The following is a 144,179-nucleotide window of genomic DNA, read 5'->3' on the forward strand; positions in this document are numbered from 1 at the left end:
CATACATACATAAATAAATATATATAAATGAATAGTTTAAAGCTTTAAACTTCATTGATCAATCTCTTTTAATGTGATTACTAATGTGTATAAATAGGAATAAAAAGAGGAATTTGTCTGAAAACATAATTATTCCAACTTTATGGCCAACAGTGTAGTTTTAAGGCTTTACAGAATGAAGGTATTAACATTCATACATCTTTTGTCTGATTAAGCTTTCATCTACCTCTTTGTTAGCTTGTAGTAAGTTGATAAATTCTGGGGCTTAAATCCAAAAACCATAGATTTACCTCTGGATGACCCTGATGTCCACTCAATCGGGACTGGGACAGAAGCGCATTGAGCCGTGAGATGCAAAGTGGTCAATGAGTGGAATCAATGTATAGATCTGCTAAGGTGGGCCATCAAGGAACTCTGCCCTGTCCACTCAATTGGTCACTACCTTATGAGGCAGGGTGATTATAGAAACCAATAAGGTAAAATGAGTGTTTTTCAGCCTTGTTATCTGCCAGATGTTATCTGCCAGATGTTCAGTTAGTTCTCATTTCCTAAAGAGACATATTGTGCATATTAGAATTACTGCTACCAACATACAGGGAAAAGTTTAAGCCCTTGTATCTGTAGCAGAGTGGAATCATTTGTGAATGCCTCTCCAGAGCTGATTGGCACCACAGTAATCAATAAACATGCAGCAAATGCTGAAAGAGCGTCAGTGCCATTGATAACTGGTCCTAGTATTTTATTCTAAAACAATGGCTCACAGCTTTTCTGTGCAATTCTATTTTTATTTACTTTTAAAGAGACGATGAACAAAAAATTATATAAACAATATTAATGTATGAACATTAAGACCTCGTAAGCATGGAAAGGAAAAAACACACACACATAGACTATGGGACCCTAGGGCATAAACTGGAATGTGTTTCTGGTGTGTATTTAAACAAAGTCTGGTCTGGAGGTTTAGATGTAATCCATTTTGTTCTGTTCTCAACAAATGTAGGGGTTGAGAACAAAGTAATTCTCTCCATTGCATGCATGTTATACACCAGGTCAGGCCATTTATCAACACCTGGTATTTATTTTTTATCCATTTCTTACATCCAACTGATAGTATTCTCAAATAATAATAATAATAAAGACATCATCATGTTAGCATTGATATTGTGAGCATGTTAGGATGCTGATGTCAGCATTTAGCTTAAAGGAGGAGTACCACAGCATGGCCTTACAGAGCTGCTAGCATCTTCTTTCAAATTAGCGGAGCCACTCTTCTTCTCTCTCGAGCTGCCATTTTGCATCGACTTTGTTGTGACAAATTCAGTATATATATATAAAAGAGGCAGAACAACAACAATAACAGTCACACCAGTAGAACATAACACAGCCACAAGGTGTTCTGGTAAAGGCTGCAGAGGTGATATCAGCATATTGATGATACATTTACTGTACAGTTTATGAATGGAGAATTAAAGGGTGGATTTGTCCTTTAAATGCTCTGGTCCTCTGACTTTGAGAGCAGAGCATCATTTCTCGTGTAACCTGCAGTGGAGAGCTTATGGCACACAGCTTATTTTCAAGCAGACACAGCACTTTCCACCCTCTAATGGCAGGGAATTACTCTCAAAGGGAACACGATTTTTCCATTTCTTTATTCTGGAGACATGTCGACTGATTAAACTTGAATTGTGACTTTGCCTCACGTTCCTTTTGGAATTTATGGTCAGAGAGAAGGATTCAAAGATGATCTAATAAAATGAGGGTCTCAGGATGTGCGTTAGACTGCTGTTCCTCCATTTCTACCTCATAACGTGGTTTGAATTATTCAGATGTCTGACCCAGGCAGCAAAGCCCTCTTATTCCTTATGAGCCACAGATTGGGATGAACCTGCCATCATTGGTCATCTTTAAGACATTATCAGACGTCTGTTTTATTGGGCTGTGTGAATAAAGTGCTTGAGAGTATTTTGTTAATAAGAGCCATAAAAGTTTCCTTTGGGGATTCCAACTCTTTGTCGTTAAAATTAATGGATATTGTTATTCCCCACTGCGCTCTGGCTTCTTGTTGAACTCATATAGATAAATACATCATATTGTAAATGAACAGCTACAAACATTAACCACTGAGACGTGAAAGTAAACATACTGATATACAAGTAGCTTAATTGAGCGTCATTTTGGAAATCTTGAATGTAAATCTTGATTTAAAGAATAGAAAACTGCTTACCAACTTTTCTCTTTCTGCTCCTGACTCATCACAATCAAAGTTACCGGTGAATATAATGTGTTTGATCGAGCCCGGATACTCACGACCTGACAAGTGTTTGTCACAGCATGTGCTGTGTGGGATATTTATAGGCCTTGTCCTGGTCTCTGTGTTTCATAATGAGTACAGGCTCACTGTTATATACACATTTTTACCCACCTTCTGTAAACGTTCTACCTCTGCTTTTCTCAACCACTGTTCTACATTTCTGTAATGTCTCTGAGATATAGTTTTTTTTTTTTGATAAATCAATATCTATATAATATATATATAAATGTTTTGTTGGTAAACGCAGCTTCATTGTAGTGGCTCATTCTGTTTACTGCTCATGAGCAGTGTAGTGCAGGGTCTATAACATCCACTGATAACAGTCTTTTGCTGCAGTGTGTTCAGTGAGCTGGAAACAGTACATTTTTTAGCCAGGTGTGTTAGACAGTCAGTCATTCTGTCCACCACTTTGGACCAGACTGAATTATCTCAACAACTATTGTTTTTATGCATTTGAACAATAAGGAAGTAGTCCAACTCTGCTTTTTGCCCCTAAACTTTCTGGCTGCAGTGGAGTTCTTGACATAACAGAAGCTTGTAAAATATGATGTGTTCTTAGTAAACTGCAGCATCGTAAGTGCACAAGAACACAAATGTATAAACAACTTCATTTCATACTGTGTAGTTTAATACATAATTGAGAAGTCCCTGAAATGTCAGCGAAGGTTTAACGTTTAAATAACAGAAGGTTTTAAAGAAGATAATACCTTTGATTTGATCATAACCTCACAACATATCATGGAGTTAAAGCAGGGATTAGAGAAATGGGGATTGAGCTCTTTATGCCCATACAGTCAGATTCTAATCCAATCTCTGACACCATATGGCTGAATGATTGGACATAACAAGGCAAACAAAAGGAAGAAAGAAAGAAAGACAGTCAATCAGTGGGACTGCCGAGGAATTGGGTCAGCGCCAAGTTAATTGGTACTATTGTGTTTGAGTGTGGATTTTGTCAACAACACAAACCAGCAGCTATATGTTGTATTTTGATCCTTCTCACACAGTGGAGTAAATGTGTCTGGGTTTTATTGTTTTGCATAAAATCCAACTCTTGAAGCAAATTTCCTTGAATTGCAATTTTTGACTTAAAAATAAGTAATAAAAATAAAACTAATAAAAAATATCAGTAGGTGTGAATGTGGAAGGCAGTTTATCTAAGGAGTTGCCACGTATTTGCAGGCAGTCTGAGCAGGTATCTGCCTGCAACTGGAGCAAAATATGTACAGTATGGTTTCTAATAATAATCCATTTGAAAAAGGGTAGTAGGGCATTGGGAGTGCCAGGCTGCAGACCAGAGCTGCAGAGGGAAGGTAGAGGTAGAGGATTAGGAGGAGTGCACATTACAGTGAACACAGAACCATAACTGGATGAACAGCAGACCAACCCCCCCCCCTCACTGCTGTGAGCCAAGGAGACTGACGGGGAGGGGGATTAGGCAAAATCAACACAAACAAAAACATATTTTGTATACAATGTGTGAGGAATAGCACATGTTTTCCTCCCTCTTCTCGGTTCGGGTGGCTGGAGTGGGTGATAATGATGTGTTTTATTTTGGGGATGCCTGGCTGGAAGCACATGCAGGGGCCAGACAGGCGGTGACAGGTCCTGTATTCCTGGTGCAGTGACTGTTCATGTGTAGGTCTGATGTGGATGCTAAGTCTATGAGACAGACACTGTATCTGGGAGGAGGGCTGAAGTACGGTGGCCCTGAGGGTCAAAACACAACAGCATTTCACAAAACGCAACGATATTTCAAAAAACATGACAATTCATGGAAGAGGAGACTGAAATAATAAGGGAATATTTTAAGTATTACTTAATTACTATAACTTAAACACATACCCAGAGTGTCATGAGTTACCTGTCAGCAAAACAACCAATCACAGCAGTGTAGAGTTTAGAGCGTCCAATGATCCAATCCAGCACCAATACATCCACTGAATGAACTCTTGGGTTCTGTCAAATCAGGAACAAGAAGTTTTGTCCCACCCTTTCCATAATCTGAAATGTTGTTGTGTTTTCATGGTCCTCGGGGCCATCGCACAAACTCCTGCCTCACCTGTTTGAACATGAACAGGCCTTTCTACATTCAAACAGTCACATGGCAGCACATATGTCACTGCAGTTACTATTGTGTCAGTGCCTGCAAAATTGTTTTAAATTCAATGCATAATTCAAATGTCCCTTTCTTATCATAACACTAACGCCTGCAAAACATGACATGGATGTTTCCATGTTAAAGATAAAATGAAACAGTTATTGTCCCCTTCATGTCAGGTTGACATTTTACAGGTATATCCCTCTTCAAATGCATATTGGTAATTCTTTCTCTTAATATGGAGGTCATGTATGTTCAAATAAGTTTAAACGACCAAGTCTTCTTCTTCCTTTAACAGTGAGAGCTTTAGTTTTCATTTATCAATCCATGTCCTCCTCTGTGGTTTGATTGGAGGTGAACACATGCAGGGGACTGTGGATGTCTGACATGGCTGCCGTTTGATGCCCCCTGGTGCATTGTTGAGGGGGGTGGGGTGGTGTGTGTGTGTGTATGTGGTGGGGTGGTCGCTGCTTATATTTGTCAAGGTCAATTAATGAATGCAGGGGTAAGGCTGGCAGGATCCCCACAATGCCCCTGGGGCTCATAAATTATCCAGAAAACACATTAAAAGACAGGATTTGATCTCCTCCAATTAAGATAATTTCTACATTTTTTCCCCACCAAATGCCTACATAGCATCCAGTCAGGTGTAGCCTACATCACTCCCTCTCCCTGCCTGCCTCCCTCCCTCCATCCCTCAGCATCCATCCTCCAGCCTGCTACACCACAGCAGTGCCAGCAAACCATAGAAGGATGTCCTGCATGGGCTAATTCTCTCTTGCTTATGTTAATGCACAGTTCTCCCTTTCAGAGTGGGACACCTTGATCCGTCTTTTCAGTGATAAAACAAAAGAAAGGTTTTTTTTTTTTTTTCTTAACGCTCCTTCAGAGGCTCAGCTGTGCGTCCCCCTCAGCGCCCCCACCACCCCATCTCCCCACCCCTGCACCTTTAAGGCAATGGAGAGGGAGAAAAGCGGCTGCGGAGAAGGAGTCGAGGGTTTATTCCACAGTGCTCTGAGGCAGGGCAGGTTATAAGCGCAGGGACCAGTGTGCGCAGTTTGTGTGTGCGGCTGCGGGGGGAAGATGCGTGTGCTTGTTGCTCGCCGGACGGAGAGAGGCGGCGAAGAGAGAATGAGTTTTCAGCGCAGCTAACAATCAACTCCATGCGCTTTTTAATCCTCGAAAAAAAATCCAACTTTTACGCATTTTTTCCCTTCACACCTGAGATGAAATGTTTGGCTCTTTTCCGTCCATAGACTCCTAATTTATTTATTTATTATTTATTGATTCTTTTCTTTATTCCGATTTGGAACCTTTTTGTTTTTTTTGTTTTTGTTTTGTTGTTTTAATTGTTTAACCGTGGAGTTGGGTGTGCGCATAGGCAGTTTGTCCTATGCGTCTCCAGCCTCTGACTCAGCAGCAGCAGCAGCAGCAGGAGCAGCGGAACAGCTCACCTGGACCGGAGCGCACCGAGCCGAGCTCCCTCATGTTCCACGCAGAGCAGCGCTCCGACACGGGGGGACGGCTGCACTGAGGCCCGGCGCGGTGCGGTGCGGTGCGGTCAGTCCGAAAAAGGGGAGACGCACAGTTGTGGATCATTTACCATCTCCCGCTGTACCAGGAGACAATCAGCAGCAGGAAGAAGCTCAAACCTCCTCCTCTTCATCTTCCTCCCAACGTGAAGGATTGAGGGAGAGAGAGAGGGAGAGAAAGAGAGAGAGAGGGAGAGAGAGAGAGAGAGGGAGAGAGAGATTTGCAAGCTCCCTTTTCTTTCATTGCTATTGACTTGTTGAAGAAATAAAAGGAAGAAATAAGAAGAAAGAGTGCGGGGAGATAAGAAGAAAAAGCATAAGCTTGGATATTGAACGGAGCGGGGCATGTGGATATTGGCTCTTATCTTTTCCCAGTGCATCCTGAATGGTAGGTGATGCATTTGTGCACCTTATACTTCAAGTTTATGTTGATTATCATAGAGGACTGAGTGTACAAATACTATCTATTAAGAGTGTGCCAGCGTTTTCACATTGAAGGTATTGATTCAGCTTTTTTTTTTTTTTTTTTTGTCCTGGAAAATTGAACGGAGGAACAGGCTGTTGCTATGTCCTGACACAGGCGGTGCATGGGCTTTTTGGGGTTTGATACATCAACAGAAACATTTACAGGGATTAAGAGTACAAACGTTTAACCACTCATGCATTTTCAAGATTTAAGATGAACCCTTTCTTAAATATAAATATATTTAGATATACACATATACAGAGAGAGAGAGAAAGAGGAGAAATGTAGGTTGAGTGATAGGTGCAGCCTCTGCTGCACTAGGAACAAGATATTTTAATGTATTTTTTTTTTAAGTTTAGATTTTGTACAGTTTTTAGGGAATTCCTGGCCTAAAATAATATCTCACAATTATTTTGTTTCATTCTCAGCTGGTACCATAAATGATCATTTGTTCTCTCTCACCAAACTGCACTGGGCCTCAGTCTAGGTGCATTTTCCTGCATCGTTTTCCTATTTTTAATGTGCACAATACCAGTTTTCAATCACATTTTCATGTAAATGACTTATCAGAAAAATTATCTTTTAAAAAATAATTTAGTTGGAATACATTTGCATGTTTTCTTGGTGTGTTCACCATTTGTTTCTTTAAATCTCAAACCCGCACATGAATTGCAGTCAAACAGAACAATTATTCACTTAATGAAACTGAAATATTTTTTAAAAAATAGACTTTAAGTTCATTTTAATTCAGAAATCATCTCCTAAAACATGGAGTATATTGATGAAACATGTACTATATTTACTTGCATGCCATAATATAAGTAATTTTTAAAAATGTATTAAATGAAATAACTTTCACATATGATTATATGTTTGTATGCATTCTGTTAGCTCTGTTGAGGGTCCTCTGAAAAAAAGGGATTAAATAGGTTGGCTGTGCTTTTTTCTGGCATTGCACCCGCCATATTAGAAGCACAGACATGGAGTCATTTTGGATTGGGAAAAAAAATGAGACAAGCCCTATCACCCTTGCCCAAGTGCACATCTCACAAAATGCATTTTGTGCACAGTAAATTCCTCAAAAGGAAAAGGTTTGAGAAATGGAAATTGTGTTCTGTTTTTTGGGGGATTTTTTTTTTGTTTTTTGTTTTTTTTTTGGAACTGAGGGTGACTGATTTTTTTTTTTTTTTTTTTTTTTTTTTTTAACAGCGAATACAAGAAGGGTGTGTAAGGAAGGAGGGGGGTGTGAGGAGGACAAGGGGGTAGGGGGTGGGATGTGGCACGTTGGGGGGCAGAAATCAGCTTGAAAGGAAATTGGGGTATTTAGACGATCTTTTGAAAGCTACGCGGAGGGAGAGGGGTTAAACAAAAAAAATCAAAAGTGGACACTGTGAACTGAGAGTAGAGGGTGATGCGTCAAGCAAAGATGACAGGAAAACCATTTTGTGGCCATGCTGAAGGGTTCAATGAAGGCAGTGGTTATTTATAGGAGAGAATGGAGTAAAAGCAGTGACGGTGGTGTAGCAAACACTCTTTTCTGTGACTGGTGCAAGACAATTTCAAGTGACAGAGAGGACACCGATGTCCATTTCAAACCTCCCTCAGTGCTGTGCTGAAATGTCTGTTTGCTGAGCACGATCTATCGCTTTGCTTGTGAATGGCTTTTTCAGTCTCTTTGGTCCAGGCAACAGCGCTGCAAAATGGCTGCTGCTAGAGACATCTACATGGGAACTTTGAATGGCAGCAATAGCACTTGTAATTGCGATGAATGCTACGTTTGTGCTTGCTGCGGATGCAGTGCCATTGATATCGACAGACTCGGTTCATTTGACACTGACCTTTTCTATTGAATGTTGGTTTTGTGGCAGAAACGGGAATTATCCGGAGTGCATTATGACAATCCTCTCTTTGTATTGTGCTTCTGTCAGTACCATGCTAAATCGACTGTAGGCAGAATAAAAGGGCCGTGATTGTTGATCTTAGACTGTATTCTTTCTGCTGCATATTTGCTTTCCCTGGACCGACCTGCTGAGATCTGAGTCTTAATGAGGAGCTTCCATCAGAATCGTACATTTTGCACCTCTTCTGGACAGAGAGATGTAGCCTCCTGAAATGAAGGCTTTTACGGCTCTGGTCCAGTACAGGCTGCTGAGGTTGTCTCTATGGAGACCTGGGTAATGAGTGTTGTTGCAGTGTGGGCTTAGGGCTTGAGCAACACTGCACTATGTTGAGGTGACCCTGGCAATGCTTCCTGATATATTTCAGCCTGTCACTTTTTCCTGAGAGTACTGTAGTTATAGCAGTAATATTTAGTTTTAACACTTACATTTAAGTGTTTGTTCAAAGTCATAAATAGATTTTGTCTGTTCCTGTTATCTTTTATCTCTTTGCATGGCCTGTTTGTGGAAAATAGATTTAAAAGATTGCAACTTCTATCCATCTATTTGCACTGCAGCTCTAATTAGTGTTAGTAGTGGTCATTTATGAATAGCACCTACTGTACAAAGTCCATTTTGCTCTGAATTGCCATTTGCCAATTTGAGGACACATTTTCAAGCTCATCTACAGTAGATATAAACAATTCACCACTGTAGAGAGTAAAATATGCTGAAGAGTTCACTTCAGTGGTGCTTGAGCATTTAAAGTGCTCTTGCAAAAGTGTCTATTAAAACCTAAATGGAATAGGAACAACATATTCCAGTTATGAAGAGGTAAAATTGGGGAAATGGCATAATGTTGTTTTTTCACAGCTGCGCCAGGGGGGGAAATCTGACACATGCTCAATTGGACATTAATAAGCTGTGTAAATATACAGCAAAACTCCTCAATTGGCTCTTAGTATCACTCTGTGCATGTGTATTTTTAGCTTTCAGCTTAGGATGGCGAGGGGCTGCTGGAGAAATGGTACCTCTGCTTATTAAAACATAAGCATTTTCATTATGACTTAATCCACACATCAAATATGATTAATGATTAAGCAGAATTTAGTTTCCCTCAACATTCTTTTTTTTTTCCAGTGCAGATAATCACAGCAACAGACTGAACACAGAAAACTGTCTCTCAGCTCCTCCATGCTGAACCACGATGTTTGGAGGATTAAAGATACAAAGCACCCGAGCATCTGAGTACCTGCCATCAGCCGTTAGACTGTTCATTTTGATCAGGAGTAAACCGTGCATGATAGTAACCCCAAGAAGGACAGAAATTATTCTCAGCCAAGCCAAAGTTTGCAATGTAGTCTTCAAATATATGGACACGATTCAGTGTTGTGCCTCCATATCATTTTACCAACTAAGAGCAAATGGTTTGAATCTGTTGTTTACTGACTCATCAAGGGAGAGAAATCTGTTGTTTAATCTGCTCTGAAATTTTCAAGATATGGGTTATACATACCTGTTCCCTAGAAATTACTTCTAGTTTGTGATTTTTGTGAGTTACATATATGGTATATATTTAGTTTATCAGTATAAGGAGCAAAAGTTAATGAATGTATCTCACAGGTCACTTTGAGGAGACAGGGTTAGGTTTACACCATCCTGAGAGCTTATTTTCTCTCAGGCTTTCATAGACAGTTCATCAAGATACAGCATTGCACTTCCGTCCACAAACCAGTGTTGTTTTATCTTTCTCTGTGCTTAGAGGGAAACATTTGCCCTATCTTCAAGTGGAGATTTTCAGTTTAATGACCGAATACCAAGTTTGGTGCCACTGCATTGTTTTGACCAATTATCACCAGTCAAAACATCATTGCGTAGAGGTCACATTGAGGCCAGTGGGAAACTAGGTCTGTGCAGACTAGTGTCTTTTGGTATACATCTGTCACTTCACATAGAGCCACGATGGGTTGACAGAGTCACAGCAACACACATCAGCCAACAACAATTGAGTTCAGCTCTTCAGTCGCACATTAGTATCAGCACACCACTTAGTACAATGTAGGCCAGTGGTAACATGCTTATTCTGTGATTATTCTTTATATTATTTTCATATTGCTGTGTTATGGTGCTGAACAGAGCCACTGTATTTACTGATGCCTCAGTGTTTTCATCTCGATATGGTTTTTGACAGAGACAGAATATTCATACATTTGTTTAACCCGCATCTCTAACATTATGTTATTTGAGTTGTGTCCTCACCATAGTGGAATGTATCATAGAGCTCAGTTTAATCATGAAAACTGAATTTTAAAAACCACTGAAAATGTGACATAAAACTTTAAATATTCAGCTTTTTTTTTTTAAATTTCACGAAATTTTAGTGACACCATCTCATTCAGTAACACGCCATCCCTTTAATTCTTCGTTAACATTTTGGACATTTACATGTGTACAGTTGTGGTTTTAATTATGCATAAGGCTTAATATCCGTAGGTATTAATGACATGCTGTTTTCGTGGACTCGCTAATCACTCCAGGATTTGTCAGTGCCATCGGGTCAAGATTTTTGTGTTGCTCCACTGCTCCACAGCTTGGCTGTTCAGACAAGAGTAGACTCAAGCATATGTTAATGGATGCACATTGAACTGTTAAAGGTTTCATTTAACCCAGACCAGAATGCTTAAGGAGATGATAGTGTGTATTGAGGCAGAAAAAGAGGAGGAAGAGAAGGGGAAGAGGGACACACAGAGTCAGCTTGTGTTATGTGGTATCTAAAGCTCAGGGAATCATATCGAATCAGCCTGGTTTTCCATGCAGAAACAAGGCTATTTTAGGCATTTTCCAATATATCAGACAGTTATATTGTTGGACACTGATGAAGACGCTACAGTTTTTTTTATTGTCTATCCAATAGGAAATTGACAAAGCTTTTACTTTATCATTTTGTTCAGTTATAGTTCACAGTTCACTCCACGTTTCTTGGTTTAAGTGATAGAAGTGATTGAGGTGAATGGGGTTAAAAAAAAAAAGAAAAGAAAAAAACCACTGCAGTCCTTTGAAAGCCAAATACTACAACATATGTCAAGAGCTTACAATAAAATTGTTACAGACGCTTTTCAAAATTTGGTACCATACATCTGCCATGTCACATGGACGTCACAATCACAGAACAATAATAGAAATCAGTCTTTCACAGAATAGTGGTATTGATTTATTTTACATGTTCTGTTTGAATGAGGCAGTAACTGACTGGTGCATCAATACAGTTTGGTTGATGACAAAGTTTATGACTGGAATCCCTCTGAGATTTTGTGTTTCCAATGTTTGTTCGTTTTGCATTGCACAAATGTATCATAGCATATTAAGGAATTTATATTAGAGCATTTGTGGACCATAGTTCTTGGCATGTGTTGACTGAACCTGTGACTTAACAGGATGAGAATTAGACAATTAGTTGTGTTGTTTGTGTCTGTAGGCCTTCATTATAAAATAGGGCAGTAGGTTAATGCTGTGGCCACGCAGGTACAGCAAGATGTGAGCCAAGTGGAGCTCAGGCTGCTCTTTAAATGAAGGCCCTGACCAGTGCTCCTTCCTCCTTGTCCAGAGCTTCCTGGAGTGATTTATGTTACGAGATAATACTCATGTCTAACATGACAGACAATACAATCTAAAAAAAAAAACAGGTGGTTACTTGTTATTATCCATTCAGACCCATACAACAGTAGTTTGGGGCTGGTTGGCAGGTGCAGTCACTGACTGAGATGTTTGCCTGTTGTGGTCATGGCTCTTTCTGAGATCATGATGAATGCATTCATGATTAAAGACAGACATGGAAACAGCTTTGTTCTGTTCACAGCAGTTTGAACAGAGACCTGCTTAGCTGCTGCTGTTGTCAGGTATGAAGATATGAAAAGCCAGAGGCAAAAAATGTACATTATACATTGTGTTCATACGCAAACAATTTGCAGATGCAGGGTGACATTCATAAAGTGCTGCGAAACAGGCAAACACAGTGCCTGAGCTCACTCCAGAGTTCAGGGTATGCATTCATTAAATATTTAACCAAGAATGTATTTACTCCTAAATCTAACCAAGTGATTTTAGTTGCCTCAGTCAAGTTTTCTTGAAATCTTTGCTTGAATTCAGTGCTTTAACTTTGAACACACAGTAACTGCAAAATATGTCCCCAGTACCAACATTTATTGTTGATCAGAATGTGTTTTTCTGAAGCAAAATACTGTAGTTGTGTTATGTCTGTTACTCCTGGGAGAAAAGGGTTGGTTACTGAGGTGATGGAAATGTTGCCAAACAACCTCCACAGAGACTCAGCCTGATGGGGTTTCTTCATGTCCGTGTTGGATGTAGACACCTGTCTGCATGCACAGAGAAATCAGCTTAATAGGAGCCCAGTTTAATACTATTTATGTATATCCCTGAGAAGAAGAGAATGAGTGAAGTATGCTGACACAGAGACACCCTTCCCTTTCTTTATATTCAAGTACATTCAAATCAGCTGCTCACTGTATAGCAAGATGATGCTGGAGAAATATCTGTGTGGACATGTTCTACTCCTCTACATATAAAAAAAAAACATGAATATAGGAGCTTGTATCAACCAGCCAATGACATCTCACATTACAGAGTTTCTCATCTCTTTCTGATGATAATGCACAGTGTCATATCACCTACTAGACCTTCACATCAGCCTCTCCTCTACCTGTGTGCAGTGTTGGTTAGTTCCACCCAAATTCTTCTTGAAGCCTAAATCATGAATTATCTTTGAGAAAACTCTGGTGTTTTAAATAACACTTCCTACAGTGTATAAATACATAATTATGACATGTACAAAGCAAAAGCATACAATTCATTTTAGTGATATGTTGCATGTCATAAATAACTATTGAAGCAACCCACCTATTTATGCCCTGTATTCTCCGTTCAGAACAGATTAACCTTGCTGAAGGTATAGACTGTACAGTAAAGTGTGATTTGTTACATGCAAACTGTGCAGATCCTGTCAGAATACTCTTCACTTTAAGATGTGAGCCTCCAGCTGCTTTGTTGACTATGTAATATGTCAACAGAGCTGGAGACTGGTAAATCAAGCTATTTACAATATTATTATATCAACAAAAACTTGAGTTCTGTTTATAATAAACAAGGACAAAAGGCCTCAATTAAGGCACTGACAGTGCAATTAGTGTAAGCACAGTACATTTTGAACCTGAGACTCTCAAGTGGTCATGTCCCTGTGCTACAGTCTGTATAACAACATAGGCAGAGTATGGTTCAAACACAGGCTGAGTAGAGAGAACGGGAAAAGAATGAGAAAAACAATATTCATATCAATTAATATCAAATGATAAAACTAAATATCGTTATATTAAATCTTGTTATTGTTTCAGAAATGAAATTACCTTGCCACTTTTTTGTTGAACTGTAGTGAAGAAAAACTGAACAGTAAATCCTAAAAGACATTATCAACAAGAGAGAGAGAAAAAGAAAAAAATCAAATCAGGACCTCGCTGGCAATTTCTTCGCCCCGTGGCTGCCTGCTGGACGTATTCATTAGGCATAACCAAACCGTGCTGATTAGCATTCACAGTCCAGCTCTGTTCCTGTAGCCCCGAAATGTGTAACATTTTCAAACATTCTGGCAAATGTTCCATTAAAGTGTTGCTAGCCCCCAGCTCCATTCCGCTCCAGTCTCCACTCTATCAGGCCTTTCCCAGAAGTGATTATGCTAATTGCTGTTTGATCAGATGATTAAATTATAATTTGATTAATCCCGGGCAGTAAACGCTCTGAATACATTGATGTGTATTTTGCTGCCTGGCAGTGTTTGCAGAGCCCCCCTGTCACCAGGCAGGCGGTCTGATACGCACATGTCCAGGTGTAGGACAGGGAGAGATGTATGTAAGGCTGCACTGGGAGGTAGTTGTGAACATAAATGAAACGCTGCTTTTGATGTACCGTGCAGTAATCACAGAAAACATGACGATTAATAAAGGATGACTCGTCTGTGTGCAGATTGAGTGCAGCTCTAATGCAGATAGCTGCCATTTTCTCAGCCATTGCCTGTCTCTGTTACTCTCACCTGACCGTGTATCCATCAGGGTGATTTATCACAGTGCTGCATAGACTCAGAGCCTCATGTAGGACTAAATGAGCAGGTCCTATATTCTATACTCACTATGGGACACTATGGGACACTATGGGCTGCTCTGCTATCACATGGTGGCTTTTCAGTATGACTGTTCTGTGATTTAAGTCTTGCTATGCTTCTTGATTAAAGGTAAATTGAAGATTTCAGCTAATGTTGGACACACACACACACAAGACCTCAAGATGTGCAGACACACACAGACCCGATAGGTTCTCTATATGTGTTTGCATAGTAGCAGTGAGGGAGGACTCTCTCCTGCAGTGGGGTTACTGAAGATGAAATAGTCTCGCCTTTGAGGCAAATGGAGGGCTGTTGAAGGGAGGGTAGGGAGGGGTGGAGGGAGACAGTGTTGGTGGGTGTGTGTGTGTGTGGAGGGGGGGGTTGATATATTTCTGAGGCTGAGGATGGCTGTGAGCGGAAAGGCAACGATGTCTAGTCATCTGACCCACAATCCCATTTAACCCCAGGACTTTGATTTGCCCTCCACTGTCAACTGCAGCTCATTTCGCCTCCTTGTTTCTTTCCTGCAAATGGCTTTTGTTTTTACCACCCCCAGATAATATAAAAACAACGTGGCAACGAAGCCAAATTCCTGCCTGTTGTAGGTCACTAAAGAGCCAGAGACAGAAAAGCAGTCAAAGATCTCTCTTATGTCTTACTGTGATAAGTGATTAAAGCAACACTATATTCTGTCCTGTATCTATTTTGATGCAAATAAACCACTGTTTTTTTTTTACCTGCTAAAACATTGCATATTGAATTAAATTAATTTGTAAGAAAATGTATTTTACAGTCAAAGGCTCTAAAGGTAAATCAGTGTAAGTAATGCATGCAACTATTCAGAGCAACACTTGCAGGCTTGCAAACAGAAATGTTTTGTCCAAAATTTGTAACTTGCTCCTAAGGTTTGCATGGACATGTTTAGGGTTCAGGTGCCAAATGCAGGATACTGCAAAATTACAAGCAATAAAAACCTGTTCTGCATTAGAATATTATTCTCCATCTTACATTTCTGCACTACTGAAGGGATTTAGTCGCCTACCATCTTCTTTTCAGTGTTCTCTTTTTGTGGCGATTAAGAGTGTATTCTGAAAAAGCACATTTTCATCCAAATAGGCCCTTTATAAACCAGTACAGCATCTCGCTGCTTCCCTACAGTGGATTACTGGTTCATAACCTCAAATGAGGCCCAAGGAAGCATGTTTGTTATATAAGCAGAGTTTTCATATCCCACACACCTGTTTTAGTGGAGATGTGCTTTGCATATTTGGCAGGTCCGGTGGTTCAGCCACGCAGATCGGACAGAAATAAGAGTGAGAGGATTGTTCTTACTTTACTTTAATGCAGAGGTGGACGCAACACATGTGTGTTAAACGGACACTTTTCCTTGAAAAACAAGTCAAACCAAACAATAGCAGACAGGCTGAACACATCAGTGCTGCCTCAGCTTCAGTAAACATTTCCCAGTCACATTTTTGGCCTGTGGTTTATTCACCACCCATGTTGCATTTCAGCTCTCCGTCATTCATGTCAACATGTTTAGTCACCACTTGCCCTCAGTCATATGTCAAAATAAATCAAATTTATTCATAAAAAAAACTATTTAAGGAAAAACAGGTTAGTCATTAAGTGCATGACAGAGTTTCCCCTCGCTTACTTCTCTGTCTCACAGAAGAAATGAGCTCCATTGTGATTATTAATTATAAGGTGGTTATGATGTGTAAATGTTGGCTATAGGCTCCTGTGCTGTGCTGTATAGTGGTACAGTGCTGTATGAGCATGATCAAGCTGTTAGCCTTCCTCCTTCAGCTGATCTCCCCGTTCATCCTTCCCTGCTGGGTTTAATGTCCTCCCTCTCAGCTCACCTGAGATCCACCTCCTCTCTCCCTCGCTCTCCCTCGCTCTGTCTGTCAGCTCAGTCAGAGTTGCACTTGACAGTACAGCAAGCCGAGGTGGGTGGAATTTTATTGAAATAGAAATAATGCCCCTCTTCCCCTCCCTAAAAGCATGCACGGTGTATATTGTGCTGCAATATATTACATGCAAATTTGAGTCAAGTACTGTAGAACTGCTCAGACAGGAAAGTCAATAACTAACAGGTCTAAATAAAAATTCTCTCACTAAAAATATATTCCAGCGCTTTGATGAATGAAGACAAGAATGAAAACTTTACATCGCCAAATTTCAGCTCTACCTGTGAAGGCTGCACTTTGCTCGTGTTAACATTCTTGTGATGTGCGAGACAGTAAATCCATCAATGACTGTGAGTGACTGATGCCTTTGTCCTTTTATAAGGGAAACTTCCAGTTAAATGAAAGCAGAAGTAAACGCTGAAAAGTGCTGAAGTTAGAGGAACACTGAGGCATTTTGGGAAACAAGCTTATTCAAATTCTTTACGAGAGTCAGATGAGAATATTGATTCCTCTCTCATGTCTTTTCATTAAATATGAAGCTACAGCAGCTGTTGAGCACAAAGACTGGAGACCTTTGGAAGGTGACAAAATCCACCTACAGTACCAGCCTCTCTAAACCCAACCTTATACAGCACATTATATCTAATTTGTTTAATCCATACGAAAGCAAAATTTTAAAAATGACAAGGGATGATGTGTTTGACTGTTTCTTGAGTCTTGTCGTCGCCAGCAGAGACTTTAGGAAGTCAGTGTCCAATAGACATAGTCCAGCACATAACACCCATAATCTACAAGTTCTCTTTTCTGCTTTTTGGTTTTTGTGTGGATTAAACAAAGATATAGCATGTTGATAATTGAGCTTTAGAGGTTCTGGTGGGGGGAGTTTGTTACCTTTGAACAGAGTCAGGCTAGCTTTTTTCCCTCTGTTTCCAGTCTTTATACTAAGCTAAACTAAATGGCTGCTGGCTCTAGCTTAGTTTTTTCTGTCTAAATATAAGGGTGGAACCGGTCTCCTCATCTGACTAGCAGCAGGAAAACAAACAGGGATACAGGTTTCCTACACTGTCAAGCTATTCCTTTAAGAGTCAGAGCAAATAAGCAGTACTTATACTTGCTGAGACAATTCTCAAAGCCACAAATATCAATCACATGATGGTATCAAAGGAAACCCAGGGAACCTCCAAAGTCAGTAATATTCACTGACTGGGGAACCATGAATATCTGTACCAGATTTTGTGCCAATCCATCCAACACATGTTGAGATATTTCACAGGATAAGTGAAAACTTTGACCAGTTACTGGTGTTAAAGAAAAGGCGCACAAAATGTGCACAAAATTTAATGGCAATCTGTCTAATTGTTGTTGAGATTATTTCATTATTTACAATTACTTGGTTACTTTTGGACATTTGGATTCCATGGACTAAAAGTCTCATTCAGTGCAATGTGTCAGAGGACAGTCACACATGGCTACTGTATGTACTGGGTTTTAATCTGGCTTTGTAAAGCACTATGTGAGCTGTGCCTCCAGAGCTCTGGGAAGTAACCAGCATCTACATGAGGCTCTGATTCACACTTTGATATTCATGTGGAATAATATTGGAAGCTGCTACATCGGGTACATGCTGTCATTTCAATGCTGTGTCACTTAGAAAGGGTAATGGAGCATTATGAATGTCTCATATGGTTGTTTTTACCTCTTTCTCTTCTTTCTCTTGATGTGCCTTTGCATATTAGCTTCAGCGCCAGCAGCTAGAGCTTGTTTACTCACTCACAGGAGTTTCTCCTCTCTTCTCTCTTCAGCCATCACTCTCTTTTGTTTCTCTCTCTCCCTCTGTCTCAGTTGATTTGGAGGATTTGTCCGTTTCCACCTTGGTGATGTAACTGATTAAGGTCTTCAAAGAGCCCAGTACGTGGGAACTCCCTCCCCTCCTGTTGGTACTTATGTAAATGAGCGTTCATATGCATCAACTAACCCACTCCACAGTGACTCTTCTCTCGCCCTCCAGAGAGTTGACATCAGAGGAGGGTATCATTGGTTTTACATAGCGGCTGCATGGCACTGAGCGCACCGCTCAACATTATTCATGAGGGCAAATTGGGAGCCGATGATTTGGGAGAGTGAGGGGACCCTGTTCTCCGATCTGTGCGTCTCGCCTCGCCGTAGCACTTCTCTTTACCGCTTATTGTGTAAGCCCCTAGGGCAGGAGAGGAGGGGGGGTTGCAGGGGCTGGGGGTGGGGAGGGGGATGCTTACTCACTGTCATCATGAGGCCATCCTGTCCTCCACCCCTCCCTAACCCCCCCCCGTTTCCACTCCCCCAGCCCCCACTCTCCCTTCCCTAGGCGGTCTCTGCAGAGCTCTGCCTTAATTACCTGCATTGCCTGCCATGAGCTGTCAGTGTGGCTCAGTGCTTGTTTGCCCCAGTGGAGCTGCCCTAATGTCTTGATGCCCTGGTGCCCACTGTAGCACCACAGAGATCTCTGACCTGGTGAGGGCCACACTGTGGCTGAGAGCCAATTGGACTCGAATGTTTAAATACATTAGTGGCCGTGGGCAGGGCAGACATGTTGTGGCTAATAGCTAATCCAGTGTGATAAAATAATAAGAGAAAGAGTGAATATTAGGCTGTTGTAGCAGGAAGCCAACCAGGATGATATGAAATAAAACAAAGCTTCAATGAGGTTTTTTTTTCTTGTCATATGAACAAGAAAACAAGAAGCTCCCAGGCCCATTCATCTGAGGTTGATTAATGGTGTTTGGTTGAGGTAAACACAGGCTGAGCAAAAAGCCCCTGACACATCAGTGGGCTAATGCACAGGCTAATGCATAGGCCTATTTATGTTGTGTGTTAGTGGGACCTGTATTGATCAGACATTTACTTAAATAAATTGCCTGGGTGATTTGGAAGCAGCCACTGATGGGCACCGTCAGAGTGGAGGTTCATGGGTCTTACTAAAGACACGTCGCAGGGAAAATAAAAGGCTTGTTTGTTTGTTCTGTTGGAAGAGAAATATCACTGAGGAGCTTTGCAGCTGGTGCACTTTCAAACATGGAGCTACCTCCTTCATAACCAGCGTCTTGATGTCCAGTTTCATTGTAGTTGAAACATACCTACAGCAACATTATTGGACGCACTGACTCGTCTCTGTCTCGCCTGTCAACCAAGCCCCTGTGTTTGTGGGCGCCCAGACATTAACGCTCATCCCCCCACATCCCCGCGACACACTCGTGTGCACTCTCCTTGACCGAAGCATGTCTGGTGCCCTTGAGCTCAAAGCGCAGCCGCAGAGGCTCCACAATGGGAGGATTGCATTAGGAGTCACCTGCGATCCACGATCAGTGGCTTCAGCAGGGCCTGCCACCAATAGGTGCTGACATCTGGGACTGTGCCAAGCATTATTTCACACAGCAAGAAGAAGGGACATCCCCCCCACCCCATCTCCTGCCCCTCCTCTGAGCTTTTCTAAGACAGAAAACACCTAAAAGAGAGAGAGTCCATCTATTATTGATGAGGGAGATTCATAATTGAACAATATCACTTTTTCCTCTTTGTGGTTTTTGGCTCATGGAAAACTGATGTCGATTAAGACAGGCTCAGGTACAGGTTGGCATATGGTGACTGTTAGTGTTAGCATTTGTGTGTGGGGTCATGATAGACAGGGCAGTGGGTTGGTGTTCCTGTAAAGGTCCCGCATTTATGTGTGTCTGTTAAACACTCCAGTGATGGTCTTTCTGGTCCAGCCACATAGATTTTGCTGCTATGGGGAAGAAACCGCCCACTAATCATCAACAAATGTTCTGATTGGCTGATCATAGGTCAACTCACAAGCCGGCCTGGAAGGCTACAGTAAACATGGCTGCGGGATCTATATGATGCAAAATATGGCTCATAATATACATGTACAGCTACAGTCACAGTTTATTGCTCACCCACTCACTCTGCTAGTTTACCGTTAGCCATTACACTGCACACTGCAGCTAAAACACTACTGGTACATAAAACTGTCAAGACCAACCAAATGGCAAAGTCCTTGCTCTTCAACTGCTAACAAAACTTTCTGTCCTCACTTTCAGTTACCGACTCATATTTTCACAACTTTTATTTTACACCTCTGAGTTTATAAAAAACTGAAAACAATGGTGTGGGACATTTAAGGAATTGAACAGTTTGTATAACTGAGAAATTCATTGTAATAATAAAAATGCTACAACTTGTATGATCCAGAATTTCATTTCCTGTCTCTGTATGCGATATGAGACAGGATACAGAAGAAACTTTATATGACAGGGAGGAAAGAAACAGCCCAATCAGAGTTTTCAGGTCTATTCAATAAGTAGTTGCAAAAAAACAAACAAAAGATGTTTAATTTTAAAGTAAAATTCAGAAAACCAGCATTATCAACTGAAACTGAATCCCTTTGAGATGTGTTGCAGACAGCAGCCTTAATCTGCCAACCAGGTTGACGGCTGACCGACCATCGATAGGGTCCACATAAATCTTTCATCACCTGTTTCAGGATTCAGACTGCTCCTGTTTTGATCTTACTCCTGTGTTCTCAGTATTATCAATAGATCTTCCAAAGTGCACCATGTCCGTCTGCAAAAGCAATGCATTACATACACTGCTGTTCAGAAGTTTGTTATAGCAGGTTTTATTGAACTTTATGCAGTTCAACTCCAGGTGAAATTATATAAATGTAAGTGTTAAACTGTCCATTAAAAAAAACAAAATAAATAATAATAATAATAATAATAATAGGTTTATGAACTGGACAGAAGGTGAAAGCAAAGCAAACAACAAGAGCAACACATTTGCGGCGTTGGCGTAAACTTTATCAACAATATTTCATTTCCATTGTACAAAGAACACGACAAATGTGTTCATCTGCTGAACTGATTAAATTTGGGATTTAAGAGTCAATGATTCCTTTGAAAAAAAAAATCTTTATTATTTATTTGTTCTACGCTTTGATTTCAGAAACACTGGGACATCACTCTGTGTACATCTCAGTCACAACTGGAAAATTAGAGGTGTTCTAAAACTTGACCGGTAGTGTATCTTTCAGATGCTCATTTGAATGTGTTACATCTTACTATTTTATGACAGCCGTTAATGAGATTATTATTTAACGGAGCTGTACACAAACACACTTGATGACGGCCAACAGCCACCCACATACTGTCTCCTTTGCTTGCGAGCGAGCATTATGATAATTTGGCCCGTTTGTCTTGGGTTATTAATTTACAACTGAATTTTCGAATCAAATCCCCTAAAATACAAATTCTGTTTGTGTAATTTCTGCATTATTAGGTAACTGTCAGTGAACAGTCACAGGGACTAAACAGTAAGGAGTAATAACCTGAATCAGATGCATTGTTGGATGAGTGGTAGCATGTGATAAAGGATTTTTTTCTTTCAGTACCCTGACCTAACATTCCCCTTTACTCTCTCACCAGGATACATCAGGACACATGTGTTGTTTTCTGTATATTTCCCTCAGTTGCACTGACTTGTGAAGGTCCAGTGGACGATAAACACAGATCAGGAGAGTCGGTGTTCAGCTGGGTTCAGTGTGATACACAGACTTCCTCTTTGGCTCTCTCCCCTGCACATTTACAGTTTCTTTGCACCTGTATCCCCGTGTAAAGCTGGAGCAAGTCTGAATGTGAGAGACAGGGTCAGAGGGGCGTGAAGGAGAGATGAAGGTTAGAGAAGAATGCAAACAGAGCAGAGTGTGGAAATGAAGGAGAGTGAAGAGAAAAGGAAGAGAGGAAAGAAAAAGTACACATTTGAAGAAGGCTGTAGAATATATGTGAGATGGAGCATATCTCTGACCTCTGTCATGGCATTTCTTCCATCCTTCTCCCTTTTCTTTACATTCTCGTTCTTCCTCTCTCTCTGTTTATAGTGGCCCATGTGTCACGGTCTGAGTGCTTTCCAGCTTTCCCGCCTCCCCACTCAACCCCCACCCTCACTGTTTTCCTTGGCACTGCACTGAAAAATAAATGCACTCCCACTGTATCTATCTGAACCGCTGGGATCTGGCAGGGTTTTGTGTCCATCAGGCTTTCTCATCGTAAGGAATCAGCCACCCAGAAATAGGTGGTGGTGGAGGTGGAGGTGGTGGAGGAGGTGTCAATTTTTCATGAGTTGGTGCAAAGCGGATTGAGACAAAAGCAGTTATAATGCAGCCTCTCTGCTTCGCACTCAGACCACAGGCTGCGTGATGGCTGTTTGTTCTCATTTAGACAGTGTCAGCCACTGCAGCAGCCGTCGCACTGTCTGTGCAGGAGTCTCTGATGGATGATTATCATGAAATGTGGCGTCCTCTTATGCAAAATTGCTCCCAATTGTTTTTTGAGAGAGTTGGTACTGTACTAGGGATGTAAACAAATGTTCATACATTATTTAGATATGAACAGTGTGCTCTGAACCGACATGAACAGCATCCGAACTCAGTCAGATTGAAACACAGGCGTCATGCAGACCGTGCTACAATCAGCTGCACCCCTTGTTGTTACTGCGTTGGGTGGATCTCTGATGTCCACAGAGGTCCTATTGGACCTCTCATCAGTTTTCACCAGATTAACTGAGCAGCCCGTAAAGGTGGACTGATGGTGCATTGCAACTGAGACCTTTGGCAACCTAGACTGAAACCGATGTGCCAAACACACAGCCTCCTTTTCTTTTGCTTGTGGAACAACTCTGACGATGATGTTATCAAATGATCAGGAAAATCTCCTCCATTCTGAAATAACTGGTTCAAAAATACATTATGAGATTAACGTGAAATACCTGAACACTAATCCATACACATGCATGCAAACATGACAAACCCAACCACGTATCTGAGTCTGTCTAAAACATAATTGCATTGTATTTATTGTATTATGTTATATTAGATTATACAGTTAGTGAAAGCAGAGATCTAAATTGCACTGTGTCCCTTTCTCTAATTAAATAACAATCATCTGTGTTACTGTATGGATAAGTCAGTGCATCGTAAATGACTTGAAACTACGAGGTAATAGAAATTTGTGTGGGAGATCATCATTCAGATGATGAGAGCCTATATTTCCATTTTGGAGCCAAATTAACTCCATCGTGGTGAAAAATTTGCTTCGCTGTTCATTCATGCAGTCACAGTAGCTCCCTGCTATTCATAACAGATGCTGAGATTTTATGACCATCTTGATGGCAGATTTTCCTACTTGAGAACAACCACTGACAAGCTGTTACTCAGTGTGATTACATGGCCATAAATTAGCCCCCGAGAAGTTCTCCATGTATCATTACGGCGAGAGAACAGCAATTCTGAATTGGTTATTTTGATCCTTTATTTTTTTTTTTTTTTTGTATATTTACTACATTAATGCATCTATATGAAAGCTCTTTTCTATGCCAAACACAATGTGGGGAATTGAGGGAATAAGACAAGGTAATAGAAGTAATGAATAATCTGTTGGCAACCAGTTTTAAACGAACCTTCCAAACAGATGATTGATTGGTGTGTTTTTACAAATACTGTGAGTAGAGTCATGTGATGACAGAACCCATCGACAGTAGGAGCTGAAGGTTAGCTGTCTGTGTGTCAACAACTGAACACGGCAAACTGTCACACAGAATACAACCTCACACACACACACACACACACACACACACACACACACACACACACACACACACCTTAGGAAAACAGCTTGTTTATCTGCAGACTTGTTTTTGAGGTCTTCACCGCTGACAGGTTACTCCTACATTGGTAATGCGACACCTCAGTGTTTGACTCTCTATCTAAACTCCCAAACAGTCGGTGTTTTGAAGGTAATTAATGTTCAGGTTTCAGGCGATCGATAAAAATTCCCCAGAACTGTCCCCCCGTCATGGCTCCTCTGCCTCTTCTTTCCCAGCTCTCGGATAAGAAACCGTGGTCTTGTAGCTGTCGACAACTACAACCGTTCGCTTTTCAACACCTCCAGGCCTGGCCCTCTGAGTACTGCATGTGTGAAGAGAGTGCTGCTAGTAATGTGCGGAAACATGTGTACGCCATGATGTTTGTTTGTCCTAACAGGTTGAACGACCAGTGGGTGGAAGTGGCCGGTGATTTGAGCACGCTCATTAGGAATTTATGGAGCGCTAAAATGTTTGGTCTCCGGGGAGGGGGGATTGGCAGCTGTCGCACAGGCAGGCAGGCTGGCGACAGGAGGGGAGAGCCCACATTAGCAGAGAGCACAGACTGTAGAGATACAGTACAGATTCCTGAAATATTTACCGTAGGTGACTGACACTGGCTGTTCACACCGCACACACTTAGGATCAGCTTTAAAGGCCCATACTGCACCTCTGTTTCACCCATATGCCACTTTGTTGACTGTGAAATTATCACTTGCAGATAATCTTTTTTTATTTGCATTGCCCTGCAGACATAACTTATTTCAACAGAACAAACACACATCTACTCAATGGTCCTCACTTTGTTTATCCAGGACACACAATGTAGACACGCTAAGGTGGAGTTTTTCAGCTCAGTCACCCATAATTTGTAGTCTTTCAGCAGGCATCTGACAAAAATCTACTTTTAAAATGTGATTCATCCAACGTGACTCATTACATGAAAAGGTGAAAACAAGTGGAAACATCAAAAACATCACCTTAACTGTTGTTTATTTACGGAGAATGTCCTTCAACTTTTGCCCACTGTAGCAAACTGCAGCTCATGTTGTCTATATTCGCCTTTTTACTTAGTACCATATAATTTAGTTTATAATGTGTCTTTGGACACGTGCATCCTCAGGTGTCAGCAGTTATAGTGTTATAACTAATACAACTGATGGAAAAGCTAAAAAACAAAAAACACAAGCTGTAAAAGCAGCAATAAGCAGATTTTCCATAAATTCTTTTGGTGTCATTTTTAAGAACAGTAGATACAATGCTGCTGTTTCACGTACTGACACCTATCATAATGATTAATAATAATTAATAATAAAGGACTGTTACATGCATTTTTGTGCAGTCTGAAGGTTCTTGCTGTCTCCTCTGTGAGAGCAGAGAAAATCTCGCCTGAGCACAAGATACAGATAATAGCTGCTGATTGACTATTAAGCTGCAGAGTCTGTATGGAAATAAGCTGCAGTTCCCACATTATAATATATAATAACATTATAATTATATGTTTATTTTCTCCACAACTTAAATATGAAAATATTTAAGAGGAACTGGATGTATTAGTCATCCACTCTTGCTTGGGATCCAGCCAGTATACATATCCTGGCTTCGTGCCGACAGTGTAGGTTGTCCATTATAGCAAAGAGTTGCATTGTCAGTTTTTATCCAGCACAGTAACTTACTACAGCGAGTGCATCACATTACACTGACTTGCTTCATTTGTTAGGATGACTTGGAAACGCCCTCCGCTGCACACTGTGCAGACAAACGTGACAAAGTGACTTCATACCTCCTTTTAGGACTTTTTTGTTTTGTTTTGTTTTGTTTGTTTTTCCTGACAATGTCCAAACTGCAGTTACAGAAGCTGATTCTCTATGAATGTTTGCAACAATATAGCTCTGCTACTGATAAGTGACTTATTTAGATGCAGGATGAAACCTTTTGCAGTCAAAGGAAGCTGTTTTAATTTTAATTCTGGTGAAGCATAGATGCAAATGAGTTTGTTGAGAGAGAATGTGTGGTTGTTTGGTTGTGTGATAAAAACTGACAAAAAAAAGAAAAGAAGAAGATAAAAACAGAAATATGATCTTCATCATCCTTGCAGCCACCTCTCTTCTACAGTACATTTCCTCCATACTTTTACCAAGAAATGCTTCCATTACTGGAAAATTACCCCTGAAGACACTGTCATTGAAGAACTCACTGGATTTCTGAGAACTCTGCTGGGTTGCGTATGTGTGCATGTTTCAGAGGAAGGGCGTGGCTACAGGCATGCATGTTCTTTAGGCATGTGTGGTCTGGCGCTCTGCTGGCTGTTATTTCACACCCACTGCTGCTCTCCCAGAGCTTTGCTGCAATGTCTCTTCATAGAAAACCAGAGATCCTCTCCTGCAACCTTCCTCCACTGCAGTGAGCACAAACACAATGGTCAACCAGGGGAGAACACAATGCCTAAATTCGATGAAAAGCATAGCACAATTCTGTCAAATATAATAGTTATTCTGGGGTTTAACAGTGTGGGGTACCATTTGTCAGTTTAATTATTTAAACACTTCTGCCATACAATGTTCAAATTTTGTAGGAAGTAAAAAAAAAAAAATACAATTGCTTGTCTAACAGTTGTGTTTATAATCTCATTTCTCTCCCTGCAGTTTTCTGTGAAGATCAACGTTCCAGCTTATATTTTGTCAATGCATCTGTGCAAGAGGTAGTGTTTGCCAGCACCACAGGGACATCGGTGCCCTGTCCCGCCGCAGGCGTGCCCTCTGTCTCACTGCGCTGGTACCTGGCCACAGGCGAGGAGATCTATGATGTGCCAGGGATCCGCCATGTGCACCCCAATGGCACCCTTCAGATCTTCCACATCCCCCCTTCCAGCTTCAGCAAACTCATCCACGACAACACCTACTATTGCACAGCGGAGAACCCCTCAGGGAGAATCAGGAGCCAAGATGTCCACATTAAGGCTGGTCAGTTTCTCTGCTCACGAATATCTACATTTAACAGTCATGGTCCATTATGAGGAGTAGCTTGTCTTACCTCTATGTAAGCACTTTCCCGTCTTATACACAACACACCTCTCTGTCCCCTCCTCCCAGTCCTACGAGAGCCCTACACTGTCCGGGTGGAGGACCAGAAAGCCATGAGAGGCAATGTGGCGGTCTTCAAGTGCATTATCCCTGCCTCAGTGGAGGCCTACATCACTGTTGTGTCCTGGGAGAAAGACACAATGTCAATCAACGCTGAAAGTAAGTCGTAGCATGTTTCTTTACCACAGTAACCACTGCATCATGTCTGAACGGTAAAGGTCTCAGAAAACTTACAGTGTTTGGTACTTTGGCATCAGTATTTAGTTACTTATGAGGATCTTGTTTAGCTCTTTGCTGAGCTGATCTTGTAAGAGTCTCATTGATGTTATAAGAGATTATACTGATAAACACAGTGTAAAAGACTGATTTGATTTAATGTTGGTACATTTTAGAATTTATATATTTACACCACATATAGATATTGGTTTATTTACACACAAATGGGACCAAATCAGTGTGTGCGGTCCGGTCAGATGTGGTTGGAAATTTGCTGAACAGCACATAAAGGTTAAGCTTTCTTGCCATGATTACTATGGAATTAGTGGAAAGTTGGTGTGACAAAGTGAAAATATATCAAACAGTTGTAGAAAGAGAGATGAGACAGCTACATCTCCTTTAGCATAAGGAACAGATGGTCTTATTTTTGAGGAACACTGCAGTATACACAGTACTGCAGAAGTGAGATAGAGGTTTATAATATTGTTTATTATAGCTATGCTGGGATATGAAAATGAATATTATAATGTTCTGCAAAAACACCATTAGTGACACCTTAAAGTTTAATCTGACCAAATGACAATTAAGTGTTGTTTGTCTTGTGATGAGCACTGTGACATTAGAGGTGTGTGTGGTCTAAGTTAACTGTACAAATCTTCGGACATGAACTTACCTTGGCCTACCTTGTGTCAGCTAACCAGGCCTGCTCGGTCTGTGTGTGTGTGTGTGTATCCACGTCTGTCTGACCCAATGACAGTGAGGTCCCGCTCCTCTTCCTCTGCCCGGTCTTCCATGTGAGCGCAGGCTGCCAGCCGTGTCACTTAGTCTCAGTGTATTGACCCATTTCTCTGGCTGATAGGAAGCACTGCAGTGCTCCGATCATTCAAATCACTTAAATGGAACGCTCGCCTGCGTGATTGTTTCCCAGCCCTGGGGGGCAAATTCACTTTATGTGGGGCATTTAGCAAACTCAATAGACAAGAGCTAATGTCATTTTGCTTTTGGATGGAGGGCAAATGCTGGCCAGCGACTGCTTTTTTTTGTTGTTGACGTTTCACATTTGTCCACTGAGGTGAAATCAGCCATGTTGAAATCTATAGCAATCTCTTAATTGTCCGCAAATGGATTTGCCCCAAGCATGTTATATGTGGATAAACAATGGTTATGTTGCTGATGGAATCTATGCTGTAGGTTTTCTCATCTTGAAAACATTTTTATGTTTGGACTTTTTTGAACTTATCACCACATTGTTACATTGTTTTACAGTTTGGCCGTGAGTTTGGAGGTAACTAAATATTTTAGAAAGCTGGATTTTGGAAAACCTGCAGCTTGTTCACTTGTCACCTTTTTTTCTTTAGAGAAAAAGTTTCTGCGCCGTCAAAGCAAAGTGTTTATCTTGAGCCGCAGAAATCATCACATCTGTAGCCGTCAGCCATGTAAACGCTGTCAGAAAAATCATCCAGCCACCAATCCACTGCTCTTCTCCATGCTAAATAATGGATGACGGAAGCCTATGAATCCATGAGCAAATGGTCTTTATTCACGTCTCAGTGCACGCATCCTACTGACGCACCGTCCATTCCCCTCATCCTCTAGTACACACATTTTAAGTGCACTTTCCGTGTGTGTGTGTACCCACGTCTGCGAGTCTATACGCGCACTAACTGACAGCTCGACGCAAGATGGCTCAAGCCCTCATCTCGATGACCGAGCTTCAAAATTTTAATTTTTAATGAACAAAAATAATATCAACACTTGGACTTAAAACAAAAAAACTTTGTGAAATATAGCTTTTCTGTCTCTGACATGAATAATTGAATTGGCTTTTCAGTTTGGAAGGTGTAGCATGATGTGCAGCGCCTGTGAGCCAGGCCCTCTGTGAGTCTCACTGGACGTAGAGCTTTTTGAGTTGTTGCAGGGTAGACTGACAAAGCACCACTTAAAGAACCCCGGTGTCCATTAGAATAGAATAGAAAATAATGGTGAAAAATGCATTTAGTCGGGACATCCTGTAAAAGTAACAGTTCAGTAAATCTGTCTGATACAGTGGTTTTATAGTGAGCTGGGGTTTTAATGGATGCGCTGCAGAAAATATCCACTTCATACTCCAATACTGACTCTTGAACTCGACTCTTTATTTTACTCTGTAATTTTCTACTGCATTTGTATCAAGAAACGTTTTGACTCGTTGATTTCCTTTGGAAATAAGTTTAATTATTTCACAGAGCAGGATACATTTCTCTCTTCCTACCCACATAAAAAAAAAAAAACCCCAATGACCCATTTCTCTTAGCTTAGCCGTGACTAACTCCTGTGTAGAAGCAGTTGTGTGTCATGTGCTACTTGCGTCTTTGTTCAACTATTTAAAATGCTTGCAAACAATCACTTATCTATGTGTGCATCAAAGAAGGTTTGGGAGTTTATCAATTCAAAGGCTGCAAACTGCCTCGACTAAGAGGATTTCAGTTATTGTTTAGAAGGGGGAGCCAATCAGGACCAAGTCTGATTGTGATGGGTTTACTGGCGTATGGTCACAATGGAGGGAAATCTGTCGTTCTTATAATAAGGCTTCTAAAAAAGAGCCATTGTCAAGACGGATGAAAATGGCATCGTTGACCTCAACCCAAAGTCCTGCTGTAGCCCGGCGGTCAGTGGTACATATACAGTTTGTTATTGATTGTGTGCAGGTGTCGGTGAAGGATCCTGTTGTGTGGTGGATTACTCATGTCCTGACTTACTGAAGCCTGGATTTCCTTTAAAATAAAGCTCGACTGATTCATGAGCAAACATCAGTTCACTGCATTTATATCTATATCAGTAGATTAATGACAAGAAACTGAAGCTCAGGAATTCCAAAGATGTGTTTTGAAACAGTGTCACCATTCTGTAGTTTATCCACGAGAAAGAAGCAAGAAGATCATTTCAACTGTAAAATGTCCTGCCCAATAGATTTATTGGTTGCAAGGAAAAATAAATAAATAAGGGAACCTTAATTTGTTATTTTTTTTAAATGTTATAAGCTGTATAAGAATAATTTTGGCAGATATATCATTATGATTTTTTAAAAATTCTGATTTTGGGCCTTCAAAATCCTGTATTAGTTGGCCGATACTTTAAAATAATGTAGCAAGTACAGGAGCACTTTGTATGTCGAGAGATAGGTAGAAATCAAAGGAGGTAAAAAGGCCCAGATGATCACTGGCATTAAATTTTGAGCGATTAGCATTTCCACAGATCACCAAGAAAACATAAACAACATTAAACAAACCTGAAAAGAAAAACCTTTCGTTTCGGACCATACCTGCTGGACACGTGTGCACCTCCTGTAGGGTTTCTTTCAGGGATGCGTCGCGATGGACTGTGTGTGGCTGCGGCTGTGTTGCTGTGCAGGGCCATTCCCCAGGTGCAGCCTGTGCTGCAGTCACTGAGGAGGCCTTGTAGTCATTTGCCTTGGCCTGATGCTGCCTGCTCTGCATTCAGTACCAGTAGGGCCGAAAGGGGGCCGACCCCCCAGCACTACTGCAGACGCTCACACACACACACACACACACGCTCTCACACACACCCACACAGGGGGCTTCTTTTCATTCAGCACACGAGCTGAGCACAAGGGCCGTCGGCCATCACACCACAGATTCTCTTTGCTCTGCTCAGCCCTCCCTCCTCTCTCCTCCGTTTCAATCTTTTCCTCTTGCACTCATTCTCCCTCTTTTCACTCTGTTTCTGTTACTATCTCATTCACACACATATGGACAATTACATCTGTAAACACACATCTGACATTTACTCATTCCTTCCACAGCCTCCCTGGATGAACACTAATGCTGGTTAATATCTCTTATTAGCCATCACTCGGTGCTGATGGGTTTGGTAACATGTAGAGATGGTTGTTCCAGGATATTGCAGATTAACACTTTCAGCCTGGCCGATTGCTGAGCCATCTTGTGCGTTTCACAGGTTCTTTCATGTTTGTTGACATTTGGGATGTGTGTTGGAGTCGTCTCTGCAGCCAGTCTCGATCCCTGCAGCCACTGCTGAGAGGAAGACGAGCCAGCCACACTATGTCGGCTTAATTGGCTGTGTATAATGGGCCTTTGAAGTAAATATCAAGAGCTACTATCAAAAGGCTGCTGGACGTTATCGTGTGTTTCCACAGTGCCCACTGTTCCTCCTCCACTCCTCCTCCTCCATTTCAAGGCAGCTACAAAGCCGAGCTGGTATGGAGCCATGCAGATGTCTGTGAGTTGATGGCAGTTGATGTAAGCAAAACTGAGCTGACCTGTGCATTTTCAACTCATCCTCGCCACTATGGATCCACCCCGAGAGGTCCTTGGAGGCAGGTGTGTTTGGCCACACAGTATCAGCAGTTAAAGATTATATCCGGTTACATGAATAACATGAAACCACAGCATTAATGAAAAAATAAAAGGAAGGTTATGTGTATAGATTTAAATTCTTTGCCTCTCTGCATCAAAGCTTAGGTGTATTTTTAGAGGGACTGTGACTTTCCTGTATCACTGCTGCCCTACTGTAAACATCTGTCTAGAGGGTAGAATGCGAGTTAATCATCTGCCACATACTGTGTGTTGTAGCCTACAGGTAGTACGTAATAATGAATGTCTTTTTTTGGGAGCAGCCTTGCAGCTTGCTCGCTGTCGGTTTTGCCCTTTTCTTCGAATGCTATGTGGGAAGCGCAGCCATTGGCGCAGCACAACCTTGAGCTGGGGGCTGGGGTGGGTGGGTAATGGTTTTACTGGTCCCTGTGTGGTGGAGATGTAGAAGGAGGGGAAGGGAGTGGGGGAGCGGGGCGGAGGGGAGGGGATAGCTAACTCTCTCTCTCTGTCTCTCTTTTCTTCCCTCTCCATCCCTGCCTCGCTCTGTCGACAGGCAGGGTTGGGAATCTGACGTGTGACAGGCTGGATGTAGAGTCTTTTTCCAGCATTCGTCATTCTGTCTGCCCATGATTGGCTGAAGTATTGTTATTCACACAGAAAAATGGGTCAGGTGGCCTGTGGAGAATGAAGTGTTTGTATGGACGGATGGACGGACAGCACAAACACACACACACACACACATCCACATGCATATCTACGCATGCATCCCACATAGAGTGAGATTATACTCTGCAGCAGAGCAATGCTGGCAGATAAATAACAGATAAATGAAAATAAATCCAGGTTATGTGGTAAGCGTCTCTCATGTTGAATTCACTGTGTCCTCTCACAAGCTGCGAGCTGGTTCTCTCCTCACACCCTGTGGCAGGGGCTTAGCAAGATAAATAAAGGGTTGCACTGAAGGAAAAAAAAAACTGGGAAGAAAATCAATACCTGTGTGCATGAATCTGGCTGCAGCTGCCACAAAGAATTATGGGAACATGACGGGTAGATACTCTTGGGCTGGGCAGCATGCAGGCAGCATGATAAGCTGTAAGGGTAAAAAAAAAAACAAACAAAACAACAACAAAAAAAAAAAAAAAACACAGAAACTCACTGAGCCCTGTGAAAACAAGATATAAATAATGTTACTGAAACAGATTGATACATTGATTATTTTATTGTCCTTATAAGAACTGATAGAATAAGACTTTTTTTAATAAAAATTTGTACTGAAAATGTACTAATTTATCTACATATACTTTTGAAGAATGAGTTACAGAGTGATTTATAAAAGGACCTAAAGAGTCAGTTAGTTATGTAAGATTTGTGTCTGTTCACAATGAAAATATGAGCGACTTACGATCAGGATTGTGTCAGACCTCACTGTGCAGTGTAGTAATGTTATGAATGCTTCATTACAACATTAAAGGTAGAAAACATGACTGTATATATGCAGCTATAATAGCATGTTTATCAGCATCTTGCACATATGTCTCGAGCGTCCAGCAGCTCTGTAAAACATTACCATTAGATTATACTCTGTGTGCTCTGTGCATCTCTCTCCACACAGGCTGCTCCAGCCTTAGCCTCAGACTGACAGAGATATTAATTAAATTGGGTGATGCCCTTTCTCTCTCTTTACTGCACTGGCGCTGCAATGATCACACTCCCACCTCCGTACTGTGCTGTTTGCTCACCAATAACCGCAATTTGTTCTTTATTAAACTCTCGGGGCTGGGAACAATTAGGGTGTGAGCTGGAGGTGGTGGTTCATGTGTGCGTCTGTGTGCGCATGCATGTGTATATTTGAGCGCAGGCAGGAGGAGGAGGAGAAGGAGAAGGAGTTGGAGGGTTGGGGGAGAAGTACTAAACACTGCTTAATCTTTGATAAACAGTGAGGTCTCCTTTGTGCTGCTGCAGTTTGGCACATCCTCTCCAGGTTGCTCAGTGCTGTGCTGGGCTAGCTCATGGCTGCTGCCTCCGAGGCTCCCAGACCTGGACAGGAGCCAGGTCATGCGTGGCTCCCTGCCAAGATACAGATTAGCTATAAGCGCAACATGAGCTAATCGTGGAAGGAGCCACCAATTAATTGGCACTTAGACGTTCTGTGGACTGTATAGATTTGAGGCTGGATGTTATCAGTGGATCAGAGTGATTGGCATGGATGTCACTGACGGTCAGACATATATAGAATTGCGTTGGTGCATTTATGTTGAATGCATCTTTCTTCTGATAAAGAAGCTGAAGCTCCAGCTGTATGTAAAGCACAAGTGTGAAAGCTGTGAGGGCTGGGCTGGGGCAGGTTGTGTGTTTGAGTTTGTGTGTGTTTGTTTGGAGGGATATTTACACACAGAGACATTCTTGCTGTCTGGGTGTGAGAGGGCAACACGACATGGATGGTGCACTCAGGCCTAAACATCTTCTGAATGCATGATGAACATCGTTCCCAGATCTACAGCTCAATGTACGAGGGTGACAGAACCTTGTGTAAACCACAGTCACAGTTATTTGTCATTAAGGGACAGTGATTTTCAGGCATTAGCATATCATCATTTATATGTAAGATTAGAAGAGAGAGTTAGATAAAAAGAAAAAATCTGAAATCAGACTGATCCGTGGATGTGGTGGACAGCTAGATGAGTGTCAGTTACCGTGCTGTAGTAACGCCTGTGTTGCTGCCTGCTGAACGCTACGTGATTACTCTCTGTCAGCGATAAAAAAAAGAAAGGTGATTCCCCCCCGCCCCCTCCCGCCTCACCTCTCCATCTCATCCGTGTTTAACCCTGCTGTACTTTGACGTCAGAGAAAATTTTGGAAAAAAAAAAAAACCCAAAATGATTTGCAGGGAGGACCTTTGACTGGTGACAAAGGCTGCTTGAAACTGCAGCATCTGTGGAAGAACCTGCAGAGTGGTTGATGTGCATATAAACGTCAGTGTGTGTGTGTGTGGTAGAAGGACAGGGAGGGAGAGGAGAAAAGTGTATTAGTGTGTGTGCTGGTGTGTAGGAGGAGGAAAAAGGGGGAGCTTGCTGTGAATGGTTGCTCTTATCGCGTGCATGCAGCTGCTGCAGTGTCTTTGAGAGACAGAGGGGCTGTCCATGCATGCCACTCACAGCCTCCCTCCCTCTCTACATCCCTCTTTCTCTCTCTCTCTCCCTCTCTCTCTCTCTCTTTCTCCCTCCCTGCGCTGCATTTTACAGCAAGAAAGAAAGAGTGGTGGGGGGGAATCATGACTTGAGCGTTAATGCAGACTCATGATGTACAGGCCCTCAGTTTCACATCCTCCTGATGAGTCTTATAATAAGGGACAGGCAAGAAATTAAATGTCACCGGACATCACCACTTCACCCCGACTGATGTGTGATTGTTTCCAGTGCCTCCTTTTGTTGACACAGACGTCTGAACGTTTCAGTAACTCGTGGCTCTTTGCATAAGCTCAACAGGCCTAAAAATGTGGCTTGTGCTATTATCAGCTTATTCAGATTAATCATTTTAAAAGTTAATTTCTATCTTTTCCATAAGGTAGTAAATATTAAGGTGCAAGTGGGATGGGAGAAATGTTTTGCAGATATAATAACTAAAAGCATAAAGGCATAAAGACGTGAAGAAAGCAGTACCGACCTTAGCTGTCCCACAAGTCAGTTAGGAGATAATACAAACGAAGATCCCCCCCCACACCCACACACACACGATGCTAATCAAAACTACGAATAATGAAGTGAATTAATTCAGCTGGGAGCCAGTGCCAGTATAAAGGTGACCTGTGGAAAGGTATTTCTGAGACAAGCCGCCATGGGAAATCACCTTGATAGATGGATGTCTCAGGCAGCTAGGGAAGTGATATCCCCAAGTACTGCAATGCATGTTGCATGCAGAATGTATTCTGGAATTTGTAACACCCCCCCAAAAAAAGCCCCCTCCCCCAGCTTCACCCATTTTTGCCCAGGTGCCCTGTCATGTATCGCTACCCTCCTGCAGCAGTATGTTTTCAGCTGTGATGTGTAACCTTGACTCTGATAGAAGAGCAGAGGAGCAGATGGTGAGAAAGGATGATTAAGAATCAGTTTGGTCTACAAGATCTGGGAACACTGCAGAAACACACTTATTCAAGGTGATTTTTTTTTTCTGCCATTAGAATATTAATTTATCAATGACACTGACTGAACTTAACATTTATTTCGTTTTAAACTTAAAGCTGAATTATGTTTAGATGGGAAAAATACAAACAGTTTGAAAATAAAAAGTGTTTGTGTTTTTGACAATAATATAGAAATATTTTACAGCAAATATAAACAGCAAATTCTTGCATTTTCGAGGCCACAATGAAATTTCACAGGTGCATCTTTTTGATTTTTCTAAAATGGAGGATTAATCTGATTTAGTTATATTTACATCCAACCAAAAACTAGTGCTGACAGTATTTTGGGGATGTGTTAAATCTTTATTTTTCTTTTAATAAAATAAAATCTAAAACAGATTTATATTTATTGTAGGACTAATTCTTATTTAAATGCAAGATTTAAAGTAATTATGCTGTATTTCATTTGAGATATATTTACATGTTTGAACTGAATAGCTTGAAAGAATTTTACTGTGCATGCAAACTACCAGTCATGAAAACATTAAGAGAACCAACCAACCAGCGGCTTCCATTTTGTCTAAGGTGAGGAAACCTTTTTTTTTCTTTTTCTTTTTCTTTCTTTTTCTTTTTTTTTTTTGCTTGCATAATCCTTTAGTTCCACTTGGTAACTATAGAGAGAGATACAATACGGAGGGAGTTTGTGTAAAAATAATTCAGAGGACAAAGAAATTAAACTGATAAGTGAACGCATGAAGCGTCCTTTGCATAATCCCAGTTAATCCATAATGCAGAATACAGAATGAACTGCCTAAAAATATCTCTGACTGCCTTCAGAAAGCAAAGGAAACATGTTCAATTAGCATGTGAGGTGCTACTGCTCTTTCTTTAACCATCGATAACGATATTAATATTACAGGGTTTTTCTTTTGCGCTGTATTGTACCAAATTTATCGATAATAAGGTTGAAAAAAATATATATATACTAAAATGAAACTAATCTATTATATTTGTGTATAAAGAAAGTTACATTTAATGTTTTTGTGTGTGTGGTTTGTTGGATGAGCAGTGATGAACCCCAAATAGCTTCTTCTCTTGCATACAGTAAATAGTCATGTTGTTGCTGAGGGCCTGAGTTTACGCTGTCAGCTCCGCCTGATTGGCTGGAGCTTGCTATGACTCGTCATGCGTTTGGCCAATACGGTTTGCTTGGGCTCCGTTCCTTTTTTTTTTTTTTTTTTTTTTTTTCCCCACCCTAAATAAATTGCCTGGAGAAATTGAACAAAAAATTAGAGAAAGGGAGAGAGAGCCTTTCATCTAATTGAGAAGCTCATATTAGCTGTGGTGGGAAGATAAGCTCCTCTCTCTCAGCAGCTATTAAGCTCACTGTATGTTCGCCAGTTTCCTCCTTTTTTTTTCCCCCCACTTCAGCTTGATTTTTTTTTGAAGCTGTCACCTCTGTGCTCTCAGTGTCGGAGAGGTGCAGGTTTAAAGTTATATGTGTGGTGTGTTTATCTTTGTGTGTCCCAGGTGTGCCTGTCAAGCCTCTGTACCTGAACACATGCACACCGCTCCAAAATGGAGGCCGCATCATGTGACCTTGTGCAGCTATTAAGTCACAGGCAGAGACACAAACACACACGTCCTCAGTTGATCAGCTTTGTTGATTCTAACACCCTCCTACACTTGTGAGCATAAATTTATTCTAAGCATATACTCTGTGTCACTACTGAATATATTATGACACAAAATTCATCTAGGAAATTTATTTAAAAAAATAACTTATGACATATTTCCTTTTTTTAAAAAAAAGAAAAACTGATGGGACAGTGGAAATAAAATCTGTACAAAAAAAAGTACAAGACTGTGACTTTTCAGTAAATTCAATTCAGTAAATTTAAAATAATGTGAGAATGCGTGTCATCCTCAGCATGCGTGAGTGGGCAGCAGTCAGTAAGTGTGTCATATGTCAATTAACGTGTCCCAACATATGTTCTAATTGACATTGTGGATAAATCTCTGCTTGGATTTATCTCGTGGTCTGATTCTTGGGGTGTAGACGTTCCTCCTGATTACATTGTGTCTTCTAGTGCCTTGATCCCTTCACCCCCGCCCCCCTCAAACCTGGATTACACTGTGGCAGTGTAATCCTGGTTTTGTGGCCTGGGGGTCGCACTGCAACCCCCAAATGTGTTGGTGCAAAAAAGCAATCAAGGGGTACTTTGCTGGTGATTTGTTAATCTTTTCTCAATAAAATCGAGGAAAGAGAGACAGACCAGTAAAAGATTTGCTCTGTCTGCGCTGCTGCTGGTGCTGCTGCTGTTGCTGCTGCTGCTGGTGCTGATGCTGCTGCTGCTGCTGCTCTGGCTTACTGCCTCTTTCAGTCCAAGGCAGCCATTTTGTGTCAGCCACTCTGTGTTGCTAGAACACGGCTGGTTTTCAGTTCACAGTGAAAAACCGAGCTGATCTGAAAAAAAAAACAAAGTACAATTCTTTTTTGATTCCTAACCAAGGCCTTTTTCAGCTTGGAGAGAGAACATTTAGTGAAGTGATGCATTATTAATGTGCCGAAGCCCTTTAGACGCTGCATAGTAACAGGACAAAGTGATGCTGAGGCTTGGGTTGTACCAGTCTAGTTTCAGTCACTGTTTGCTCAGGCAAACTCTGAATACACGGAAACAGTTTTGATCCAACTCATGATGCGAAAAGTTCCTAAAAACAAGGAATAATAATAAAAATAGGATCTTGTTTATACTTTTAAAGTTTACAGTTACTACAGTTATTTTCATGCTACTGTATCAAGCCTGTGTTTTGATCTGGAGGTGAGAAGGTCCATCTCAGTAAGCCCTCCCATCTGCACACACACACACACGCAAACACACGCACACACACACACACACACACACACACACACACACACACACACACACACACACACACATATATATATGCACTTATCCTCTCCAGAGGCAGGTGCACTGCTCATCAGCGTCATTCTCCTGGAGCTCAAATAGTTCCTTATCTGTGTGAAAATAGCGGCGCTGTAGTAGCAGTATTGTGTGTCTGTGCAGGGCCTGAGCAAACACACCGCCTATGTAAGTGATCAGTCGGCCCATTCAAACAGGCCCCATAATGGCCAAGGCTTCTTCCAGCCTTGTTTGCTCTGTGTGTGTTTTGTGGCTTTGGCGTCTGGCAGATGGGCCATCAGGGATTATACCTGCTAATGAAGAGAGGTGGAAGAGTCTGGAGGGAGGGAGGAGTGAGGGGGGGGTCAAGATTTATTACAAGTTATGATGTGACCATGCGGAGGACAGGCCACTGACAACGCTACAGGTCTTCCATTAAACTTCTCATGGGACTGGATGTGTTTTTAAGTTGAGAGTGGGAACAGTTTATGAATTCTGGCTTATGTCTTACTGAGTTTATCTGATTTTATTGGGGGTTTACATGCTGTTGACTGTGTGGTTCATAACTTTTGTGATGTAGATAACTTTGATGTGACAGGATTATTAACTTGCATTTGAAGCATTAGCAGATTTCAAAAAAATGTTTTTAAAATTTCCATTAACACAGCTCGGAGACAAATGTTGTTGTGACAAATGAAAAATAATTATTAATATATGATACATGAGAATTTTAGCACTCATGTGTCCATTATACTCACATGTGTAGTACAATATTCTTATTTACTCAATTTTACTTTTTCTTGGTCTGCTTTGTATTTTAAGGTGCTTAGTACTTAGGGTTTTGAGACAGTTCTCATCCCTGGTTGACCGGTTGGGGCTCACAGCAGGAGCTGTAACTGTCAGATTCAGTGTGTAGGTGGGGGCAGGTTTTTTTTTTCTCAGTGGTCGTTGAGGTTATGGCAGGGTGTCCTGGGGCCCAGGGACTCATACTGGACAGAAACACACAATGACTTCCAGCATGATTACACAAGGCGTGTGTCCAGACAGGATGGCCTAATCCCTGACTACCCCACCCCACCCATACACACACACACACACACACACACACACACTTGCCCACACGCACTCCCCCCCTCCTTCTTCATCCCTTAACATATGGAGATGGGAGGAATTAGCACAGTGGAAGAAAATAAATGAGTTAAAGCGGCCAGCAGCTTAGATCCCACAGCATTCTCGGTTGACCCGTCTGTGAGTTTCCTAGAAGTGAGGCAATCGTGGAGAAAAACCTCGCTTCCTTATTTTTTATTCTCTCCCTCAAGAAACATGTAACAGCTAAACACCATGATTTTACATATGAATGCACACTTCACTGTGACTAAATTACTCACAGGCACTTAATGTGCATTTATATCTCTGATTAGGGAAGCGCACAGTCAGAGGAGTGTGGTGCTCATTGTTTTTAAGATCCACAATATTTAGGACCAAACCACCCACAAAGCCCCAGCCTGACCCCGTCGGGTTCCTCGTGTGACCCCACCAACACTCCCCACCCCAGATTCAGCCCAGATCTTGTTAAATAGGATTACGCTGGCTACCTGCCATTCAGTGGCTTGGACAGGACCTCTTATCTCCTGTCTTCAGATGGCTGCCAAGAACAACATAATACACAATGACCTACATTAAACAATGCCACATGCAGGTTTTGTACTGGGCTTAAATCTTATGTCCAGTGTAGGTATAGTTTTCCTTTCCAATGCAAAGTGTAGGTTACTGGGCTACTTACGTGCCTAATTGGGATCTAATGACTGGCCTGATGCTAAAAGACATTCATGCTTGAGCCAATTAAATGTTTTGATGCCGGCCATGGCCAGTCGCGTGTGTGTAATCTTGTGTGTGTTGACACTGGTCCGTCTTGTATAGGTTCTTTTCTTTGCACACGGAGCTGCATGCATGTATGCTTTGTAAAGAACATCTTAATTCCCTAGCCTTGCGCTCCACCCCTTACTCTAATACACAAGGTTTATCTATGTATTTAGCAGAATGTGGCCCTGAGAGAGACGAGAGAGACAGAGCAGCGGAGTCCATGTCCTCCAAAGCACATGTGACATGTCTCGAGCACCCTCCCATACTCTCCCTCGAAGCAGGGACACCAATTCAGTGGCGTAAGAGGCTTTGTGGTCAAATCCCCAGTTGATCTTCATAAAGTTTGTGTCTTACAATTAAGTACAGATGGTTTGCAGCTGGTTGTAAGGCTAGTAAATAACTTGGGCCTCTATTTTCGCCAGGGATTTGGAGGGGTAATCCTTCTCTCTGACAGTTTACCAGATTCAAATCAGTCCGGGCTTTGCTTTCCTTCCTCCACTTCTTCAACTGCTTTTTTTTTCTCTCTTCCTATCCCCCTCATTCCATCAAAAGCTCCTTATCCTCATTTGAATATGCGATCATGTGGTTGGTGGGGGGGGCACACACATGACATGACTGTATCTAAGAACAGGGACGTGGGTGAGGCAAGGATCCTTCTCAATTACCCGTTAAAACCCCCTTTTTCAGTGTGAGAGGTCCACAGTTGACGATCTGAGAAATCTTCCAAGGATTTGACTGACTATGTAATTCTGTTAAAACCCTAAAAAACCTGAGTGTTTAAAATGAAAAATGTAAATAGTTTCATTACTGGTTACAGGTTTATTACAATGCAGGGTCTTATAGTCAGGTTTTATATACTGTATATTAACCAGTGGCAAATTGTCTTGAGATACCGTATCTTTATACTTTGAAAACTGATATTATCTGAAAAAAACCACAGCACAATGACATTATCAGTACAGCTTAGCATCCCACCATATCTTCATTGCTCAAATAATAGATGTCAGTGTGCATAGAGGACCCCTGTTAGGCAGATCTCTCTCTTGGGAAGGCGCTGGGGCCCAGAGGAAGGCAAACCTTAATGAGGACATAGTTACGGGACTCACACATCCTGAAGGAGCTGTGATCATTGGATGGTAAAAAGCAAACAGTCCCTAGGAAACAGCTTGACCCTGCTGCTCCTTGTTTCCCCATCCAGCCATTCCTATTATTCAAATATATTTGAATAATATATCCGCTGTAAGTGGAAGGAGCCGGCACAGCAACACCTCATCTGCATAAGACTGTAGCTAACTGCCCCGGTATCGCCTCGGGATACGAACAGATGGGAGTGTTTAGCAACTTTACCCACCTACCCCTCTCACCCAAAACACACACACACACACATAGCAAAAGCCACACACAACTCCTCCACCTCTTCTTCCCCACCTCCCTTCTACCCTTTTTCTCCCTGTGCACCCCTACCACTTACTACCCCCCCCCCCCCCCGCTGCCAAATGTTCAGTTAACCTGTCAGATCTCATTGCCCAAAATTCAAGATGCCATATGCCTCGCTCTGACTTCTAACCCTCCACCGCAGCTCTTCCCTGTCTCCTTTATGGTGACATGAAAGTCCCCCTTGAAACATGAGGATGTCTCTGCTCCGCTGTTTGATTCCGAACGCCTGGCTGAGATCACACCGATTGCAGGCGTAGCTTGTCTTGTATAATAAAAGCAGTCACTTAGCATTACACGACACAGTGGGAACACATTTACCACAGCGACGTCGATGAGGCTTTTGATGATCTACCTGGGTAAATACTACAAATAACTTGTGATGAAAATAAATGCGATGCCATCCTCAGTTTGTAATGTGCTGTGTTGTGAAGGGCAAAAATGACTGATGCGTACAACAACCAACACTGAGCACGTGTGGACTCATCAGCAGGTTGATGGATGAATTCTAATGTCTCATTCCTGGCTGGGATTGACTGTTAAAAGGGGTGTACAATAAACCCCGGCAGCCTAAGAGCTTGTCCTGTGTTATAACATCTAATAACAGTCTCCTCTGCGAGCTTTGGCAGTCCTGTCTGGTGAATTCCAGGCTATTTGCCCTTGCACAGAGGGCAGCTCCCAGCAGGCCTGGCCATAGTGACAGTTTGTTGTTGTTTATAAGGTCATCCCCACCATAGGGGGCAGCATATTCATTACACCCACCCCATGGCTCTGTTTGTCTCTGACAGTCTGTTTCTCTGTGGGCTCCTGTCATAAGGTCAAAGGGTATTCACTATCATCCTCCTCCTGTCTTTGCCACATACCAGAAAAGTAATGACGCCTCTGGAAAGAGTTAAAAGGTTAATTGGTCTCATCTAAACCAAAATGCTATGTCTATATGGAGAAATGGGGAAACATCAACTCGTCTGGCATGCAGATGTGGCAAGACTCAGGTAGATTATCGAAATTAGAGCTGCAACAGTTAATCAGTCGATCAACAGAAAATTAATCAGCAACTGTTTTGAAAACGGATTAATCATTTAAAGTGACATTATATAACTTTTGAGGGTAAAAATACATTTTCTTCTTAAAATGAATAGCTGAACTCACCCGTGCTCAGTCCACTACACTCAGGGATTATACTGCCACAGTCTTGCTTGGTCTGGAGTGACCAATTAGCTAATGTCAGCCCATGCTAAGTAGATATTTATGTATAACTCAGATTGCTGAGCCATTTTGGTCACATTATGAGTCTTCTCTGCTTGTGTTGTTGTTACACTATGTTTTAATATTTACCATTATCCCTTATTTAGGCAATTGTTGCCAAAGTGGCTGCTGTTCAACAAAAGTTTTATAGTCTCACTTAACAGTGACACTTATGACATAACTGCTACAACATGGTGTAATCATAGCACAAGCAGAGAGGAGTTATCACATCAGTGATCTGATTCAATAATATCATTTATACAAATTTTTGCTAACTTTAACCACCAGCTACTAGTCATACCAGACACCATAAGGCAGCAAAACCCTTAACTGTATTTAACTGAGAAATAATGCATTTCATTGCTTATGAGTTTTAATTTCAGTCAGTCAGTTATCAATCAAAGCTGCTAAGTATTGGATGGGTCTGGCCTCTCAGATCTGAGATTGTAGTAAGATTATAGTAAACTAAATGTCTTTGGCTTTTCACCTATTGTCTGGATAAAACGAGACATTTGACGTCGCCACCTTGGACTCTGGGAAAATGTGAACAGCATTTTAATGCTCAAATCCCGCAGTGGAAACCCAAGAGTTAACATTTATCAGTGGGAAAATTCAATCTGAGAAACACCTGCAACAGACTCAAGCCTGTAGTGTTCTGAGAGAGAAACACAGAGAGAGAGAGAGAGAGAGAAACAGAGAGTAAGGAAGTGTCTGGGAGTGGGAACAGCAAGCTAAGTGAGGTTGTTAGGAGGAAGCGCTGACAGTCCAATCCAGCACAGCGACCATTCAAAAGACAGCTCCTTTTGTTTCTGCCTCTCTTTCTTCTGCCAGGGTAGAAATAGAGGGTGAATCTCCCTGTGTGCAGTAACCCACTGACACCTCCCTCTGATCTGCCTCCTGCACTCTGCCTCCTCCACCCCCCACCCCCAACACCACCACTACCCTCCCCACCCTCCACTACATCCCTTCATCAGCGCTCTCCACCTTCTCTCCCTCTGCGGCTCTGTCTCTCTCTCCCTCTCTCTGTCTCTCCCTCCCTATGCATATGCCATTGCCTAAGAGTCACTCTCCTGGTTGCCACAGTAACCAGCTCACCTCTCTCTCCGTCTTTCTCTGTCTCTCTCTCGCTCTCACAATGCACCTAAACAGGAAAATCGGTCTCAGTCTGAGAGAGACAGAGATAAGGGGAATTGGAGGGAGGCATATTTCAGAAAGATTGCTGTTGAACAATTGTCTTCCTTTCTACGCTTCTTTTCTATGCAGACGCCACAGAGCAGACAAGGCAAGAGGAAAGAAAGAGAAAAAAAAACAAACAGGAGGGAATATAGACAGAAAATAAAAGAATTCTGAATAAAAATACTAGAGTCAGCGAGTACAAAGCCAGCAGTCCCAGAATGACAACCTTTTTTCCTCTTACATTTACTGCACCAGCAGCACCACTGCTAACCAGCACTCCCAACCTGCTCTAGCCATATTTCCCCATCCCCCTCCTCCATATCAGTCCTCCCACCTCCTTCGTTCCCCTCTGCTCTGCCTTGTCATCTGCGAGTGGCAGTCAGGTGGTGGTGGTGGTGGTGGTGGAGTCTGGCCATACAGCATCGTCCCTTTGACAAGTCATTCAGCACCTGAGTGCTCTCCCTGTCTGTCTGTTACCGTCTCTCCTTCTCTGAATGTGCCCAATCCCCAATAACACTCTCATTACCTCCTAATTACCCTGGACACAACAGCAACTGGTAGCACAATCACAAAGAGAGCAGAATGTAAATCAGTTACATCCGTTCTGACGTTATTTGTGGGACTTTTTTTCCCCCCACTGGGTAGTGGCATGTTAAATGCTCCCACAGTGATTGTGGTAATTTAGAGCAATATGGTAATAGGGGTGCTGTTGGCTATTTCTCCTCTCACCAGCCGCTGTTTTTGTCCTTTCATGAGCTGTTGTCGGCTAAATTACATTGAAGGTTTAATTGGGTATTTTAGATCACTGGCATCACAGCTGATGAATGATAAAAATCAGCTCAGTGATCATTGATTATCACTTTTTAGAGCATGCATCATAAATTAGACCGTCATTGGCTCATGCTGTTTTATTCATATAAGCTAAATAAGAATAACAGGCCACTCTGGCTCTTACAGACACAGTCTGTGGTCTGTGTGCCATCACTGGCTGACTGATCTTTTTTTCCTGATTTTGTTGATGGTTGATGGTTTGTTTACATCAGCAGTGGTTGTACATTCAGGCACAAAGCAGGCCTATATTTGAATCCTTATCTTTGTTTATTATTTATTATCTAGAGAAGATTTTTCAATTATAATTCAGACTTGTTAATTGTAGTGTGAATACACTGTGGGCGTTATTTATTCGGCCCTTTGATGTTTGGAACCAAAGTGTATTCAAAATACAGGTGACTGCATATCTATGTACTATCCTGCCTGTCCAGGATCACCAGTGTTAGTTTTAGAGAAGCAGATAAACCGAAGAGGCACAGAGACCTCAGGACAGCAGCTAGTGATATGGAGACCGACTGTTCACCAAGATCTGCAAACTTTTTTTCTACACTGGGGGGGACATGTCCCTCTGCCCCCCATGGCAGGTACACACATGCTTCACTGATACTGATACTCATTTTGTGTTTTATTAAAGGCATCTTGTGTGTAATTTATCAGTAGGATTGTTGGTCTTAGGGGTAGAATGCCACATATTTTTCCCTAGATAAAGAAAAAGTAGTTTCTGTTGGTTCATAATAAGATTTGTAAACTTTAGAAATAAATGGATTGTCATTGAAAATGACAATCTCATTTATTGTTGCGGCTGCACCTGCCTTGCCTTGTCTTTGTCTCTTTCTTTGACTGCGTGTTCCTGTTGTCTCAGAAGACGTTCCCGATCTGTTCACGTTTCTTTCTGAGTACGTTTATGTGAAAGGTTTTTACTAAACAAAGTGCTCCCACTCAGCCCACACATCAGTGCTTTAATTGCACAGTTGATCTTTTGCCAGATACTACTTTCCTCCTCGATGAAGGCTGCACACCTTGATGAGTTTAAAAAAAAATTGCAATGGAAATTTACATGGAAGAATCAGCTGCTGCTGGATTCACTTATCCTTCATTTTCTCCATTTTGGTTTTAGCTTTTTCTCCATGGTTAAGAAACACAGGCCTGCATTGCAAACAAAAACCAATACAGACTCCAGCTGTTCAGGTATATTAATGTTTCTGTTCCATAACAACCGGTGATGTGGTCAATCACTGGTGCCATGGACCTCTGTGACATCCTCATGTTATAGCTAATAGGACACATCTGCCATGTCTTCCAAAAGACTCGACTCCAGTGGTTTCAGAGTCACCTCCTCGTCAAGGTTTGGAGCTTCACGTTTTAACTTAGGCTACAGCACAACAAAGCAGGAAATAACAACGATAATCACAATTAAAACAGACAAAAAAGAAAGCATTTGACTATGTAGCCTCCTTATGGTCGTAGGACAAAAAATAAAGGAAAATGACCAAATCAGCAAGTAAACAAAATCTAATATAAGTTAAAGTTGCTGATACACCAGGCTACAGCCCAAAATGGCATTGAGGTCCTAAATTGAAAAGGTCCTTTAAAAGGTATTGAATATACCTTCAGGTTTCCTGTGTATACCCTGTTCTACTGCCAGCATGAGGCTGATCGTTGGGTTTTTAGTAAATGTCTTGTGAACTACTGGTTGAATCACACTGACATTTGGTACAGTTTGCTGGACAGTTTGGTCCAGTGCTTTGAATTCATGACCAAATACATCAAAACCAGTGGCAGTCCCATCAGCATCATCTACACTACGTACAATAATATGAAATGTTAGACTAAGGTGGTGAACATTATACCTGCTAATGTTAAGCAGCTATAATGGTTATTATGAGCATGTTAGCTGACATTAAGGTTTAGATCAAAGCACCACTGAGCCTCACAGAGCGATAACGTGGCTGTAAACTTAGCCTTGTTTAAGTGTTTATTTTAAAAATCCTGGTCCAAAAAGAGAATCAGTTCTTTAACATAGTGATCCTTCTCTCGAGTGTCCATCCATCCATCCACCCATCTGTCCCTCCTTCCTCCACCCATGCCGGCTGGAGTCTGGTGTTTATGGGCTTCCTCAGCAGGCGGGGTTGTTTAACGAGGGCAGGGGGACAGCGTGGCACTAATTGCTGTGTGTGATTTATACCAGGCTGGGACCAGGCAGGAACACAGGCAGACGATGGTACTCTGAGAGCAGATGCTTCACCCAATATTTACTTAACCCTCCGCTGGCGGGCCTGGCACTAGTGCCACTGACGATGTGTCTGTGGGGAGTCATTTCACTGCTTACTGTTATGTATAGCAGCAAGGCGGGGGCCATGTTTGGAGATTGGCTCAAAGTGGGAGTGTGAGCCGTATGGGAAGGTAGATTGGAGCAATTAGAGGGAGGAATGTGATTGGTCTCCTGATAATTTGCCTATCCAGGAGGAATTGTTGCTAGGTGATATAATCACAACATATTTTCAGACTAGTAGGATTTATTTTTCAGGTACGATTTTTTTTTTTAACTGGGAACCTAATGTTAAACAAAAAAAAAAATGTTCCTGCATATGACAGAGGAGTCTTTAATGGTGATTAGGAGCACATTGAGTGTGGTTCTATATTGAGCAGCATGATTTGTACAGTGTTCACTCTTCTGTCATGTGTTAGCGGTGATAGACACTTCCATCCTACGCCTGTCTGCCTGGCTCATCTGGAGTGATAGTCCATCCATCTTGGGGTTTGCATCCGCAACTCAATTAGTCACACCTCAAAGAAATTAGCAGCAAAAGGTGCCAAAGTGTGCTCCTGAAATAGATCAGTTCAAGAAGTTAAATATCTGAATCTTCACACTTTGAATGAGCTAAATGATCATTTACACTTTAGGAAAACAAAACAGTGGATCATGTTCAGTCCGTGAACGAGCGCGTGCAAGACCAAGACGGTGGAAGGGAAAGAGGGGTAGAAAATAAAAGGAGAGCCTGATTCTGTCTCCACAGCAACATTGATTGATATTCTTCAGGTGGAGCAGCTGTCAAGCGGCCTGACCACTGCAAGCTAATGCTCTGTGGGGAGTGGGGGGAGGGAGGAGGCAGAAGGGGGAGGAGGGAAGGGAAACACCAAGGAAAAGGCAAGAGATGAAAAGCAAGGAGACAGAGGGGACAGTGATAAAGAAGGAGCTGGGGAAGGGAGGGAGATGAAATTGAAAAGCAATTATATAAAGGAAAGGAGAGATTTTTTTTATTGTGATTTTGAGCCATTGTAGCAAAGATGGAGGCCGCTGTGAGAATTTGATTACATGGTAGTCGAGTCTTCCTGTAAACGAGTGGAGTGTCTCCATTCTGTCCACTGGAGACGTAAAGGGGATAAACGGTGTGTGGAGTCAGGTTGTTAAAGACTTCTCACTGAAATGAGTTCAGTTTTGGTTCCTTATTAAAAATCTGATACCATCAATATGAGCAGTTTATTTAATTGCATTGAATTATTTAATTTTTGATGTTGTTGTTTGTTTGTTTGTTTTTTTATCATTCTGGTTTCATGCAGCCCTTCACCTACCTTCTTAGTGATCAAGTGCAAACGCACAAGTGTGTCAGTGTTCCTCTAAGTGTGCGTAGCTTGGCCATAAATATCCAGCTGGACTAATAAATGAATGTAGGTCTTGGTGAAACGACCTTGTAATCTAATTGTTGCTACGGCACATTCTGAAACATTTACAAGGAAGTTGGTAAAAAGCCAGTCCTGCTGAGAGAGGAGTATCTACCCGCAGGCCTCAGTCTTCTCTTTGTGCTCATGGAGAACACATGACAACACGTTTATCACTTTACACTTATAATACTCCAACAGATCCTTATGAACATTGGGTGTTTTTGCAACAGCAGGTTTTGATCTTCATTAGCAGGTAAATCAGGCAGCAGTTTGTATAAACAGCCTTAATAAGCTTGGTAATCAGTTGTTACGAGGTGGTGAAAAGATGATTATTTAGTCTCCCTCCTCTCTGTCGTGTGGCGTGTGCAGCACATAAACATTTCATTTTGTGAAATGAAGTGAACATTTACACTGTGAAGTACTAAATGATTTATTGCATCTTTAGTCCTGCTTTCATTGATACGTTGACACGTAAGTTTTACCAACACAAAACATGTTGTGTTTATATGTTTGAAGTTTTGGGTCACAAATGATCAGGGGAGAGAAATTATAAAATATTATTATTTTAAGGTGGAATGAATGAGATTTTAAGTGTGTGTGAGTCGATTACAGGAATTTAGGGATTTGTATTTAAGAAAATCCACCAGCTCTGTACTCACTGACTGTTCTGAGGTTCTTGCATTTAACTTGAGTATTTTAAATAAATCTGAAAAATCTGAATGCATGATTTTTACATGTTCAGTTAATTTAAACTTAACAAAAAATAAAACAAATAAACAGTGGCATAAAGTAATTACGTACCTCATTCAAATACTTTGTGCACTTATAAGGTAAACTGCTACTTTTCAGGGGGAAATATTTTTGCTTTTTACTGCCATAGTTATTTTAATTTAACATAAAAAAAACATAATGAACTCATAAACTTATTAGAATAAAATGACTGATGAGGCCTGTGCAGGCCTGCAGTATTCTGGGATCTACATCTGAAGAATATGAAGCTCTGTGTACTAATGGGAATGTTAAAGTTGGAGTTTCTCCCACAACAAAACTAAGAGGAGAGTGAGAGAGACATCAGTCCAGCCCAGTGTTTACACGCTCAGCCCTGAGAAAAGGTCTGATCAGGCAAAATAAGTGAGAGCACCTGTGGGGATGGACGTGCAGGGTCTTTGAACTACCATCAGTCAGGCAGCTGACTATGAATCTGATTACAGTTTAACACACCAATAATAATAATAATCAATTAATGTAATGTAATATATTTGACAAGGGGCCTTTCTGCTTAATGAATACTTTTACTTTTGATACTTGAAGTCATTTTTATTTATAATCAGAAAATATATTTTCATGTGTTTTTTACATTGTGGTATTGCTACTTATACTTTTGTAAAGGATCTCAAGTAAATAAACTACATCTAATCTTGATGACATACAAGATTAGATGTACCCATTTTAAAGGGCTATAAAATGAGAGGTTTTTTGAGTGATGCCACTTTAAAAACTATTTTCGTATCATTTTAATAAACGAGACCATAGATGGAGTTAATGTGATTTTAAAACAATCTGATTTGCACTGGAGATCTGTAAAATTATCTCGCTTCGTTGGCAGATTCGGACCGTCTTTTTATGGAAAATCTGGTTTTACAGGCTGAATACTGGAGTAAATGTCATGTCAAGATGTAGTTTCTGCAGTGTGGTAGATGCAGGCTGTAGCTCGGGGCCGTGATCAGACAGGGTGACTCATTAGAGAGCAGCACGCTGTCTCTTCACTTCCTTCAACATAATCACTGTAATGTGGTTTGCAGTCTTTTCATTTATAGACTTTCATACTCACAGCATGTCACAGTGGTTTTAACCTGTCAGGATTTCTTTGTTGAATTTCTCGACCAGTTCCATTAGTAAGGAAAAAGAACCGTTTGATCCATTAATAGATCAGTACTGTCAGTCTGATGCAGAGCAGAGGAAGACTTTTTTTTTTTCCTCAATTTGTCCAATTTTTCCTCAAGTTTTCTTTAAACGACCTCTGGTGTTTAATTTTAACAGTGTATATCTCTGTCTTTATGTGTCCTTTCATTAAGAGTATAAGCAGCTCAGATTTCCATTGATGGCTTTGTTTTACAGTGTAACTAAACTCAGCTATGCAGGTTTTTTTCCTGTGCTGTGGTTTGTCTGTGCGTAGTTCAGCACCATGGAGAGCTCCACTCCACTGCAGTTTAACTGAAATAGTTTTAGACCAACACAGTTTGGTTCCTTTTAGGTTCAGCTTTGTTCTCTAGTGACCCACAAAGAGATGACTGTTAACTATTTGAAAGTGATAAAAAGTAAAAAAAAAAAAAAAAAAGTAAAAGATTATTAACAAACAAGAGCAATTTTATTATTTACTGTAGTATTTTTTTTTTGTCAGGCGAACAACAATCACATCTGTGAACAGGAAATCCATTTGTTTACAGGCGTGCACAGACAGAGTTTGATTCTACAATACGATCACTTCATACAGTTTGTATTTGCTTATATAACTCACTCAAAGCAGGGCTTGTTGTGTGTAGACTGTTTTACAATTAAATATATACACATTTTATTAATGTTCATGTAAATCTGAGAGTTAAATGAATATTTAAAATTTGCACATGCTAGAGTTTAACATGATAGAGTTTCATATGGGTGAGTGATGGTGATAGCTTAATAAACATTATGGCTACACATGTTCCTGATGCCAGAGATGATTGTTTACTCAGCTTTAAATGAACCCAGGCCGGTTCTTCCACTTTGGTTCTTTGTTACTTTTACAGTGACAATGTTGGCTGATGTTAAAACAAACACACGTTTGCAAAATGTTGAGCAGACATTTTATTTATTTATTTATTTTTTTTTTTTTTTGTGATGTTTGAAATCTGTAAACTATCAGTACCAATTGCTTCAGTTGCAACTGCAACTGCATGTTTCTGTTTCAGTCTTTGACAAGCAGTGGCCACAACCTCCTCCCCTCTGTCTCTCACCCCTCTCCATACCTTCATCTTTCTCCCGTCACTCCCTCCTGCCCTCCCCTCCTCGGTGTGGCTCCTGAATATTTAATAAGCCTGAATTACTGAGGCCCTCAACAGTAATGACGGGAAAATCAGACAATTAAAGCAGAAGGGCTCCAGCTTTAAGTCTCACCTCCCCCAGAGGAGCCAGAGATTATTTAAAGTGGCACACTGTTTGATTATCTAATCCTCCTCTTGCCCCCTCTGCTTTACTCACAGAGCGGCATCGCCTGCTCCACTTGCCGCTGCAAATTACCATGAAACACCAATGAGCGCTGTGTTTAAGTCCTTTTCCATAAGCGGGAATGTGGTGCCATGACGTCTCAGGGGAATGGCACTGTGGGACTAACTCTTTTTACACTCAGGTTATCACAGTTTAGCAAGGGCTTGAAGGCTTGTCTCGTTCTCACTTAGGAAATGTAATTAATAATCATGTTGTGATTTGCACATTTACATGAAAAACCACATTACTTTTTCACTGAAAATGGCCCTCGTGTGTGCGTTTCAAAGTGCGTCTCTGTGGTATTGAAGCGACTGTTGCTTTTAGTTGATACTTCTCTTCCCCAGGTGCCACAAAGGGGATTCAGGCTTTTCTTTGTTTTTTGTTTTTTGTTTTTTTCCTTTAGTCCTGAGCTTTCATCAAGCATGGGTGAAAGGGGAAACAAAATAGGGAGAAAGCACTGTACGGGACCCACCGAGATAACCCTGACCTGGTGCATTGCTCTTTGAAGTGGGCTGGAAACAGACTCAGCTCTTTCATGCTCCCAAAACAAAACCCGTTTTGTTGAGGGTTTGGCAATAAGTCGAATTGTTGTCAGCTTGACTTATCCAGACAAAGTGACGGATTGTGATTGAGCAGATAGTAATAGCTTCCTTAATGCCTGCCAGTGCAGCACACACTCACACACACACACACAGAGGTTCTCACAGACAGAAGAGATGAATATTCATGATTATACAGCTGAGGCTCAACACTGGCTCATTTAGTGTTGGCCAGAGAGAGGCCAATGATAGCATTGTAAACACACAACCATCAGGGGTTTAATAGCTCAACTCCAGTGCTGGCTAATTACGCCACACATGCAGCCCCACACACACACACACACACACACACTGCAGATAGAAACACACAGGCAGAGATTTGAAAGCTATTGTGATGAGATTTCCCTCCTCAGTTTTGACATCAGCAGACAAACATTTGTCTGATAGAAAAAAAGTGCTCGCACAGCTGCCTCAAAACAGACTAGTGGAGAATAGAGACATCCTGTCATAGTATGTCAGTGTCTGCCAAATGAATCCTGTACAAATAAAGTCCATTCTTCCACTGCCCATTGTTTGATTCTGTTTATATTTGATGAGATAGAGTTTCACTGGTCTGTCTCCACAGCGAGTTGTGCCTGCAGCTTGATGAACAGGAGAACAGTGCTTTATAATGGACAGAGCTGCTGACAATGGCCACCACTGTCGCTCTCATATTGGGCTGACATGACAGGTGTTCCAAACAGGTGAAGGTCCAAAGAAACAGCACAGTCTCATTCAGTATATTCACATTACCAACAAAATTATTCACGGGCAAATTGCTAATACTGTTCAAGATGATTATAAAATGAACAGCTACCATCTCAACTCTCATACCAGTGTGTTTCACAGAGATCTCAGATGTCTTGTGGAGCTTCACTGTGAGCACAGGCAGTATCTAAAGTCTCTCTGCCCTCTAACACGACAGGAGAATGTGGGGCAACCATGAGGCCCGGCGCCTCAGGGTTTAAGCCTCCCTGTTGCCTCCTGATTTGAATATCGTTCAACGTCCATTTGCATCTAGTTTTAATAGCGGTTTATTCAGTCAAGCAGAAGATGACATCTTTATCTGTGGCTGACATATGAGGCCGTTAGCCTCAGGCAAGCATGTGTCTAGTTAATGAGCAGAGGGATGCTGCCGCTGATTAGGAGCGGCAATAAAAAAGCACAGCCTCCTACTCTGACTCAACTCTGTAGCGAGCAGATACTGTAGGTAGCCCAGATAGGCTGCTTCAAATCTGTAGTCCAGGTGTGATGAGAAATTAGGGCAGGTGCTTGGTTTGTGTGTGTTTTTCTGCACTCCTGTGTTTCTGTACTTATCAGAGCCAAATGTGCTTCTCTATGGAGAAGAGATTTCATCTTTTTCCTAAATAATTGATTGAAGTGACGCGTACCTTTTTAATGTGTCTGTGTGCAGTCTTGATTATCAAAATTGTTGCTGATTAAGCTTCTTTCAAGCCACGAATAGATTAAAGAGTTAGTTGTTTAATCTATTCATTTCAGTTTTAAACTTGAAGTCCACGTCTTTTTTATATGCACATGCTCTATAGACGATAGTGTTAAGTATGTGTGTTGTGATATTTAATATGTACTTTTAAATATTTGTTGTTCATACCAGGCTAACTCAGTGTTAGAGAAGGTAGCTGACGGTGTATTTTAATGGAAGCTACAAACATTCGGGAAACTAACCCACAGATGATCCTCTGCATGCACAGACAAATAAGATGTTCACAAGTGTAACTATTGTATTTATATGGACCAAAATGTACCGTACAGTGGGCTCACAGCATGCATCAAGATTTTGGCTCCACATGCTCTGTAACTGCTGCACTGTGTTATATTCTTGCACTGAAACTGGACAGTATATGTGTGTGTGTATGTGTTTGTGTGTTTCCACCTCTCCACCATTTACAGTGCTTGCTAAGCGAATGGTGGCCAGTGTGTTTCCATGGCAACCCCAGCAGCTGTCAGTGTGCCTCCTGTAAGAATGACAAATGATTTTTATTAGAGGGGCTCTAAATTGGTGGGATCCCCCTCTCCATAGAGATGCTTATCCCAGCCTGATCAAACTGGAGTCACTCTGCCAATAACTCTGACCAGGCCTAATTACAACACAGGCCCTCCTGGGCTCATCATACACTCATTATTACTCACAGACTACACTGGCAATTCTGGCGCCAGACAGTGTGTGACAATCTCATAGTCACAAACAATGTGGCGTCGCATATGGCAGTGTGATGGTCGCAGTTTCAGATTATTAAAAACACGGCGCTCGCTCAATTTTCGTTTTATTTAATAAGCAGGAAATTGACAGCGTTTTTCATAAATGCAATAAATCATTTTGTACATTTGTAACTGTTACATAAACAAATCATCTTAATCCATCATCTACCAGTCTACCAGTACATATTTGTAGATCATAATTACAGAAATAATGTTGGTGTCAGTTGTAGCTTTGAATATTGTTTTGTTGGCTAGTGTGTACAAACGGAAAGTATTTAGGAAAATCCATTAGTTTTGTTGGTGAGAACACAACTGTGCAACAACTTTGCCAAAATCTACCATCACCTAATCACCTCAGTAATGATGTTCTCCAAACACACACTCTGTCTTATGGTGTGTTGCTGAATTACAACCCTCCAGCACATGTTAGACACACATGTCCAGGTTCAAACTGAAAAACTCCAGCTCGCTCACTTCACCTCCCCACACACACTCAAGAACATTTTTTTCATTGCTCAACATCAGTTCTAGATGCAGATGGCTGCAGATGGCAGAAGCTGCATGACTTTTAGTGGCCAAGGTTACGGTGACACTTTAGGCCACAGCTGTCTCCAGGGACCACACTCCGCTCACTAATACACTCCAAGACAGTCGTACAGCGGGGACACTGCCGGCAGAGTGATGAGGAAGCAATTTTTATGTGCATTGTTTAGCTGACTCCGTGGGTTTCTTCGTAAGTGGCATCCAGACTGTTGGTGTTGATAGGTGAGACAATTCAAAGTCCCTCAGAGTCAGAGGAGGAGCACGGGTTGGGACGTTTAAGGTCACAGGACAAAATAATCAGTCTCTCGATTTCTCTCAGCTAGCAAAAGGAGCTGGTGCTACATAAAAGCCTGCAAAGGTAAAACACAGTGTGTTTGTTGTCACAATGTCTTTGCATTGTGTTTTATACAGTATCCAGTATAAAGCACTGAAGCTCATTAGGTTTGAATTTCAGGAAGACAGACAGACATTGTAAGAAACAGAGACAGAGGTACTGGGCTCCTGTTGAGATCTGTCAGACAGACAGGGCTGACTTTTTTTTTTTTTTTTTTTTGATAATTGCTCTGCCTTGCCATGATCTGAATTAGCATATGAAAGTTGTGTCTTTTTTTTCTTTTCCTTCACTGGGAGCGCGTAGCTGTAAGCTAATTTGTAAGTCATTTTAGATGACAGAGAGCGGTTGTATCCCAGAGGTGCTCTTTCCCTCTTGATGTTTTATTTTCTCTCTGCTTGCTCCCTCTCCTCTCCCTCCTCCCACTTCATCTTTCCTCCACTCATGTCTCAATTATCGAATATTGAAATGACGGAGGGAGCCAAGGTAACTTTCAGATAAAGCACACGTTTTGAGGCAGATGGTCGCCCAGCGAGCACAGGTCAAAGTGCTCAGCTATGTCACCGTGTGTCACTGTGTTCCACCTCACTGGAAATCCTTCTCTCTTAGTCCTTGTCACACGTTAACCTGTGTGTCCAGTGATGACACTTCCACACTAGAGCAAACTGTCCTTAGAGAAAAGTATAACAGCAGCTTTATAATCTGGACACAACTCAGCCTTTTCTCACTGTTTCTATTATGTCTCACAAGCAATTTAGGTTTCAGAGGAAAAACTGCAAAGCCTCCCAATTTGAATGAACAAAGAATCTACTTGCAGGCTCAGTGTAGCTTATATGGGGATTAATTGAAGCTATTGAGTGAGGATCCACAGAAAGGGACTTGTGTTTGTGGCACTGTTGATGCCAAAGCAGCTGGGTGGGCCAAGGAAGGGAAGAGGAGACGACTGATAGTCCATCAAGCCACCTGGGGTGAAGTGAAGCCATAGTTTCAGAAATATAGACTAATACTCCCAGGTGTGGACACAAACACATGCGCAAATCTCTAGTATGCACACACACACACACACACACATACTGCAAGAACAGTGGAGGCTGTCTCTCAGGCGGTGTTAGTATGCAGTAGGTGGAGCAGAGAGGAGCAGGGAAAAGCATAGTGGAGCGCCTTCGATCGTTATTATTGACCATTCCTCCATGCAGCTGTATGCTGCATAAACACATTCACACTCACTTGCATGGACTCATGCATAGAAAAACATACAGTAGGTTCACACATGCACATGCAAAGACTTTAACATACAGACCCAAAAGCCAATGGGATTTGAGATAACTGCAGTGCTGCCAGCACACACAGAAACGCCCTCAGCTTCCAAGGACATGCACAAACAGTACAGCACTGTGGGCCTGCAGCTCCGGGTGAGACAGGCTGGGAGTGAGAATGAGCCGGTTCATGGAAGAAGTGAGAATATAATCAATTACAATGACCACCAGCATTTTTATATTTTAAATCAACCACAGTCACCTTCAGTTCTCATTGCAGTGGTCAAATGTGCACCGTCTGAAAAATGTTTGCAGGCTGTCCAGTGCAGAATCTTAGTTAGATAGGCGATAGTTTATTTTTAGTTACTTGTGGGGTTAGATACCAAAAGTCTGAGGTATCAAACTGTATTGTAGCAAATCAGAAAAGGATTTTGTAAGAAAAGGCTGATGTTTGATGCTGTTTCCTGTAAAAGTGCAAACAGCACATCACATCAGTGTATGTGGTCAATGGACTTTAGGATCTAGTTTTTAAACATCTGTTTAAACCTATTTGTTGTGTTTTTTTTATATATTAAACATATAAGATCCTCTAAGTGAGAAGTCCACAGCTAGACAAGTGACAACCACACACTCACACATGTGAACACGTGTGAGTGTGTGAGAACGTGTCTGTTTTAACACACATTTAAAACACAGGCGTACTCCCCTCTCCCAACCCCGGCCTTTTGTTCCGGTGACAGGCAGTCTGTTCTAATGAAAGCTCCTCTCATTCATAAGCCTGCCTTGTCAACTTTTGATGCCAGGCAACTTTCAGAGGGAAAGAAGGGGAAGAAGACAGAAAAGAGGAGAAGGGACAGACAAGAGAGACAGACTGCATTTCTCTGTCCTTTGATTTCTGCTTTCGCTGAATTGTTCCTTTCTACGAAAGTGAATCACAGCCAGAAAAATTCAAATGTGATGATATTTCATGTCTCGTCTCCATGTCAGGTGATTAAGGCCTACAGACACACACATAGGGGTGTGTACTGCCTCCCCTGCCCCCCCTTCCTTAACGTTTAACCACTGGTTGTCTGTCACACATGAGAGCATCTCGACCACAAGCTGAAAAAAAACCCTTCAGGATATCAAATCCATGGTCTCTCATTTCTAACTAGGTCAACACTTGCTCACAATAGCATCCTCAATATCCTCCTCTGTGTATTCCTCCCTCTCCTTCTCTGTTTTCTCCCCCCATTTCTCTCTGTCCTCTCAGTCACCCCTTTCTTATTGAACCATTACTATAATCTGTAAATATGTTGGAAGTAATTTCTTGTCTGTCTGTAATTCACTCCATCCCATGTCCTCGTCCACTGTTTCTTTTCCAAAACATATTAAAGGTTTTGTTCATTTTATGCTGAAAGATTTTTTTTGGTTTGTTTGTCTCTAAAGCAGCAGATCGGATTTGTTATACTACTCAGAACATAAATATAGATGTCCGACATGTCCAAATGTGAAGATCATAGGCTGTACTCTTTCCATTATTTCAGCATGCACGGTGCACAGGCCTTTACAAGCAGGCTTAATCTATGTTAAACTGTCATGACAGGACTAAATGAGAGTAATTCAACAGCCCATAAAGTCTGCATTATGATATCTCTACCAATATTGCCAGAATTCCCCACCGTGCTGCGGCCCCATTTGATCCCCATCTCAGATAGGCTTCTCCATCATCGGTGACATGAAATACCCCGGCAGCCACCAGCTACAGCACACATCACTCCTCATAAACACTGACTACCTCTCTCCACTTCCATGTGTTCACACAAATTAGCATAACATTAGCATGATATTAGCACATCCGACCTGCGCAGCCATGCCTTATCAAAGTGCTCTGTGATCCCTGGCTCCCTGTGCTTTAGTCTGGAGCTGAGAAAGAGAGAGAAACTGAGAGAGAGAGAGAGAGAGAGAGAGAGAGAGAGAGAGAGAGAGAGAGTTCCCCCGAGAGAGAGAGAGAGAGAGAGAGAGAGAGAGAGAGAGAGAGAGACTGAGAGAGAGAGAGAGAGACTGAGAGAGAGAAGAGAACGATGAGCTACATGATAACGAGCTGTGTTACACTGCTACACAACACACAGCCTTGTCACCGCGCCTCAGAGCTGTGCTGAGCTAAATGGGCTGCAGCAGATGTTTGGTGACTACAATCACACAGCGCTGCGAACCTCACTTGACTTGCAAATATTTGCTAAGAGACTTCATATTGGATTTTCTGTATTTTCTTCTTTTAGAATGTGTAAGGTAGCGATTCCAGTGCATAAAAATCAGCACACACACACGCACGCTAGGTTTTCCTCTCCACAGCTGTAGAATACTATTATCTCCTGTGATGAAATCCATCGGACATTGATCCTTTGTTTGTCCCTTTCATGTGTCACACACAGTGTTTCAGACACAGTCCATCTTTTGTGTTCAGAGTGTGTATGGTGTAGGTGCTTCTGCTGTACAAATGTGAATATTCACACTATATTCTTTCTTTTTATAAAACTTGTGTTGCTCCAGACTATTAAGCTGCAAACTGCAAATAGCTTTTCCTGAATGTTCAGCATCACAGTGACTGACCTGAGGCAGTGCACAGTACGAACAGGTCACATGAAGGTGACAGATTTGGTACTAACTGGTCCACAGGCTGTTGGAATGTGAACGAGAGCTGTTGTTATTAAATGTTGGTTTTATTGTTTCATATGTTGCAACATACATCAATAATGTTACTTAACATGTTTTATTTATCTATTTATTTCCAGTGTCTCGGTTTCTCATCACATCCACGGGAGCCCTGTATATCCTGGATGTGCAAATGGAAGACGGGCTGTACAACTACAGGTGTATGACACGCCATCGGTACACAGGAGAGACCCGGCAGAGCAATAGCGCCCGCCTCATTGTCTCAGGTAAGAGGAACACCAAAAAATAGGATGTTATAGTTCAAGTAGTTTATGAAAGTTTTTCACTATACACTTAACATGAAATTACACAAGTAAACAAATTGGCATAGACCTAGTAAAGGACATCAGTCCATGCTATAATCTCTTCAAAACCAGTCTAAACACATAATATGGGACCTTGTTTTCTTTTTTTGTGTGTGTTTAATTGATTTGTTGTTGTGTTGATTTTGGCTGGTTTGAAAATTGCTGTGTGCCAAATGACAGAGGACCATATGGAAATACATTCATGCTTGTAAAGTATGATCGTGCAAGATGCAGATAATGTGAATATGATAGAGAGTGACAGGAAAAAACACACGGATTAAAGAGAGGATGACATGTGATAAAGGTCATCAGAACTGTGCCAATGCAGAAAATGCCCACCCCCCCTTACCTTAAAATGTTTAAAGGGACACTCCACCAATTTTACACATGAAGCTCTTTTCACTTCTTTTACTTCTTCTATTTTAATGGCTCTGAAGTTAGAGAAAATCATCATGAAAATCATTTTTAAGAGAAGAAGATGTTGATCTAGCATTGAGCGTGACCCACACTAAAAGTTGAGGTATCTCGGCCTCTGCAGTTTCAGTATTAACTGTTCTTTTAAAATCTACAATCTTATAATCTGTCTGTTGTGAGTTTCCCAGCCTTGGAAATTAGTCAGAAATGATCAGACAACAAAAATAACTCAAACCTCTCGAAATCTATACCCTATCCCCCCCGCAGACCCCACCAACTCAGCGCCCCACATCCTGGACAGCTTCGAGCGTCGTGAGGTGATGGCATCTCATCGAGTGGAGTTGCCCTGTAAGGCCTCTGGTCACCCTGCACCCAAATACCGCTGGTTAAAGGACAACCGACCGCTGGAGCCCGACACACGCTTCAGACAGAGTGTGACAGGCCTGCTGATAGAGAGAGCCCAGCCCAGCGACACGGGGACATATGTGTGTGAGGTGTGGAATGGTTACGGCAATGCTGAGGTGGTTGGCAGGCTGCAGGTAAAAGGTCAGTGCCCGTGGGCTGTTTGTAAGTCATTGGGGTTGATTTGTATCAGTGGTATGATGCCTCAAAAATAGGGGAAAGCAGGGAAGGCAACAAATGTAACCTTTCACTGGCAAAATAATTATCATACCTCGGTAACACTGCTAAAACAAATACAGACCAAATATTCCAATCATCTGTTAAAAGCAGACAATGAACTCTGAGCTCTCTGTCCTCCAGAGCCCCTAAAGGTTGTGGTGAGTCCCCGGAAGGTGAAGGGCAGCGTGGGAAGCCAGGTTTCACTGTCCTGCAGTGTAACTGGCTCAGAGGAGTACCAGCTGTCCTGGTACCGCAACGGAGAACTCATCTACCCCAGTAACAGCGTCCGCATGACAGGCCAGAACAGGGAGAACCTAGTCATGGCTGGAATGGCCAAGAGCGACGGAGGAGCCTATCAGTGTTTTGCCAGACATGGCAAGATGTCGGCCCAGGACTTCGTTCAAGTCATACTGGAAGGTCAGAATTCGTAGAGCTCTAAGAGGAGATATATGGGTGGTGGAATAATAAAAATAAAGTATTTTTATGTGGATAAGTAACAGAATGCATGTATTCACTCTTTGTTTTGGGTGTACAGGTGGTTGTGTGTGCACATGTGAATGTAAACTGCATGTCTGCATGTTCATGCTCCCACCTTGGCTGTGCATGTGGTATTGAGTGCTGCAGTAGAGCTGAGGCCCAGCCCATTTGATTAGATTTTCTGAAAGAGGTTTGCATACTGTTACACGAGCTGGGGTTGCTGCAGTGTCTGCCTTCCATGACCACACCAATATAAGGAGCACATTGATAATCAATGATGTTGTGGAGCCAGAGAAAAGAGCTCTATTAATCTGCTTCATACCCTGATTCTTCTTTTTATACCGCAGACAAGCATGTATTGCAGAGAAAAGACAGATCAGTCTGAATGTTGAAAGGAGTTTTTATTTAAAAAAAAAAAAGGCTTGATATACTTTTGTAAAAATCTATAAAGAGAGCGATCAGTGTAGAATAATAATGTGTACATTACCTTGTAAATCTCCTTCCACTGTCCAGATGGCACCCCCAAGATTCTGGCTTCATTCAGCGAGAAGGTCTACAACATCAACGAGTTTGTTTCGCTGTCATGCACGGTGAAGGGCACGCCAGAGCCACGGGTAACATGGACTCTGGATGACGAGCCTGTGGTACGGGACAGCCGCCACCGCATATCCCACTACACCAACGCTGAAGGCCACGTGGTCAGCCACCTCAACATCAGCCAGACCCAGGTGACCGACGGAGGGGTGTATCGCTGCATCTGCAACAACTCGGCCGGGACAGTTTCCTACCAGGCGCGAATAAACGTAAGAGGTGCTTGTCAGATCAACTCTTCCAACACACCATCACATATACACATCAACATGTCTTGATTTATTCTGCTTTGATATATTTTCAATTGGCTTTGTTTAAAGTGCAGGGATTTGCAGATGCTGAAAGAATGCCTGACTAAGTTTGTCAAGACATTTGAGTTTGTCGTCATCGGACGTGTCGCTAGTTTCTCGTTCAGGTTTAGAAGCCTGATGGTGTAGGAACGGGTACTTCTCCAGCCTCTGGTAGTGGATCCTCCTTCCATTAGTCACCGGTGTCAGCATTAACTTTTCTAATGCCCTGCTTCCTAACCAACACCTGCTGAAAGCTTTATATTGGAACACCATTAGAGTGACTTACTATTAGCTCCAGTGTATGACTTCAGTGCAATCTATTCTCTACAGGGACATGGTTGGCTGGATTGCTGTTGTCATGTAGCCGTAATACTGGGGCACTCAAGCTTTCTGTGCGTGGTGCACAGCCATTAGTGTTGCTCTGTTGCAGAGAGGGAGGGGTGCTTTCTGTACACTGATTGGTTTAATTTGATTGTGTTCATTCTTGCATGTTGTAAGGCTAAATAGGGCGATCCTCTAGCCCTTAAGCGAGGGTCCATGGATGCTGAATGCAGCCAAGCAATGAAGATAAATCTCCACAGGTGCCATTGCGGAGAAAGTGTAATGACTGTTTCTCACATCGTTGGCTCCTTAATCGTGCTAAAGAGAGTAGCAACCCAGGATATGCTTGTGCTCAAAGTACACTACAGAGCCTAGTTAAACTGTCTTCTGCAATGCTTTAAAGAGAAGCCTAATAGTCCATTTCCCTGATAGACACTGAGCTATGGAAGCCTATTGGTTATTCTGTTGGTTTTTCACAAGTGTGAGCGAAAGCCAGCAACATGAGTAATGGTTTTGATAATGGCTTCATGAGTGGAGAAAGGGAACATTCCACTCTAATGCTTGTCAGAGGCAATCACAGCCAGCACCAAAGAGGTGGGAGCAAGAGGTAATATTCACTACAGGCTCAAACAGGAGGGTATATGAGTCCCTGGTTCTGACAAAGCAAAAAGCAAATTTGATATGAAGGAAAACAGAGCAGAATTGTCCCACTGGTGATTATTCTGAGTCTGATTTCCTTTTGTTTTTTTTGTTTTTTGAGATGCCCGACTTTTTCTTTGACTACAAGGATACTTAATCAGGCAGTCTGAAACTCCTAAATAAATCTGGGTAATGTCTCTATTTGTTACCATCAGAACGAATCAAGGCATGTAAACTTTGTGGTGTCTTGAAAACACACACAACAGAGCACAGCTATCTTTTATACCACCCCCCTGCCTCAAAATCATTTTAAGAGAGTTGTCTCTCCAATGTGTCCTTCAAGGGCCTGCCAGCATCAGACCAATGAAAAACCTCACTGCCATCGCTGGGCGGGACATGTACATCCACTGCCGTGTCATTGGCTACCCATACTACTCCATCAAGTGGTACAAGGACTCCAATTTGCTCCCGTACAACCACCGGCAGCGGGCCTTCGAGAACAACGGCACCCTGAAGCTGTTTGACGTGCAGAAGGATGTGGATGAAGGAGAATATACGTGTAATGTGCTGGTGCAGCCTCAGCTGTCCACACACCAGAGTGTCTACGTTACTGTGAAAGGTACGAACCTCGGTCTGATCTGTCCTCAGTTACTGTGACGGACTCAGGCCTGGATCATAAGCCTGGGCCTCACATTCAGAAAAATGGCATAAGATTTAGTTGCTGTAGCTGTGTGTAATCTTTGGTACTCCATCATGATTATTACCAATCTCAAGTGTCAAGTAAGCAGCTTAGGCCATTTATTTGAGATGGGCTATGACACATTGTATTATACCTCAGTATTTGTTGAGTACATTCAGGGTAGTCCATCATTAATCTCTCAGTCTGTGGATACTAAGACAGAATCACTTTATCAGTCTACATGCTGACCCTGGAGTGTCTTTCCATTTGGCATACATGCTGTACATCACATTTAAAAGACACATTAAAGCATCCACCTTAGTATCTTCCTTTCCTTGTTGCAGAAAACACAGATATGCAAAGGGAGATTTGTGTATCACAAGTCATGAAAAAAAGCAGTCACATCACTGATAGCAAAGCACCATCTCCATCATCCCGGCCAGCTTATCTGGAGCTCATCAGAATATGCAGTGGCACTGAGCTGAGCCAGATGATGATAACCTCAGATGGCTCTCTTTCTTCAATGACGCTGCATAATTTGAAATGTCGGATGGGCATATCCTCCCTCCCACCTCTCTCTCTCTCTCTCTCTCTCTCTCTCTCTCTCTCTCCGGCGGGTCTTGACGTGCTAACGAGTGTGCGAGGGGGAAATCACACAGCGTAGACAAAGCTACGCCGCCATTCCGCCTCGGCTAATTTGCCTCTCAGCTGCTTAGCATTCCACCGCTGCCGAGAGGGAATCCCCAGGAGCCTATTATCCCTATTTTGTTGTGAATTAAATAAGCGCTGAAGTGCCGCTTATTCCAATGTTATTTTAAATCATTAATTTTCCAAAGCATCTGGTTCTCACGATGGCTACAGTGTCCCCAGAGAGCAAAAGAGAGTGAGGGAGAATGTTATATGCATGTTGTTTGAGAGAACTGTGCTGCTCCACATGGGGAGAAGTAATAAAATATTTCTCCCATTCCTGCAGAATACACAGCATAATGTTCTAATATGGAGAAGAAGGTGATAAAGAGAGAAATGTGACTAATGAGTTGCTGTATGTAAAGTGCATCAGCCATGACAGAATCAACATTTGATGAAATTAAACTAAAGGGATATAACCTGAGCCTGAGGTGAAACTCCTAAGGTGAAAATTAACTTGCATGTCTCCTCCACAGTCCCACCTACCATCCACCCATTTGAGTTCCCTCGGTTTTCCATTGGCCAGCGAGTCTTCATCCCCTGCGTGGTCATGTCCGGCGACCAACCCGTCTTCATCACCTGGCAGAAGGACGGTCGGCCAATCCCGGCCAGCCTGGGTGTCACCATAGACAACATAGATTTTACCAGCTCCCTGCGCATCTCCAATCTCACTCTGATGCACAACGGCAACTACACCTGCATTGCACGCAACCAGGCTGCTGCCGTGGAGCACCAGAGCCAGCTCATCGTCCGAGGTGAGGCGAGGGGAGATGAATAAGAGAAGTGGGATGAGGTGATGAGGAAAAAAAGAGAGGGGCATGATTTCACAGAAGCAGAAGATAAAAGCACAGATCCTTGAGTCTTGTGTTTTACAGAGAAAACATTGTAAATGCTGATATTGGTAATTTTCAGTGTCAGATTTATGAATAACTAGAGGTTGTTCACTCAGTTATTAACTTTAAGCGAATATTGGTTGTTGATTTTTACATGATTTTTAACCCTGACAACAATAATACGAGCTATGAATCTAATGGCTTCTTGTCTTGCAGTTCCTCCCAAATTTGTGGTGCAGCCAAAGGACCAGGATGGCATCTATGGAAAGGCAGTGATTCTAAACTGCTCTGCAGAAGGCTATCCTGTCCCTACCATCCAGTGGGAGTACTCTAAAGGTAAACACACAGCATGACACTCACATGAATAAAAGTGCATGAATTCCACGTGCACACACCTGTCACATACAGGTGTGTGTAGTACCAAACAACACCTTCCTCCATTCCTCCCAGGTTTCGTGAAAGTGTTGGATGCTTCATAGCTTTTCAGAGGCTTTTATCTGATAACTTGCCCTTCTTCTGTTTTGATAATCATGCTGAATTGTATGTTAAGATTTTTTATCCCACGGCAAACTTATTCTCTGCGGTAGATGATTTTTTTGTGAATGCCAACACAACAAACGTAATGTCCACAGCCTTGAGGTTGAATACATAAAAACACCCACTTCAAGTCCAAACATGCACTGTGAGGTGAGAAACAGCAGTGGTTCAAGGAAGAGCTTTTTATTTCTGTATTATTCTACAGTATCCCTCTCTGACTGGGCCCAGTCGCAGTGATTGTTGAAAACAATGGATTTCCACTGATAAATGCTTTCATTCATTCATTCTTGTCAGTTATTTCATTTCTTATTTTTTATGATAACTAACAGTGGCCCATATGCTGACCGGGTTGATATGTTTTTACATTTTATTGTCAAGGATACAAAACATAAAATGTTTAACCCTGGCTGATTCTTTTAGTTTAGTTGGCGAAAAAACTCAGGACGAAAAAAATCTCATTACATTCAGAGATACGAGAAGATCTGGGATTCATGCATGAGATTCACAAGTGTTAATTCAAATGCTTGCTTTGTGAACCTGACTCATTGGTACAGGATCTTGAACTCAAACAGGGAAGTTGTTGGCATGGCTAGCCACACCATCTACTGCATCTTTACTGCATCTTTAACCTTGTCACAGTCACATAGCAGGGGTACTCTTGTTCCAACATCTTTATGACAGCACCAACATAAATTGTGATCTCTTAGTTTAAACCTGACCGTTCTGCTTGGAGCCCAGTAGCAATGAATGAGGATCGTATAATTGCTAAATTGCATTTGGACTCCTTGAGCAGAGGTATGCCAACGTGATATGGCCTCATTCCATTGTTGTTCTTCAGTAACTCCTCACAATGTCTTTTTCCCACTCTAATTAAAGACCATTAGTTTTAGGTGCTTTGGCATCTCTGATAAGGTCATAGAGACTTGATACCCCAGCCTTTCTATAGCAGTCATACTGTAGTAGGATTTTATTCTCAGTGATTGGGTCGAGGCAAGCTCTAAACTTAGCTCAAAACATTTCATCTAACGCTTCATAAACACTCCCTCTCTGTTCTGTGACAGGCGCCGGGGTCCCTCAATTCAAACCCATCGCCCTCAACTCAGGCTTTCGGATCGAGGTGCTGGTCAATGGCTCTCTGCTCATTAAGCATGTGCTGGAAGAAGACAGTGGCTTCTACCTATGTAGAGTCAGCAACGACGTTGGAGCTGACGTCAGCAAGTCCATGTATCTCAATGTCAAAAGTAAGTCTCATGGGGAAACTGCACCTTTCCAAACCTAAGACGGTAAATTTAAAATGTGTATCTCAGCACAGGAAAGCACTGTAGACATCACTGTCATCACTTAAGGTTATGTATGTAGTGTATTCTTTTATAATCGATATCCACAAAGATTATTACACCTGACTTTATCTAGTCCACTCTTCTTTTGGATGGTCATGCTCAGTGCTCCTGGTAACATTGAAGGAAAACATTAACACTAAGGCACAAAGGTTAAGTGAGTTTAACTGGAGTCGGCTTTGTCTGTGACAGTGAGGCCACCAGCAAGATGCCGTCATGGTGCTCGCTCTGTGCTTTCTGCCTGAATGAATCCCACGAAAGCGATGCACGCAGCCATCGCCGCTGCATCTCTCGGAGAAAGTACAGCATTTATCCGCTGTGCGGCCAAGGACTTAGCTCCCCTCCATTAAGCCCTGAATTCTGTATGCAGGCAGGAGCTGCCATGTGGAAAAGTGGGCTGAGGGATGGAGGAAAAGGGGGTTGAAAGAGGAATGGGTTATCCATGTCTGTTCCCCTCCTCCTTGTGCCTGTCTTACTGTTTTCCTTAGTCCTCTCCTTCTTATCCTGAATGTTTTCTCTTTTTTTTAGGTGAGACAGTTTATCCTGCTTTTATGCCTGCGGGAGATACAGCCATTTTTAATATGTTATAAAACCCTCTCTTCATGCCTGTCCAAAGTTAAATGTATATGTCGAACTGCAGCGTCACAACATCAAGGGATTAGCGACATCAACCATCATGTTTACATTACCGTGTATACATGCAACGCAGCTATGGACTGACTTTTTTCAGCTTTTCTATCAAGCAGAAATCAAGAAGTTTCTTTTGTTGAAATGTTTAAATTCATTCTATTCTCAGACATTTCAATGATTTTTTACTTTTTTCAACAGGAATACTGCCCTCTACAGGCTGAAAGAGCACTGAATAAGACAGCCTAATACATGATTTAATTCACCACAGCCTCTTAAAAAGAGAGATGCTAAAAGCAGGGATTTGACAGTCTGCATACTTCCTCTATAGCACAAACAACCGTGTCACAAATAATGTATATCTGAAGACACAGCTCTGTGAGTTTGAGCTTATGCACATGATTGTGGATTTCTGTGTGTGTTTGTGTGTTTGTTTGTGTGTTTGTTTGTGTGTGTGTGTGTGTGTGTGTGTGTGTGTGTGTGTGTGTGTGTGTGTGTGTGTGTGTGTGTGTGTGTGTGTGTGTGTGTGTGTGTGTGTGTGTGTGTGCTCATTTTGATAAGTCACTGCTAGATGAGGCTTTTGCCCTTGTGGCTCTTATCAAGCCAGAGCAGAGTACTCCCTGCTGAGTGTCTCACTGTCTGCCAGCCACAGCCAAATAGGCTAGCAGTTCTACATGACCCCTCCTGTCTGACTCCAGCCTGTCATGCTCCCTCACAGACAAACATACACACACAAACATACAGTCCTTCTTATGTCATTCAAGTGTGATTCACAATTAAATATCCATTAAAATATCCCTTTGAAGTATTTTTGTAATATTCCTGTAATTTAAGATTTAAATAGTTGCTGTAAATACACATATTTAACATATTTAACAGGTTTTCATTTCTTAAAGTCTTTCAGTTCTTGATTTCCTTTTGCCCATTTATTTACATTAAAGTGTGTTTTGGATCCTCCCCACTCTATGTTGTGGATAGGATATGCTACAGGAGCACTGTAGCATACAGACAATATTACAGGTGACTTAACACGCAGAGACAGCATTTCACTGTTGAACTGAACCTATGGTAAAACTGTCTTTGCACTCTGCTCAGAGAAATGAACATAAATTTGCTGATAAATCACTAAAACTTGCTGACTACACCAAAACATCACCAAATGTCTTGTTATTACATATTTAATTGTTGCATTAGATTTCTCACCTAACCTAATTATTTAACCGTTTTGATAACTGATCAATCATAATTGATATTTTTTAAAGCAAAAACTCTTTTTAAAACCAAACATTCTCTGGTTGTAGCTTCTCTAGTGTGAGGACTTATTGCTGGTTTATATTATATATCATTATAAATTATTTTATTTTTTTTAGATTTTGGACTTTTGATCAAACAAAACATTTGAAGTTGTCACCTGGAACTCTGACATGTTATAGACCAAACAGTGAATCAGTTAATTGAGAAAAGATCAAAGAAGTTTTATTGATAGTGAAAATAATTGTTAGATTGTTTAGGATCTGGTCACACACTATATTATATTAACCTTATCACGGGTCAAGGTCTGGGTTTTTATGCAGTATATTATTGATTATCTTTTATCTTTGTATGTGTGTGTGTGTGTGTGTGTGTGTGTGTGTGTGTGTGTGTGTGTGTGTGTGTGTGTGTGTGTGTGTGTGTGTGTGGCTTGTGTTTCTACCTTTACAATGTCCAGTTTGAGTTATAGACCTTATGGAGTGAAGACATTTTTGACAAAGTGAAGATGCTGGTCCTCACTTTCTGACACCTCCAAGGGCCTGTTTGAGGGTTAAGACCTGGTTTTAGGGTTCAGGTTACAGTTAGGCTTAGGTTAGGATGAGGGTCAGGGTTGGGGTTCAGCATTAAGTTGTGATGGTTAAGGTTAAGGTGAGGGGCAAGGGAATGCATTATGTCAGTGAGTGTCCTCATAACTATAGGAACACAAGGGTGTGTGTGTGTGTGTGTAGGTGTGTGTGTGTGTCAGTGTGAAGACAACAAGCTCATTAACCCTTAAAGCCTTTCCATGTGCTTATTAGGTACAGTGTTGAGCCTGTGCAGTCCACTGTAACGTCTGAGGCTGTAATTCTCTGTAATGTCGGACACGGTGATGTTCTGTACACTCTGTGCTGTTTTTATGTTGTTTATCCAGGCCAGCCTACATCACTTGAGCAGTGGCAGCTACTTAAGAGGCTTAGGAGCCAATTAGGGGGCACACAAGCTGACGCATGCTGAAGTACTCACGTGATGGATAGCATGATCTTCGCTGTGTATTATTGGCTGTCCAAGTGAAGCTTAATGTATCAGTAAACAAAAATCAATAGATCCGAACAGAAACTCTGAGATGCACAGTATAAACACATGTATGGTGATGATGCTATCAGGTCATATGTGTGATACAGGTGCGCAAACAGGTTCACTGGCACACACAAGGACAGACATTTGCACACAAAGGGCTGCACACATTAATGCAAAGACATAATGTAAAGGCACAGATACAGTGCAGCACAGTGCAGCCATTACAAAAGACTAATGGGCCAGGCTGCTAATGCAGTGGTTTAGATAGATCCCACTCTGCCAGGCTATTGTGGTGGACTCCCCGGGAAATGAATTGCAGCTATTGTGATGTCCTAGCTCGGCACTTTCATTGTTATGAGTGTCTGTGCATAGGCTAATGTCTCGTCATAATACACCATGTATCATCTTGTATGAACATCACCACTGCACTAACAGCCAGTAAAAACTGCTTGTGCTCACTGCACCAGGATTAAGTTGTGCGTGGCTGCATGTGTGCGTAGATTCCCCTCTGCTATGTTTATTTTTCTTTCATACGCTTCTTTATAGGCGTAGTACTCATTTTCGTGTTGTCTTGATGCCGTCTGCAGGTGGCGGCTTAAACAAACGATTTTTATGCAATTTCCAGTCAAGCATCCCTACCTCCAAAACAGATGCAATTCAGTCAATTCATTACCAATCCACAGCGGATGCTATCAGAGTCAGTCAACAGCCACTCAATGTTTATCAGGGCCAATTAAGACCAATCAGGCCTATTAGACATCATAATGTCAGCAGACACAGTGATGAGGGCAGAGCACATAATGAGGCTTCACTGAAGAGAAGTGGTAAATGGTCTTGTGGTCACCGAGCAGTCTCCAGCAGACAAGCATAAGGAAGTCCCCTCTTCCTCTGATGTCTATTTCATTTATCTTATTTACTCATCTGCAATCCACCCCCCTCTCTCCCACCTCTGCACCACCCAGTCTGCAGGCATTCATTTGGTATCATGCTCCATGTCCAAGCCAATTGTGCAGCTAAGGGAATTATTTCAGTACATTGCAGGCAGCCAGTGAACCAGTCATCTTTGTGCAATCTCCACAGCGCTCTTCCCTCCCCCCATCCAGGTCATCTCTTCTCCAGCGCCCACTTACAGTGTGCCTCCAGGGCAGGGAGCAACACACATCTCAGCTCGTCTTCTGTTGTCTGGGCCTCGTGGCCCCATTGAGCCGGGGCGCCCTATGTCTTACACTGGCCTGCCAGGCAGCCAGTGGCATAGTGTGGGGTGAAATGTAGATCAGCATGGATAATACATGGATGATGAGTGTGCTACCTTTCCTTCACCAGATTAACTGGTGAGGGAAAGGTAGCACACTAGAAATGCATGTTTTCAACATTTAATAGAAACGTTAGAAAATGATTTATTGGACAGCAAAAGCCCTGGTTCACACACAGACTCTGACAGACAGCTGCTGTGTCTGATCAGTCAGTCAAGAAAACAGTGCCCTCTAGATGAATCAAAAATCTCACCACCAATTCAATAAATCAAATCTAAGATTTCCTAAAAGCTGTAACTCAGATCTTTTGTGCACTGGCATAGTGTTGTTTTTTGCAAAAGGTGCAACTTCCGACATGGAACTTGATGTTTCAGCCCTTTTTTCTTGCTAAAATGATGCTGAAATAGACGTAATCCCTTTTCATCACCTGTCACATCTCACTGAACCTCTGAGATGCTCTTGCTGTGTTCTTCCTTTGATCACAGATGAATAGCCCCACACTGATGTAGCCATTTTGCTATAATTATGTGTTATTATTATTCTCCTGACTCCTCCATTTGACTAATTCTGTTTTCCACATCACTAACACTAACAGTTAGAGATGTTAGAAACATTTTCTTTTTGTGTATCTCTTTTTTTTTTGGCCCTGCATTGCGACATTCAGGGCGTGATTGTGTAATCATCATCATACTCCTGTGAAAATCAATGGCAGGTCCATGTTCTATTCCTGGCTACTAGAAATGGCCCTTTTTCTAAGAGTAGTAGAGACTGGAAAGAGAGGAAGGAGGAGAGGGAGGAGGGAGGCGATGTGGGGAGAGGAGAGGAGAGGAGAGACTGTCCGATGCTGGTTGGCATGGTAACCTGGCCAGGTGAAAGGGAGCCTGGGAGAAGGGGTGGGTGGGTGAGGGGGGGGGGGGGGGGGGGGGGGGGGGGGGCTTTTGTCTCACGGGAGTAGCCTATCAGCAGCCAGCCTATCCCCCACAATCCCCTGCAGGCTTAAACGTATCATCACTGCCCTCTGGGTTGCTGTGGAGGAACAGGGCTCTCCTCACCTCCACATAAAAGACACATTGCACTGTGCAGAAAACACACTCTACCTATTATTCTTTGGTTTTACAAAAGCTGCAGTGTTGATGACTTCTTTTGTTTTCTTTTCACACTAATGTGAGCTGCAGATGTAGCACCAGATTTCTAGGAATAATCTCAGGATGAGACATAGACACATTTGGGAGTGCTGCACACTGGCAGCCATGCTGTCCTCTGTCATCATCCTCCCCCTGTTCCTCATAAACACATCACATCTTATTGGTTTCTGAAGAGAAGAAGTGCATGAGTGTTTTCCTTGTGTCTTTGTGTGTGTGTGAAGGATAGTGAGCTCTGTTTATTCATCTATTAATGCTTCTTTTGAGTACATCACTGTGTTTAATGTCCCCTGGTTTACTCTTCTAGTCTTTACAGATATTAACATCTTTATACAGAAAGGTATTAATAAAACAGCGAGATCCACCTGGACAAATAAACAAAGAGACGATTCTAAGTGATAAAGTGACTCAGTGTAAGACAAGCTTTAGGATTGATGCCTGTGTGTGTGCTGTGTGTGTTGTTGAATTAGAAATCAGCAGACTCCCCTTTTCCTCCATCTCACCTCTCTTTTTCTTCCTTACCCTTATTTTCTTTTCTTCACTCTTTCTTTTCTCCTTCCCGTTGTCTTGTTCCCACAATTCCACTCAATATTAAAGAAATACATCAACACAACAATTACAGGGCCACAAAGTGCGCCTCAGGGCTGGCTCAGCTGGGCTGCTCGCACACACAAACCCACACAGGCTTGTACACATATGCATGCACATAGACACAAGTTGATGCATGTACAAACACACTTAGACACACACACACACACAAATTGCATGTGCCTCACCTCTGAGCCCGCCTCATGTTGCATAGACACTCCCAGTGTTTTGCCTTTGTGCCTCTGCCTTCACAAACATTAAACTCATGTTGAATTGTCATGTTATAAAAATGACTTTACTTGTTTGCAACATATTCACAACAGAACTGCTGTCATTAAAATAAAAGTGACTTCAGTAGTTTGATCAGAGAAGCACAAGAAATAATCTGCTAGATGAATCTCTGTGTAACAGAGACAGTAACTGATTCAGGAAAAGAAATGAACAGTGATGACGGTTGATAAAGCAGCGTTAAATTAATATGTCCAACTTTTAATGGGCAAAGATAGAAAGTGTAGACAGTCTGTTGGAACAGAACACTGTCTGACAGTGTTGGTTGTGACAGTTTGTGTAGCTCCAATTTATCTTTTATATGCATCAGTTTGGCCTTAAAAACATGAAAACAGCTGTGCTGCTGCCGTGTATTCATTCATTGTCTTCACTGCTTTCTCCAGTCATAGGATGAACTTGAAGCATACATATAGTGTGTGCTTTTTTGTGTCCTTCAGTGTATTGATGTGCTCAAATGTGGACTTTTTTCTTTTTTTTGAGTCTGGAAACATCAAATGGCTGTGTTGTGCTTCAATCAATAAATGAATGTAGATTTTTTTTTTTGAGTTCTCTCAACTAAAGAGCTGCTTTTGGGTGGGTGTGTCTGTCAGCTCAGAACAGCCATTGCTCTGATTGGCTATGAGATCAAAAGTGTTTCCCCTCCAGTTCCTGGATGCTGAAATGCCTTTAATGTTTACAGTGCAGACATCCTGTACACACCTAACGGCTGGAGCTGTCTCCATCTTTTCACCGTCCTTGCTTTTTGTCACCTAGCACAGTATCCCACTCTGCCAGTGTGAGTGTCAACAACATCGCCGTGTGCCACCTCTGAGCCACTTACACGGCAAAATGAAAGTAGCTGTGCTCTAAAACGATAACGTTTACATAAAGCCCGAGCAGTTATTTTTTACCCCTCACTTATCCAAATGTGTCTCACAAAAAATTCATACTTGTCATGCAAAATAAATCAGCGTTCTTTTCCACCGCCGAGCCCCAAATGGCTGCAGAGTGAATAAGAGATGAGGCTTAAATGTTTGCAACCTCTTGCCTGACACTTCCCATCACATCACTGGAGTCACGCTTTGTGCGTGTGTGTGTGTGTGTGTGCAAAAGACGGGAAACGACAGCGAGCACACACATTTGCGTGCATGCACGAGCTTGTGTGTGTATATATATGTGGAACTGAGTGTGTGAGAGCATCTGGGAGCAGAGGGTTGTTATACACTCTGCTGTGGGTGTAATGAGGCATGTATATAGTTAGTGTGTGTTTAGTGTGGTGTCTTCAGAGTGTTGTTAGAGCATCACTGTACCATTTAGGACCCTCAGATACCAGACACACATCGAGGCTGCTTTTTGCCTTCAATACAACATTAAAAGGGAAACGTACGTTCAGTCACAGTGTATCAACTATACTTATTGTACTTTTTGTATTAAATATAAGTAAGTTTTACTCCTACCTCTGTGTAGGGGAATGTTTGCATTCCAATTTTACAAGTGACCAAAAATTTCCTTGTTCCAAAGACAATTCCATTATGACAGAAGAGTTGTCATCAGTCACTGCCCCTGACCTTTCAGCCGGTCACATCTGCCTTTCTCAGCAACCACAGGAGAATGTCTTTTGAATTAAACCCTCAGAGGGTCAGTTAGTGTGTTTTAACTGTGTTTATTTACAACAGCCTGCAGTTGGTTGAGTCAGGATTACTTAGACATGTGGTTGCTTTAACAGGAGGGTAGAAGTTGTTGAACTTGCTCAAAGAGGCTGCGGACATGTGATTGGCTGAAGGGTGAGGGAGCAGTGACTGGTGACAACTCCACTGTAATGACAAGAGACCGTGAAGTCCAGCAGGTTTCCATTCAGCCTGCTGAAAATCTCCTGTCCCACTGGAAATGTTATTATTCAATAATAAGGTGTTTGAAAAAAAGAAAAAACAAAAGGGCATTTTGAAACAGAAATGTCTATAATGGAATAAAAATGAAATTCAATAATATTGTTATTTTGAAAAAAACTGAAGACGTTTCATCTGTGAAATAAATCTAATAAGATATCATCTTCTCTTTCTCTCCACCTCATTTTTCCACCAGTCCCAGCCATGATCACGTCCTACCCCAACACCACGCTGGCCACGCAGGGTGAGGAGAAGAAGATGAGCTGCACGGCACACGGTGAGAAGCCCATCATGGTACGATGGGAGAAGGAGGAACGCATCATCAACCCTGAGACCAGCCGCTATGTGGTTTCTGTGAAGGAGGTGGGCGATGAAGTCATCTCCACCCTGCAGGTAGGTAGCACTTGAGTTCAGGCCATACATTGCATTGCTGGTATTTATTATTTATGATTATATGATATGAGCAGCAGACATAAAGGATTTCCTTTGAGTCCTGTGATAGTCTAAATCAGTGGTTCACAACCTGTGCATCCATCAGATCATGCCCACAGTGAGGGAGGACTCTGGCTTCTTCTCCTGCCACGCCATCAACTCCTTTGGTGAAGACAGAGGAATCATACAGCTCACAGTCCAAGGTACAAAGGCCCCACTGCTCAAAGAAAAGACAAACAGAACTCATTAACTCTTACTCACTTTGCAGATAATGGCAGTTTGAGTGAAACTTAACTTTTTTGTGCCTTGAAGAGCCCCCGGACCCCCCAGAGGTGGAGATCAGAGAAGTGAAGGACAGGACCATTGCATTGCGTTGGACAATGGGTTTTGATGGCAACAGCCCAATCACAGGCTTCGATATTGAGAGCAAGAACAAATCAGGTACAGGAAAACACCCTCCTGTCATTATTAGATGGTGTGACCATAGTTTACCAAATAGAACACATAGCACAGGTCAAAGTCTGTAAGCTTATAGAGGATTGTGTGTTTTGGTTGGTGAATTACCTCTGCGTTCCCTTTGTCTCAGCACTATAATTTGATATAGCCTGTCCTAATGCACTTAGCTGGATTTAACCTCTCCCCTGACTTCAGCGACCTCAATAAAACCTGCCCTCTCCCCTCCACAGCCTCCTGGGATACTGCTCAGAAGACCAAAGATGTCTCACCCCAGCTCAACCAGGCCACTATCATCGACCTGCACCCCTCCTCCACCTACAACATCCGCATGTTTGCCAAGAACCTGATCGGCAAGAGCGAGGCCAGCAACGAGCTCACCATCACCACCGATGAAGCAGGTGAGAATGAACTGTTGGAGGATGAGTTGTTTTTTTTTTTTTTTCTGCACCCACCCTCAAATGTATTCACAGTCGGTTCTGTACAGAACTAAATCATGCACAAATGTTACAGACACTCACTTTTCACTCTTATTTTGAAATGCACGGATCACTTGCAGTTACAGTAATGAGAGAAGGTTTAATTCGTTATGACCCAACAAATCAGAGAAACAAAAACACAGCGAGACAGTGAGTGCGGGTGGTGAGTGGAGGACAGGAGGCAAAAAGAGGTAAAGGGCCAACTGAGTCAATTCATTAACAGCCTGGTGACATCAACTCCATTGGCTCTGTTGCATTATTGAACACACGCTGACCCCGCACTAAAAGCAGAACTTTTCAATTAGCGGCCTCAGTAGTAAATGTCACACTATAGTCAATAGACTGAGGCTGAACCCCTCTATGCCTTCACCTCCCCCTTCTGTCCCCTCTGCCCCCCACAGAGCTCTTCTCCTCACCTTCAGCAGCCTCCAATAAACACAACCATCATGTTTGTTAAAATGGCCAGATTTAAACTCATTCTGAGCTTTGAGACAACTGCTGGGTGTGTACAGTTTTATAAGATGTGTGTGTGTGTTGGTGATCTGATCTCAGCTCCTGATGGACCACCTCAGGACGTGCAGCTGGAAGCCCTCTCCTCCCAGAGCATCCGAGTCACTTGGAGGGTGAGTTCATCCAACCCTGTGGGTTAAAGCTGTGTGTGTGTTTCCATGAGGTGAGGATATAGCTGTGTCCAGAGTTTAAATTTGCAAAGTAAATCAGTGCTGTACAGCACTCCTCTGCTTCAGTCAGTCTGAACTAAATATTTGAGCTACTGCTGCTCCAGAGGAGCTGCTCAGCCACAAACTGGAGGAGATTGAAGTTGTGCTGGTCAGCTCCCAGGTGTGACTTTATGAATGTAAAGCAGGATATTGCAGGCAAACAGCATATATGCTCAGTTGGCTGTTGCTGAATAAATAAAGGTACTGTGTACTGTATTACTGCTGTGTAGGTGTGTGCATGTAACCACAATATTTGTGGAATTCTCCCGTCCAGTAGTTTTGATGAGACAACACATTTTCTTGAAGTTATGATAAATGCTCCAGTGTGTGCATTCTGCCCCTGTTTAAACCACGGATCTTGTCTCCCAGAGTTATTCATTTCACAGGTGGCAGCAGAATGTATGTAAATATACTATTCCAATGAGACTCATATTATTCTCTCTTACTCAGGTTTAACGCAGTAGACTATGAATGCTGCTTAGGAGAAATATTTCCTGTCAGCCACGTAGCTGGAGTAGAGGGTTGTGTTGGCTGCTGTATGTGGTGCCTCATTTCAGACGCCAGCTTTGGTGCTTCTGCTGAGTTATTGGCAGTGAAAGAGAAAGAAGGGTTAGGGACGATTATAATGCTGTTCACATACTGTACTTCATCAAAATCTGTAATATATTTGTATTCACACCACACCCAGTATGTGGTGCTGTGCATCCCAGACCACTTCTGTGTCTTACCACATTGACCAGTCACATCTGAATCCTTCCTTAATGCGTTTTGGTTATCCACATGTGCTTGGATAACCCAAGATGGATTTTCTTGCCAGGTATGAAGAGAACCTGTCAGGGGCTGAGGTGAAAAACTCTGAAGGTCTTAGAAATACAAGGCAGTCAGGGCGAGCACATACACCATGAACAGCTCTTCTGAACAGCATTTCTCTTACATCAAATTGGCAAATTGGTTTCATTTACAGAATTCCTTATTTAGTCTGGTGATATAGTCAATACCAGCAGTGAGTGTAAAGAGTCTGTTAACATGTTGTATAAAAGGTGCTACTTTTGCACCCAATTAAAAAAAAAATACACAAACATTTATCAGTGTCTCATTAAGTCTTTGTCATTCCTCAATCAGGCCCCCAAGAAGCACCTGCAGAACGGGGCCATCCGAGGCTACCAAGTGGGCTACAGAGAGTACAGCTCAGGTGGAAACTACCAGTTCAGTGTGATCAGTGTGGAAACCACAGGGGACAATGCAGAAAGCCTTGTGCTAGACAACCTGAAGAAGTTCACCCAGTATGGAGTGGTGGTGCAAGCCAGCAACAGCGCTGGGACAGGGCCCTCTTCCACAGAGGTGGCTGCTACCACACTGGAGGACGGTAAGAACAAGACGGAGAGGTGGCTGGAATACATTTTCAAGCTCAGTGAAGTTGTGGCCTTGAAAGTGAAATAATATAAAAAGTATTACGGTGAAACAAGTCTGAATTTACTTTAATAAAAAAACATGTTTAAAGTGTTCATAGCTGTGAGTATACAGCTCTGAGAAGCAGACAGCCTGGTTTCATTGTGGAGAGATTTGTGAGGATATATCACAACCTAGTGGAGACCAGAGGGTGCTGCCACATGTTGTCCCACAGTGTCTGCTGAAAGTCCACTGTTTTCATAACCTGCCCCCTTCTTTCTCCCCTTCAGTGCCCAGCCGTCCTCCAGAGAACGTCCAGGCCACAGCTACGTCTCCAGAAGTCATCTCTCTGTCCTGGCTGACCCCTCCCAAAGACGCTCTGAACGGCAACCTGCTGGGGTTCAGGGTCATCTACTGGGCCAACCTGCCTGATGGAGGTAGTAATTGAATATAATTCAACATGGTAACGTTTCCATCTAACAGAGACCTTCATCAGGCATTACAACATCATAAAGCAGAAGAAGCAGATTCCACGCTGTCTGATACACACCATGTATATGGTCCAAAATACAATACAAAAACATTAAGATAAATATTGAATTCAATGCATCACATTACTTCGGTAAAATACACGAGTCACATGAATTACCCAAAAATTAGGCCAGTCTTAGAAACTAATACACAGAGAAAAAAGGAGCTGTAAATGGAAAAATAGAACAGTAGAAAATATTAATAAGTAATATATGACTTTCCCTTAAGGGTTTAAATGGATTTACTTCTCTGATCAGCAAGTCAGTCATTATTTTATTACTGTTAAATACAGAAATCCATTGGAGATTCCCAAACAGAACAGACTAGAGAGAGTTCAGAGAGACTTGCGTCATGCTGCGTTCAATAATAAAGTAATAATCTAATCAGGACTGCTATTGATGCTAATGAGTAAACTGTAGCTTATGGTTACCCAAGTGAATTCTGGGTAATTGAGTAGCCTCTACTGTTAACCAAAAGTCTGTGTGGTTCTGTGGAAGTGAGGCAGCATGGCATGCCATCGTCACATGCCGGGTTTGTGTCAGTCGGATTGGTTGTGACAGCACGATTACCTTTGACCCCTGCACTGTCACATCATGTTGGCCTGCCTATAGAACATGAACACTCAGGACTTGACAGCCAGAACTAGTTTGCATGGTAACAGTCTGCAGCTCAGTGGGTGAATGCTCAAACCTGAACTTACCTGCTGTTATTGGTCAGTGGTTTGGCAAATAATGTATAAAAATACACATATAATGTCTACGCTTCATATAAACAGTGTTCCTTTTGCAGTGAAACTCTATACCACTCCATCCCTGACAAGTGCAGCTCATCAGTATGAGAGAATATCATCTCACTGACCAGCAGAGGGGGACACAAGCCCTGTGTAACAAACAGGTTTCATCAGTGTACCACTGCTGCTGGAATCAGTTTGTTCTTGTACTGATTAGACAACAAGAGTTCAGGGTTTTATTAAGGTTAAACTGACATATGTTTTTGAATTCATGTCAGTGATGTAAATTTAAGTAAAACAACCATAAAATAGTTTTAGTCTCAGTATAATTCTTAATTATAGAAAATAAATAGAAAATAGAAAATTAAAGCCACTTAATTACAGGGATAGAACAATCTGCTCTGCCAGTTTGAATGATTGTTTGTATCATGATGTGTTTATGTTCATTTATTTTATTTTATTTTATTTATTTTGTCTTTCCCATTTCGATAAGAGTTTCAAAATTGTCATGTTCAAATTTCTTGTTTTGTCAGACCAAACACATTTGAGAAGCTTGCAGAAGCTAATTTTGGAATTTTTGCTTAGAAAATGTCTCAAATAATTAATCAATTATCAGAGAATTTACTGCTGATCAATTAATTGATTCATCATCTAATTCCTTCATTATTCTTTTGTCTGAGTGATACAACTTGGTATCAAGACAATAGGCAAACACACACATATATTGGTAAACACAGCTGTGCATAAAATGCATTTATTGTGTGGTAAAATGTAATTCTGCTCATGCGATGGGTATTCCAGATGTTCTAATTCCTCATTAAAACCCAGAGAAGAAGAAATGCAGCTGAGCTTGTATTTCTCTGGAGAGAAATAAAAAGAGAGAAAGGAGGGAGAAGTAAACATATGAAGGAGGGATATGGGCAGGGAGCAGTGACACAGTGAGACATCAATAATTCAGACCCTAACAGCTGAGGTAGCAGGTTGCCAGTCAAGGCCTGCCACCACAGCAGACCTTGGATACAGGGTTGTTTAAAACTTTGTGATTGAATATGACATTATATCCAAGGCTGTGCTATGACACCCTGGGGCCTGACATCTACTTTTATGTATGTGATCTGCTAAAGAATATATGAGTCACATGTTTGGACCTGTGCCAGCTTGTCCTGTCACTGGACTATTTACAGTAAGAGAGCTGCATTGGATGAGGCCTTTGACCTGAGGTGTCCTCACAAAATTTCACTTCATCCCTCCGCTCTCTCCTGTTTCCTGTCCATCAGAGCTCGGCGAGATCAGGAACGTGACGACCTCGAAGCCCTCTCTGGAGCTGGACGGACTGGAGAAGTACACCAACTACAGCATCCAGGTGTTGGCTTTCACCAGAGCTGGAGATGGTGTTCGCAGCGAACAGATTTACACTCGCACCAAGGAGGACGGTAGGAAAATTAAATCACCTCTCAAAAAACAGAAGGCACAAGAGCAGGTGTCAGATTGCACATGTCAGGGCAAACTTGTGTCTCACTCAAAATGTTTTATAGAAATCCTCACAATTGTCCCAGTGTATTACACAATGTCTGCTTTTATATGAGATTGGGAAATGTCAGCTTTAAAGTGAGAGTATTTGACAGTAATGAATGAGCCCCTGTGGTAAAAACGAGGCAATGAATTCTAACAGAAGTCTTACATGAGGCAGAAAGTCCTGTAGATGTCCTGTAGAATCTCACATTTTCCCGTTTGTTATCTTGCTTTATAATCAGAGTAAAAAGCATCATAAAAGCCTTCTGAGTAGTAATATTAGCTTAATGTGGGAAATATATCAACTAGATCATCTTTTCCTTTTAGTTCCTGGACCTCCGGCAGGTGTGAAGGCAGCTGCTGCATCCAACTCAGTGGTGTTTGTGTCCTGGCTTCCTCCTCTCAAAGTCAACGGCATCATCAGGAAATACACCGTTTTCTGCTCCAACCCACACCCCACGGTAACATGTTTAAAAAAATAGGACATCAAATTTTCAGTACTTTGACATAAATAGAGTTTATGTTAAAATTAAATTAAATTAAATGTATAAGCACTTTAGAAGATTGCTGTGATGATTATGTTAATAGCAGTTTCCCTATTACTTGAATTGATTTTCAAACCTTAAAACAACTGGACTTTTTAGCACTGTTTTAACTTTTGGAATTTGTTAACAGTAAAAGGCAAAATATCATCAGACTAATCTGTAAAATTAAGTGAAGATGGAAAATGACAGGTAGATCTGCAGCAGCACATGAGACATAAGTCTTGAATGTTTTTTTCCTAACCCAGGTGAGCAGTGAGTTTGAGGCGGCCCCAGACGTGTTTTTCTATCGCATCCCCAACCTGAGCAGGAACCGGCAGTACAGTATCTGGGTGGTGGCCGTCACCGCTGCGGGCCGCGGAAACACCAGTGAAATCATCACCGTCAAACCCATGGCTGAGGGTAGGTGAAGTCTGATAAGCAGGGCCACGTTTGTGTGATCGTTTGGAGTTCTTAAGGCTTCACCAGGACACAGACACACAGTGTCAGTTCAGATGCTAACGGGATCTCTTGATAGGGATTACTCTGTTTCACCCCTTTACCCCAACTCTCTTCACCCATGTAAAAGGCTGAAAAAGTAGCTCGGTCCCAGTATCTCTTCATAAGAAGACAGGCAGGGGAACATCAGCTGAATGTAAATGACCCAGTGTTTGACCCTGTCAGCATTAACATGCTTGGTGAGAGCTGATAAGCTGATTGCATATGCTGATAGGTCCCATGGCGTCTGGAGTCAGGACCCACGGCCCCTAGCAGGACATTCAGATCCTGTCTGAGGTCTAGGTGATGGATGTCCTCTCCTCTCTGCTCCACTGCTCAGATGGAGAGAAAAACACCATCACCCTCTGTCCCCTGAGCTGTTAGCCCTGACTCAGTGAGGCTGGGGGCTTAGAGGAGGACAACAAATGTGGAAAAACTCTGAAATCATTTAGAAAATGACAACACATTTATCTGTTGCTGCGTCTCCTGTGTGGGCTGATGAAACATGCGTGTGCTTTTGTAGCTCCGGCTCGGATTCTGACCTTCAACAGAACGGTAACCACACCATGGATGAGGGACATTGTGCTGCCTTGTAAAGCAGTGGGTGATCCATCCCCAACCATCAAATGGCTGAAGGAGATGTGAGTACATATCAACCTTAAAGCCGTAAACATACAGTAGGTATTCTAATAGAAATGTAAATGTGCATACACCTTCTGACAGTGGTTTAAATGTTAACTGAATTATTTCTTTTTCACTCTTCAAAGTTACTGTTGACACTGAAAACATGAAGCTAATTCTAAACACACCTGTGTTTCAGCAACGGCACCCCAGCACCTGTTGTGATTGACAGTCGGCGCAGCGTCCATGGTAACGGTAGCCTTGTTATCCGCACGGTGAAAGCAGAGGATTCTGGGAACTACACTTGTGTGGCCAGTAACAGCTTTGGGTCTGACAAGATCGTCCTGAACCTGCAGGTTCAAGGTAAGAAATACAACATGTGGACAAACGGCACACCTGTACCACCCCTCAGCAACAGACAGGTGATGTCATGCTGCACCTGTGGGTTGGTTTTTACTCATTTACACAACTTGTCGCTTTTGTGAACTATTCAGTTCACATATTTTTTGTCCTAATCCTAAAAAACATAATCAAAGTCATTTGAGAGCTCTGTCTGTTTTCTTTCTTGTAGTTCCACCTGACCAGCCTCGTCTCACAGTGACCAAGACAACCACCACCTCTATAACCCTCTCCTGGATCCCAGGAGACAACGGAGGCAGCTCCATAAGAGGTCAGACACTCACCACACTCTGTTTTTTCAGTGTTTGTTTTTTTTTTTTCTTTCTTTTCTTGTTTTCCCCACACATGATCCACATTCATCTCCCTGCCTTTGTTCTTTTCCAGGCTACATATTGCAGTACTCTGAGGATAACAGTGAGCAGTGGGGTAATTTTGCCATCAGTCCCAGTGAGCGCTCCTATCGGCTGGAGAACCTCAAGTGTGGCACCTGGTACAAGTTCACCCTCACTGCCCAGAATGCAGTGGGACCAGGACGCATCAGTGAGATCATTGAAGCAAAGACTCATGGGAAAGGTATGATTTTTTTTTAAGAAATGTTAATTATAAGTGGAGTTCTCATGTATATTTTTCTGACTTAACATGCTAAGCCTTTCCTCCCTCTGCAGAACCTCAGTACTCTAAAGAACAGGAGCTCTTCACGAGCATTAATGCCACTCGGGTCAAGATAAACCTGAATGGCTGGAATAACGGTGGATGCCCCATCACCTCCTTCACCCTGGAGTACCGGCCCGTAGATTCACCCACGTGGACCACAGCACAGCGCACCTCCCTCACCAAGAGCTACATCCTGTACGACCTACAGGAGGCCACCTGGTACGAGCTGCAGATGAAGGTCTACAACAGCGCCGGCTACGCTGAGAAGAGAGTCAAGTTTGCAACGCTCAGCTATGATGGCAGTGAGTTGACACGATAACATGGGACACACATACTGAGTCTGGCTAACAGTGGTAGCTTGACGCAAAGAGGATAAATCACTTCTTCTGTTAATGGAAGAGCTTGAGACTTGAGGCTCTGTTGATGAACGGAGGCAATAAAAAACACATTTCATACTGACTCCAGTGACTGTACCTAGGTTGTGTGTTGCTGCTTATGACACCTCCATCACCAGCCCACTGACGCCACCATATGGGTTAAATTAGTGGAGAACTGTACACTATTGCTTGGAGCAAATGTTGAACTCATAACACATGCCTTCTGCACAGGTACCATTGCACCTTTGGTGAAGGCACCCAATGTGAGTGAGGACAACTCAGGGGGCGGCGAAGGTTTGAAGATGATGGTCACCATTTCGTGCGTGCTGGTGGGCATCGTTGTAATCTTCATCGGGCTGCTGGTGCTGAGGAGGAGGAGGAGGGAGCAGAGGCTGAAGAGGCTCCGAGGTGAGATGAGGGCAACTTCTCGATTGTATTTCTCACATATGGATAGATGTTTGCTTCTGGTCTCTACAGATTTTAGTCTTTATTCTCTAATGTTTAACAAGTGAAATGATGTTTTCTGTTTGTTTTTCAGATGCAAAGAGTTTGGCTGAGATGCTCATGAGGTAAGACTGTCCAGCAGCTTCACTGCTTTGCCATTAGCAAGACAAGTATCTCAGTATGAACACAATGTTGTTAATGAGAATGATAACAAGGATTTCTAATAAACTCTTCTAATAAACTGTGCTCCTCAGTAAAAACACACGTCCAGCAGAGCCAATTAACAAACAGCAACAGACGCTCCGCATGCACATCGACATCCCCAGAGCCCAGCTTCTGATAGAGGAGAGAGACACCATGGAGACTGTTGGTAAGCACACATGTAGTTTTGTACTTCTGCCACACAGCAAGCAGCTTGTTTTTTTTTATTTTCACACAGGAAAGGAACCTGGTTATGGAATATTCTTGACCTTGTTTTTGTTGCTGTCCCACAGACGACAGGTCCACTGTGTTACTGACTGATAACGACTTCGGGGAGACCCAGAAACAGAAGTCGTCCACAGTCACCCACACTGTCCACTACCAGTCCCTGTCCCAGGCCACCGGTCCACTGGTAGATGTGTCTGATGCCAGACCAGGAACCAGTAAGTCCAGTACGGACTCCCTTTTTTAACTTCATAACTCATAAAATGTACATTTGGTTGAGCTGGTTCAGGCAGGCAGCTCAAGTCGTCACTACACTCACATGCCTTCTCACTGCAGCACATATCCAGTGCACCATGGACGTGTGCTTAAGCTGTCTCTCTGCTGCTGCATGCCTGTTGCCTCACTGCTCACCTTAAAAACTCTGCTGTTGTTTACTTCTGCTGTTCCTATAGCATTTCATTAGCCCCACCTCCACCCCAGCATCCACCTGAAGCTTCTTAGCCTACATCCCACTTCATGGGGGGATATTTCTCTTAGTGTTCTCTTCCTTCTTCTCAGACCCGACAGCCCGCCGCACAGCCAAAGCCGGCCCAGCTGCTCGCAACCGCTATGCCAGCCAGTGGACCCTGAACCGACCACACCCCCCTGTCTCCTCCCACACTCTCAGCACTGACTGGAGGCTGCCCACACCCAGAGTCGCAGGTTCAGTTGACAAGGAGAGTGACAGTTACAGCGTCAGCCCATCTCAGGACACAGGTAAACAGCATATCTGGACGCAGTTTCTTTAAAAGTTTGCCATAACACTGTAACACTACTCTGCACCTCTAACAACAAACCTCTATCGACTGTCTTACAACTTTAACAAAATCATATTCTAATAATTTTGCCACTAACTCTTGTCACTAATCCTTCCACTAACTCCGGCCCCCATCCAGACCGAGCGAGGAGTAGTATGGTGTCAACAGAAAGCGCCTCCTCCACCTATGAGGAGCTCGCCAGAGCCTACGAGCACGCCAAGATGGAGGAGCAGCTGCGTCACGCCAAATTCACCATCACGGAATGCTTCATCTCTGACACTTCCTCTGAGCAGATGACGGCAGGCACCAACGACTACACTGACAGCCTGACCTCCAGCACACCGTCCGAATCAGGCATATGCCGCTTCACTGCTTCCCCGCCCAAGCCTCAGGACGTCAGCCGGGTCATGAACATGGCCGTGCCCAAGGCCCACAGACCGGGTGAGGCCATGCTGTTCAAAGACCGCAGTTCTGTCTGCCTCAGACCCAGCGGCGTGCTAACCTTTTATTTCATGGCCTCATAATGATGCTGATAACACTAATCACTGAACTTTGTGTCTTTGTGTCTAATATTGACATCCAGCTATTAACTGTGACTCTAATACTGACAGTGAGTCCAAACGAGGTGTTAAAATGTTATTCAAGTTGATTGGCTCAGTGAAGTTTGGCTTAAAGCCTTTTAGAGAGAAAATGGGGAGTTATTAAATCAAAAATTCAATATGAGTTTGATACAATAGCACATTCCAAGATATTAGACAATTATTATTTCAAACCACTGACTAAAAATTCATGAGAAGCCATTACGAATCTTAGTCTGGGGTAGGAAACTATGGCTGCTCTGTACGACTGAGACTTGCTTCATTAAGATGCTAACAGCTCTAAATGAGATGACTCATCCAGAAAATGACCTTAAATACACCAGTATCCACAGTATCCACGGTCCGTGTGGTAAATCTAATGTCTTCTTATCTGCACAGCATAGTGCAGATTAAAAACTTGACTTTTTCAACTAAACATGAGGAAGCAAACATCATTTATATTACTGTAATTAAGAGATACTGTTGCTGAAGGGATTCATGTTACAAATCAACAGTTAACAAGTGGCAGTCCTGGTATATATAAATGTAACATGCAAAACTGTTGAAAAGCAGGTATGATAGGACTGACATAAATTGCCTGCTGTGCAGTGATATGACTTACTCATTTTTAGGACAATAGTCTAGTTTAATATAATAAGTGTAATTAAATTGGCAGGGACAGGGGATGGAGGCTGAGGATAAGGTCTTACCATTAGATTTAAAATAGGTTTGAACTGAATAAACTCCACTTATTAACTCCACATCAGGTGATGTTGGGCAGGACTCTCTCCACGTGTTCTCTCTCATGTGTAACTCTGACGGTCTGTGTTGTCCTACAGGAGGCGAGCTGGTTCACCTTCCTCCATACCTGCGCATGGACTTCCTGTTGAACCGAGGCATGTCCTGCTCGGGGTCATCCAGGGGGACAGCTAGTGGGGAGAGAGCTGCCATGGGTCAGGCCTGTCTGGAGCCCCAGAAGAGTCGCTCACTGAAGCGGCCTTCTCGCATGGCGCCCCCAACACCCACAGAGGCCCCTCAGGCCAGCAGGGACCCAGTGGCCCAGTGGCAGCCTGGCTCTGCAGCCACACTCCCCCACAGAGAGGGCTCAGAGCTGGCCCAGGCCGCCAAGCTCAGCACCTCCCAGGAGTCCCTGCTGGACTCGAGAGGACATCTCAAACAGAGCAGCAACCCCTACGCAAAGTCCTACACGCTGGTATAACAGCAGGGGCACCTAGGGCGGGACTAGAACTCACTCTAACACTGGACTTAACACTCAAGTGCAGTAAACTGACTTTCACCACGCAGTTCTGTATATATGTCCCCTCCCTCCAAGGACGGGGTCACTTTTACTAATCTCCTTTTATTTATTTTAGAACTTTCTTTTATCTCTTGTTTGTATTTCTTTTTTTTTTTCTTTTTTGGTTTCACTTGAGAAAAAATTCACTCATCGGAAACGACTCCAGTCGGAGCTTTGCCAAACTAATTGAGTAACGAGGGAGCATTATTTATTCTTGATTCTTGTTAATTCTTTATAATTAATCAGTGATTATTAATTGTTAGTTGTCAGCTATTAATGATCATTAATTATTGATTACCAAATGATCTATTATCACCATTACTACAATGTTTTCATAAGAACCTGGACATCTTTTTTTTTTCTGGAGTGGAAGATGACGATTTGGAGTCATTTTTTTCCTATGGAATATCCTTCTGAAACACTGAATGAAACTTGGGAGAAATCTTGGAATGAAAGCAATTGACACCAGTCCAAACTTTTCAGCTGCTCTCCAATTGTTACTTTTTTTGAAGAAAAAAAAAAATCTATTTCCTATGGATGCATGGGGACTGACCAATTAAAAGACAATGAGGATTACGATCGTGGCTGGACAGCCCAGTCGAGCATTTTGTCACACTATGAAATGATCCAATGTGAAGATTTATTATTCTTATTACTATAAATATATATATAAAAAGAGAAATCACTTTTATTTGTGGATATTACAGGGAAGAATTGATTTGGTTAATAAAGTCCTTAGTCATGTTTGCACATATCTCGTTTTAATTAGGAAATGGAGTCTCTGTTGATCTTTCTCTGTGTCCCATTCTCTGATGGTGCAATATGAAAAAAAAGATATGAAAAGTATATGAAAACTATTGCTCTATACTGTACTGTAATGAAGAAAAATAACTATGTTGTGAGTATACTTACAGGGCCGGACACACTCCAGCTATGTATTCAGGTGTAGTTTACCACTGCTTGTTTACCGGGGTGGTAAATGATGTTAGCTAGAACAGGGAGGGTTTAGAGAACTAATGGTTTGCACTTCACAACACCCTGACTCAAGTGTGTCCAGATAGATCCCCCTACTCTCAGTGCACTAGGTAGAGTCTTCAAGGCTCTCACTGTCCTCAGTAGATTTACTGTTGCTGCATTGCAGTGATGCTCCTCTACAGGGAAAAAAAAAACGTGAGACAATCCAGCAGAATCCCCCCTTCAAACCAAACCTATAATGTCTATGGGAAATATCTAAAAAAAAAATGTGGATATACGTAAGAAGCTGTTTTTGTTCCTGTCTGCCCTGGCCAATATCTGTTCTTTCTGTTTCTTTGAGTTAGCCTGAAGGGAGAAGAGTTTGATCCAAAATGCTGTGAGGTCATTATGTCAGTTTCTATGATTAGTTTCTATGATTAACTGTCTTCATTATGATTATACATTTTAACAAGAAAAAAAAAAATGTCACTTTTTATTTTTAACATGAGTGTTCACCATGGTGGCACTGGAATAAAGAGAAACTAACACCAAGTTCAAATTTGATTAATAAAATGGCTGTTCCCCAAAGTGTCCTCCACGGGTTTGACATGAGTGACTGATGGTGGTGTGGAGATGGAGCGGGCGCATGGAGGGCGGGTCCAGGCTCTGCTCTCTGGCTGTTCGTAAGGTCGTGAATGTCATCAGGAGACCCCGAGTCCTCGCCCTAGTTTCATCATGACAGCAGTGAGACGTCGTAAAGGTTGTCAGCAATGTCTCAGCGATGATGGTTTGCAAATGTTGCTCAGCCAGACAACTGCTTGTTCATCTTCTGTGACTCTATCGCTGTCATGCCTGCAGGTGGCAGTGTCGTAAAGAGTTGTGTTGCTCACTAATCCATCCTCTTCCTTTAACTTTCCTTTCACATCTTTGCAGCCAACATCAGCCTGCTGTGGGAAGACTTAGATCGCTGTACGCACGCAAGTTGGAATCTGCCTCTTTTTACAGTTATCAAATCAATGACAAAATCAACTTTTAACATAATAACCAGTCATTATTCATATCAAATGCTTTGTAGCAGTAATTGCAAACACAGTCCACTGTAAAGATGAATATATAGTACAGTATGTATACCCACACACTCATGACCCCTTTAAGTGACAGCACTTGGTCTCTACCCTTTATGTGATAACTGTCAAAAGGCATTCTGGGAAATGTAGGCAATCACACAGCAGGACTGAGTGAAAGGGTTGACCAAATCCACCAGTTTAAGACTGTCTGAGAGACAGTGTCTTCTTTAATAAAGCCCATGTGAATGTAAAATGTCACTTCTTCTAGAAATGAGACCAAAAATGTATAAAAGATTCATTCTAAATCAAATATGAAACACAGGTGTATGAGCATCATAAAGAACTTCCTTCCTGAGCTGGTTTATTAATTGAGTACTTTACAACCTGCCGTTCTGAAGCTTCTGCCTGAGCCTCATGTGTCCCTCCTGCTAAACTGCTTCCATGGTTTTATATCATAAGACAGGGGTTTAGCAGGAGGGCGTATTACTCAAAATGACAACTATATCTGCCATCTCCCTCTGAAGTCCACTACAAATTAAGCGTGGTGACAGAGATTTACTTGCCACCACACTTGACAGTTAATAACCGCTGTCATAAATAAGTTTCAGGCTGAACTGAATTCTTCCCTCTGATCAGCCTGAGAAATTTGAAGCTGTTTCCAGCTGTGCTGAGGAAATGATTGTGAAAATATACAGTAATGAACACAGATGCGTGTCCCAGTGCAGAACTGGAGGCAGTTTACAGCTGACAGCTGGCATTGTTTATGCTTTCATTTGTTGGATTCAGGATATTTATATATTTTTTTTCCTCCTCAAATGTATTTACTGTGTTGTTGACAAGAGGACTTCAGACTGGCTTCAGATAGGCTTTGAATTTTTTCAGATCTGGCTCTGGAAAACCTCAGTTCATCCTCATTTTTCAAAGCCCACTCATACACAGACCATTAGCTGTACTGATTCCCTTCTATCAGTCTTATTTAGATTAAAGGAGCATATTTTATGAAATATACAAACAGAACTGTCAAAACAGAGGAAACATGGCTCATAATCTGTGGATTATCTGTGATGGCTAACTCTGCTGTGCAGTGAGTGATGAGAAGGAGATTTCAGAGAGTAACCAGTAACCTCACAGTAACCTGTCAGTCACCTTCTTTAGTCTGACCTGACTGATGAGTTAGCATCAGACTATGACTGAGTCCCGTCACATTCAGAAGCCACAGCAGCTCAGCTCTGCTGCAGGTCTGCACTGCACTGAGATGTGATGCTGCTGCTGCTGGAAGTGTAATGTATTGTTACACTCTTTACTGGATTCACCCACTTAAATGTCCTGAAGCTGCTGCATTTTTCCACAAGGCAGAAATGTTCTGCTGGAGAGAACCCAGCTGAGTGGTTTGACGTGGTTACTTGGTTGGCCATGGTCATTAAGAATCTAACTAAGCAAATCAGTCCTCCTTTAGACAGCCAAGAACTAGATGGCTTTGCGTAACAAATGAACTCAGACGTCTATCTGAAGTCGTACTATTAGTTTGATATAAGCCATAGTCAAAGTCATTCTTTGTGAAACTGGTCCCAGGTCCCTGTGGGATTCCCTGAAACCTGAGACTTTACAGTTTGAGGCTAAATGTGCACAGTGTAAGAGAGATGTGGATGAACATGCAAAGGATGGACAGACCAAGACACATATATATGCATAACAGTAGGTGTCTTTAAACCATGGCCGCAGCCGTTTAATGTAAAGGCTGTAATGACCTAAACTGAACTATAGGGGCAGCAGATCAGGACACACTCGCTGTGTAAGACATGAGGTATGTGGGCAGGAAGACTTGTTACTGCACAGAAATGTCTTCAAATCAGTCAGAATCACTAAATGTGCAATATATATGCAGTTTAATATAAAACGGCATGAAAAGCTATCAGTGTAGTCCATTAGGACCTAACTGTACTGATTACAGTACATTAACTACTCCATCACAGTGACTGAGGTCATTGCAAGGTCATTTCCCAGAAAAGCTTAAATATCAGCTGGATAATCGTGATTGCACATTGAGTTTGCACATTTCAATACAATCCACTGCACATGCTGCACATACTCTAATCTTACGAAGCTTTGATGAAAGTTAAATAAGGAAGATCTCATTCTTCCTCTATGCTGGCTTGTACCTCCATGTGTTACCTTGACTATATAGTCCTGAACTATTTCATTTTCACTTTCCCACACTGTCAAATCCCTCCATTCACAATCCTGACGTCACCATATCTGACTAATGATCTCTCTGCCCGCATTCCCTCAGCTAATCAATCACTGGATGCTGTTCTTAAACATCATTGTGATTCTGTTTGTTTGTCTTTCACACCCACTACTACACAGCCCACCTCCTGCCCATCACCACCATGACCTCCATGTTGTCCAGGTGCACATGTCCAAGGGTGGACGCGTGTCCCAGGACAAATTCTGTTATTCATTTTCATTTGATCTCTCCAAATAATGTGAAATGATAGAAAGTAAATCAACTTGCATTCCTTTACAATTCTTTATTTATTTCTTTGTATTTGTCTGTGTTTGTATGTGTGTATATGTGTGTGTGCATTTGTGCAAGCTTGCATGCATAAGTGTGTATGCTTGTACAGTAAACATGTGTCAGCTAACTGAACAATGCCGTTGATTAAATCACACTGGAACATGAACAAAGATAGAAACACAACTGGAATCAAACTACAAGCACAACATCTAGAGTCTCTACAAAGACACACAACTCAGTGAGGGTCATGTTGTCAGGTGATACGATGGAGGGGAGCTCTCCAACATCTAAACATAAATTAGACACACTGATATGATTTTAAAAGTATCAGTCATACAGCGTGAAAGCGCTGGCAGCTGTATGGGATCATTTTACTCAGCCAGAGGGAAATGCCATCAACAGACCTCCACTGGAGCCCAAAATCTTTTGATTATGACGCCTTACTAAGACTGCTGATGAAATTATACCAGAGTTTAAGTGTCAATCACAGAAACGCATGTGGCTTTATATTCCCCCGCTGATTTAAGGAAAATAATTGCCTGACAGTTTATGATAAGACTTAATTTAGTTTGTTTTGTTTACATGTATGATACACTGAATGTGACATCGGAAACACTATGTAAGCTTTACTGTAGATACACAACAACGTGTCATTGAAGTAAAAAACATAAATAGCAAAACTATAGGAAAGATTTAATTACATACATCCAGATAAGATAATGTATTATTTTTGTATATTAGTCATCATAAGATATAAATTGTACACAGACTTTAACAAAGATATTGTTTAGCCCCCGGACCACCCAACCCCTGACCTCCACCTCCAGGAATCCCACCCTTCCTTTTCAGTTCACGACGGTGCAGTTTGATTGACATGCAAGACCAGACCCACATCAGGTGCAGACACAGCTGACAGCACTCGCTCTACGACTTCACATCCTGCTTCTTTTTCTGGAATTTCCTAAACTGCGACTGGATGGCAACAGCAGCCCTCTCCGTCTCCGGGTTGTCCATGTCGATGTCAAAGTCCTGCGGGAGGTTGTTCTTCTTTTCATCTACGGAGAGGGGAGGGTGAATTGTGAGAAAAGGGCAGGACTGATGTGTCTCAGAAGCTTTGTGAATTTCCAGGAGTGAGACTCATAAACATCTTGTTCAAACTCTTTTTCATACTATTTATAATTACGTGCTTTCAGAAAAAATCACAGATGTATTTACAACTGTGATTACAAAGTTACAAATCTTTTATCTTTCTTCTTTAATTTTTATTCTTGTCAGGGAAGAAGAGCCTTGAATCTGACACTAAAACTCAAGACACCCTGTGCACCACCTCTTCACATACAGGGTAAACACTGGGAGGAGAGGCCTATACTGTAAACCAACAATTATTTTACACAAAAACAACTCAACAAATAAATGGAGTCATTAAATGTGCAAAGGAAATAAAATTTAATTGCAGAGTTTACAGGCTGTTTATACTGTAGCAGTGTTAAAGGAGTGTCTTCATTCAGGACGGTACAAAAACCCACAAATCAAGAAACAGTGCCAACGAGGCAGCTGCTCTCTACAGAGAAGATGTTGGTCTTTTATGACAGAAGAGAAGACAAACCCCTCTAATCCTCCATTTATAAATAAACTGGCATCTTCTCCATACAAGCAGCAGACTTTATTGTCAAATTGCTTTTATTATTACTCATAGAGTATGCCGTCAACTAATCCTCTCATGAGACACATGAGAAACAAACGCTAGGCAGCATTTGTTTCTCATTTGTTTAAAGCTGCATGTGTTTAAAGGTTCAGTGTCAAGGTGTGATGTGCCAAAATAGTGAGTACAGAGTGAAGACTGAAGCTCAGACACACAGAAAGCAGGTGTGGGGTGTAACTAAAACAAAGGGAATAGGTTCAGTTTTATGGGATGTGGCTTCAATTCTTCCTTTAGGCTTCATGGGAAAGGAGATGTGATAAGATACACTGCTACTCATTCACTCACTAATACCAAAATGTTAGATGTTTATTCAAGCAACTCAGCTGTCATGCACTACAGTGCTCCGTTCATGATTGTGCTGACCCGCTGTGCAAGGTGTGCATTCTGGCATAAACAGTGACTTTTCCAAATGACCTACTTACGTTTAGATGGAGCCTTTGGTTGACCTTGGAGCCCTTGGATGACAAATGTTACATTGAAAACAAATTCATATTTCATGATTGCAGAAGCCACATAAACCTCTCTGTCCCTCACACACACACACACACACACACACACACACACACACACACACTGTGTCTTTCTCTGCAATCACACCTGCTCCATGGGGTCGATGCCCTTTACACCGCAGAGGGCATAAGACTTTCAGACTTTCACAGTTTCAGTAATGCATTGTGCTGATGCATGAATGAATCCAATTGTGACAACAGATGATGGGATTATTTCCATAAGAGGTATGTGAAAGGTCATGTTTAAATTGGTTCCTGTGAGATTAAAGGCAGCCTAAGAGTATGTGGACATTGATTGATGAAGGCCCAGTCTAGGAAATACTGAGCAACAAAACCACAAAAAGAAGACCTGTGAAGCCAGTCAATGACTGTAACAACTGAAACACAAGTTTGACTCTAAATGCAAACAAAAACTGGAAAAAAGGGAACACATTTATTCCCTCTAGCTGTGACACTGTGTCTATAGGAAAAGGCTAAGTTATTGGTTTTCATACAGACACGGTGCCCTTTCAGGTAATTCCAATAAGCCATCACACCCTTATTCAGTATCACAGGCCCCTGCCAGATAATGAGCTATGGCAGGCAGACAGCAGAAAGCTGAAAGTATATATATATATATATATATATATATATATATATATATATATATATATATATATATATATATATGCTCATTGAAAGACTTTCATAATATTTGTGACAATGACAAATTCTGGGGAAAAAAAAAGATTTAGTCCACCAATTTTCTTTGTCCTTATAATAAATAAATAATTTTCTGTTGAAGATTTTTAATTCGCTATTATGTGTAAATTGACAGCTGCAGCTGGAGCTTACATGCATTGCTTTTGGAGTTCAGGTCAAATGAAACCAAGAGATTATTAATATAATTATTATTTTGTATTTTTATAAACGCTGAAGGTGTGTGTTTAGACCGAACGCGAAGCGAATTTTTCCCGCGACACGATTTCATACAAAGTCAATGCAAGAACGCGAACAGCAACGAATTCGCGCCGCGACAGCTGACAATGTTTCAACTTGAGCGAAAAATCCGCGTGACGCTCTGTCGCGAAAGCCTATCAGTGTTGCCATTCTCCTGACGTCACCGACAATAAAAAAAAAAATGGAGGATGAACTTATCATTGGCACCTGTGGGCGTCCAGAGTGGTACCGCTTAATTTCTGTAATTTACAGAGACATAACAAAAAATCAGAGGGCTTGGAGAAAAATCAGCGAAGCTGTAGGACTGTAGGAATGTACCAGGTAAGTTCTAAAAATCTGTATCTGTTAATTGATTCAGCTATTGGTTGTACTTTACTGTGAGCCAAGTTAGCACTAGCGTTAGCTGCCTTCCCCAGTTAGCGCAAACATTAGAACAGCCGGCTCTCTGTTTTTTAAGTGTCTTGTATTCCACCTCATGTTGCTCAATGTGCCTTAAATTGTTCCTTGGGGACAAATAAAGTTCTCTGAATCTGAATACAGTATGTAGTACTCATTCTTAGCATTGTTTGTATTATTGTTGCTCCGGGACAAAATATTTCAATGTTTCCAGGCTTGTTTCATGTAATTAAAGTACTCACAATGCGATTTATGCCTAGGTCCATCTGCACCTCATCCCATGTATCTACCAGTATGTATCCAGGAAGTATTTCATTGATACGTTATGTTTACAGAATATTTACACTATAATTTGCAGGTTGCAATCTGAAGTGTTACTTTTAACTGGTGAAGATTGAAGCTGCTGTACAAACTTCTGTTCTGTTCAAGAAAATGCCTACTGTTAATTCGGATTTATGAAAAACCTCAGAGTATTGTAGCACAATGGTACAGAGAAACTGGAAAGGCTCAGTGTCAAAATACAAGAAATGACAACCACTGTATGTATCAGTGGCTGCCTCTGATAAATCTCCTGCCCTGTGATCAAAGATTAGACCTGAGTGACCGTATGTGAAGGAGAAGGAGAGGAGGCACACTGGACTGGAGGGTTCCTTACATTTCTATATTATACATGTGGCAAGTAGATTTACCTGTACACAATAGTCATTGAGAGACAGTGTAGTGTAGATGCTTCTCCTCTTATATCTAAAGCCTATAATGTTTGATATTTTGATAATGTGCTGAGCAATGTTACTGCATGAAAAATTATTATTTTAAAAAAGTACCTTTCCTATACTGTACATTTACTGGAGTGAGTTAAAGTTCAATAAGAACCCAAAACAATGGAAAGAGAAAAAAAAATGCAAAGGGATTTTAAAGAAAAAGAGTGTGACTGATGTCAATTGAATGCAATTCACGCCTCTGTCAAATTCAATTAAGCTGCCTAAAATCCCTCCAGATCACCGCCGGGGTGTTTCCCTCCAGACTGAGCCGGAGCTGCAATACACTTCATCATCCCAGAAGTTGGGACAGGAATCCATTCCAGTGCGGGTCTTAACAGTGTTATCAGCAGCCCCAGAGAGAGAGAGAAGAGAGGTGACACATGGTCTCCAGGTAGGAGCTGCTTTATGTGCTGAACGGGGCTATGGAACCATTTAGCAGTGAATAGGCTCCTATTAACCTGCTACATCTATTGTGTGAGGAGAAGGTTGACTATAAGGAGCGGAGGAGATTACATTCAGTGGTTCCTCTGTGTATTGTATCACTTGCTGCCATGAAACCTAATTTTGTAAATGTGCTGCAGAAAGGGCTTTAAGGATTTACAGTATCTGCTGGTTGAAAGCAGGAAACCCTGCAGCTCAACACAACTTGGTAAATGTATTTTTATGATAAAATCTCAGCTTTTCCCAAAGCTTAGTTTGCATCTGTTCATTCTGCAAGTCAGAGAGGAAATGTCCAAATGCTAAGGTCACAACAACAGAGCGATTCCTTCCTTAGAAACAGGCCTTTGTTCTTGTTTATTCTAATTTTGCCAGGATGACAGTTCCGTACTTAACACCATTTATGAATTTCAAAGGGTCCTGCCGAGTACTGTGAGCCCAATTTTACCGTCTCTAACTCTAGGGATTTGAATTACATTATTATGCCAACAATACCATGGCCTAGTTTGCAAAGTAGGTCTTCCTGTGAGTTGCTGCCATGGTGGAGAAAATCCTAACCACTGTGGTGTGTTGTTTCTCATATAAAAGCAGAAAGTAGACACATTATAATACATCCGTTTGTCAGAGTTTTTGAACAATTGCGTGATCTTGGATTTTTTTTGTTTTTGTTTACACTGATATTTTACCAGTTGTGTGCCACCAGGACAAGCAGTGCTTGACCAGTTAATGCTAAAATAGTTACAGTGATACCGAAGTGGAAGTGTTGCCTCTCTCTGACATCTCAGAGCAGTGTTCTGTCCTATGAAGGATCTGATTTTGCTTGTTTGCATTCATCTTGTAATTTACTGCCATCTTGAGGCCGCAGTAAGTCATTGTTTCTGCAAGCTGGTTTGATTTTCAGCCATTTCAAAGAAAATGACTTCAACAGTCTTTCTTGTTAGAGGGTATCAGAAGCAAGTAAATGAGCAGATTACACCGTGATTTATCATCTCAAATCAGTATAAGTTGGCTTACTAATTGGGTTGTTGTTGGTTCTTTGACTCTTGCTTATCTGTGAAAGTCACCACATGTCACTGTATTTTACTGTCAGTGTATAATTGTACTCATCAGAGGTAATAATCAAGTCAGACAGTCTGGGGGGGTTTGCTGGGGTTCTTTTTAATCAGTGTTGTAACTCCCAGTGTCGAAGCACATCTGCTCCTTTGCTTAAAGAAATGAGATTCACTATAACATAAGGCATTAAACTACCAGGTCACATTTCCAGTTTGCCACTGAGCTCTGAAACTCCTTACAGGATCAGTGTCACCTGCATTTGCATCTTCATTTAATTTGTGATTTTCCTGTTTATCTACATCTCTTTCCTCAGTGGTGGAAGAAATATTCAGCTATGTTACTTAAATAAAAGTCCCAATAAATAAAAGTGTAAAAATACTTCATAATAAATAAAAGTCCTGCATTAAAGTAAAAAGCACTGGTTTGGTCCCTCTGACTGATATATTATTATATGTGGCAGCATTAGATGATTGATCCTGAAGCATCAGTGTGTCAGCAGCACATTAACTACTTGGTACTTGGTTACTGGTAATTGTCCTCATTCATTTCAGAGTTGCTTGTAATTTTATGCTACTCTATACTTTTACTCTGCTGCATTTCAGAGGGGGATGTTTTACCCTTTACTGCTCTACATGTATTTGGAAACTGTAGGTAATAGTTACTTTGTATGTAAGTGAACTGATATGCATGTCTGCAGTCTGAAATATTAGAAATATATCACACAAACCATGTGTTTGTGCATGGTTATACTTGGTTCTACAGTGTGAGCATGATGGCTTGAAAATACCTTGGCCAGCAGATGGTTTGCTGTTTCCAGTCGTAGCTCCAGCTGCTTGTCTCTGCAAAGAAAAAAGAGAAAAATATGATCATCTTCATTTATTTATTTTTATTTATTTATTTTTTTTGAAGATGAAGCAAGAACACCACATGTGTATGGTTGAGAGAGAGAAAGCATCATAGGAAGTCATGCAGACACTAAACCCAGTCACAGTGAACATGTTATGGGACAGTCTCTGCCCCGTGTGAGGGGAGTCAGGATGAGATATGTTGATCTATAATCCATGTGTCCGTAGCAGAGGCACACTCTCTGTGCCTGCTCTAACAGCTCCCAACTGTTCTCCCCTGACAGGCTGGTGCTGATCTGCACATGCACTCAGCTCCCAAAATAAGGCGTTTGCTTGGAGAAAGATCATTTTGCATCACACTGAGCTTTAGAGTATAGATAACATTTCTCTAATCATTGACTTAACACTCTGTTCTTTCAAAATCAATGTGTTCCCAGTGTGAGAGCATAACTCACACAGCCCAGAGATGTGGGTGTGATTTGATTTAGAGCACAATATATTTCACAGCAGAGACCATCTCTCCATCTTGACTAGCCCAGCCTGAATTATTAATCCCGTGCGTTCAATGAATTTCAAATGCCAAAGCAGTTTTGATGTGTTTGAGTCAAGCGGGAACAAAGCAAAATAAAACTGGCAAAAGAAACCCGACATCTTCCTCCTCGTGTCCCCCATGTGCCATCGTGAGAGCCAGCGGAAGAGAAACTTGTTTGGCGGTGTGGCCATCTGTTTTTCTGTTTACACGCCGAAATCAAAGTGAGTAAATGCCGCTGGGATTCCCAGCACCACGCTGACTCTCATCTGTTTGATTGTGCTCTGGTGTTCGGTGGGGGCAGGAGCAGTGCCACACGCTGATGGTGCCATACATCACACCTCCACCCACCAGGACACAAGCGAGCATTCGGTGGCAGCCAGAGCGGACGAACAATAATGTTTGAGTGATTGTCTCGGTGCAGTTGGAGGGTGCAGTGCAATATCGAGAAATCAAGACAAATGCACAAAGCTGATATCAATAACCAGCTACAGGTCAGAACTCTCTGATGCTGCGTTCTGTCATTTCACCCCATCTTCCTTCTTTTCTTTTCACATTCATTCTTTACTTTTCCTTTTCGACTCTCCTGCTTCAGCCTTTGGCTTTGACTTGCTCTCTCGTACTCTAAACAGATGGACCGTGGCTTTAGACCCACCAACGGACATGATAGAAGCTGATCCAAGTTCAAAGCCTTAGACTTCTTCCATATTAGATCTCGTTTCAGCTATAAAATATTTGTAGAATTCATGAGGGACTAAAAGAAAATCTCTCTGATCACACCAAGAAGAGGTGTGGGTGCTCTTTGTGTCTGTTGATGACGACAGTAGTTCAAACCAAAGAGAGATAAAGCAAATATTGCTTGTTGATGCTGTAAAATCTGGGTGTGAGCAAATTTGATGAGTTTTAGAGTTCAGAGAGGTCACAGGTCACTGACAGGACAGCAGGTGGCAGAGGTTCAGTGTGTTGGTCGTGGACAGTCTTGCCTCGAACCCAGTCTTACAGAAAAGCTGTCAGGTATGATGATGAGAAAGAAGTTCTGACTGAAAATCTACAGCAATGTGACCGTTTTCTCTTATAAACACTAATAGAGTGAATCCTCTTCTTCTTTCCGTCTTCCATGGTTTCAGCTCACTAATTTCATCACATTTTTTAATGTGCCAAATAAACATGGAAGGAACCAGCGAGAAGAAAAGAGCATTTACATAAAAATTCATGAGGATTTTTCAGAAGCAGTGAGTGAATTTCAAATGAGATGTTTGTCACGGCCCATCTCGGTCTTTGCTCAGGCTTGGCACTGCTTGATTCCCATCACTTGCTCACTTCGAGCAGTTGCGGGGAGGTGTTGTCGCTCTGTTTGCCAGCAGCAGTTTTAACAAAGGAATTTTGAGCGTTAAGAAAGAAGACAGCAGCTGGTTGTGTGGATCGGTGCTGATGTTTGCCTTTTTTTTGTTTTTAGTGTGACTGATATCAGGCACTCAGCGTCACACTTCACAGTGGCATGAACGGTGATGTGTTCACTTACTCTTTTACATGCTGATGTCATGGCCAATGGTGATGCAAGTGCACAGAAAAAAGTGAACTACAGAGTCAGAGACTGTAAAGTTTTAAAGTTTTAAACTGAACTGAACGAAAATGATCCGAAATGTGATTAGTTATTTACATCAGATCTCCTCCTGTGATCTCTGAGTCAAATACAGAAATGTATCCTACATAATGCTAATGCAGCAAACTAGCTAACCTAATGTAATAATATAAAAATCACCTAGCAGAAGTTAAAGATGCTGTTTCACACAGTGGAACACCTAACTCCCAGAAAGCACAGAACAAGAAAACCTAAACTACAGGGTGTCAACTGGACATAAGAAACTCGACATGTCACCAAACTGAAGTTGCAGATTATTAGAGAATACCAGCTCCTCTCTGCTGTCTGCAAAGATCCAGCACAAATGATGATGCAGGAGTCTTTGCATGAGCAAGATCAGGTCCAAGAACTGAGAGAATGATTCAGACTGATGCACACAACCATCAGCTGTCTGTTGCCGTGGTTACATGCACGTTTGTCCTTTCTGATTGTAATCAGTCTGACTCAGGACTTCAGATCAACTGTTTACGTGGGATGTGGTTTAATACACTCTGGTGTTTACATGCACCAATGTATTTAATCACAGCATGTGTGAAAGTGATGATACATCATGCGTGTGCAGAAACGTACGTTTACATGTGTTTGTGTCGAGATAGAAAGCAGCTAGGAAATAATCTGATTAAATTGTTTACGTGTTACAGGTTTTCTCTTGGTTTATGAAAAGGTTTAAAATTCCCTTCTGCAACTGATTGAAATTTCAGTTGGTTTGGGCTTGTTTATTCGGTTTGAGGTCTTTGTATGGAGCATCCTTTTTTCACTTTGGGCTTTTAAAGTGATTATAATGGGAATTTTAGGCTCCATGTAAATGTACCTTTTGTCTCATTTAAAGGATCGTGCGAGACATAGAAGCTGGCGAGGGACAAGAAGATGGGAAGCCTGCTATCAGGATGATTAACACTGTCAAAGGAGCAGGTGCCACAGGATCTTTTGTGGTATATAATTAGAAAGAGAAGAAAAGGAGAAGAAGAAGAGGAAGAAAGTGTAGAGCCCTTTTAGAAATCCCACAACTTGAAAAGCTTTGTAAAATCTTTACAAAGGATTTTAGAAAACAATAAAATCAAATCAGCCGTTAGAGGTAAGTAGTATGAGTCATGACAGGAAGGTGGAACTAAGTGATTCCGTATATTAAGTCAAATGGTTTTGAAGTTTGGTTTGAATGATGAGATTCAGTGAGCTAAGCCTCTGAGGCCAGTCGCTGTGAACTCTGATGACGAAGACTCTTTTTAATCTAGGGCCTTGGAACAGCCAATAGGAACCTGCCAGGCTCACACAGGGTTAAAAGATGTGAGATGTAATGACATGCCAGAACCATCCATGTGTTAAAGCTGCACTAAGCAGCATTTCATGTAAAAATACCACCACTGCCTAAATCACCCACAGATTAACTTTTGAGTCTGGTGACTGGCAGTGAATCCTCACAGGTGTGATGAATTATAATACACTATACTACACTATCTATCTATCTCCTAAACAGTTGGGACACAGTTACTACAGCCACCAGCTGTGTCTTATAATGGGCCGTGTCCATTGGGAAGCCTCCATGTAGTCCAGTATTCAGCTGTGGTAATTTAATACAGAGCTTGTATTTGGTGGAGTCATGACTTATTTGGATCATTTCGTTCAGGTCAGTTCAAAGATTTGTTGTGAGTGACTCTGTAGTTCAGAGCAGGTAGGTACAACAGAATCATATCACACACTGTCTTCAATATCTCAGCAGCCTACTATTGACAGTCGAGTTACCAGATTATGATGGTCGCTGTGGCTTTCTCTGTCATTTAATAGGTTTTTAATGAGGAAGCAATTCATTCAGTGACAGTGGTGATTCAGTGTAGTCAGTTAATTTGTCCATGTACTGAACGCCTCTAATATCCACTGCATTAGCGGGACCGGTGGGTGAGTGCCACGTCCAGACAGACCTGAACACACAAACAGTCCAAACACACTTCATCTGCCATTAAGAATAATACAGTTCATATACTGTCTCCGACAGTTGCCGCTCTTGTGAATGCACACAGCTCTTTGGGGTTTATAATGATTTATGATAACTTTTTCAGCTGCCCACTGTGACTTGCCATGTGACCACGGCAACTACAATATAGAAGAGGAACGATATGCAGTAGAAGCTGATTTTACTGTCCGATTTCTCTGAATGACAAATGTCTTCACCAGCAAAGAGAACACAGATCAGTGAAGAGATGGCAGTATTAGGACAACAGTAGGACAGTAATCAATGTTTAAAACGTTCTATGTTAATGGCATCATTTTATTAATTATTTCCTCTTTTTTAAGCAACAATCGGCTCTGTTTGGCAGTGTGATGAGATGACAGCATGTGGTGCACAGGCTGGTAAAATCAACTCTTAAACAGATACTCTTTAGAGTTTACAGCTATGCTAGTAGCTCTGTGAGGCTTTACATTGATATAGAAATGCTTTGAGTTAAATGTTAACATCAGCACGCTAACATGATCACAGTGACAGTGCTAACGTGGTGTTAAGCAGGCATAATGTGAACCATGTGAACCTAATAGCATGACTAGAAACTATGGACATTCATGATGTCTAATCAACCTATTGTCAATTGTAACAACAATGTTACAATGCTAATCCCGTTATATCGGGCTTTGAATCTTACCTTTGTGGTGAGCTGAGCTCACTGAGCAGATCCAGTCCACCGTTTACTAGCTGCATTTACTGTAACAGTGATTATGCTCATGCATACACCAAACTGATGCACAAACACAAACATCAAACATCAGCACAAATTCAAGGCAGTGGACACTCTCTTTTTCAGCCCTGCCAAACAGGACGGCTCCTCATTAAGAAACTGGATGAGAGGAGATCATGAGTCTCCCATGCCTCCAGTGCCAGTAACATGGTGAGCTAGACTCAGCCTAACACAGTGCTGCTGGCTGGTGTTTGAGCGTGGCTCGTGTGCAGCTTGTGCAGAGATGCTGCGCTGTCACAGTCTCTAAAGAGGAACCACAGTGTTTGCCTGCTCCTGCTCCCATATGCTGGAGACAGAGCTTGACAAAGAGATAGCAGTGATGATAATTACATTGCTAATGATGGGTCTCCTTCTGCACAGTGTATGTGCCACATATGGCTCTGTCTGTCATGGTTGACTAACAATGTGCAAAGCTTGATAAACACTAGAGATTATTTTATTCACTCTTGAGTTTCTGGATGAGAATGCAGTGTCATGTGTTTATAAAACATTTCAGTCTCGTAACCACAGTGCAGCATGCTCTCATATATGACATAGCAACTGTCATAAACAGCCAAAGGAACCAAAATATCATTTTTCAAACCATCTGATGATCCCGTACTAAATTAATGTCTCTTAAATGCTGATTAAATAGTGTACCTGACACATTCAAATAACACAGCTGTAGAGAGTTAATGTTACACCTTCTCGATTCATATACTGAAGGTTGTGGTTCAAAAATATAAAGCCTAAATGGTACGAATGAAAGTGCTGCTGGGAGAGTGCCATCCCTTACAGTAACGTGGTGTGATCCTCTACAAAGAAGATACATCACTCTGTTGGATTTCTTGGAACTAGAGAAACGCTCAGTTCGTTTGTGGTTGAGCCAGTGTTTCAGAGAGGAGGTTCTTCCCTCATAAAATATCTTTGGCAAATACTGACAGTGGCATGCAGAGAGCACAGAAGCCTACGATGGCCAAGTTTCATCAAGTTAGTGACAGAATGAACATTAATTAGTGACAACGCTCATGAGAAGCTGTGGCTGAATGTTTTCTACGCTGCTTTGGAGAAAACACTGACGATTATTAATATTTCACGTTCACACACGCTGATCTTCACTGTCTTATGCAGAGGGATGCTGCACTGTAGAGGCCAGCTGTCCTCAATCTGAGGTGGACAAAACACAGCAGAGTGTATTAATGAAAGGATGTGATTTTGATCTGTGTTATTTTAGCTGGTACTGACCCACTGAAATATGTATGGATCAGCCTGATACTGTGAGCTGTACTGGTGCCGTCTGTAAAGGTTTATTGTTTCCATCACTGCGTCCTCATGTGATGTGCTCATGTGTGGTTTTTCTCTGTGATTGAGTTTATAAAACACCACACTGGCATGAAGGGTTGGCGTGCACATGGTGGGAATTGGTAAAATAAATAAATTACCTTCCCAGTGTGTGGGGGGGGCAGTTCGGGCTCCCCAGAGAAGCTCCATGCTGCACTCAGGATCTATTAACAATTTAACGAGGAGACAGCAAAACTAGGTCACAGACGGCTCATCCCAGCACCATTACAACCCCTTAGCAGCTTCCCCACCACCAGACTGGAAACAGTCGTGACAGCGTGGAAGAGTGGCACTGCTGAGGGATGATTGACTGAAGTGTAATGCCACGCTGGTAGCAACCACGGTGAACTGTACTGTAGTTTGTAATTAAAAGGACTTTTCTTCCCTGATAAAATCACCAGACTGCAGCTAATTTAAAAGCAGGTTATCAGCTTTTCGATGTGAACAGCACCTTGAGTTTCTCTGATGATGTAACTTGCTGCAGAGGACACTGAGATATTTACAGTTACAAAGTTTAAAATAGAATCGTCTTTCAATAAGTGATGTGAGACATATGTTAAAACAAACCCTGGTTTAAACAGGTTTATTTGAGTGGAGTCAGTCAGGCAGAGGTGCCAACTGTGGGGCAGCTTTTCTTGCCACAACACAACATGACATCTTCTGGCAAGGTGCTGCCTACATGCAAGTGCACCTCTCTGGTAGATTATTTTAACATGAATACTGTGTTTTTACTGTTTATCTCGCGGTTTTTTTTTGTGTTTCACACAGCGTTGAAAAAAACACAAAATCTAACACAAAGGTGTCTTTCCAGTGTCTGTTACTCCAGATAATCCATGACTGTCCTCCCAAGACAAAGCCGTGACAAAGCCCTCTAGTGGGCATAGTAATTATGACTCCTGTCCATTGTGCGCAAAGGGGGGACGTGGTCATGAGAGACTGCTGTTCATTTCCTTTTCCTACTGACAGTCAATGTTTTTTTTTTAAGCATGACCATGATTGTTCCCTAACCTTAAACAGATGGTTATCATTGTTACCATGATGGTAAAGCTCCCCTGATTTTACTATAGTAGTCATTTTTACTCAGACTTACATATTTTTTAACTAAGTACTAATTTTAATCCAAACCATGATGATTTCTTGTTATTTTGATGTTGGTATTGTTGTTGTTGTTTTTGCAGTTTTTTGAGTGAAATTCCCCTTTAAATCTCAACAGCTTTGCTATACCCAGCAGCAACTTTGACTGTTAAACAGCATCATTACAGTATAAGGAAGGTAGAGTTTGCCTTCAAGCTGGAGTTATTCAAGTAAAACTAATGGCGTAGCAGCATGATCTTACCAAAGAACATTAGCATGCATTAGGCATCAGGCAGAGCTTGGGCCGCCAAGCATCATACATTAAACTTTACGGAAAATTCCTTCTCTCTCTTTCAAACAGCCATTGTAAACACACTGACACAATAATTAAATTATTGGAATTATTGCAGTTCATTAGGGAGCAGATCCAGCTCACGTTCCAGCCTGTACTCCAGGTACAAAAAACACCCTGTGGAATTTAACACTCCACAGATACTGTTTCTGCCTGCTCGCAGATTGAGGGCAGTGCTTTGACTGGCTGAGTGGTGTACTAAACCATTTCAATGACAACAAAAAAAACAAAAACGCATTGGATTTCAAGCCAAAAAAATTAATGATGAGGAGGAATTTTTATTCAGATACTCTGCACCGTGTTGCTTCCTTTGGATCTCGGCTCTAATTAGCTCGCTCACTGTGCCTTTAATGTTCGCATCAGTTACAGACAACCACAGCACGAGGAGACAGTTGGTGAGGCCAAACCTGGGCCAGTGGAGGAGAAATAAGCTGAGACTGAATAGTCAGTAATAACAATGGAAGATGTAGTGTAGGATTTAAGCACTTGAGAGGTAATTGAACAGATTTTTCTTGTATTCCTTTGACTCTAAGATTGCAGATTGAAATCAGGTGGTGGTCTCAAGTGTATAATGAAACAGTATGTCAGTGCTAACCACTCTCCTTCAGTGAGATCACATGTGATTCCTGAAAAATGATGTGTGACATTTTGAGAGTCTCGGGGGGGAAAACCTGTCTGTGAGGCTCTATTCAAAAGCTGATAATGCTACTATAGCACTGATCCCGTCTTGGCAGTTTAAATGTAATCTGCTCTATTTTCTCTTGTGTTGACCATTCACATCCCACTCCTCACTCGCTGATGTTTGTCATTTTCTCTCTGGCAAAGCCCAGGAGAAGCCAGGATTACCCCAGAGGCTGGGTTACAGTGAGTGAAGGCACCACCAAAGCCTGCCGACAGTTTAGATGGATTACAGATTATTTCAGTGTAATCTCTCTTCATTGTTTAAAGCGGGATTAGGGCGAGCCAACATGCCTCCCGACAAATCGCAGAGAGTCACAGATTAAAATGTGTTGATATTTCAGGTCAATAAGAAAAAAAAAAAAATCATCATATTAAATCGACACGCTTCAAATGATCTTGGAGCATTTCCTCCAGAGCTGCAGGGGCTTTTTCTCTAATCACTACTTCAGTTTGGATCTCAATCACTTTATCAGTCTTAAGTCAGCAAAAAGGAGTTTTAAGGAAAATCCATCCCCAGCCACTTTTCCCCATCTTAGCTTGCTGTCCTTTTTACATTGATCAGCAACTTTTAACACTCTTATCTCATTAATTTAATAAAAAGGGCTCTGGTCCACTTTGGATGATGAAACAAATGGCTTTGCCAAGTAGCCACCATAGCCACCACTCTCACTGTAATTAAAGTATGGGGTAGGTGGACGCAGCAGGAGACCACTTAAATGTCGATGCATTGATTGAAAGACAGGTCGTCCGTAAAACACGACATCCCCTTTAATACTGCTTATGGCAGTCTCTCAATAATTACATTTTCAAACAGATTTTATCCAGATGACTGAGGAATTGCCACTTCATTATTCACGCCGCCCTCCCGCCAACATACAGAAGGCAAGCCATCGCCATGAAAATGACTTTACATCCGGACGGCCAGTCAGATCCCACAAAATCTAATGTCAAGCAGCACTTAAGCATGGTGTGCTGCAATTAACCTGCAGCAGAATTACTGAGATATTACAGGAAATTTGCTCTTCCACTTCTGTCTGAGTGTTATTTGCATCAGCCTTTAGCAGCTGGAGTTGTCCACTTAAAGCTTTCATGTGTCACAGAATTCAACACCAAATACTCTTCTCAGTTATACTGATGTAATGGGAAATTCTCCGATGTCAGTACTCTGAAAATTAAGAGAGAATTTTTAGTTTAGTACAGTTTAGTTTTATTTTTGTAGTTTTCAGCATCTTCCTGTTTATGATTACACATCCCAGCATTGTCCATCCCCAAGTTAATGGCTGACGTATGGACATGTAGGGACAGTGGAGTCAGACGGAGCATGAAACATCAGCTGTCAGACATCGTGAGCTTTGTTTCCTAAACATCCATCATAGTCTACTGACCAACTCTGACTCAACTCTGACCGACTCTTCTGACTGTAGCTGTGCACACAGTTTCCTGTACAGGAATCACTAGTGACATTTCCAGCTCCTGCTTTTTTGTTGTTACCTCCAAAAAGACTGGTTGAGATGATCTGTTTGCTCGTTTGCTTTGCTTTGTCATATTTTATTGTTGCAATGTCGTCGTGTTGTCAGATCTAAGGAATTACATTCATATCACAACAGATTGAAGTGATGGCCAAACCTATGAAAATAAGACACAGGTGGGGATCACAGTGACATCCTCACAGCCCGGCTCTGTCACTGAGATTGGATAGAGAGAAAAGGACAGAGCAGAGAAGCTGGTTAAAGCTTCCTAACACTAACTGAACTCAGAAATCACCAGCTGTTACTGAGGATTATCACAGGACGTGATTCCAGGTGATTGAGGCAGATATGATTCTTGTTGTGACCATGAGCATCATTTATCTTTAAAACTCTCCTTCTCCTCCATCCATCTGCATCCATCCACGTCCTCTTTCTTATTTTTTTTAGACATTTTCTCTTTTGTTAAAATGAAGACAGACAGGAAAGTGATGGTGCAGGACAGACAACAGAGTCACTTTCCCACTCACAGCATCTTCGCCTGATGAGCACCTGTGCCCCCGAGCCACCAGGGTGCTGTGGTAACAGGCTACAGAAGAAATCATTGTATTTTGTTGAAAATCTGAAAGGTGGAACTGACGTATCTTGGCAACTGCACAGAGTTGGCTGAAGCCTCTCCACTGAGTGCCATCTAATTAAAGTTTTGTTGAACAACCTGAGGCTTAAACAAACGAGGAATCAGTCTCCAAATCATCATCATCATCATCATCATCATCCAGCCAAACAACGTTACAGCAGCCCCTAATGACAGTGGGCTTCACTGGAAGATGCTTTTGGTCATGTAAAAGTCAGAATAAGACAATATCTCAAACTGTTTCCACTAATGGATTACATCCATTTCTACTGGATTACATGGCTTGGATTGAGTGGGCATAACTCCGGAGGTGTCACTGAGCTAAAGTTTTACAGGAGCAGCATCTTAATTCACACAGGAGGAAATCGGAATGATGGGAATTTGGGTTGATTTTCTGAAATGTCTACGCAAAACCGCTAATTTAAGATCATTCAAAAATATGGTAAAATGAGTGAAATGCAGCCCAGAATGTTCTTACTGTAATTTCAGAGTCCATGTTGGGAAGGGGTAGGGCAGCCTGGAAATGCTGAATTCAGGGTGTCCGCGGGGTCTTAAAAAGTCTTAAAAAGTCTAAAATTAGACATTTTAAATTTTAGGCCTAAAAAAGTCTAAAATACAGGCTATTTTGCACTCAAAGTCTAAAATTGAGTTTGAGTAATTTAAGACCAAACGTTTCAATGCGAAATATCGATACAGGATTAATGTTTTAAAAAAGTATTATTTTACGTACATTACCACGCCGTTCTTTTTTTTCTCTAATGGTGGCGGTTATGGTCTGTGTAGTCCTGAGTACATGTTGATGTTGGCGGAACGCACGATAAAAACTACAAATTACAGACTACGTGAAACGGAAATGTACTGTCGTCACAGGATGATCAAGCATTGTTCTTCGCGGGCTGTGTAGAGTGCGAGAAAGGCGGGATTGGAGAAATCACACAAATATGGGAAAGTGTAAATTTAAATCAAATGCTCTTAGGAGGGCTGCTAAAGACAAACTTGCCCAGATTAAGGCTCTTGAGGACCAAATTGCAATCAAAAGTGCAGCGCTCCGAAATATGTAATTAATCTTCTTTGTAATCTTTTTGGAATCTTTTCTTTCTGCTTTTGCCTCGTTAGTGGCCCTCAGTTCAATATGGGATTTTGAAATTGGCCCTCATCCTCCATAATCTGATGTAAATGATGAAAATTATGGCTGTATATATATTCGTTTCATTTACAATAAATGTCAATTGACTGCAATCTGGGCTTGTTCTTTTTTTTTTTTTTTTTTTTTAATACTCCGTGAAGGTCTTAAATTTCACCCACGATGGTCTAAAAAAGGTCTAAAAAAGTCTAAAATTTCACTTGTTCAAACCTGCAGACACCCTGTGAATTGTTCATTACTATGCTGACAGGCCACACATTTAAGCTGCTTTCACCACAGGAGCCTCAAGCTGCCTGATGTGTTGATACTAGCACGGATGAATCAGCTGCGGCAGCACCAGCGGAGACTTGGTTATGGCCTCATTTCTTCACATTAATCATAGCACAGTATTATAAGTCATTTGACAATAACAGTGCTTTTCAAAATGCTTTCAATCCATAAAACTAAAATGTGATATTTTTATTTTATATTCTCTGTCTGTCAGGCAGTTTGGATTTAGTGGATAGTTGTAAGGCAGTTTTTTTGTGAACCACGGCTTTAAGACTTTCATAGGAGTGTTTATCAATAATATACTAGCTGTACTTGCATGTGATGACATTATTCATGTTCAAGTGCCCCTAGAGAAATAAGACTATAATGAGCACTGGGTACTATTAAAACTTTGTGTGAGTCTAAACAGAATCAAGGTGAGGAAGAGCAGTGGAGTGTGGAGGTAGATGGAGCCTGCCATTGATTTTTATTTAATTATTCATTCAGAGCAACAGCCTCTTGTCTTGGCCGTAGCTCTTTATAGGCTCATGAATCCACCACTGACATGAGATGCGAGTGAATGTCCTGAGCTTCCCTGCGTTTAATGTCTTATTTATAACAGACTCGAGCTTCACTGTCTGAGCGGTGCACAACACAAGAAGGTAGAAAATAAAGACAGCAATGTACGGTATCGCGTGTGATGCTGTACAAAAAAAAAAAAAAAAACAACATCACAAGTCTGCAATAAATGATTCATAGTGACAGAAGAGGCAGCGGGTGTTCATGGCAGTTCAGATGTTGCAGGAGCACTGATCGAGATCGAGATCAGTGTCTCATCCTCAAACAATTATCGCAAACGTTTGTTAAATTTTATTTCATATTACTGAACAATGCCTCCTTCAACTACACACTGAAGCTCCATCATCTGGTCTATATGCTGAAGGTATGGCGAGATGGTTTGTAGCTGCTGTGAGCAGGCACCATCCAGCACGGGCAGCTCCATGTGTATAACAGGACACAGAATAAAAGCAGAATTACAGTATATGCTTTTAATCAGTCCAGTTCCTTGGGGTGAACAAACTTGAGGTCTCACTGGAGCCTGTGCTCCCCTCCTCACTCTGTGTTTTATTTCGGTGGGTAAGCAGCGAGCCTTGAATAATTCAGTGACTATAGGATGTGCTCTTTGTCAGTGAATCGTCTTTCAGAGAAGAATCTTGCAGGGGTCCTTTCTAATCTCCACTCTGACATTATCAGAGACTCACCACCTCTCTCCAGTCCACATACATGTTGTCATGGCTCAGCCTCATGAAATGATGCGTACACTAACTGTGTAGGTCAATACTGGCTCTGCTTCATTCAGCATGTCTTCATGCTGGACTGAGCTTTAGTTTGAAATGTCAAAGTTAAGCCATGTTCACACACATTTACCAGCAGAGATGTATTTAATCGTCTCAGGGCTCAGGCAAGTTGTCATTTGAAGTTTTGGAGGTTTGACATTCAGATCTGCTGCCCATTTTCACCCTCTCTCAAAATGTCCCAGTCCATACTGTCTGTTGACCAGTCAGCACATTACAGACATGAAAAACAGAATGAATCACTGAGTGGGGAACAGTGGGTAATTCACAGGGTTGGATTTATGGTCCAGTGGCCATGTGCAGGGAAAAAAATATAAGGAAACTATTACTATTATTGTTGTTGTTGGTAGTAGTAGTAGTAGTAGTACTAGTAGCAGTTGTACTAGTAGCAGTAGTATTAGTAGTATTGTACTGTAGATAACCTTTAAGCCCGGACGCTCGGTCGTTATGTGAAACGCAGAAACGTGTGTATCCTACTGAAAAGAATCTCAAAGCCTCTTCTCACTTAAACACCACAATTAATTTTTGACTCTAATCATTTGGTCAAACAATACTGCATTTCACTATTATTCACAAGCATGTAAAACTAAGCTACTAAGACTTCTGTGCGCGACGTTTAAAAGCGATAATTGGACCGATATTTAAACTGCGCGTCGCCAGACGTCTCCAGCTCCTGCCTCTGTTCCTTGCCTGTTAACTTCTCGCTGAAAGCAGCTGCCGTGATGCTGAACTAGAACTCAAAGCAGAAAAGGTGTTTGCTCCAGCCTGAAGGATCACCTACCTCACTCATGGCTGCGCTGCGCGCGTCTGTGTGTGGATCCCAGGTATCAGTGATGCGCGCCGGCCAGCGGACTGAAGCTCCAGTGCTCTCCAAGACGCTGCGCTCTCTCTCTCTCTCTCACACACACACGCTGCTTTTATAGCGCGGACGGCCCCGCTCTCTTTACTCACATGTCCATGAAACCAATAGACTCGTCTCTCCTCGTCTCCAGCTCTACTCTAAATAACAGCCCTCTTACTTTCTATGATCTGCCTCGTGTTTGGCGCGCGCTCCGATTCTGTTGGGATTTATTGGAGCTATGAAAATTTAAGAAAAGCAAAAAAAATAATGAAACATCCTCCAGATGAATAACGAAGAAGTTAATCTGAACAAATTGCCCCACGAGTGTGAAATATTCTGCGCTTATATATTAAACTGCAAACACTGAATATTTGTGGAGCACCTCCACAGCCTTCGGCTACATCTTGGGGAAAGAAATCCTCTCATGTAGAGCTACAGAACAAAATGAGTCAGAAGGTCTGGTTCCGTTTCTGACTGTATGCAGGCATCTCCTACACTAACAGCAGTTTCTATATTCAGTACAGTGCAGGACCTCTGACATATTGTATTGTTTTAAACTATTGACTCAGTGGATATATTTAGAATTTTGTGACACTAATAAACAGAAAATTAAGTAGAAATATAAGCAGTTGGATTCACCCTCTTTTATTTTGCATGTAAAATCTTAGAGCTTCTGCACACCCACAGTCCAATAACAGGCATTTTCACTCATGTTGCTTAATGATTAGTCTTCTCAGGACAAATTAGACTGCAGGCCTAATAAGTCAGAGCACTGCTGTGCTGAGTCTTTAATTTTCAAAGTAACTAGCGGAGGAAATGGATTAAAAGGTACAGTATTGAAATACCAGCACAAAGTTCAAGTAAAAAATCTCACAGTACTTGAGTAAATGTACTTTGTTACCTTCTACCACTAAGGACAGAGACTGTCTGAACATCCCATGAAGGCTGAATAACCTGGATCTGCCCAGTGCAGGTGTGTGTGAGAGAAGGACACTGTTGAGGCTTCTTCATAGGTCTGTGATCCCTCTGTAGAAGCTGCAGCGTCCATGCAAGAGTTGAGAGATGCTGTGAAAAACAATAAGTGACCTTGTGTCTAAAGCAGTGCAACTTTATAATTGTTGCAAGAAACTTACATGACATCCAGGCAGGTGTTTGTCAGAAGGCATGCTGTGAAATTCTGACACAACGTGGAAGAAGGCTCCATGGTCTGATGAGACCAAAAACACAGCACATCAGCAGACTTACACCATCCCCAGCAGGAAGCCGTTTCCCAGCAGTGTTTATGGTGGCGGTGATGAGGCCTGATGGCAGCAGTGTGCGATGCTGTGGGGATGCTTTGCAGCAGCAGGCACTGGAGGGCTTGTGTGGGCAGAGGGGAAGTTAATGCTGCAGAGAACTGCAACTTTGGAGCAGATTTATCTTCTAGTACGACCGTGACCTCGAACATAGAAAGGTTTCAAAACATTTCTTTCTTGAACAGTTTTACAAATAAGAGTTTGGGAAATTGCGATAACGATGTACGGACCTTACACAGACTGACTGTGAGGTGCTTCTGACTACTGACCACTGACTTGAAGGGAATGAATCCTTATGCAGTCAGTTATTTCATATTTAACATTTGTGCAAAGAGCCTGTTTTTTCATTCTAACATTAAAGCATATGGCTGATGCTGTGTTCTGCTCTGCTCTTTAGAGTAAAAATGCTGAGCTGTTTCACTATAAACTACACAGGCCATGTGGATTGTAATGAAAGAATTTGTCACCCAATGCAGCAGTACGGCTCTTTTGATAGTTTTTATTGACAGTGGAGTTCTTCAGCATGGCAAAGACTGCAGTTAAAAAAAAATCTCTTGTGTTTATCTCAACGCAATAAAATGAAACTCTAACCAAGTGGCCTGTTTGGTGTTGCCCATGACCTCTCAACTCACGTTGTTTACTGCGTTTTGAATTGCAAGCCACATCTGTCAAAGCTGGATGAGAAAGAGAGAAAGTGTTAATGGACAAATAGATGTGATCAGGGTATTAATTTGAGAAAGTGTAGTCAGTAATTTGTGGACACCTCAGCTCTAAAACAAAGCTTCACGTCTGCTCCTCCCTCACTGGAGCAAACACAACAATCTGTAACTTCAGTTATTGCCACTATAATTACTTAATGCTGAGGGCACAAATCATTAATCTGAGGGAATGAGTTTGATCATTTGGTGGTTATTAATTCAAAGTTATGACTGATTCATTTGTACACACAGACCGTTACCTCCTTAACGCGGCAGCAGAAATGTTCAGCAGGTTTTGTTTTTCCAGATAGAGCTCAAAGTATATTTGGTGTATCATTACAGAAACCAGTGCAGTTCTCTTTAAATGCTTTTATTGATTTAGCAGAGGACACCCATATCTTTGCGTGTGTGTGTGTTTGTGAACAGTCATTAATCAGGCTCAGTTTGGCGTACTCTAAATCAGTCACAGTTTAATCAGAGCACTCAGCTGCTTAGAGATCCAGCGAAGCCAGTGTCCCTCAGGATCCACGTTTTGGGACTAATTGATCACCAGTCAGTCTGAGGATTGATTTATTGGGACTGCCCTTAGACAAAGAATCTCATCAGCTACTTGAATTAAGGCTGAACTCTTGAGCAGTGCACAGGCAAGTGCTGTACATGGGAGCTCACATCATTATTATAGAATTTAATATATAAGTTGTGCTCATTTATCACATTGTTATGTTTTTCACATGATGAATCTTGTTACAGATCTCCTCAGATTATTCTCTAATCATTATTCCATTCATATGTTTAATAAGAGCAATATTTTCTTTCATAGCTCTTAACTCTGAAGCCAGTGCAAACTTAATTAATGTCTCAGTTTGCTGTATGGGTTTGCATCGGAGGCTGTGGGCCTGCAGCACAGTACTCTGAGGAAGAAATGTAGTGAATGCACTCAGAGCCTCCTCTATGCTCAGTTCCCACTGCTAAGAAATAAGTGTGAGATTAGTTTGGTTTATTTTGGTTGTAAGTCTTTGAACTCAGTGCTTGTCAAAAGTATGTAAAAGGCTGATGTTTTGCATTGTAGTGAAAGAGCGTTATTCTATTTAAAGCTGCTCCGGGTCTTTTTGTTCAGTTCTTCAAAGAAGAAGAGAGAGGCTCCAGAATTGACAGGACACGTCGTCACAGACAGTCCCTCTGTAATGTTTCCATACCTTTTAACAGGTTACAGATTGTATTGCTCCGCAAACATACAGTGTGCATAAACTGAAAATGTCTGAATGTCATTCAGGATTATGCTGTTTATGTTTTCTTTAATCCTTGCGCCGTTGGATTGTAGAAGGATAACAGAAGTGTGGATTTCTCTGGGACTCACAGTTTGTCACTTTGAAGTGTGTTACCTTCATATTAGTGAGCACAGAGAAACGCTGTAATTTACACCATTGGAACATGTGCTAGTGCAGCATTTATCAGGCTGGATTCAGACAAGTGTGAGAAGTTGCCCTATGTCGACTTAGACCAAGACCTCTGCAGTCCATAGAAGGTGACAATCTGTCTGCGTCATGGTCACTGACTGTTTACACTGCCACCATGTGGCCACAAAGTGCAGGTTAGTGCAGGTTTATAAGGTTTTTTGTCTGCATTAACTGCACTGTAAAATGGAGCATGATTAAAACAATCATGTGTGGGCAGCAACTCAGAGGAACCAGGCTGACATCTGTTTTTACTGCATTGTGACTTCAGTTATGGTAAACACACACATATATATCTGCGTGCACACTGAGTCATTAGTGCTGTTGGCAAGAATCAAAGGTAATCACAGGACCACACTGCTCAGTCATTAAAAATAACAATACTATAATAAGATTTTATTTGTATAGCGCTTTTCAGCACTGATAACAAAGGGCTTCACAACAGTCAATATAGAACAGCTCAAGTAAAATAAAATTAAACATCATACAATAAAAGATTTCTTTTTTATTAATAAAAATGTGTCTTAGTTAAATAAAATGAGGAACTGATTCTGCCAGTCTGGTTTCCTCTGGCAGACTGGGAGCCATAACAGCTTAGACTCTGCCTCCTCTGGTTTTCAGCCTGCACCGTGGAATGGCCGGCAACGCACTACCAGAGAATCTCAAAGTGCATCCTGGCTAAGAGGATGATAAAAGCTCAGAAATGCAGGGAGGGCTCAGCCCATGCCTGGCCTTTAAAGTAATTAAAAATTAAATTTTAAATTTGATTTTAAAATCATTCCTAAAATAAACTGGCAGCCAGTGCAAGGATGGTAAGACAGAGGTGATATGAATACAGTCTTTGGTTTGGGTTACGAGCCAAACTGCAGCGTTGTGAACTAACTAGTGGATTGATTTCTGACTGAGGCAGGTACATGGGGAGTTGCAGCAGTTGGGGCAGGAGGAAAAGAGCTGAGGCGGATAAAAATACTAAATATGTAATGATGTGAAACAGACGGCGCTGAGAGACTGAGTGGGATTTCCCCATTCATTTTCAGATGTTAACATTACAGTTCTAGAAACAAAGATTATACAGTAGCTGAGAAGAGCCTGAGGAATTCAGCTGATCTTTTTCACAGCAGACGTTTTGACTATTTCGAGCAGGGAAAATAAAAGTATTTATATTAATGATGGCTCAGTGTCTTAGTGAGCTGTACCAGTGTGCCAGCATGCACCAGACCAGGACCCTGGAACTGGGTTAGTCATGGGAATCCCATTGTTTTTAATATGATCAGTTACACCTGCTTGGCCTGCCATAATATCTGTGATGAAAAACAGTCTGTTAGAAGGAAGAGTTCATTTGAATCATTCATCATCACAACATATGTTTTCAATATAAGCTGTTCTCTGGAAGCAGGAAGCAGCAGGCTTTATGGGAAATGTGGCTGCTGCTTAAAACGTATTTGATTTTCATGGACATGCATCTAAAGAGAGTGAGAATATACCCAGTGCTTAGCAGCTGGTGAACATATTGGCTTTTGCAGGGATCAAATCTGCAAACTCTTTCTAAACTCCGAATCCACTCTGCCTCCATGTCCTGAAGACATATTGACAATCTGACAAAGTGAGCACTCAGCCGTGTTCTCCCTCTGCAAGCTAAGTTGCAGGGTTATCCATTACTAGATGCATGGCAAGCACCCCATCTTTCCCTCTCTCTTTCTCCCTCAGTCTGACAGTCATCCAGCTTCACTCTTATAATATTACCGAGGCATTTATAGTGTAATAGCTGCTACCTCAAAACCTGCTATTTTTAGTGCTGCTCCTCTGAAGAATCATCTTTCAAAAAAACTTTTTTATGACAGTTTTGATCAGTGCATCATACTGGATGAGGTAGGGTCTAAATCTGTCCTATTTGCATTGCTAATATGATAAGTCAGCATAACCTCACAGTATGATATAATATGCACTCAAACACTCGTCATCGATATAATGCATTCCCTAACCCCCCAACCCTAACCCTCTTTGTGGGCGGAGCCTTCTGACTTTGACACCACCCCGTACCCTGGCCCTAGGGGTCGAGCCAATTGACTTTAGGTCCCGGGCTGGCTTCTCTGGCCTTGGGGCTTGAACTGCCCGTGTATGGGGCACAGGACTAAAGTCTTTTTGCAGTTCCTGGGGTCATGCTGTGTAAGAGACACAGAAAACTGCTGGAATTAGTATGGGAGTCTTGGGCATCCGGCTGGTCCTGGCTCTTCCTGCCTTTGGGGTGGCCTGGAAGGCACTGGTTGGTTGTGACTGGTCCTTGATTATTCCTGAGGCAGTAACCTGGGCTTTGTTGTTATTATTAACATTTTTTGGAGAGGAACCAGCCCTGATTGGCCAGACTAGAGCTACCAAGTGGTGTTAGCAAATAGTCTGTGTTGGCTAGGGGTAAGTACGCGGCTCCCCTAGGTTCCAACTCAAGGAACAGCATGCAGGGAGTGGTGGTCCAGCCTTTTACAAGCGATAGCCTCACTCATGCAGCGGCACCATCCTGATCCTGATGTCCACCAATGATGATGTGTCTAAAAATTCACAAAACAATACAGCACAAAAAGACAACTTACTTGATCCTGATGCTAATCCTCGTCTTATTAGTTATGGAGATAAAATCTAAAAAAAAAAAAAAAAAAGAATCTAACAAGAACGTAACTTTCTTAAAAAGCTCAAATAAACTTGGTTAAACATTTCAACATAAATATTTATAATCTAACCTGCATGAAGAAAGAAAAGAGAAAGTCTAACCTGAAGAAATCACTGGGTCACTGATTTTGAAGGTGATATTTCTTCTTTTACTTACAGAAAATTGTCAGTGGCAGCCAATATTTCACAATTTAAACCTGAGCGGTCAACACACAACAGTACTTTCCATTATCTTCAACCAGTCTGTGGCTTGTACCAGCAGGAGGCATGCATGCCATCCCAGCTCCCTGCACAGAGCCAATCTGATGATTGAAGTCTGCTTTGGGAGATTAATTTGCTAGACATTCCTTATGTAATGGTAAAACTGCTTAGGGAAGGGCCTTAAAAGCCAGCATGACAGGCCACACTATATATGGCTTATCAATAGTCATTACCACAGCTCTATTCATTAATTTTATTGGTTCTATTCATTAACTCTTTCAGCCACTGCCAGCCTGCTTCTTAAGTAATTGTCTATATTTCGGAGAGCCAAGAAAGCAGTGTTTCTTTTACTCAAAACACGATCAAAATACAATTCTGCACATTCCAGGTATTACATAAACAGGCCAGCATAAGTTACATATCTCTCCTCACAGAAAACCTGAACAGCCAACTATAGCAACATGAAACAGTATAGTCTCATAATAGAGACAATATAATATAAGACAGAAAGGATCTTCTTTCATATTTATGCCATTTATCCCATGTAAAAGAAACTAAATGGAGGAGAACATTACTGGCACTAATGTGATTTCCAAAATGGAAACACACACAGAGCATGTAATCTGATTTAGTGTTGGGTTTCCCAGACTTGAAGGGTTCTCACAGCAGGCTTTGAGAGTACAGACTCACTGTCTGTCCAAACACAGGACAAACATCCTCAGCATGTCAGACTGCCACAGCACTCGACTGTACATCATTTGTCCAGATGCAGAGGTGCAGTGAGGTGGTCAGCTGGACCATCCATCCATTTTCTGTACCGCTTGATCCGTCAGGGTCATGGGGGAGCTGGAGACTATCCCAGCTGACTACAGGCCAGAGGTGGGGTACACCCTGGACTGGTTGCCTGCATTTATGCTACTTACTGATAGTAACCTCCTCACATTTCAAAATCCTATTTTGAGGCTTCAGGCTGCTGCTCTGACTGGTGGAGTGCTGCTGTGGTGGTCCAGCCAAAGAGAAAAAAGAATGATGAGCCATAAGACCCGTCACTAAAGACAAATCCCGAAGCTTCGGGGCTCGCCACATTCATTCATGTACCACAGTCACAGTAGATTCAGTAGTTGTTAGTCTGTTAGCCCTGTGGACTTTGGAGAGACTCACTGCTACAGTTTGATTGATAGTTACACAGCTTTTGGTGCCTGTTAATGTTAATAATTTTATATTTTAATTTTATTTTTTATAAATATCTCTCTCTCTCTCTCTCTCTCTCTCTCTCTCTCTCTCTCTCTCTCTCTCTCTCTCTCTATCTATCTATCTATCTATATAGTCTATTTCAACATAAATAAAATTATAGTGAAATTAAATTAATTTCATTTCACTGGGGACCTGGGATTCAGCAAAACAGACAGTAAAGAGATGTCCCTGTCCCTGAGTGAGCCTTGGGCAAATGAACAGTCAGACTGATGGGACTTCTCCACTGTAGGATGTTTTCCAGTATCCCAGAGAACTCATGAAGCTGCTGATTGGTCTCACATTAGCCTCTAAGGCTTCTACAGCTTTTGTAGACTGAAGCGTTCACTCACAGACGTATAACCAAGAGGCAGACCCTCCAAACCTCATCTCAGACAGGATGTGGCTATTTGAAAAAAGGTCACATCAAATCTAATCACAAATTAAATTAAACCACTAATTAGCTGAGAGTGATAATGAGGAACTCTGCCACAGCACAGTGAACATCATGTTATCACTTAATTGATCCAAGCTGAGTGATGCAGTCTCTGGCTCGTATCTGATCCCGAAGCTCAACCAGGGTGAGCTTCGTCCCTGCTGGTGCATCTTTTGCTGGTGCCAGGTAAAGGTCATCTGAATTCAGCTGACTCAGCAGCATGAAAACCATGCTAACTGGCCAGACTGAGCCAAACTACTGAGGTGCATTAGAGTAGAGAGCAGAATACATTGCCACATTCCAGCAGTGTGCTGCAGCAGTGATTCCCAGACTCTTTGACCCCTTAAATTAAAGTAATGCCTTCATGTGGCCCTGTATCAGTTGAATGTGAATGTTTTAGCTTCCCAAAGAGTAAAATAAACCAGTGATTCAGAAAAGAATCATGAAAGATTAGAGGGAAAATCAGAAAAGATGTTTAAGTCAGAGCTTCCATTGAAAATCTGATTTAACTCTCTTAAAGGCTTTCTTCTGCATGGAGCAAATTGTCTGTAGTCAGAACATCTATTGGAAATCTTCTGATTTAACACAGTCCTTCAGTACATAACCATTTTTTGTCTTTTTATCAAAAATCCAGGTAAACATTAACTTGTTGTTTCTCTGATCAGAGGTGAAATCGTACAGACACATATTACAGTATTGTATACTTGAACTGAGAGTTTAATAGTGATTGAAAAATAACAAACTGGTCCATTAATGCCACGATCAGGTCAGCAGTGGGTTCCCATGACAGCAGGTCATATGTATAAGCGACGTTACCTTTTTTTCCTGGTGTGAAGCCAGGTGTGAACAGCTCATCTCACTGGACTTGATGGAAACATTCAATATCCAGTCCGTCTTAGCAGGACTGTAAAGGTCTCACGTCAAATGTAAGGGGAGCAGAGGATAGACCAGAATAGAAATCAGAAAATTAGATTTCACTTTCATATTCCTCACAGTAAAATGTGTTAACCCTCCATCTTTTCCCATTTCCACAGACAGTGGGGTAACTACAACATTACAGAGTGAAAATACATGGCCTTATCATGTCAGTTGCTTCTGTGTCCAGTGCAGCGTGATGACAAGGAAATAGCATACGTGATATCTTAATTTCCACAATTTATGGGTAGAATAAATATGTAAAAAGAGCTGTAAAAGTTAAAGTTTAATGGCTTCTATTTACATATTTCTGCATGTGTAAGCAGACTCACAGTGCAAGAAGAATTTTATAAATTATAAATGAAAAAGCTTTTTACGACTGGCTAAAAATTCATACATGGGAAATTCTACACGGTGACTATTTTAAACACAAGAAGTCTAAGATTGTTGCTTTTGAGTAATGTAATTTGGATTAGATAACTCCTCAGTGGAAATATATGGTTTAGTATAAACTAAATAAAAAGGAGTTCAAAAAGATATAGCCTCCTCTGGTATAGCCTCAAACGCTGCCCAGTAATTTGTTCATTGTGGTCATTTGGCCTGTCATGGTGCTGATACTGCACATCAGCTGAAGCCCGATTCAGAAATAATGTACAGTCGCTTTCCAATATACTTTCTGTGATTTCTGAAGTTTGCATTCAGCTGACAGAGCTTTATACAATCAGAGAATAACATAAATGTTGGTGGTCTCCTCCGCCACCAGGCTCGACACATTGCTCCAGTACATCAGTCTTTGGTGTGGACAGATTCCGTCCTTCTTCCCATCTCTCTTCAGTCTCTAGAGCCCAAGGTCAGTTAGGCTTCAGGGTGTTGTGCGACTGTGTTGTTTGTGGTCCTCTGTCTGTCCTTACACAATGGTGACGTGTCTGTGTTTCCTGTAACCTGACTGATCCACAGTGTTGTAGGCACTATTGTAGCCACTTCCTGCCTGGTTACCGTTCACAACATCAGGCGTCTGAAAATCAAAAGCAAAATAAAAATGTCACATTAATAATGTATTATTAATGTGACATTTCCAAACAAAGTTTATATAACACAGCAAAATATGTGACTGCTGTGCATTACTCAGCTGAGAAGGCAATCAGCTTGGAATTACCAGGCTGTAATTGCAGCCTTGAATAACATATTTGTTTGTGGGCTACCTCATTCATTACTTAAATTAGCTGAAGTAATGAATTATCAACATGTATCGTGCCTGATTAATGGCAGGTTAAATCTTTAGTATCTTCATAGTAAAATAAGATAAATTCACATGGCTGGTGTTTAGCAGAGTGATCGATGTACACTGATGTACTTTAAAAACTTTATTTACTGAGAACTGTGTATGGAGTATGGCAGTGTGTGTGCAGTGTGAGATAATGTGCATTATAGCTTTTCCTTTATTGTGCATGGTGAATGACTGGTCTACAAACAGTGACAGGATCTAGAGGCATGATGTCTGATCCTTTTCTGTCTTTTTATAAAGTGGAAATTTCAAATAACAGATCAGAGCTGCTGTAGGCATGCTAATGAGCTACTGATGTGGGTGGTAGTGCCAGTCAGTTGGTGGCGTCGGTCCCTGTGGCTTTGTCTGACTACGGCCTCACAGAGCCACTGGCACAGCTGTACAGCTGGTCCCACTAATAGTAAACTAATAGGTCAATAATTTGTGTACAGTCCCTGAGCCATAAAGGAACAGATGTGGTACAGATGTACCTCTTTATTCTTGCTCCTCTGACCTAAAGGGATCTGTGTACACCACAGCATGCAGACATTTTCTGCTGCTTATCACTGTGTGTTACAGAACAACACAACCACCTTACCTGAGAAATGTTGGAGCCATTTTCCTGGCAAATGCCACTGTCAGTGAGTTCACTGGGAGCGACACCTGTGGACAGAGAAGACAGACGAGAGAGTTTGGACTTTATTGTGCCACAAGCAGGAAAAAAAGGGTTGATATAGAACAGTGGCATTTTTTTTTAAAGCTTGTGCGTTTGTGTGCTTGCACTTGCTGGTCTTACTTGTTTGACCCTCCGGCACATATCCTGCGTTCACTTGACCCTTTCTCTGTCCAGCTGCACTGACACCACTTAACTGGCTCTGTGTCCTCACTCTCCTGTTACACACAGATACAAAGGACAACACACAGCATTTTACCGTAGGTAGAAACAGTTGGAAGCTGTTGAGGTGGAGTATTTCAGGATGTTTTTACCAAATATTTATCGTTTTGGCAGCTTCTCACCTCATTTCATCTTGGTAGTTGCGTTCTGGAGGGGAAATATCAAATTAATGCAAACAAATATTTATGTTATTATATAACGTAAACAAGACATACATAACTGTTTGCTGAGGGCTATTTGTCAGTGGTTTGATTTTCATACGTATAAATAATGTCAGGATAAATTATAAATGAATCTTAGAAAGCCATTACTGTAGTAATTATAAAACAGAAACTGTGACTCGGTCTGCTCTGCTTCAGTTTGCAAAGATTCATCATGTTTAAGAAAGAACCAGGGAGTTCAACATGTCTGCCTCTTGTCATCTATTTAAGAGTACCTGTTTGATGGCAGTCCCATTCTCATTCATATTTTCCAGCACCTTCTGTCCTCAGACAAAGGTTTCTACCATGACATCTGTGATTTTGAACAGGGTGTAAGTTAGAGCTGATAAAATGAGGGCCTTACTCTTTTCTTTCCTGCGCTTGTAGCAGAAGATGATTCCAATGATGAGTAAAACCAGCAGAGCAAAGCCTCCAAAGGACACGACCACAGCTATCAGCACAGTCCAGTCAGGAGGCTTGGGGACTGTTACAGGAGGAAAGACCAGAATTAAGGATGGGAGACTCACAGCTTGTCAGATTTTAGTATTTCAGTACTGTCTGAATTAAAATACTGAACACACCCAAAAAGAGAAGCACACTATGAAAAGCCTGTGATGCACGGAAATTTCTTAATTTTTTTTATTATATGTAAAAGTTTTGGAGACTGAACAGATGTTAATTACAGGTGTGTGGCACATATCTTACATACTGAGCCATACCCAGGTTTCAGTCACACAACCAGTGATGGTGGTAATCTCCATAACCCCCTCCATCGACTATATCAAGCCTTACTATATGCCTCCCATCCAGACGGTGTGCAGATACAACACAAAACATGTCCCTCACACACATTAAAATGGTTTCTCTGTGTGTCTCTGTGTGCAGGACTCTTACTTCCTGTTAGAAATGTCAACTCTCAAGCTCCTTCTCAGTGCCTGAGTATTACAGCATGATCCAGGCTATCTGAGTGCCTGGTTGAAACCTTACACTCGGGGTTATTGCAGTTAATTTCATTGCTATACATCACATGTTGAATGGATTTTTCATTCAATTAAAACCTGATTTTATCCAGATTATTCTCCAGTTACTGCGGCCATATGTTAATGTCAGGTGTACAAGACACAAGCAGTGTGAGGTGCATGTTAACCAAACTGTATTGAAGAATGCCTGTTTTGACACTGGCTCTTCATGGCCAGTATAGCCTCTCTCCCTGCTATAGCTCTGGCCTTTCACTGCCCCACACGCAGGGACAGAGGTCAACTATCTGTCTGGCTGAAAACTAAAGGGGGTAGGGGGTTCTGAATTTGTGAAGGAGAATATATTGTACACTTCCAATGTTTCCTCTCCTGCCACAAGCAAATGCGGTGACGTCTGTACCTTAGCATCTTTTTCTGTATATGTAAGTTGGCAGCACTGCCTGTAAACGCCGCCCTGATGATGTAAGAGCTCAGACCAGTTCATTTTGAAAGAGCAACGTCCAATGAGGAAGCTCCAGCCGACTGATGTTGTAACGTCATCACTCAGACGGGTGTCTGGGGGTTTAGATTTAAAAGAGTACAATATAATTTAAGTGCAGCCTAAACCAACCAACTCACTGTTAATGTAGACTGTATGGCCTGGCAGTATCTGGATCAGTTTTAATGTTTTGTAATCAGATGGTTATGGTGTATGAGGTAGGTCTGGGAATTTATTATCTTCAGTTTCATTCGTCCTTAAGACTGTTACTGAAAATACATTTATGTAACCTTTAGGTACTGGATGGAGCCAGTCTGTGCTTTCACTAGAATCACCAAAATAATTGGGGATTTTGTGTATACTTTTGTGATGTTAGTTATAGTAAACTATAGTTATAGTTTTTAACATTAAGTGTAATTAAGGTTGATGTTAGATTTAATAGATTGTTTTGTTAAATGAATTCTTGTGCACTGAGCACTGATCTCCCATGCTCTCTGAACGTGTGAATGTTGGCTGAAGCTGCATTGTCAGTGTGCTGGGGTCCCATAAAGAGTGTGTGTTGTTTTTGTTCATATCACCAACACAGGGAATAGCACAGAGGCAGAAAGGATGGGAGGAGGCTGTTTGCAGGATACTGTACTGTGTATAGAAGTTGTTGAAGATTTTCTTACCAACCACCAAGAAGACAGAGCTGGATTGTGGCTTTGTTAGTGCTGGCACTGTTGCCAGACACTCCACTGTGGTGTTACTGACTGCCTGGAACTTGAGAACACTGGTGGAGTTAAAGGAATCCCCATCCGCCATGCTGGTGGTGTTATACAGGCTGCTGTCTACAGCGTGGCCATTCCTGGTCCAGCTTACAGAAGGTATAGGGAACCATGCAGCCGCTACACACTGAAACTCCACCTGCTGGTCCTGCTCCACAGTCACGTTACCTCCCACGATGTTCACAACTCCTCTCTCTGAAAAACCGAGACAGGGACAATGGAGAAGTCCAGTCGGGAACGCAGTATGATCTTAAGCTTCTGGCCCAGTGGTGAGCCTGATCAGTGAGTGGTTAAAGTATGTAGTTCCACACAATGTGGAACATTTGCAACCAGCAGGGTTGCGTCTGAGAACCACAGACAGGGTAGTTGAAAATGTGACAGGCCCTTCTGTCAGGGCTCCTGTGTGTCGTGTTGTTGCTCCATTGTGTTTGTGTTGTCTTTCCACATTACAGGCTTCCGGCAGGGTGGAGCTGGCCTGCATCATTGCAGTAGTTTGGAGGCTCCCCTCCCCCAGCATCACCTTGTGCTACCTTGGAGTTTAGATTTTCCTTATTGATTCAATGAGAAATGAGGTTATAAAGGTCAAAATGTGTAGCTGTGTGACTACGATTGGATACTTGCAGTCAGCTGAAAGCCACACAGCTAATGACTGTGGCAGTGATGGGGAAGCATGAATAAAACAGTTGACGCCAGTCAGCTCATGTGAGCTGCACCTCTGTGATCAGCCTGAACCAACACAATACTCCATGAAATGGAAAAAAATCCAAAGTTAAATATAACTGTCCAGCAGATTAACACACGGCTGCTGAATGGCTAATGATAATGTATATTTTATGAATCTTTGAGCCGTATAATAAAACCTACCAACGTTTTGTTACTTATGTCAAGTCTTCTCACTTTAGATAATGCTTTTCCCTGTAAAGTGTGTACTGTATGCTAGAGTGTTAGTATGGATATGAAGGGGACACATGGTTTGTTCCTGACATCATGTAAACCAATGGAACAATCACACAAAACCTGTATTCTTATTATATGAGAGTTTGTTGTCAAACTGTTTGCTATTGAGCCGTCAGTGTTTCTCATTAATGCCCCCGTGCAGAAAAGCAATCAGTGTGCTCAACTGGCAGGTCTATTAAGGGGATTTATTAGCTTTAGCTGCAGGCTTTGCTACATGCGATGAGAATATGTCTGTCATCATGAGGGTCCTAATCAGCAGCATGCGACTGAGCTCCAGCATCTTCACTGTCAGTACACTTTCACAGCAGGGACTGGAGTCCAGGTGTTTCACAGTGAGATTACTGTCAGGTTTAACTGTTTGTGTACGGAGGGTATCAGGCATATGTGGAGAGTTTCAGTACTATTCCCCCTCTGCCTGGAGTCTAATCCAGAGATCGAAGCCAATGCTACTGATGAATGGAGGACAGAGCAGAGCTGACGTGGGGAAGTGTTCCCTCTGGTGGGAATAACAAAATGTTCCTCAGCTTTGTTTTAGGGGGAGTAACTCTAATCCAAACATTTGTGTCAGAGATTTTCTCTCACATCTGAGCATCTGATGTCAAAACATGTCCCACTTCTACAGCATTTATTAGCCAGTGTTTGCAAAACAGGAAGCATCACTGCACATGTTGTTAACTACCACACATTTACATATGTGTAAGACACATACCTGTGTTTCTTCACAATATTAACTCCTCCATTTTGTTGTTTAAATGTTCTTTTTTTTCTCATCACAGTAGAGGTGGCTCAATGATTTTAGTCCAAGACTTCATATAAGAGGTGACAGACATAGAGAGTTACACTGGAGACTAGAAGTAGTTTCTTAGGATCTTTTCTTATAAAGATAAAATCATTTCTTTGGCTGCTTTTATAATAATGAAAAGCTGTTTCAGTGATATATTTGTTTTATTTTGTTCACCTGTGTATCTTCAGTTAAAGATCTTTGACACAGGCCGTGAAAGTTGCATTAGACTGTTCTCACTGTTTAACAAACAAACTTCCTCCATTACAGACGCAGCTCACCTTAGGCTGACTCTCTCTGTCCCTGAACAAAAAGCTGTTCTCCTCAGACTGACCACATAAATAGACTGGAGGTTCTTCCATGCTCACCTGAATAATCCCTCGTAAAGTCTTTTCCTCATATTTCCACTTTTTGTTTCAGTATGGATGAAAATGACTGTGTGTTGACAGGAATGAACACAGTTTCTCTAACACAGCTCTCCTGTGTCGGTGAAGTCTGATGTTTTTGTTTTTCTTATTTTATCTTTATTAATTCTTATAAATTGCTCCTTCTGTGATCAGATCAGAGAAGACAGACAGGAGGGGCACACTGCTGCCCTCCACAGCACATCCCAGTAACTACACCTTCCTCAAAATTGTTCTGAGAGATTTTCAATAGTATGAATTAAAATACTGAGCAGATTTTTTTTTAACAGTACAGTGTCTGAGTAAGGGCCCCTCAATGGCCCCTGAGAGGAACTTCCTTTTTGCATACACAGTGAGGTCAGCGGTGTAAGGACAGCTACACAACTACAGCTGTGTCTCCAAATACTCAACAAGCACAGCTTGACAGATGCTTATGACCTTACCTTGAACATGAAGCTGTGCAGTCTGTGATCCATACTCCCCCAGCACGGTGCAGATGACCGGCCCGGACTCATTGCGGGTGACGTTATGGATGGTGAACTTCACACATCTGGAGTCGCCGCTGGAACAGAACTTGGCAGAGAACTGTTCTGAGAATGAGGTAACGTTACCCAATGTGGAGACCGTGAGAACCAAAAACCTTCGGACGGTCCAGGTCATGACCTGCCATGTTCCCTCCACGGTGGCGCTGAATGTCACATCAGAGCCCTGCAGCACTGTCGAATTCAGCGGCTCCAGCTTGAACAGCTGTGACACGGCTGAACATACAGAGATGATGTGTAAGGAAAGAGAAACGAGCAGAAACAGATGGATTCATTCTGTGGTTCTCATCATTACAGCACACGCCTCTTTATTTTAGTGCTGAGTGGATGAGATGCATCTTGGATCTTTGGCATCTCCTTGTACAACAACACAGACATTTGATTTGGATTTAAATGCACATTTTGCTGTGGTGAACATTTAGAGCTGCTGTCCTCCTTATTGTGAGGTCTGAATATGAATATTTCTTTTTAAACTGACCTATACTTGGAATAATTGGCTGATTTTGTGGTGATTTCTTTTTTCTTTCTTAATGTTGGCAATAAAATATAAGCTATTTTTGGCCTCATCTCAAGCTCAAGGAATGTAATTTGAGACAAACAGAAAAAAAACTAAAAAACTCTGAAGTGTCATTGGGTAGGTCTGCGTGTTATGGAAGCACATAACACTCGGTACTTGAGACATGTTTGAGTTTGCTCAAGGTGCGTAAATATTACAGAGGGCATTGGTTTTGTCTTGTTGGCTTTTGCAAGCCTGAAACTCAAACACAACAGCCAGCTACACCGATCCTTCACATGTTGAGCATAAAGCTGAGTGAGAGTTTGTGAATGTTTCCTTTGGTTGGTTTCTTACTATTGTTGCATTTGAGTGTGAGCGAGCAGCATGAAACAGCCGCTTGAGTGTGGAATGAGGGAGACTGCTCACCTTTTGATGAGAGTGACTGACTGTGCTGTTTGGTTCAGCTTTTTTTCTTCAACAGAACACCATGGGTAATTAATAATAATAATAAGAGCCCATTAAAACCTGTCTGACCTAAACATAAAATTGGGATAAACAGTAATGTGGAAAGAAGGTGTTTTGTCAGTAAGTATTTGGACAACAAACTGCATAAATTGCATGAACCCAGAAGAATAAATTCTGACCTCCAGATGCACACAGTAACAAACAGATGTGGAAGAGGTGAGGCCATGATTTCCAGGCAGCAGCCATATTGGTGTTGGCATCCTAAAAGATAAAAGAGGTAACTGAGTGAATACTGAACAAATCCACTGTCCTCTAAAATGTTCAGAGAAGGAGAAAAAAATAATAATTAAAAAAATGTAATGGCATATTCAAATTCTCATTTGTTGGTTCAAATGAACTCAAATGAAAACCTAGAGAAGGACACTCAGTGGGCAGCTGATGTTGGTTGTAATGTCTGAGTGGAGGCACAATGACACCTGCTGATGACACATCTCTGTTAACAGCCTCACGTGGAGACAGAAGTTGTTTTCTTTTCCACGTACTGACTGAAATTATTTGAAGACCCTTTTTAATCTTGTGATGGTTTTCTCAGTGAGTTTTGTTGGAGCACATTTTGAGTTCTGATGTCTTGTTGGAAAATTAGTTGACGCGTATCTGTGCCATCTTTAGCATTAGGCTGAAGGTACATCAGGCCCAGCTTTTTTCAGGGTGGCTTACAGTACTACCTTCCAGGAAGTTAGCGACAGAGAGATCATTCGAGGTGTGAGGCAGGTGAATGGTTAAGTTTTCAAAGGTAATCACATCATTTTGAGAGCTTCCCACACACATTGGTGTAAATGCACTGTACTCTGTGTATGTTAGAATTATTATATATGTATGATTTATTTATTTTTGGACATTTCCAATGAAAATACAGTGACTAATTGGCTACATCTGGGATGGCACTGTTGCTGTTTTGTTTGCTGTTAGTGCCCAAAGGAGCTAAAAAATGATCAGTGTTTTTTATTATTCAGTCTCTCATTCGCAAAAAATGAATCTATCACAAAATTAGGAAGGCCACATTATCCAGTTTGATCCGCTGACTACACTATACACCTAAATTACAACCTCACTGCTAAACCAAACTGTTAACGTGGTATATGCTGGCTTTACGGTTTTCCATACATCGCTAGTGTTGATATCAGAACACAGACCTCTTATAAATGATTTCGGTCGATCAAATCTCTGCATTCGCGACAAAATAATCCTCAGAAGTAACAGCATCTTCAGTTAGACAAACTTACTGCGTGATAGGTCCCCGCTGTGGTGTGTGAAACGGATCAAAGCTTCATTTCCTGAAACAGCAGGTGAGCAGCAGGACTCCACCTGTGGCTGTGAAACTCTCGCAGGGAGCAAGGTTCAGGTCTGGCCACTGAAACCAAGCCATTATCTACACAGTACACCTGTCAGTGAGTAACAGTGATAGCGAGTCCCAGCCTGCTGCTCGGCTGTGGGTGTGAGGCTGGCGTTTTCACCTGCTGACAGAACGGACAGGTGAGGCGGTTGTGTCTTATCAGAATGGTAGGCTGCGTTGTTTGTGAGTCACTCAGCTCACTCAGAAAACTCCACAGGGCTTTAAGATTTACAGGTGCTGTGAAAGTCTTGTGATACCTCAGGAAATCCACGGTAACAGGAAACTATTAGTCACTCACTCTGTAGTTATTTTGAATTGAGGGAGTGATTAACAGCGTCCTTGACTTTCATCACAGTGAAGTTAAGGAGAAACACTATCAGAAGTAGAGTTGCATTTTGCTGTTATCACATACATAACCTCACCTCCACCAGCTACAACGCTAAATAAGTTGCTCAGATATGAATGCGAGGAGCCAATTTTCTGCATCATGAGTACTTGTACTTTTGATACTCATTTTACTGATAATACTTCTGTACTTTTATTTATGTGCAGGACTTTTACCTGTGTTTGAGTGTTTTTACACGGCTGTATTGCTACTTTTACTTGAGTAAAAAGGTCAGAGTGCTTCTCCCACATGTGACAGTCATTGTAATAAACTCATCCAATGTCACTGTTCCCTCCAAAGCCTCTGGATAGTTCTCACTAACTGCCTTGTTTCAGTGTGATGACACAATAACTTTTAGACCTTATCAAACAGTTCATGCAACCAGTCCACTGTTACCCACTGTGGTAAATCCACGTGAAAGCAGTGGAATTATGTTCATGGAGGTGTATTTACACTGACTTAAGCTTCTTCACACTACAGAAAAAGTAGTTAAGCTCCCGGTCTGTGAGCTACCCAGACTCAAATCAGGTTTATTTATAGTGTCAGTGTAAACAAGGCCATAAAGGTTAGTTTTTAAGACAAAGCATCTTCCTTGTTGAAGTGAGTCCTGACCTTTGTCCTCCCTGTAGGAGGAAAACAGGACAGAGAATAACCTCTAGTTTCAATCCTATTACTGTTAAAGTACATGATCGCCAAAATTCCTAGTTTACTCTCATTGACCCCTGCACCACTGCTCTGAGCCCTGATCACAAACACTCTGTATCTTCCTCCCTGCTGCACACACTCTCCACGTCGGTGTGCCTGCAGCTGATGTTAATGAACGAAGGGGGAAGTTTACTTGTGAACAAGACTTCACACTCCCACTGTGGGGCTGCCTGTGGACCTGTGATACATTTTGATGACTGTCAGTGGGATGGCTGCAACGAGATCATCACCGCCAAGGTCATTTCCACTGTTTAGCGTAACACACGCTGCTGTATGGACAATGTAGTTGTGCTGCTTTGCACTGAGCAGCAGCTTTTTTCAGCAGAAGCTGATAATAACCCATTGATTGCTTTCACATTGGCCACTAGGGGTCACTGTAGGATCATGTTGTGCTTATTCACAATGATGCTTTCTCCATGAGAAATGAACATTTTACAGACAAGGTGCTTTTTAAATGCACTTTCATGTTATTACATGAGTTTGATTGTTAACACATGAACTCTGTGAACAGCTTTGCCATGTGTGATGTGTTTGTATCATTTACAGCTGAAGTTCCTAGTCAAGAAAATCTGGTGTATATGTTGCTAAAGTTTTGCAAGAACTACAGCAAAACATGACAGTAATCACGAATTACCTGCCTGATAATAAGAATAAGAAATCTTTAACAAGTATCAACTCATAATATCATAGCTCATGTTTGTGAAAACACTCATTACTAAGATCTTTAAAAATTCTGAATATACACATACAGTGATGGATATTTTATATTTATAGCAGATTAAATGACCAATATGCTCTGTGGTGTAGATTTCACTGTGTCTATACTAATACAATTTTACATCACATGGTTTCATGTTGTTGTGTTTTTACTCAGCTAGTTCACAGTTCCTATTTTCCACAGTAAAACCAGGTTAAAGATGACCAAAAACAAAAAAAAATAACAGCCTACTGAAGCTGGAGAACTAATTGGCAGCTAAAGCATGTCAAAAGGCCTTTAGTGGAACAGCCTCCTGATTAGCAGATCTCGTATGATGCAGCGGAGAAGCTGGCAATGCGATCTGTCTTTCCACCGTTCTGGTTATGAGCTCCTCTGGCCCACAGTCATGGTTTTATGAGGGCAGCGGTATAGTAGGAGCTGGAATGTCTCCAGACACAGCTGGTATTGTATAGGCAGAAGCAAGCAGACAACCATGAAAAACAGGAAGTAGATAGTGGGGGAGGGTCAGCAATAGTGGTCCTCTGATCCCCTGTATATGGCCTGCAATGGAAGTCATTCAGAGGCCCCCTCCGCCACGAGAGCTGCTGTGTCAGGGATCATCAGTCATAAGTCATCATATGTGCTCGGCCTTGTGATGGCTGCTTGGCTTAACCATTCTATTGTTTTATGTCATTGTCTGCAACCAAAGATTAGTTCCATTCAATTACCCCCCCTTATCTGAGAGAATAAGATATGGATACATAATGCGATACCTCCCTAACAAAAAGGCACGCCTTCAGAGCATGCATTAATCGCCATTGTGGGATTTGTTTTTGTGGTGTCAGCAGTTGGCTAATCAATGGTTAAAGCCGACTAAGGTTTATTGTTACTGAGCTTATTAGGCCATGTCGCCACTGGGGCAAGCCTCCGCCCTCTCTCACATGTAAATTGCTGTGTTAAAGGCAGGTCATGGGCACGCCCCTCCTTAGACTGCAACACATACCTCAGTGAACAAACGCAATGCAAAGTCTTATTTTTAGTAAAAGCATTTGACACCCTGTCACTTTTGTCATTCTACTTTGTTTCTATATCATTTTTTATATCCAATCACCAAATATTCACAAGTCACTGATACCATATGATAACATATAGATTTTTAATCTATATGGTTGCGCAGAAGATCCATGCAGTTCCTGTGAAGTGTTGAACTAAAATCTCAGACCTTAATGTCAGTGTGGACTCCTGCTGTGAGTTCTGGTGGTGCCATAGCCCCTCTCACACAAACTGGTGTAATCTGGTTTTACCCGCAGCTCCATATGGGAAGGCCGCCATTCGCTGCATGGAAGAAATCCACTTAGTAAGAGGGAGAGAGAGAGAGAGGGAGAGAGGGGGGGGAGACTCAGCTTTTCCTTACGTGCAGCTGATCCATTCACAGTCATCTCTGTCACCTCTCTAACAGCTGATTGTTTACAGGCCCACAGTGTAGTGAAAAAAAGTGTGTTTAGTATGTTTGTGTACAACACAGCTGCTCCGTCTCACCTGTCCCCGGTCTACAAGACTTAACCCCTAGCTACTGACGAGTTGCGGTTGTGTACGTGTAAGAGGGAGTAAGTGAAGAAGATAGATGGACAAGTTGCCCTCCGTCAAAGAGGCTTTGGTTGAGGTCACCTTTACCTTCATCCTGTCACCCTCCGCTGAGGATTATGCCATGTCTCTGTTCCAGTTACCTCTAAGACAACTCAGTGCTCTACGTATTCTTTCTTTAAGTCAAATACATGAATCATTTGCGCCACATAAACAAAAAATAGTTGCATTGAAACAATCATTTTTCAGAGAATTAGCACAGTCTGTTCCACTGCGGTCGTCTTCTCTCCTCCCGCTATTCCGACGACTCAAGGGGGAAAACGAGAGAGAGTGAAAAGGAGGGAAAGAGCAGCAACAGGCAGCAGCTGTGATGGAAGGCCTCCTCCATACTCAACAGCATTGTTATCTGACACCTACCTAATGCCTTTTCCCCTCCTCCCACCCTTCCTTGGCTTTTTTCCCCCTCCCTTTGTCTTATACATATACGCACACACATATGTATACAGTATCTGTGCAGAGAGACTCCCGCAGAGAGCTGCTGAGGACTGTCTTTAACGTGTCAATTTTTCTCTCAGACAGGACAGAGAGAGACGTAGCGTCAGACCACAGCTTTGCAAATTGCTTTCCAGTTCAGAGGTGGAAGAACTTCCATGATCATGTGACGGGGGACAGGTTTTTGATATCTTTGCTTCATTCATCAAAATCAGTAGATCACACACGAATCTCAGCAGGAAAAACAGATTATGCTATAAACAAACTCCAAGTTGTCCCGAGCACAAAGTAGATCGACATGTGGCTCCTGTGTTAGGATCCACACACACACACGCACACACACTGCTGCCCACAGTATCTCTACATGTGTGATGGGTCAGCTCTGCTCCTTTGAATCCTTATTTTACCATATTAAAAAACTTCTGTTTAAAGAGCAGCTGGTTATGGGTTGTGTACAGTATTATATAATCAGAGGTGGAGGAAGAAATCAGACTTTTTTCAGAATTTAGATTTTTCTTAAGTAAAAGTAGTGTTTGCACACAACTACTCCTGTGAAGACATATGTTGTTCCATTTCAATTCAGCTACTTATAACTGAACACATGGTTGAACTTACAAATACATTTTTCACTGTAATGTGTTTAAATGAGGATAAGTTAGTTATGTAGTGAATTGGACCTGCACATAGCTTGTTTAAAGTTTTACAGCCCTTGTGTTACATGTATTGAATATGAAGGCCTGTCGTTTCATCAGCCAGCTATAAGATATTATTTATAACAGTTCCTTCATTGATAAACCAGCCCTAAATGGCCCCTTCATGTGTTATTTTTTTCGTTAGGTTTGGGATGTGTTTCAGCCTGATGGACAGGACTCCAGCTCTGTATTCCCCCCGAAGCTCCAAACGAGAAGGTAAAAAAAAAAAAAAACTGCTGTACATCTACACTGTTGTGAGTGAAGTAGCCAATGCAATGAGGAGAAACTTGTGGAACTGGTTGCTGTCAGCAGGATTTACACTCTTACAACACTGTATGTTTCTGTTGCAAACTGCTGATGCTTCCACAGAGCCGGTTGTTTGAAGTGGTAACAAGAGACACAGGTACCTAATTTATGCGTCACTCAGCCTGTTCTTGTGTTGTGTGTTGAATGGGGCAGTGGGGCGAAGTAAACGTCTGATGTCATTACCATAATAATACCAGCAAGCATCAGCATGTGACTTGGTCTAATTGTTGACACCTCTCTGCCCACAAGGAGCCACAAACCTTTCAAACTGGGAGTCAAAGGGGGGCTGGACTGTTTGTTTCTGCTGCAGATTTGCAACCCACAAAATAAATAAATTAATTAAACCGTTAAGTCTGAGTCACAGTTTCACCTGGTTTACTGCTGAAATGCTTTGTTAGAAAGTTTGCTGCTGTTACCACATAGCTGAAGAACTCACCTGTTTGAGTATAAACTTTACAGAGTCAATGACTGACTGTTTCTCCGGATCTTATAATCAGTAGGAGGAGTAATGGGTAATTTGAAGAAGGCCCCTGTTTACTGTTTGGACAATTCAATTGTTCAACAACAGTAAATAACTTTCATGCTGGATTTTGCAATTGCTGTAATCTTTTTAAAGACGAATCAGCAGAGCTTCATATCCAATCAACCATGAAAGTATCCAAATATTTTGAAATATTTCCTCTGTGGCCAAGAACAAAAGCCTTCAAACTGGAGTCAAGAAATCTGACCTGTATGTATCCCAGCATTTGTTGGCAGTCAAATGTCACAGACAGGTGTGACGTTGGTTGGGAGAATGCTCCAAACAAAATCAAATTCGGTGTGTTCTCAGACAGCTGTTGAATGCAACCCTGCAGGAAATGCCAGTTCACTGTGAATTCAGGTCTGTTTGTTTAATGGTGTTCACACCAGATGAAGGAGCTTACAAGTGATAGTGGCAGCAGAGCGGCTCACAGATGCCTCCAAACAAGAAGCAGGCCCTCACATAGAGTGATAAACTGCATCACTGCATGGACTTATTTAAAAATATCTGGCCTATAACCAGTCACATGACAACGCTGACCAGTCTATGATAGTGTATTGGGGAGGATCAAAGCTAAATGCAATGTTCCTTCAGTTATAAATCTGCAGTTTCTTTACAGTGGTCTGTAGCTTCACACATGATCAGTGTTTTTCCAAACGGAGAATAAAAACTTCCTGTACACAACCTCTGCTTTACTAAAGCATAAAAAATGAAAATAATAATAGTGAATCAAATGCTGCAACAACCTTTAATTAAATATGGTTTTTGCTTTGCTTGAGAATATCTTCCTGTTTTTTTCTCACCTGATTTGCAGTGCACGTAGATTAATGCTGCTGTATTCAAATACTTTAATTTAAAGAAGCTCATTGCTGAGAGCATATTTCCTCCTTAATATGAACTGTTTTCTACTCAGACAGGATGTTGGGCAGACTTGGTCTTGGTACATGATGCAGGGAGGAATTATTTAGAAGTCCAACTCAGTTAAGGAGAGAGGAACATTTTTATTTGATTATTTGATCTGTGATGTTTTTGCTGGATGTTTTTTTTTTATATATATTTATGCCTAATATACAACAGATAATCACAATCATATCCTAACACTGCAAACAAAAATATATAATAACATGTTGTGCAAAGTATGTCCTGATTTAAAGTGTTTTTAACATAGTTTTTCCTGATTGCACTTTTATCATGTACTTGACAAACAGTATGGTTAAACAGAGTAATAATGTTAGAATGAGAATAATGTTGAAATAGAGCTCTGAAGGCACATGGTTCAAATTTTATACAAGCCCAGGTTAAAATAAAAAGCAGGCTCATAACTTTAACCTTTGTCCTGTAGCTAAATAAACAATTTATAATGAAATTATTGCCAAAAGTACATGCTAAATACATTAGCATGTAACATAAAGCCAGTTTCTCCTATACAGGGTATAGACATAGAAGTGAGCTCACATTAGGCTAAATTAACCACATGCAGGATTCATAACCAGAAATAAATTCTGAAACACGTGGAATTTATTTCTGTTTTGTGGGCAGTTCACCTGAGGAAACCACACAGTGCTCAGTGTTGTTCAGTGGCTCAGGGCAGTGTCTGTATCACTCACTCAGGGGAAATGAATGAATGTCTCCGTGCTGAAATGTCTGAAATGACTTCAGCACAAAGCTGGAGCTCCACCACTGCTGTTTCCACTGAAGTCATGTTTTGGATTGCACACTCACAATGGGGCAAGTGGACGGTGACAACACTGGAAGGAGGTTGCACAAGAGAGCACATATGCTAAGAGCCCTGTACCCACAAGTATCCTGTCGCCATTTTCCCAAGCTAAAATACAAAAGACTTAGCTGGGGGAGAACACACCCCTCTCTCAATCTTCTGCCTTTACACATGCCACATTTTCTTTTATCAGCTGTGTTAAAGATGCAGAATGGCTTTGCTTTTAGCGCACAGCTGAAGCTCTGCTTGGAAATGTCAAGATGTGACATTTGGGGGGAGAAATAAAAGCATTTGTAGTCGAGGTGAGAGGCTGATTTAATGACAATTTTGCCTTGTTACAGCAGATGGTTGCACAGAAAGACAAATAGCTCGCCATATTTGTTGACTGACGTGTGACGTACCCACACAGGTAGGAGCCCAGATTTGAAATCGTCTCGCTGACCACCGCGTCGTCCAATCACAGGGCAGAGGGGGCGGGATATAGCCCCGTCAATCATGCCGGAACTATAACGGTTTGAATAGGGAAGGAGGGGGAGAATCCAATCCGGTTTGAGCTAGTTTTTCCTCCAATGGAACATTAAGTCTCGCAGCGCTGTATTAGACTGTACTGGTACAGCTTTATCCAGAATATACCACTGTATTTTCTCCTGTATTCAGTAACATTTAGCTTTTTTTTTCCTTTTTAAAAAAAAAACACCCCACACAAACCAACCATGCCTAAAAGGAGCAAAGTGAGTAGACCTATATCTTTCATGCATCTAGTAATACAGCCTTTATAACCCACAAGTGCAGTTTGTAGAATGGGCTTGTTACAGCTGGCGGTTCAGAGTTGTTCAAATGTTGCTGCAAATGTGCGTTTTGTGGTCCGAGTGAATGTCAACAGTGTTGCGCCGTGCAGCCCGGACTTTAGTTGCTATGTAGCGTCTGTTTTGATTCTGTGAACTGCCTGATTCTTGGTCTTATCTCTCTTGTGCAGTGATAATCTTTGTGCCAAGTGGTTTTTCCGTGTGCCGGGTTCTTCTTTTTAAACCGCGGAATGGTGACATGCACAGTTGCATGTGTGTTTAAAGACATTTAGTTGCAGTGTAGGACAAAGCGGGGGTCGGTTTCTCTGTCGATAGATCGCCTTTCTGCAGAGAAAGTTGGCGGCATATTGATTGTTTCCTTCGGGGGTCGTCACGCTGGATACTAAAGTTTCTCGGAGAGAAAATAGGACGGGAGCTGAAAACGTAAAGCTCGGCATTAGCGCGTTATTCGGTGGGAGTTTGACTATGGTTGTTGAGGCTGTTATTTTCATGTGTGCACGGAGTCTTGTTTATGGCTTTCGAATGGCACAAACACACTTTTTTTTTTAATATACGATGTTATCAACGACTTTTCCTAAACCTAACGTGCATGTGTGCTCTTTTTGTTTATATGTGCACGTCCGCCCTTATTCTCTCCCCCGGTGAAAACGCATTTCGGCGCCCGTCGTGTTAGCTGGCTGTCTTTCTGTGTGTATTGTTGGCTCAGGCCAGTTGTAGGTTATGCAATGGCGAGCCTCCGTCAGCACAGCGCTGCTCCTGTTGCTGGGGGTTCTAGTAGATTCTGCTACCAGACCGACAGAGTCGCTGAGCATCTCGGAGTGACTCTTTTCAAATTAATGGCGGGAACGCTCGCTGCACGGCTCGGGTTTTCTCTCGTACACTCGCAATCCCATTTATTACCAATGAATGGATGTGTCGTGAGGAGGCGGAGTCCGCCCCCTCCACCGGAGTTTTACAGTAGGCAAATCACTTGCAGGAGCAGGGAGAGAAGAACCGAGCCACATGATGCCGTTTAAAACCACTTCAGGCCATTATATTACCATGCTGCGTTATAACTGTACTACTCAAACATGTCAGAGGACTCCTACTGTGTGCTTTATTATTCCTGCGCCAACAAATAGTCCACAAGAAGCAGCTTTGCAAATGTGTTTCAAAGTAACGTGACATTTCTAACTCATATAACGACAGTAATCATCATGCTGATCTTATTCGCATAGCTTTGGTATTTTTATGCACCCAGCATGTGAATGAAGCTCCACTGTGCGAGATTTCAGAACGTATCTCAGTCAATCACAGTGGCCTGTCTGAACCACATCATGTATGAAGCTGGATGTGCAGCCATAGGCTAATAATCTGTCTGGAAACGCCCACTTTTTGAATTACATAACTAATACTTAAAGCCCATGCCCCATTTCCCACCACCAGTTAAACCCACCATAGGCACAGCAGAACGCAGACAATCTCCTTAACCTGATTTTCTGTCTGTTTTCCTCACAGGCATCTGCAGGAGGTGAATCAGCGGTAAGCAGTAAACAGAATAACACACTTTGGTTTGGATTGTCTTATGCTTTATTCATCCTCAAAAATGATGAAACAGTTAGTCTGTGCACCCACCAGGGGTCAGTAACATCTAATCAGTGAGAGCCACTGGCTGATATTGAATATTTCAAGTAATCACACTGTCTGTTGCCTCTGCTCTGCAGCCCAAGAGGAGATCTCTCAGGTTGAAAGATGTAAGTACAGATAAACACAGACGGTCACAGACAGTATGCATGTTGTTCACAGCTTTCTTGGTGCTGACATTAGTGCTGTTCTTCCCCACAGAGACCTGCACCTGCAAAGGCAGAGCCCAAACCTAAGCCAAAGGTGGGACCTTGTTTTGATTGGATTCATTTACCAGACTCTGGACTGTTTATCATGAGTTACTAATGTAGTTAATGTCTTTTGTTAGCAGAAGGGACCTGCTAAGCCTAAGAAAGCTAAGGAGGTGGAGAAGGCCAAGCCTGAGGAGAAAGCACCAGAAGCCCCTGCTGAGAATGGCGAAGCCAAAGCTGAAGAAGAGGTTAGAGTGAAAATCATCACATATAAACATGTAAAGCTCATGTATCCGTGGTGGTGTAGCTTTGACGCTCAAAATTTTGTCTTACAGGCACCAGCTACAGACGCAGGTGAACAAAAAGATGAGGCAGCAGAATAACATCTCTCAAACCACGTCTTTTACCAGTGCTCCCTGTACCTCTTTTCTTGTACAATTCAGGGGAATATTTTTATCAACTATTTTCTAAATACAGGTTTTTTAGTAGTTTGATTGTAGAGAACACTTTTTTTTATTGAAAGACAAAAAAAGTCAATTTGGAGACGGGGGAATTTCATCACATCCCACAATTTTGCATCGCCATAAATATCGCGGTCGTTATTGTTACTGTCAGTGGATTTCGTTTCAGTTTTAAATGTGAAGGAGGGGGAGGGAACAGGACAGGTTACCGTGTCAACACGCAAGCACAGCGTTCGCAGGAGCAGGGGCAACAACCGGAAGAATTTGCCTGCGTGGATTACATTCCATATGCTTTATAAGGGACAGTGTATGTAATCTGTGCTGGGGTGGGGATGGACAAAGTCACAGGGCAACTCATTGTTTTATTGTTTATAATGAAGAACAGTGTTTAGAATGTTTGTAAGCTTTGTTCCTATATGTTAACTCTTGTACTCATGCAGTTTTCTTAACGAATCTGATCAATAAACCTAAAATCCCTAGTACTGGAGCTCTCCCTATCAGAACTGTGCATCGCGTGTGTTGGTTGTGTCTCTGTTCTGTGATAGCATCGCAATAAATTTGTATAGCTGCTGTGAAAAGGGTTTTCAATCTTTCTATATGCAGTGTGTAATGGTACATTGTAAGGATGGTAAAAATGGAATTTGTTTTCTTAGCCAAGCTAATAAGGTGTGTAATCATAAAAAAAAAACACTGTTGAGACTGGTTTCTTAAAGGCCAACAGTCAAACTGTACATTTATTTGAGATGTCAAATGCATACCAGCAGTAGCAATATTCATGTGGGTTTTAGGTATCTGTATCAAGTACAAGTGTGCAGTTTCTTTTTATCTGTTTATAGATGTACCTGTGTAATGATTGTTATCAACAAACCAATAAAACTTGGTTGGTAGTTGTTACGCTGTTTCATTCTGAAAAGTCAATTAATAGGTTTCTGACACAAGACTAGAAGTGTTGCATGCTGAGTAAAAGTTGATGATTAGTCCCTCTTTAAAATGGATCAAACTAAATTTAGGATTCTGTTTCATAGGAAATTGTCATGGTAAGGCAACAATGGCAGGTAAAGAAAATCTGATAAAGATCTAATTGAAGTCAGAGATGATGTTAGATACATATGTGTCATATTCATTACAAGACATAACTGTACAGGTCAAACTATAACATTCTGGAGGGTGTTTGTATGTACATCTGACAAATACAGGTTCAAACGTTACTTTTAAAATAAAGATCAGTGCCTTTATGAAAGGAATTATCTCTTAAAAGTGACGGTGACAGGTCAGATTCATTTTAACAGAAGCTATAACAGTAAAAGTATGATTCTGAACCAGTCCTGTTAAATAATGTTCCACTTCTAATGCTCTCAGTCTGCTGCAGGGTCAGTCTCTGGACGATGGTTGAAAAAACAGATAGTTTCAGCACCATGGACAGTTTCACTCTGAAGCTCACGTTCGTCAGCTGTTGTCTCTGCATCGTCTCTTATCTCTCCTCTCATCGCGATGCTTTTCCATCCGTTCACACAGACTGATGTTAGTAAACAAACCGATGATGTCGTGCGTCCTCACGTATCTTTGATTATGCACTTCCGGTAGCACACGTTCTCTTCCGCGCCGCTTTGAGTCCCACCTACACGAGGCGTGATTGGTCCGGAGAAACGGCAAGGAGAGGACTACGTGAGAGGTTCACCTGAGTATATTTAGCCAGAGAAGCAGTCGAATGGTTTCCCTAATCCACTCTGCAAACACATCCCTGCCTTGTTTATATACCTGTCACCTTGAGCTTACATGTTTGAACAGCAGCTGACCTGTTAACCGCAGTGAACGGATGAAACCGTGTATAACCGCTGATACCTGTTTAAACCCCTCCCTCTCCT

The 144,179-nt window shown here is 41.9% G+C and overlaps 4 protein-coding genes across 6 annotated transcripts; 2 read left to right on the forward strand and 2 right to left on the reverse strand.

The window, feature by feature from the left end:
* The first annotated feature begins 27,158 nt into the window (after window positions 1-27,158).
* On the forward strand, window positions 27,159-88,353 carry dscama (Down syndrome cell adhesion molecule a). Of its 2 annotated transcripts, none has more exons than XM_041051385.1 (31): window positions 27,159-27,279; window positions 59,854-60,000; window positions 60,760-61,038; window positions 61,255-61,530; window positions 62,104-62,400; window positions 63,775-64,050; window positions 65,274-65,552; window positions 65,847-65,966; window positions 67,229-67,408; window positions 75,771-75,967; window positions 76,113-76,209; window positions 76,319-76,447; window positions 76,693-76,860; window positions 77,491-77,561; window positions 78,780-79,023; window positions 79,337-79,483; window positions 81,585-81,740; window positions 82,147-82,280; window positions 82,610-82,763; window positions 83,362-83,479; window positions 83,659-83,822; window positions 84,031-84,129; window positions 84,243-84,431; window positions 84,524-84,814; window positions 85,121-85,297; window positions 85,428-85,458; window positions 85,588-85,703; window positions 85,828-85,986; window positions 86,318-86,515; window positions 86,695-86,997; window positions 87,974-88,353. In XM_041051385.1, the coding sequence occupies exons 1-31, from the start codon at window positions 27,174-27,176 to the stop codon at window positions 88,351-88,353; spliced, it is 5,682 nt and encodes a 1,893-aa protein (XP_040907319.1). In that variant the 5' UTR covers window positions 27,159-27,173. The 2 variants fall into 2 exon arrangements, with proteins under 2 accessions (XP_040907319.1, XP_040907318.1); XM_041051384.1 differs by having other exon boundaries at window positions 85,828-85,977.
* A 5,483-nt stretch (window positions 88,354-93,836) lies between these two features.
* pcp4a (Purkinje cell protein 4a) lies at window positions 93,837-113,641 on the reverse strand. Its single transcript, XM_041051831.1, has 3 exons — window positions 113,567-113,641; window positions 99,556-99,607; window positions 93,837-94,025 (listed from the first exon to the last, which is right to left on the reverse strand). The coding sequence occupies exons 1-3, from the start codon at window positions 113,573-113,575 to the stop codon at window positions 93,895-93,897; spliced, it is 192 nt and encodes a 63-aa protein (XP_040907765.1). The 5' UTR covers window positions 113,576-113,641; the 3' UTR covers window positions 93,837-93,894.
* Window positions 113,642-123,423: 9,782 nt separating this feature from the next.
* On the reverse strand, window positions 123,424-130,988 carry igsf5a (immunoglobulin superfamily, member 5a). Its single transcript, XM_041051830.1, has 8 exons — window positions 130,922-130,988; window positions 129,683-129,997; window positions 127,002-127,292; window positions 125,240-125,359; window positions 124,798-124,822; window positions 124,577-124,671; window positions 124,379-124,443; window positions 123,424-123,531 (listed from the first exon to the last, which is right to left on the reverse strand). Exons 1-8 carry the CDS (start codon window positions 130,986-130,988, stop codon window positions 123,424-123,426), a joined length of 1,086 nt encoding a protein of 361 aa, XP_040907764.1.
* An 8,770-nt stretch (window positions 130,989-139,758) lies between these two features.
* si:ch73-1a9.3 (non-histone chromosomal protein HMG-like) lies at window positions 139,759-143,206 on the forward strand. Of its 2 annotated transcripts, none has more exons than XM_041052517.1 (6): window positions 139,759-139,964; window positions 141,537-141,560; window positions 141,743-141,772; window positions 141,864-141,905; window positions 141,991-142,101; window positions 142,189-143,206. In XM_041052517.1, the coding sequence occupies exons 1-6, from the start codon at window positions 139,947-139,949 to the stop codon at window positions 142,234-142,236; spliced, it is 273 nt and encodes a 90-aa protein (XP_040908451.1). In that variant the 5' UTR covers window positions 139,759-139,946; the 3' UTR covers window positions 142,237-143,206. The 2 variants fall into 2 exon arrangements, with proteins under 2 accessions (XP_040908451.1, XP_040908452.1); XM_041052518.1 differs by having other exon boundaries at window positions 139,765-139,964; window positions 141,994-142,101.
* Window positions 143,207-144,179: the final 973 nt, after the last annotated feature.

Source organism: Toxotes jaculatrix, chromosome 12, assembly GCF_017976425.1.
Source record: "Toxotes jaculatrix isolate fToxJac2 chromosome 12, fToxJac2.pri, whole genome shotgun sequence".
NCBI lineage: Eukaryota > Metazoa > Chordata > Actinopteri > Toxotidae > Toxotes > Toxotes jaculatrix.

What these genes read in the sequence shown, in the direction of transcription:
- dscama (XM_041051385.1), top strand. Translation starts at nt 27,174, where the DNA reads ATGAGAGGCAATGTGGCGGTCTTCAAGTGCATTATCCCTGCCTCAGTG. An exon ending in AGCAAAGACTCATGGGAAAG is followed by an intron (nt 84,432 to 84,523) that starts GTATGATTTTTT and finishes CTCCCTCTGCAG; the next exon opens with AACCTCAGTACTCTAAAGAA. An exon ending in ACCAGGAACCAGTAAGTCCA is followed by an intron (nt 85,987 to 86,317) that starts GTACGGACTCCC and finishes CCTTCTTCTCAG; the next exon opens with ACCCGACAGCCCGCCGCACA.
- pcp4a (XM_041051831.1), bottom strand. An exon ending in CAAACCATCTGCTGGCCAAG is followed by an intron (nt 94,026 to 99,555) that starts GTATTTTCAAGC and finishes CCCTCTCCGTAG; the next exon opens with ATGAAAAGAAGAACAACCTC.
- igsf5a (XM_041051830.1), bottom strand. Translation starts at nt 130,988, where the DNA reads ATGGCTGCTGCCTGGAAATCATGGCCTCACCTCTTCCACATCTGTTTG. An exon ending in GTTACTGTGTGCATCTGGAG is followed by an intron (nt 129,998 to 130,921) that starts GTCAGAATTTAT and finishes CTGTATGTTCAG; the next exon opens with CCGTGTCACAGCTGTTCAAG. An exon ending in CTCTGTCTTCTTGGTGGTTG is followed by an intron (nt 125,360 to 127,001) that starts GTAAGAAAATCT and finishes CTCCTGTAACAG; the next exon opens with TCCCCAAGCCTCCTGACTGG.
- si:ch73-1a9.3 (XM_041052517.1), top strand. An exon ending in CTGCAGGAGGTGAATCAGCG is followed by an intron (nt 141,561 to 141,742) that starts GTAAGCAGTAAA and finishes TCTGCTCTGCAG; the next exon opens with CCCAAGAGGAGATCTCTCAG. An exon ending in AGCCCAAACCTAAGCCAAAG is followed by an intron (nt 141,906 to 141,990) that starts GTGGGACCTTGT and finishes GTCTTTTGTTAG; the next exon opens with CAGAAGGGACCTGCTAAGCC.